Source organism: Oncorhynchus tshawytscha, linkage group LG16 (genome assembly GCF_018296145.1).
Source record: "Oncorhynchus tshawytscha isolate Ot180627B linkage group LG16, Otsh_v2.0, whole genome shotgun sequence".
NCBI lineage: Eukaryota > Metazoa > Chordata > Actinopteri > Salmoniformes > Salmonidae > Oncorhynchus > Oncorhynchus tshawytscha.
In genome coordinates, this window is record NC_056444.1 from 86,279,533 (window position 1) to 86,397,032 (window position 117,500).

Sequence of the window (117,500 nt, forward strand, 5' to 3'; positions counted from 1 at the left end):
GGGAAGGCCAGCATCCTTAAGTTTAGTTATTGAGACTGTTAGGTTAGTACTATTTTGAAGTTTGAGGTTAGGTTAGTTTAGTTAGAGGTTAGGTTAGTTTAGTTAGAGGTTAGGTTAGTTAGAGGTTAGGTTAGTTTAGTTAGAGGTTAGGTTAGTTAAATGTTAGGTTAGGTTAGTTAAAGGTTAGGTTAGGTTAGTTAAAGGTTAGGTTAGTTAACGGTTAGGTTAGTTAAAGGTTAGGTTAGGTTAGGTTAGGTTAGTTAAAGGTTAGGTTAGGTTAGTTAAAGGTTAGGTTAGGTTAGTTAAAGGTTAGGTTAGTTAAAGGTTAGGTTAGATTAGTTAGGTTAGATTAGTTAGAGGTTAGGTTAGTTTAGTTAGAGGTTAGGTTAGGTTAGTTAGAGGTTAGGTTAGGTTAGTTAGAGGTTAGGTTAGGTTAGTTAGAGGTTAGGTTAGTTAGAGGTTTTCTATGTATGACTCACCCTTTCTCACCCTGACTAAACCGGTCTAACACGCGATCTCAGTCTGGCTGTATGTCTGACCCAAGGTGCTGGGGAGACCAGTTATCAGGGAGACCAGTTATCAGGGAGACCAGGTATCAGGGAGACCATGGGGAAGGCCAGCATCCTGGAGTAACCTCTTCACTGTTGACATTGAGACTGGTGTTTTGCGGGTACTATTTAATGAAGCTGCCAGTTGAGGACTTGTGAGACGTCTGTTTTTCAAACTAGACACTCTAATGTACTTGTCCTCTTGCTCAGTTGTGCACCGGGGCCTCTCACTCCTCTTTCTATTCTGGTTAGAGCCAGTTTGCCCTGTTTTGTGAAGGGAGTAGTATGCAGCGTTGTACGAGATCTTCAGTTTCTTGGCAATTTCTCACATGGAATAGCCTTCATTTCTCAGAACAAGAACAGACTGACGAGTTTCAGAAGAAAGCTTTTTGTTTCTGGACATTTTAATTGCAAAAGGGTTTTCTAATGATCAATTAGCCTTTTAAAATGATCAACTTGGATTAACTAACACAATGTGCCATTAGAACACAGGAGTGATGGTAGCTGATAATGGGCCTGTGTACGCCTATGTAGATATTCCATTAAAAAAAATCCAGCTACAATAGTCATTTACAACATTAACAATGTCTACACTGTATTTTTGATCAATTTGATGTGATTTTAATGGACAAATAAATTGCTTTTCTTTCAACAACTGACCCCTGCGCTGTTTATCTTTCAGATGGAAGATGTGATTGATGGCATCATCAGTTTTGAATCCGGTCTCAACGATGAGTTCTTTCAGTTGATCGACCCTGGACTACAGCTAGCCAACACGGTAGGTAGCCTTCTGTAAGTTGATGGACTCTGGTCTACAGTTAGCCAACACGGTAGGTAGCCTTCTGTAAGTTGATGGACTCTGGTCTACAGCTAGCCAACACGGTAGGTAGCCTTCTGTAAGTTGATGGACTCTGGACTACAGCTAGCCAACACGGTAGGTAGCCTTCTGTAAGTTGATGGACTCTGGACTACAGCTAGCCAACACGGTAGGTAGCCTTCTGTAAGTTGATGGACTCTGGACTACAGCTAGCCAACACGGTAGGTATCCTTCTGTAAGTTGATGGACTCTGGTCTACAGCTAGCCAACACGGTAGGTAGCCTTCTGTAAGTTGATGGACTCTGGTCTACAGCTAGCCAACACGGTAGGTAGCCTTCTGTAAGTTGATGGACTCTGGACTCTAGCCACAGCTAGCCAACACGGTAGGTAGCCTTCTGTAAGTTGATGGACTCTGGTCTACAGTTAGCCAACACGGTAGGTAGCCTTCTGTAAGTTGATGGACTCTGGTCTACAGTTAGCCAACACGGTAGGTAGCCTTCTGTAAGTTGATGGACTCTGGACTACAGCTAGCCAACACGGTAGGTAGCCTTCTGTAAGTTGATGGACCCTGGACTACAGCTAGCCAACACGGTAGGTAGCCTTCTGTAAGTTGATGGACCCTGGACTACAGCTAGCCAACACGGTAGGTAGCCTTCTGTAAGTTGATGGACTCTGGTCTACAGCTAGCCAACACGGTAGGTAGCCTTCTGTAAGTTGATGGACCCTGGACTACAGCTAGCCAACACGGTAGGTAGCCTTCTGTAAGTTGATGGACTCTGGTCTACAGCTAGCCAACACGGTAGGTAGCCTTCTGTAAGTTGATGGACTCTGGTCTACAGCTAGCCAACACGGTAGGTAGCCTTCTGTAAGTTGATCGACTCTGGACTACAGCTAGCCAACACGGTAGGTAGCCTTCTGTAAGTTGATGGACTCTGGTCTACAGCTAGCCAACACGGTAGGTAGCCTTCTGTAAGTTGATGGACTCTGGACTACAGCTAGCCAACACGGTAGGTAGCCTTCTGTAAGTTGATGGACTCTGGACTACAGCTAGCCAACACGGTAGGTAGCCTTCTGTAAGTTGATGGACTCTGGACTACAGCTAGCCAACACGGTAGGTAGCCTTCTGTAAGTTGATGGACTCTGGTCTACAGCTAGCCAACACGGTAGGTAGCCAACACGGTAGGTAGCCTGTAAGTTGATGGACTCTGGACTACAGCTAGCCAACACGGTAGGTAGCCTTCTGTAAGTTGATGGACTCTGGTCTACAGTTAGCCAACACGGTAGGTAGCCTTCTGTAAGTTGATGGACTCTGGTCTACAGCTAGCCAACACGGTAGGTAGCCTTCTGTAAGTTGATGGACCCTGGACTACAGCTAGCCAACACGGTAGGTAGCCTTCTGTAAGTTGATGGACTCTGGACTACAGCTAGCCAACACGGTAGGTAGCCTTCTGTAAGTTGATGGACTCTGGACTACAGCTAGCCAACACGGTAGGTAGCCTTCTGTAAGTTGATGGACTCTGGACTACAGCTAGCCAACACGGTAGGTAGCCTTCTGTAAGTTGATGGACTCTGGACTACAGCTAGCCAACACGGTAGGTAGCCTTCTGTAAGTTGATGGACTCTGGTCTACAGCTAGCCAACACGGTAGGTAGCCTTCTGTAAGTTGATGGACTCTGGTCTACAGTTAGCCAACACGGTAGGTATCCTTCTGTAAGTTGATGGACTCTGGACTACAGCTAGCCAACACGGTAGGTAGCCTTCTGTAAGTTGATGGACTCTGGTCTACAGTTAGCCAACACGGTAGGTAGCCTTCTGTAAGTTGATGGACTCTGGACTACAGCTAGCCAACACGGTAGGTAGCCTTCTGTAAGTTGATGGACTCTGGACTACAGCTAGCCAACACGGTAGGTATCCTTCTGTAAGTTGATGGACTCTGGTCTACAGTTAGCCAACACGGTAGGTAGCCTTCTGTAAGTTGATGGACTCTGGACTACAGTTAGCCAACACGGTAGGTAGCCTTCTGTAAGTTGATGGACTCTGGACTACAGTTAGCCAACACGGTAGGTAGCCTTCTGTAAGTTGATAGACTCTGGTCTACAGTTAGCCAACACGGTAGGTAGCCTTCTGTAAGTTGATAGACTCTGGTCTACAGTTAGCCAACACGGTAGGTAGCCTTCTGTAAGTTGATGGACTCTGGTCTACAGTTAGCCAACACGGTAGGTAGCCTTCTGTAAGTTGATGGACTCTGGTCTACAGTTAGCCAACACGGTAGGTAGCCTTCTGTAAGTTGATGGACTCTGGACTACAGCTAGCCAACACGGTAGGTAGCCTTCTGTAAGTTGATGGACTCTGGTCTACAGTTAGCCAACACGGTAGGTAGCCTTCTGTAAGTTGATGGACTCTGGACTACAGCTAGCCAACACGGTAGGTAGCCTTCTGTAAGTTGATGGACTCTGGTCTACAGTTAGCCAACACGGTAGGTAGCCTTCTGTAAGTTGATGGACTCTGGTCTACAGTTAGCCAACACGGTAGGTAGCCTTCTGTAAGTTGATGGACTCTGGTCTACAGTTAGCCAACACGGTAGGTAGCCTTCTGTAAGTTGATGGACTCTGGACTACAGCTAGCCAACACGGTAGGTAGCCTTCTGTAAGTTGATGGACTCTGGTCTACAGTTAGCCAACACGGTAGGTAGCCTTCTGTAAGTTGATGGACTCTGGACTACAGCTAGCCAACACGGTAGGTAGCCTTCTGTAAGTTGATGGACTCTGGACTACAGCTAGCCAACACGGTAGGTAGCCTTCTGTAAGTTGATGGACTCTGGTCTACAGCTAGCCAACACGGTAGGTAGCAAAATATCATACCAACAACATATGACTATGCATTCACTCCTGGAGATGAATGAATCATCTGTTGGCCCACTTCTTCAAGTGAAACACACATAGTAAGCCTTCTTGTAGATGGCTATCGCAGCAAGCAGTTAATAATGGAATCCTCTTCTCTCTTCACTGAAAGTTGACCCTCGCTCTTATTGGCTTATCAACACTTTGATAGCTGCATCTCTGTTTGTCCGTCATTGATTTTTTTTTTTTTTTGGGGGGGGCAGTTGAATGTCTATTCCGAGACAGTGGAATCCAGTCTGGCTGTGAGAGTAAACACACTTGTGACAGATGGCTAACAGTAGCCAGAACAGGGCCAGAGCAGGCCAGGGTTACAGCAGGGTAGGGTGGGGTCAGCATGGTGCAGGAGGATAGGGAGGAGGGCTGCCTGGGTGTAGAATGCTGATAGCTTAACTGTGAAGAATGTGGAGAGAGTTGGCCAACTAAGAAGACTAAAGGTTAGCTAACGGTGAACTGGAGAGAAAGAGAGGAGAGGTGTTTTTTCTCTCCTGAACATGTTTCCCCATTTCTCAACCGCCTGTTCTGAGAGAAAGGGGAAGCGGCTGAGTGTGAGAGCAGTTTGGTTCGGCAGGAGAAAGATGAGGATACTGGTTGTTCTGCAGGAGCAGCAGCATGATGATAACAAAATAAACAAGATGATTGAGGTAAACTAAATTATTGTTGTTCTGTGGAATTTGTTTGTAGTTAGATGAGATAAGAAGTTTAAAAAAAAAGTTTTGTTGGATTTGCTTAGGTTTTACATTCTCACTGAATTGATTTTGACATTGTAGCTGTCTACAGGGTCTATCTTAACTTGAAACTGAGATGTAGACATGCTAACAACGTGGTTATTACTGTATTCTGTTAATGAAACTGAGATATAGACATGCTAGCAACGTGGTTGTTACTGTATTCTGTTAATGAAACTGAGATATAGACATTCTAACAACGTGGTTATTACTGTATTCTGTTAATGAAACTGAGATATAGACATGCTAACAACGTGGTTATTACTGTATTCTGTTAATGAAACTGAGATATAGACATGCTAACAACGTGGTTATTACTGTATTCTGTTAATGAAACTGAGATATAGACATGCTAACAACGTGGTTATTACTGTATTCTGTTAATGAAACTGAGATATAGACATGCTAACAACGTGGTTATTACTGTATTCTGTTAATGAAACTGAGATATAGACATGCTAACAACGTGGTTATTACTGTATTCTGTTAATGAAACTGAGATATAGACATGCTAGCAACGTGGTTATTACTGTATTCTGTTGATCCTGTTGTGAATAGTAAATAATGTTGGTCATATTGACAGGCACTGTGCCTGTTAAACAGTTAGCACACTCTGCACGGTGCCTGTTTAACTGTTAGCACACTGCACGGTGCCTGTTAAACAGTTAGCACACTCTGCACGGTGCCTGTTAAACAGTTAGCACACTCTGCACGGTGCCTGTTAAACAGTTAGCACACTCTGCACGGTGCCTGTTAAACAGTTAGCACACTCTGCACGGTGCCTGTTAAACAGTTAGTACACTCTGCACGGTGCCTGTTTAACTGTTAGCACACTCTGCACGGTGCCTGTTAAACTGTTAGTACACTCTGCACGGTGCCTGTTTAACTGTTAGCACACTCTGCACGGTGCCTGTTTAACTGTTAGCACACTCTGCACGGTGCCTGTTAAACTGTTAGTACACTCTGCACGGTGCCTGTTTAACTGTTAGCACACTCTGCACGGTGCCTGTTTAACTGTTAGCACACTCTGCACGGTGCCTGTTTAACTGTTAGCACACTGCACGGTGCCTGTTAAACAGTTAGCACACTCTGCACGGTGCCTGTTTAACAGTTAGCACACTCTGCACGGTGCCTGTTTAACAGTTAGCACACTCTGCACAGTATATATTAAACACAGTATATATTAAACACAGTATTTATTAAACACAGTATTTATTAAACACAGTATTTATTAAACTATTAAACACAGTATATATTAAACACAGTATATATTAAACACAGTATATATTAAACACAGTATTTATTAAACTATTAAACACAGTATATATTAAACACAGTATATATTAAACACAGTATATATTAAACACAGTATATATTAAACACAGTATTTATTAAAATGCCGGCTTTCTATGTTTTCTACATTGATTTATTTGAATGTTTTTTTCTATGGTATGTTAATAGTCTGTAAGCATGGCCACCGTGGGGACAATGGGCAAAGAGGAAGGAGTTTTAAAGGGACATAGGTATATTTAAAGATTTGTGTCATGTCCATCCATGGAGTTCTGTGTTTTTTCTATGACTCCCAAAGTATTGTTCACATTGAGAGTTGAGTTTTTAGTTTTTCCTTCTGTCTTTTCAGATGTACTGTTATTTTGTTTGTACATTTAGTGATTTATACCGGTCAGTGGTTGCTTTCTGGTTGTGCTGTTTTGGATGGATATAATGTAGAATATCTATTTGATTAGAGGTTGAAGCCTGTCCACTGGGCAGAGAGAGAGAGGTGAGAGGTCATTACCGTGTTTTACCTTGGCTAGGGTTGCAAAAAAAGACCAGTAACTTTCCCCAAAAATTCTGTTTTTTATTTTCTCCCAGAAATCCTGGTTGGATGTTTCCAGATTTCCTCTGTATTCTCTCCTGAGTCCAGGAATCTATTTTCCAACCAGGATTTCTGCAGAACCAGGGGAATTTGAGGAAAGATACCAGAATTTTGCAACCCGAACCTCGTCTGATATGTAGACATTAGACGGAATCTGGAATTCACATGATCAACGTTCCAGGGAAGTTATCACTGGAGTTATGTTTTAATATGTTGAGACTCCGAGACTTCTGACATCAAAGCACATTCTGTTGTTACTGCTGAAGCCTTCTGCTTGGATGAGGGAGGAAGTAGACCAAGTAGTACATTTGGGAAGTTGTTGATGACCTCGAAAAGCTGTTGTATCCTTGTTGTTGTTAACACCTTATGAGTGTTGTTGTTGTTGTTTACACCTTATGAGTTGTTGTTGTTGTTTACACCTTATGAGTGTTGTTGTTAACACCTTATGAGTGTTGTTGTTGTTGTTTACACCTTATGAGTTGTTGTTGTTGTTTACACCTTATGAGTGTTGTTGTTTACACCTTATGAGTGTTGTTGTTAACACCTTATGAGTGTTGTTGTTGTTGTTTACACCTTATGAGTTGTTGTTGTTTACACCTTATGAGTGTTGTTGTTGTTTACACCTTATGAGTGTTGTTGTTGTTTACACCTTATGAGTGTTGTTGTTGTTGTTGTTGTGTATGCAGCTACCAGTGTCAGTGAACATGCTGGATGTGTTCAGCAGTGGAGGGATGGCTGCTCCTACCATCACCGTCTCCAACTCCTGTCCTGCTGACCTGCACACCATCAAGACTGAGTTAACTGGTACCGGTAAATAATTCCTCTCTGTCACCTTTATCCTTCAGTACCCCCTCTCGCTCATATCTCTATCTTTCTCTTGTCTGCCTGGTCTCTAAATCACACTCAATCCCTAGCTGTTTCTGAACTGTCTCTCTATCTCTCTATTTCGCCCTGTCTCTCAACTTTCTGCCTGTCGCTCTCTTACGCTGTCTCTCTCTCTCTTACTCTGTCTCTCTTACTCTCTTTCTGTCTCTGTCGCTCTCTTACTCTGTCTCTCTCTCTTACTCTGTCTCTCTCTCTTACTCTGTCTATCTCTCTTACTCGGTCTCTCGCTCTGTTTCTGTCTTTCTGTATCTCTCTCCCTCCCCCATCTTGCTCTCTCGCTCTCATTCTCTCTCTCTATTTTTCTCTCTTTTTAAAGTTCTTACTCAGCATTGCTCACCCAGACTTCCCCTGTCCAGTCAGTCAGTCACAACTAGAACTATCAGTCCTCGTCCATATGTTTCTCAATATAAACCTCTGCCTCAGCCTTAGAGCCATAGTCATGTTTCTCAACATAAACCTCTGCCTCAGCCTTAGAGCCATAGTCATGTTTCTCAACATAAACCTCTGCCTCAGCCTTAGAGCCATAGTCATGTTTCTCAATATAAACCTCTGCCTCAGCCTTAGAGCCATAGTCATGTTTCTCAACATAAAGCTCTGCCTCAGCCTTAGAGCCATAGTCATGTTTCTCAACATAAACCTCTGCCTCAGCCTTAGAGCCATAGTCATGTTTCTCAACATAAACCTCTGCCTCAGCCTTAGAGCCATAGTCATGTTTCTTAACATAAACCTCTGCCTCAGCCTTAGAGCCATAGTCATGTTTCTCAACATAAACCTCTGCCTCAGCCTCAGCCTTAGAGCCATAGTCATGTTTCTCAACATAAAGCTCTGCCTCAGCCTTAGAGCCATAGTCATGTTTCTCAACATAAAGCTCTGCCTCAGCCTTAGAGCCATAGTCATGTTTCTCAACATAAAGCTCTGCCTCAGCCTTAGAGCCATAGTCATGTTTCTCAACATAAAGCTCTGCCTCAGCCTTAGAGCCATAGTCATGTTTCTCAACATAAAGCTCTGCCTCAGCCTTAGAGCCATAGTCATGTTTCTCAATATAAACCTCTGCCTCAGCCTTAGAGCCATAGTCATGTTTCTCAACATAAAGCTCTGCCTCAGCCTTCCGCTCAGTCATTCCCTCTTCTTAGTTCATCTCTGGTAATATAGACTGAGTGTACGAAACAATAGGAACGAACACCTGCTCTTTCCATAACAGCAAATCAAGCTTTATTTATACAGCACATTTCAGACATGGAATGCTTTCAGACAATGTGCTCTACAAGAAAAAAAATCTAAATAAAAACAATGAAAATAAAAAATGAAATATTTACGACACAATAAACACAAGAGGATAAAAAAGGAAAAGGAAAGTTAAAAAGGTGTGTTTTTAAGATCTCTTTTAAATATGTCCACAGTTTCAGCCCCCTCAGGTTCTCTGGCTGGCTGTTCCAGAGTCTGGGGGCATAGTAACTAAAGGCTGGGGTCATAGTAACTAAAGGCTGGGGTCATAGTAACTAAAGGCTGGGGTCATAGTAACTAAAGGCTGGGGTAATAGTAACTAAAGGCTGGGGTAATAGTAACTAAAGGCTGGGGTAATAGTAACTAAAGGCTGGGGTAATAGTAACTAAAGGCTGGGGTAATAGTAACTAAAGGCTGGGGTAATAGTAACTAAAGGCTGGGGTAATAGTAACTAAAGGCTGGGGTAATAGTAACTAGAGACTGTCTCTCCATGCCTCTTGGTCCCCCACAGGTTCTCTGGCAGGCTATTCCAGAGTCTGGGGGCATAGTAACTAAAGGCTGGGGTAATAGTAACTAAAGACTGGGGTAATAGTAACTAAAGACTGGGGTAATAGTAACTAAAGACTGGGGTAATAGTAACTAAAGGCTGGGGTAATAGTAACTACAGACTGGGGTAATAGTAACTAAAGGCTGTCTCTCCATGCCTCCTGGTCCTAGGCTTTGGGATAGTTAAAAGGCTGCCTCTCCATGCCTCCTGGTCCTAGGCTTTGGGATAGTTAAAAGGCTGTCTCTCCATGCCTCCTGGTCCTAGGCTTTGGGATAGTTAAAAGGCTGTCTCTCCATGCCTCCTGGTCCTAGGCTTTGGGATAGTTAAAAGGCTGTCTCTCCATGCCTCCTGGTCCTAGGCTTTGGGATAGTTAAAAGGCTGTCTCTCCATGCCTCCTGGTCCTAGGCTTTGGGATAGTTAAAAGGCTGCCTCTCCATGCCTCTTGGTCCTAGGCTTTGGGAGAGTTAAAAGGCCAGAGGACCTGAGGGACCTACTGGGTACATAACTTAAAGCATGTCTGACATGTGTTGGGGTGCACAATCGATTTAAAAACCAATAGAAGAATCTTTCAAATGAATGCTAAAACTCACAGGCAGGCAAGGCAGTACAGATAACTTAACACCAGTGTGACGTGTGCTCTCTGTCTGGTCTTGGGTCAGTACCCGTGATGCAGCATTCTGTATGCTATGCAGTTGACCAATGGCTTTCTTGGGTAGACCAGACAGGAGAGCATTACAGTAGTCAAGCCTGCTTGTAATAAAAGCATGGATGAGTCTCTCTGTATCAGCCTGAGAGAGAAACCTTGGCATTGTTCCTCAGGTGGTAAAAAGCTTTTTCACGTAATGAGAAAATGAAAAACGTTTTTTAGAAATGATTGCAAATGTATTAAAAATAAAAACGAATACAGTATTTACAGAAGTATTCAGACCTTTTGCTATGAGACTAGAAATTGAGCTCAGGTGCATCCTTTTTCCATTGATCATCTTTGAGATGTTTCTACAACTTGATTGGAGTCCCCCTGTGGTAAATTCAATTGATTGGACATGATTTGGAAAGGCACACACCTGTCTATATAAGCCAAGCCTATAAAAAGCCAAGCCATAAAAACCAAGCCATGAGGTCGAAGGAATTGTCCGTAGAGTTCCAAGACAGGATTGTGTTGAGGCACAGATCTGGGGAAGGGTGCCAAAATATTTCTGCAGCATTGAAGGTCCCCAAGAATACAGTGGCCTCATCATTCTCTAATGGAAGAAGTTTGGAACCACCAAGACTCTTCCTAGAAACCTGGCACCATCCCTATGGTGAAGCATGGCGGTGGCAGCATCATGCTGTGGGGATGTTTTTCAGCGGCAGGGACTGGGAGACTAGTCAGGATCGAGGAAAAGATGAACGGAGCAAAGTACAGAGAAATCCTTGATGAAAACCTGCTCAGGACCTCAGGCTGGGACGAAGGTTCACCTTCTAACAGGACAACGACCCTAAGCACACAGCCAAGACAATGCAGGAGTGGCTTCGGGACAAGTCTCTAAATGTCCTTGAGTGTCCCAGCCAGAGCCTGGACTTGAATCCGATCGAACATCTCTGGAGGGACCTGAAAATAGCTGTGCAGCGACGCTCCCCATCCAACCTGACAGAGCTGTAGAGAAGAATGGGAGAAACTCCCCAAATACAGGTGTGCCAAGCTTCTAGCAACATACCCAAGAAGACATGAGGCTGTAATCGCTGCCAAAGGTGCTTCAACAAAGTACTGAGTAAAGGGTCTGAATACTTATGTAAATGTGATATTTTTTTACATTCTAAAAACCTGTTTTTGCTTTGTCATTATGGGGTATTGTGTGTAGATAGATGAGGGCGGGAAAAAAACTATTTAATACATTTTTAGAATACGGCTGTAACGTACCAAAATGTGGAATAAGTCAAGGGGTCTGAATACTTTCCATTATCACATTATCAGTTCATTAGCACATTATCAGTTCAATCATCTCAGTTCAGTGATGACTCAGCCCAATCGGTTCCATCTGGAATTCATTTATTAAATACTAAAGCAATATCAACATATTGAGAATTAGATCAAGTATTATCTTAAAAGCAAGATAGATACTGTATCTCAATAATAAATGTATTATATAAATATCTTGAGAATTAAATGAAATTTAAGGAAGATACATATTTAAATCGTCAAAGAAAGATTAAATATCTCAAGAATGAATGAATGGACAACAAAACGTCAAAGGGTCTGAATAATTTTCCGGTTGCAGTGTATAGAAGCTGAATAAATCAAATCTAATTTTATTTGTCACATACACATGGTTAGCAGATGTTAATGCGAGTGTAGCGAAATGCTTGTGCTTCTAGTTCCGACAATGCAGTAATAACCAACGAGTAATCTAACTAACAATTCCAAAACTACTGTCTTATACACAGTGTAAGGGGATAAAGAATATGTACATAAAGATATATGAATGAGTGATGGTACAGAGCAGCATAGGCAAGATACAGTAGATGGTATCGAGTGCAGTATATACATATGAGATGAGTATGTAAACAAAGTGGCATAGTTAAAGTGGCTAGTGATACATGTATTACATAAGGATGCAGTAGATGATATAGAGTACAGTATATACGTATACATATGAGATGAATAATGTAGGGTATGTAAACATTATATTAGGTAGCATTGTTTAAAGTGGCTAGTGATATATTTTACATCATTTCCAATCAATTCCCATTATTAAAGTGGCTGGAGTTGAGTCAGTGTCAGTGTCAGTGTGTTGGCAGCAGCCACTCAATGTTAGTGGTGGCTGTTTAACAGTCTGATGGCCTTGAGATAGAAGCTGTTTTTCAGTCTCTCGGTCCCAGCTTTGATGCTGTCATTTAGGTCAACATTGGATCATTCAGAGATCCTCACTGAACTTCTGGAGAGAGTTTGCTGCACTGAAAGTAAAGGGGCTGAATAATTTTGCACGCCCAATTTTTCAGTTTTTGATTTGTTAAAAAAGTTTGAAATATCCAATAAATGTCGTTCCACTTCATGATTGTGTCCCACTTGTTGTTCATTCTTCACAAAAAAATACAGTTTTATATCTTTATGTTTGAAGCCTGAAATGTGGCAAAAGGTCGCAAAGTTCAAGGGAGCCGAATACTTTCGCAAGGCACTGTATATGACTTGCATGTTTTTGTTATTTTAAACATTCTAAACATGCATAAATGAATTTTGTAATTTTTTAATTTCTCTTTGTATTTTATGCTTCAAGATGTCTTCATCATTAACTTCCAATATTAAATGTGTCTTCTAGTGGTGGAGGCTAAAGCTATGATGAAGGAGCGACAGAAAAAGGACAATCATAACCAGAGTGAGTATAGACTAATACTTTACTGCCAATGGGCACCTGTATGTTAAATGTATCTTATTACGTCTAACATTTTTAACAGCACCTTGGCTGATGATGATGACATGTTACGGTTCTTCTCCTAGTTGAGAGACGGAGGAGGTTCAACATCAACGATCGCATCAAGGAACTGGGAGCTCTCATCCCCAAATCTAGTGACCCGTGAGTTCCTATGGACAGAAATGAACCCGAACCCTTAGTTACCCTAACCCAAATCTAGTGACCCGTGAGTTCCTATGGACAGAAATGAACCCGAACCCTTAGTTTCCCTAACCCAAATCTAGTGACCCGTGAGTTCCTATGGACAGAAATGAACCCTAACCCTTCATGCCGCTGTTCCTTTCCTTTCCCCCCTCACATAGTATCTAATCATGCCGCTGTTCCTTTCCCCCTGCTATCCCCCTGCTACAACATAGTATCTAATCATGCCGCTGTTCCTTTCTCCTCACTGATCCCCCCTGCTACAACATAGTATCTAATCATGCCGCTGTTCCTTTCTCCTCCTGACCCCCTGCACAACATAGTATCTAATCATGCCGCTGTTCCTTTCTCCTCACTGATCCCCCTGCTACAACATAGTATCTAATCATGCCGCTGTTCCTTTCTCCTCACTGACCCCCCTGCTACAACATAGTATCTAATCTTGCCGCTGTTCCTTTCTCCTCACTGACCCCCCTGCTACGGAGACAGGGAGACGCGTTGGAACAAGGGCACCATCCTGAAGGCGTCTGTGGACTACATTAGGAGGCTGCAGAAGGAGCAGCAGAGAGCCAAGGAGGTGGAGACCAGACAGAGGAAACTGGAGCACAGCAACCGCAGCCTACTGCTACGTATACAGGTTAGGACAATAAAGTCAAACAGGCTATCAGTATGCTGCAAGGAAGGCTGGTAGTCAATCAGTATGCTGCAAGGAAGGCTGGTAGTCAATCAGTATGCTGCAAGGAAGGCTGGTAGTCAATCAGTATGCTACAAGGAAGGCTGGTAGTCAATCAGTATGCTGCAAGGAAGGCTGGTAGTCAATCAGTATGCTACAAGGAAGGCTGGTAGTCAATCAGTATGCTGCAAGGAAGGCTGGTAGTCAATCAGTATGCTGCAAGGAAGGCTGGTAGTCAATCAGTATGCTACAAGGAAGGCTGGTAGTCAATCAGTATGCTACAAAGAAGGCTGGTAGTCAATCAGTATGCTACAAGGAAGGCTGGTAGTCAATCAGTTTCCTGAAAGGAAGGCTGGTAGTCAATCAGTATGCTGCAAGGAAGGCTGGTTGTCAATCAGTATGCTGCAAGGAAGGCTGGTAGGCAATCAGTATGCCGAAAGGAAGGCTGGTAGGCAATCAGTATGCCGAAAGGAAGGCTGGTAGTCAATCAGTATGCTGCAAGGAAGGCTGGTAGTCAATCAGTATCCTAGAAGGAAGGCTGGTAGTCATTCAGTATGCTACAAGGAAGGCTGGTAGTCAATCAGTATGCCGAAAGGAAGGCTGGTAGTCAATCAGTATGCTGCAAGGAAGGCTGGTTGTCAATCAGTATGCTGCAAGGAAGGCTGGTAGGCAATCAGTATGCCGAAAGGAAGGCTGGTAGGCAATCAGTATGCCGTCAATCAGTATGGAAGGCTGGTAGTCAATCAGTATCCTAGAAGGAAGGCTGGTAGTCATTCAGTATGCTACAAGGAAGGCTGGTAGTCAATCAGTATGCTGCAAGGAAGGCTGGTAGTCAATCAGTATGCTGCAAGGAAGGCTGGTAGTCAATCAGTATGCTGCAAGGAAGGCTGGTAGTCAATCAGTATGCTGCAAGGAAGGCTGGTAGTCAATCAGTATGCTACAAGGAAGGCTGGTAGTTACTTACGTGTGATGTTGGAATGATCTTCTTTCTTTGGAAGTGCTAGAAGTAAATTGCCTCAGGCGAAATCAATAATCTGTGGCGTCCCCCAGGGCAGTGTGCTAGGGCCTCTACTATTTCTACTGTACATTAATTAAGCATTAAGGCATGAGAATCTATGCATTATCATGAGTAATGCACAGCTACAGTAAGGGCTGTTCTTAGGCATGAAGCAAATTGTTTTAAAAATGGTCTCATGAACTAAACTGAAGTGTCGACCGTTGTTGTATCTCTCTACAGGAGCTAGAGATGCAGGCCTGCCTCCACGGCCTCTCCACCCCCGCCTCCTCCTCCCAGGGCTCCTCCTCCTCACACCTCAGCCTATCACAATCCCTGGACCCCAGCACGGGCGACGCCCTCTCCAAGACCCTCCTCTCCCTGAGTGGTGGCCCAGGCCTTCAGGCCACCTCCCCCTCCTTTCTGTCTCCACCCCCCTCGGCCTCACCGGTTGGCCTGATGAACATGGCTTCTCCTCTGGGCTTCTCTGAGCTGGACGACCCATCTGCCGCAGCCTTCCACTCCTCCCTGCTACCGGACATGGGTCTTGGGGACATCTTGATGGACCATGGGGGGATAGGGATGTCCCCGGTGTGGGCGCGAGAGCCCCTGCTCTCCTCCATCTCCCCAGGAGTTTCCAAGACCTCCAGCCGCAGGAGCAGCTTCAGCATGGAGGAGGACTTGTGACTTGAGTTAAAGGACCCTACCCCTTACACTGCTAGGCAGGAGCAGCTTCAGCATGGAGGAGGACTTGTGACTGGGCTGAGTCCAAAACCAACCACTAGACCAGCATTTCCCAAACTCTGTCCTCGGGATCCCAATGGGGTGCACGTTTTGGTTTGTGCCCTAACACTACACTGATTCAAATGATCAAAGCGTTATGGTTAAATTAGTATTTCATTCTACTGTGTAGTGCCAGGTCAAAAACCAAAACGTGCTTCCTTTAGGATCCTGAGGACCGAGTTTGGGAGACCCTTCCCTAGACCCTGGCTCCTAAACCCTAGCTCCTAGACCCTAGCTCATAGACCCTAGCTCCTAGACCCTGGCTCCTAGACCCTGGCTCAAATCAAATCAAATTTATTTATATAGACCTTCGTACATCAGCTGATATCTCAAAGTGCTGTACAGAAACCCAGCCTAAAACCCCAAACAGCAAGCAATGCAGGTGTAGAAGCACGGTGGCTAGGAAAAACTCCCTAGAAAGGCCAAAACCTAGGAAGAAACCTAGAGAGGAACCAGGCTATGTGGGGTGGCCAGTCCTCTTCTGGCTGTGCCAGGTGCAGATTATAACAGAACATGGCCAAGATGTTCAAATGTTCATAAATGACCAGCATGGTCATATAATAATAAGGCAGAACAGTTGAAACTGGAGCAGCAGCACGGTCAGATGGACTGGGGACAGCAAGGAGTCATCATGTCAGGTAGTCCTGGGGCATGGTCCTAGGGCTCAGGTCCTCCGAGAGAGAGAACGAAAGAGAGAATTAGAGAGAGCATATGTGGGGTGGCCAGTCCTCTTCTGGCTGTGCCGGGTGGAGATTATAACAGAACATGGCCAAGATGTTCAAATGTTCATAAATGATCAGCATGTTCGAATAATAATAAGGCAGAACAGTTGAAACTGGAGCAGCAGCACGGCCAGGTGGACTGTGGACAGCAACAAGTCATCATGTCAGGTAGTCCTGGGGCATGGTCCTAGGGCTCAGGTCCTCCGAGAGAGAGAAAGAAAGAGAGAAGGAGAGAATTAGAGAACGCACACTTAGATTCACACAGGACACCGAATAGGACAGGAGAAGTACTCCAGATATAACAAACTGACCCTAGCCCCCTGACACAAACTACTGCAGCATAAATAAATACTGGAGGCTGAGACAGGAGGGGTCAGGAGACACTGTGGCCCCATCCGAGGACACCCCCAGACAGGGCCAAACAGGAAGGATACAACTGGCTCCTAGACCCTGGCTCCTAGACCCTAGACCCTAGACCCTGGCTCCTAGACCCTGGCTCCTAGACCCTAGCTCCTAGACCCTGGCTCCTAGACCCTGGCTCCTAGACCCTAGACCCTAGCTCCTAGACCCTGGCTCCTAGACCCTGGCTCCTAGACCCTAGCTCCTAGACCCTAGCTCCTAGACCCTAGCTCCTAGACCCTAGCTCCTAGACCCTAGCTCCTAGACCCTAGCTCCTAGACCCTGGCTCCTAGACCGTAGCTCCTAGACCCTGGCTCCTAGACCCTAGCTCCTAGTAATTGTTTAAGACACAAGGTTATTTGTAGATCAGTCAGTCTGCAATGTAGTTCATGTGGAACACGACGTAAGGCCTATCAGAGGACTGGGGTGGAGCCTCCACATACTATGCATGGCCCCGTCCATCAATCACAGAGTCGTGGTCAAAGGTCTTAGTTTAGTCTAGGATTTGCAAAATTCCAGTCCCCAGGTTTTCCAAAAATCCTGGCAGTAAGGTTCCAGAATTCCTGGCAGTAAGATTCCAAAAATCCTGGCAGTAAGGTTCCAGAAATTCTGGCAGTGAGGTTCCAGAAATTCTGGCAGTAAGGTTCCAGAAATCCTGGCAGTAAGGTTCCAAAAATCCTGGCAGTAAGGTTCCAAAAATCCTGGCAGTAAGGTTCCAAAAATTCTGGCAGTAAGATTCCAAAAATTCTGGCAGTAAGGTTCCAAAAATCCTGGCAGTAAGGTTCCAAAAATCCTGGCAGTAAGATTCCAAAAATTCTGGCAGTAAGGTTCCAAAAATTCTGGCAGTAAGATTCCAAAAATTCTGGCAGTAAGATTCCAAAAATTCTGGCAGTAAGATTCCAAAAATCCTTAAAAAAGATGAAACATGTTAAAATAGACATTAACCTATTTTTATTTCTGTTATTTTCAGGAGTTGTCCATCCCTGGTCTTTATCATAGAAAAGGAAACAGGAGTTGGGGAATATTGTTTCAATGAAACAACAGATGATGTGTTCAGAAAGCCACAAATATTCAATTAAAAACCATTATTTGTATGTATGTATGATGAGACCTCAGCATTTGTGAAACTCTGCAAAACAAAAAGGGATGTGGCATTATTCTGTGTTGAAACAGCAAGATTAACTGTCTGTGTATCCCGAATAGCAACCTATTCCCTACATGGTGCCCATCTGGATACCACTGGAGTGCAGTATATAGGAAATACGGTGCCATTTGGGATACATGATAGTGCAGCACTTTTCATTGGTAGACATGTTTTATGGAGATGAGTGTTGTGCAGTAGTATGCTTCTAAAGAGTCCCACAGGAAAACCAGTCTGAGCAGCCAGCCATATAGTAGACTAAACAGTTACTGTGTTTGTAGACCCAATGTTCTGTTGTCTTCAACAACAAGACAGTTAAGAGTAGACTAACCCTGAACTTCATCACTTCCTGTTCCTGGCCTGGCTGGGGTCAATTCAGTTCAGGGGTTGAAAAAAATACCTGAACAGAATGAAATGAGAATGTTTTTTATTTTCTATTAATGAATTCCATTTTCTCTTCTTAGATTTTACAGATTGAAAATGGAATTGACCCCTAACCCTACTGTCAGTCAGTCACTAAACTGCAGTAGTTTAGCTGTTATAAGCACTTATAAAGGTGTTATGAGTGCTTATACGCCCCATGTATCTACATTACCAGTCAACAGTTTTAAAACACCTACTTATTCCAGGGTTTTTCTTTATTTTTTAAAACTATTTTCTACATTGTAGAATAATAGTGAAGACATCAAAACTATGAAATAACACATATGGAATCACGTAGTAACCAAAAAAGTGTTAAACAAATCTAAATATATTTTTATATTTGAGATTCTTCAAAGTAGCCACTGGTTTGCCTTGATGACAGCGTTGCTGTGTCCAAACCTTTTTGACTGGTACTGTATACGGTGTAGACATGGGACTCGACAATAATGGAATAAGAACCAGGTCTGTTATGTTGCGATTGTTTTTAAAGGCTGACATTCTATAGCCTGGTTCCAGGTCTGTTTCTACTGTGTAAAGTAGCAAAACAGCACAAACCAATCTGGGACCAGGCTAGATGTTTTAAATTTGGTATTGGTATTTATTAGCCGTTGCGAAAGCAGCAACTAGTTTTCCTGGGATCCAGAGCTTTTTTATTTCCAGGGATGAGGTGATAGGATCATTTAAACTGCTAAAATGATGCACCTCACAATAACAAAGGGTTTCTTTCAGCTGCGACGATTGACTGCCATTCATATTATAACAGATGCTTAACACTGCTTTCAGGTTGGAATCCAGGCTAATAGCTTGTATAATATATAATAATATGCCACGTTTCTTTGTCACCTGTGTGTGTATATATATTTTACGTATGGATGGTCCCAGACATTGAACCAACTACCCTGGCATTACAAGAGCCATGCTCAACCTGACGACGTCTACATAACATGATGAGTCTGCTTTGATTCTGTAAAGATAACAAGTTGTTTTACAAGTTGTAGATTACAATTTTTATTCACCTGTAATCTGTCTCCTGTTGTAGCTGTACATACCGATATTTGATCTAATCTGTCTCCACTTGTAGCTGTATCTACCGATTAGTGTTGCACCGATATTGCATTTTTTGGCCGATACCAATATCTGATATTTTCCTTGTCCAAATTTTTTTTGCTGCCTTTTTTAAGCAGTCTTAAATGGAGGGGCAGGGTAGCCTAGTGGTTAGAATGTTGGACTAGTAACCGGAAGGTTGCAAGTTCAAACCCCTGAGCTGACAAGGTACAAATCTGTCATTCTGCCCCTGAACAGGCAGTTAACCCACTATTCCTAGGCAGTCATTGGAAATAAGGATTTGTTCTTAACTGACTTGCCTAGTTCAATAAAGATAAAATTATAGTACAGTTAAATAGTTTATTAAATAGTTTATGGATGCAGAGGTCTGCATCTCAGTGAAAAAGGTGTGAATTTTTAAATGTTTTTTTTTTATTTTTTTATTCACCTTTATTTAACCAGGTAGGCCAGTTGAGAACAAGTTCTCATTTACAACGGCGACCTGGCCAAGAATAAAGCAGTGCGACAAAAACAACAACACAGAGTTACACATAAACAAACGCACAGTCAGTAACACAAAAGAAAAATCTATGTACAGTTTGTGCAAATGTAGGAAGGTAAGGCAATAAATAGGCCACAGTGGCGAAAATAATTATAATTTAGCATTAACACTGAAGTGACAGATGTGCAGATGATGATGTGCAAGTAGAGATACTGAGGTGCAGAAGAGCAAGAGGGTAAGTAATAATATGGGGATGAGGTAGTTGGGTGTGCTATTTACAGATGGGCTGTGTACAGGTACAGTGATCGGTAAGCTGCTCTGACAGCTGATGCTTAAAGTTAGTGAGGGAGATGTAAGACTCTAGCCTCAGAGATTTTTGCAGTTCGTTCCAGTCATTGGCAGCAGAGAACTGGAAGGAAAGGAGGCCAAAGGAAGTGTTGGCTTTGGGGGTGACCAGTGAGATATACCTGCTGGAGTGCGTGCTATGGGTGGGTGTTGCTATGGTAACCAGTTAGCTGAGATAAGGCGGGGCTTTACCTAGCAAAGAATTATAGATGACCTGGAGCCAGTGGGTTTGGCGACGGATATGTAGTGAGGGCTAGCCAACGAGAGCATACAGGTCTCAGTGGTGGGTGGTATATGGGGCTTTGATGATAAAAACAGATGGCACTGTGATAGACTACATCCAGTGTGCTGAGTAGAGTGTTGGGGTCTATTTTTTACATTGCCGAAGTCAAGGATAGGTAGGATAGTCAGTTTTACGAGGGTATGTTTGGCGGCAAGAGTGAAGGAGGCTTTGTTGCGAATAGGAAGCCCATTCTAGATTTAATTTTGGATTGGAGATGCTTAATGTGAGTCTGGAAGGAGAGTTTACAGTCTAACCAGACATCTAGGTATTTGTAATTGTCCACATATTCTAAGTCAGAGCCGTCCAGAGTAGTGATGTTGGACAGGCGGTCAGGTGAGGGCAGCGATCGGTTGAAGAGCATGCACTTAGTTTTACTTGCATTTAAAAGCAGTTGGAGGCCACGGAAGGAGAGTTGTATGGCATTGAAGCTCGTTTGGAGGTTTGTTAACACAGTGTCCAAAGAAGTATACAGAATAGAGAATCACCAGCAGCAAGAGCAACATCATTGATATATACAGAGAAAAGAGTCATCCTGAGAATTGAACCCTGTGGCACCCCCATAAAGACTGCCAGAGGTCCGGACAACAGGGCCTCCTATTTGACGCACTGAACTCTGTCTGAGAAGTAGTCGGTGAACCAGGCGAGGCAGTCATTTGAGAAACCAAGGCTGTTGATTCTGCCAATAAGAATGCGGTGATTGACAGAGTCGAAAGCCTTGGCCAGGTCAATGAAGATGGCTGCACAGTACTGTCTTTTATCGATGGCGGTTATGATATCGTTTAGGACCTTGAGCATGGCTGAGGTGCACCCATGATCAGCTCGGAAACCAGATTGCACAGCGGAGAAGGTACGGTGGGATTCGAGATGGTCAGTGATCTGTTTATTAACTTGTCTTTCGAAGATTTTAGAAATGATAGGCAAGGCAGGATGGATATAGGTCTGTAACAGTTTGGGTTGTGAGTGTCTCCCCCTTTGAAGAGGGGGATGACCGCGGCAGCTTTCCAATATTTGGGGATCTGAGACAATACGAAAGAGAGGTTGAATAGACTGGTAATAGGGGTTGCAACAATTTCGGCGGATCATTTTAGAAAGAGAGGGTACAGATTGTCTAGCCCAGCTGATTTGTAGGGATCCAGATTTTGCAGCTCTTTCAGAACATCAGCTGTCTGGATTTGGGTGGCGGTTGGGCAAGTTGATGCAGGGGGTGCTGAGATGTTGGCCGGGGTAGGGGTAGCCAGGTGGAAAGCATGGCCAGCTGTAGAAAAATACTTATTGAAATTATCGATTATCGTAGATTTATCGGTGTTGACAGTGTTTCCTATCCTCAGTGCAGTGGGCAGCTGGGAGGAGGTGCTCTTATTCTCCATGGACTTTACAGTGTCCCAGAACGTTTTTGGAATTAGTGCTACAGGATGCAAATGTCTGTTTGAAAAAGCTAGCCTTTGCTTTCCTAACTGACTGTGTATATTGGTTCCTGACTTCCCTGAAATGTTGCATATCACGGGGACTATTCGATGCTAATGCAGAACGCAACAGGATGTTTTTGTGCTGGTCAAGGGCAGACAAGTCTGGGGTGAACCAAGGGCTATATCTGTTCTCAGTTCTACATTTGAATGGGGCATGCTTTTTTAAGATGGAGAGGAAAGCACTTTTGAAGAGCAACCAGGCATCCTCTACAGACGGGATGAGGTGGATATCCTTCCAGGATACTCGGGCCAGGTCAATTAGAAAGGCCTGCTCGCTGAAGTGTTTTAGGGAGCGTTTGACAGTGATGAGGGGTGGTCATTTGACCACGGACCCATTACGGATGCAGGCAATGAGGCAGTGATCGCTGAGATCCTGGTTGAAGACGGAAGAGGTGTATTTAGAGGGCATGTTGGTCAGATGTACAGTCCCTGGTTCGAATCCAGGCTGTATCACATCTGGCCGTGATTGGGAGTCCCATAGGGCGGCGCACAATTGACCCAGTGTCGTCCGGGCCGTCATTGTAAATAAGAATTTGTTCTTAACTAACTAGCCAAGTTAAATAAAGGTCAAACACCACACTGACCAAAAAGTTATTTTGTTGGCATTTACATATGTCCCCATTACCAGTGAAACATAATAAAAAACCTATTTAATTAAAGTACTCGCTGTGCTGTTTCGTTGTTCATTTGTTCAGTCGTTTCATTCTCAACCAAGATTTCTATGGAACACCATTTTGGTCTTTTGCGTGTCGAAAAAGATACACATCAAATAACACTGAGTGTCAAATAAGCTTGTTGACCAATCAGGACCTGAATATGACGGCACGTCACATAATACATTTAACGCGTTCATAAATTTTTTAACGTAGTTATTACACATTGATTACAGCATCACACGTATTTCATATATGTCACAGGGATTCATCGATACGTCTGCTATACTGATAACAAGTTCAAACAGGTGCCATTAATACAGGTAACGAGTGGAGGACAGAGGAGCCTCTTGAAGAAGAAGTTACAGGTCATTTTTTTACGTAGTTATTACACATTGATTACAGCATCACTTGTATTTCATATATGTCACAACGATTCATCGATACGTCTGCTATGATGCTGGTGAAGTTGTCTCGCTCACCTACAGGGCTGGTCATAAAATAAAAAGCTAGCTAGCTCATGGAGACAAACAATGTGCTTCCCCAAAAACATAGCAATACAACATCTGTTTCAGTAGCTATAGTTAGCTAGCTATAAAGCTAGGTGTCATCATCTAAAATAACCCTAATTTACAAGACAGTTCTTATTTGATTTATGGTGGTTGGACCCATCTATGTGAAGCTAGCCACAATAAGGATTAGCCACAATAGTGGACTTTGCAGTTAACCTTCAAAATAAAAGTGTGGCATAATTATACTATTTGTATTCATTTGCATCACTGTCAATGACATACTTTTATTTTGAAGGCCACCTGCAAATTCCACTATTGTGCCTAATTCTTATTGTGGCTAGATTCACAACACATAACCTGGTCCAGTCGAGCCTCACTAGCCAGATGAAGCCAGCTGGCTGCTTATAACGTTAGCTTTGGGCAACAGGGTTAAGTAGCTGGCTAGCTATTTATTTTAATGAACTGAAGTTCAATTTCAATAGGTGAACAACAAGTGGCAACCTAGCTAATACTTACTCACAAGGATTCCTAAATCATTGTTAAGGATAATGAAATGACTGCAGTTTCTACTGGTCATTGTTTTCAGGCTGGTTGTATTGGTGCTATCTAGCTACCAAGCTAAAGCCAGCAACCAAGCTAAAGCTAGCAACCAAGCTAAAGCCAGCAACCAAGCTAAAGCTAGCTACCAAGCTAAAGCTAGCTACCAAGCTAAAGCTAGCTACCAAGCTAAAGCCAGCTACCAAGCTAAAGCCAGCTACCAAGCTAAAGCCAGCTACCAAGCTAAAGCCAGCTACCAAGCTAAAGCCAGCAACCAAGCTAAAGCTAGCTACCAAGCTAAAGCCAGCAACCAAGCTAAAGCTAGCTACCAAGCTAAAGCTAGCTACCACAGAAGTTGCGGTTGAACAAATGATGCTTTATTACCAACGCGGTATTGTAAACACATTGTTCGTGGACGGTGTTGCAGACTTCTTTGTACAGCTTTGACAGAGCTACTGTATCTTTTTTGAGACACAGACTCAAACGGCGTTCCATAGTATGTATTTCGTGAAGCTAATAGCAGTGACGCTATTGCTGTGTAACTCTGGTGGGGAAACATCTGAAAAATAGCTCACTTGGTAGTGTGTAACGGTGCTCGACCAGTTGGCGAAAGCCAACATCACCCACGACAGAGAACGGTTGATTGTCAAGGGCAATGAATTCCATCATCTTGGCTTTAATGTATTTCGCCTATGAGTCTCCTCACTGAAATGTTCTTACTCTTTCAAATGACAGCTGGACTTGTTGACTGCTCGATCCACACAGCCGACATTGCTGGCTAGGTTAGGAATGCTGTGTTGCACGTTTAGCGCAAAATTTGACATGGTGTAATTACGTCATGTACCTCACCTACGTTATGAAGCACGGTAGCTTTGACATTGGTTTTTAACATCGGCGTTAAACTAGTCATAGGGACGTTACCGATGTCAGGCATTTTTAACTCATATCAGCCGATTCCAATATGTTCACCGATATATCGTGCATCCCCCCACTACCGATATTTTGATCTATTCCTTTCATATTTCAGTACTCTTGTTCTCATTCATGTTGTTCAACTATGTACAAGAGACTACATTCATGTTGGAAACAGTAGTGCTTGCAGTGAAAGACCGATACAACAACCACATATAGTTTCTGTGTTATTAACTGTGATACGTACTATTGGAGAATATCGACTGTCCTGCTTGTGCTGCGCTGTGTTTTTGGTCCTAACAATCGACTTTGGTGCTTTGATTTACTTTGTGTCTTTTTATTTTCATTAGAAAAGCAATTATACACACGGAGTATACCAAACATTAAGAACACCTTCCTACTGTTTACTGTAAAAAAAAAAACAGCAGCGTTGCAGTTCTTGACACAAACCTGGCACCTACTTCCACACCCTGTTCAAAGGCACCCAAATGATTTGTCCTGCCCATTCACCCTCTGAATGGCACAAATACACAATCGATGCCTCAAGTCTTAAAAACCCTTCTTTAACCCGTCTCCTCCCCTTCATCTACACTGATTGAAGTGGATTTAACAAGTGACATCAATAAGGGATTCATAGCTTTCACCTGGATTCACCTGGTCAGTCTATGTCAGTGGAAATAGCAGGTGTTCTTAATGTTTTGTAGACTCTGTGTGTATGTTATATACAGATGGTAATATGTTTAATAACCATAGTTTAGGTTCTGTTTTATGCAAATTACATCTAGTTTGTTTTGTATTTTTATTTATGTATGTAAATAGAAATTGTACATAACTCGATATAGCGTAATATTCTGAAACAACATTTATTAACACATATTTTAGAGCTATTTATCTTATAATATGTAAAAGCATTGCATATATTTTGGCCTTAATTCGTTTTTGATTTTTAAAAAAATGAAATATATATAGTGTCTAATTTTACTCTTTTAAATGTACTTGACTCGGGGGCATAACGTGTGTGTGTGTGTGTGTGTGTGTGTGTGTGTGTTTGGAGAAATACAGTCTGTTTGTCCTTATCATGCCAAAACAATGTTTGGGTATGACACAAAAATACAAGAAGTGGAATGTTAAGCACAAAACAGGTTCTGGATTTCAGGTTTATGGGACTGGGGAACAGGGTGCTGTTTGGGACTGGGGAACAGGGTGCTGTTTGGGACTGGGGGACAGGGTGCTGTTTGGGACTGGGGGACAGGGTGCTGTTTGGGACTGGGGGACAGGGTGGTGTTTGGGACTGGGGGACAGGGTGCTGTTTGGGACTGGGGGACAGGGTGCTGTTTGGGACTGGGGGACAGGGTGCTGTTTGGGACTGGGGGACAGGGTGGTGTTTGGGACTGGGGGACAGGGTGCTGTTTGGGACTGGGGGACAGGGTGCTGTTTGGGACTGGGGGACAGGGTGCTGTTTGGGACTGGGGAACAGGGTGCTGTTTGGGACCGGGAACAGGGTGCTGTCTGGGACTGGGGAACAGGGTGCTGTTTGGGACTGGGGAACAGGGTGCTGTTTGGGACTGGGGAACAGGGTGCTGTTTGGGACTGGGGAACAGGGTGCTGTTTGGGACTGGGGTACAGGGTGCTGTTTGGGACTGGGGTACAGGGTGCAGTTTGGGACTGAGGAACAGGGTGCTGTTTGGGAATGGGGTACAGGGTGCAGTTTGGGACTGAGGAACAGGGTGCTGTTTGGGAATGGGGTACAGGGTGCAGTTTGGGACTGAGGAACAGGGTGCTGTTTGGGAATGGGGAACAGGGTGCTGTTTGGGACTGGGGAACAGGGTGCTGTTTGGGACTGGGGTACAGGGTGCAGTTTGGGACTGAGGAACAGGGTGCTGTTTGGGACTGGGGAACAGGGTGCTGTTTGGGACTGGGGTACAGGGTGCAGTTTGGGACTGAGGAACAGGGTGCTGTTTGGGAATGGGGAACAGGGTGCTGTTTGGGAATGGGGAACAGGGTGCTGTTTGGGAATGGGGAACAGGGTGCTGTTTGGGACTGAGGAACAGGGTGCTGTTTGGGAATGGGGAACAGGGTGCTGTTTGGGAATGGGGAACAGGGTGCTGTTTGGGACTGAGGAACAGGGTGCTGTTTGGGAATGGGGAACAGGGTGCTGTTTGGGAATGGGGAACAGGGTGCTGTTTGGGACTGAGGAACAGGGTGCTGTTTGGGAATGGGGTACAGGGTGCTGTTTAGAAGATAGATTTGGCTGAGCGAAAAGTAAACCAAATTATGATTGGTAATTTTATTTTGACACGATTCAGTATATTTGTCTATGATATGTTTTGTTGTAGATATACAGCAATAACGGGTTACCTGCCTGTCTGGTTACCTGCCTGTCTGGTTACCTGCCTGTCTGGTTACCTACCTGTCTGGTTACCTACCTGTCTGGTTACCTGCCTGTCTGGTTACCTGCCTGTCTGGTTACCTGCCTGTCTGGTTACCTGCCTGTCTGGTTACCTGCCTGTCTGGTGACCTGCCTGTCTGGTTACCTGCCTGTCTGGTTACCTGCCTGTCTGGTGACCTGCCTGTCTGGTGACCTGCCTGTCTGGTGACCTGCCTGTCTGGATACCTGCCTGTCTGGTTACCTGCCTGTCTGGTTACCTACCTGTCTGGTTACCTGCCTGTCTGGTTACCTGCCTGTCTGGTTACCTGCCTGTCTGGTGACCTGCCTGTCTGGTGACCTGCCTATCTGGTGACCTGCCTGTCTGGTGACCTACCTGTCTGGTTACCTGCCTGTCTGGTTACCTGCCTGTCTGGTTACCTGCCTGTCTGGTTACCTGCCTGTCTGGTGACCTACCTGTCTGGTTACCTGGATGTCTGGTTACCTGCCTGTCTGGTTACCTGCCTGTCTGGTTACCTGCCTGTCTGGTTACCTGCCTGTCTGGTGACCTACCTGTCTGGTGACCTGCCTGTCTGGTGACCTGCCTGTCTGGTTACCTGCCTGTCTGGTTACCTGCCTGTCTGGTTACCTGCCTGTCTGGTTACCTGCCTGTCTGGTTACCTGGCTGTCTGGTTACCTGCCTGTCTGGTTACCTGCCTGTCTGGTGACCTACCTGTCTGGTTACCTGGATGTCTGGTTACCTGCCTGTCTGGTTACCTGGCTGTCTGGTTACCTGGCTGTCTGGTTACCTGCCTGTCTGGTTACCTACCTGTTTGGTTACCTGCCTGTCTGGTTACCTACCTGTCTGACCTGCCTGTCTGGTTACCTGCCTGTCTGGTTACCCGCCTATCTGGTTACCTGGATGTAAAGTGTCACTTTATGTGTATCAAAACCATAAACCCTCCACCCACTTTGCTGATGATTGGTCTTCATCAGGATACCCACACACACACACCCCCCACACACACACACACACCATCAGATCAAGATACTCAACTCACTGTAGATATTGGATCATGAAGGAGATTTTTGTACCAGTTGTTTCGTATTGTCGTATTACATGTAGCCTCAAATGTATATTGTTTACTTTTAACTCCACTTAGAAAGATAACAAACATGCTTCTTGACTTTTTCATTGTTTCATTTTTATAGAATCTTTGATAAACAATGATTAAACGACAAACAGAACAACGGCATTTGTGTTTTATTTTTCTGAATCCTGAAGTTGTTACCCTCAGTGTTAATCCCTCAGTAACCAGGTTGTGTTAATCCCTCAGTAAACAGGTTGTTAATCCCTCAGTAAACAGGTTGTGTTAATCCCCTCAGTAAACAGGTCGTGTTAATCCCCTCAGTAAACAGGTCGTGTTAATCCCCTCAGTAAACAGGTTGTGTTAATCCCTCAGTAAACAGGTTGTGTTAATCCCTCAGTAAACAGGTTGTGTTAATCCCTCAGTAAACAGGTTGTTAATCCCTCAGTAAACAGGTTGTTAATCCCTCAGTAAACAGGTTGTTAATCCCTCAGTAAACAGGTTGTTAATCCCTCAGTAAACAGGTTGTGTTAATCCCTCAGTAAACAGGTTGTTAATCCCTCAGTAAACAGGTTGTGTTAATCCCTCAGTAAACAGGTTGTGTTAATCCCTCAGTAAACAGGTTGTGTTAATCCCTCAGTAAACAAGTTGTTAATCCCTCAGTAAACAGGTTGTTAATCCCTCAGTAAACAGGTTGTTAATCCCTCAGTAAACAGGTTGTTAATCCCACAGTAAACAGGTTGTTAATCCCTCAGTAAACAGGTTGTTAATCCCTCAGTAAACAGGTTGTTAATCCCTCAGTAAACAGGTTGTTAATCCCTCAGTAAACAGGTTGTTAATCCCTCAGTAAACAGGTTGTTAATCCCTCAGTAACCAGGTTGTGTTAATCCCTCAGTTAACAGGTTGTGTTAATCCCCTCAGTAAACAGGTTGTTAATCCCTCAGTAAACAGGTTGTTAATCCCTCAGTAAACAGGTTGTGTTAATCCCTCAGTAAACAGGTTGTGTTAATCCCTCAGTACACAGGTTGTTAATCCCTCAGTAAACAGGTTGTTAATCCCTCAGTAAACAGGTTGTTAATCCCTCAGTAACCAGGTTGTGTTAATCCCCTCAGTAAACAGGTTGTTAATCCCTCAGTAAACAGGTTGTTAATCCCTCAGTAACCAGGTTGTGTTAATCCCTCAGTAACCAGGTTGTGTTAATCCTTTAGTAAACAGGTTGTGTTAATCCCTCAGTAACCAGGTTGTGTTAATCCCTCAGTAAACAGGTTGTTAATCCCTCAGTAAACAGGTTGTGTTAATCCCTCAGTAAACAGGTTGTTAATCCCTCAGTAACCAGGTTGTGTTAATCCCTCAGTAAACAGGTTGTGTTAATCCCTCAGTAACCAGGTTGTGTTAATCCCTCAGTAAACAGGTTGTTAATCCCTCAGTAAACAGGTTGTTAATCCCTCAGTAAACAGGTTGTTAATCCCTCAGTAAACAGGTTGTGTTAATCCCTCAGTAAACAGGTTGTGTTAATCCCTCAGTAAACAGGTTGTTAATCCCTCAGTAAACAGGTTGTTAATCCCTCAGTAACCAGGTTGTGTTAATCCCTCAGTAAACAGGTTGTGTTAATCCCTCAGTAACCAGGTTGTGTTAATCCCTCAGTAAACAGGTTGTTAATCCCTCAGTAAACAGGTTGTTAATCCCTCAGTAAACAGGTTGTTAATCCCTCAGTAAACAGGTTGTTAATCCCTCAGTAAACAGGTTGTGTTAATCCCTCAGTAAACAGGTTGTGTTAATCCCTCAGTAAACAGGTTGTTAATCCCTCAGTAAACAGGTTGTTAATCCCTCAGTAACCAGGTTGTGTTAATCCCTCAGTAAACAGGTTGTGTTAATCCCTCAGTAACCAGGTTGTGTTAATCCCTCAGTAAACAGGTTGTTAATCCCTCAGTAAACAGGTTGTTAATCCCTCAGTAAACAGGTTGTTAATCCCTCAGTAAACAGGTTGTTAATCCCTCAGTAAAGAGGTTGTGTTAATCCCTCAGTAAACAGGTTGTTAATCCCTCAGTAAACAGGTTGTGTTAATCCCTCAGTAACCAGGTTGTGTTAATCCTTTAGTAAACAGGTTGTGTTAATCCCTCAGTAAACAGGTTGTTAATCCCTCAGTAAACAGGTTGTTAATCCCTCAGTAAACAGGTTGTGTTAATCCCTCAGTAAACAGGTTGTTAATCCCTCAGTAAACAGGTTGTTAATCCCTCAGTAACCAGGTTGTGTTAATCCCTCAGTAAACAGGTTGTGTTAATCCCTTAGAAAGCAGGTTGTTAATCCCTCAGTAACCAGGTTGTGTTAATCCCTCAGTAACCAGGTTGTGTTAATCCCTTAGAAAGCAGGTTGTTAATCCCTCAGTAACCAGGTTGTGTTAATCCCTCATTAACCAGGTTGTGTTAATCCCTCAGAAAGCAGGTTGTGTTAATCCCCTCAGTAAACAGGTTGTGTTAATCCCCTCAGAAAGCAGGTTGTTAATCCCTCAGTAACCAGGTTGTGTTAATCCCTCAGAAAGCAGGTTGTGTTAATCCCTCAGAAAGCAGGTTGTGTTAATCCCTCAGAAAGCAGGTTGTGTTAATCCCTCAGAAAGCAGGTTGTGTTAATCCCTCAGAAAGCAGGTTGTGTTAATCCCTCAGTAACCAGGTTGTGTTAATCCCCTCAGTAAATAGGTTGTGTTAATCCCTCAGAAAGCAGGTTGTGTTAATCCCTCAGAAAGCAGGTTGTGTTAATCCCTCAGAAAGCAGGTTGTGTTAATCCCTCAGTAACCAGGTTGTGTTAATCCCCTCAGTAAACAGGTTGTGTTAATCCCTCAGAAAGCAGGTTGTGTTAATCCCTCAGTAACCAGGTTGTGTTAATCCCCTCAGTAAACAGGTTGTGTTAATCCCTCAGAAAGCAGGTTGTGTTAATCCCTCAGAAAGCAGGTTGTGTTAATCCCTCAGAAAGCAGGTTGTGTTAATCCCTCAGTAAATAGGTTGTTAATCCCTCAGAGGGCAAAGGGCAGGACAATGTAAATAGTCTGGGTGGCCATTTGATTAGTTTAGTCATTCAGCAGTCTTATGGCTTGGTGGTAGAAGCTGTTAAAGAGCCTTGGCGCTCCGGTACCGCTTGCCTTGCGGTAGCAGAGAGAACAGTCTATAACTTGGGTGGCTGGAGTCTTTGACAATTTTTGGACACCGCCTGGTATATAGGTCCTGGATTTCAGGAAGCTTGGCCCCAGTGATGTACTGGGCCGTATGCACTGCCCTCTGTAGCGCCTTCTGGTTCCTTGAACTCAAGCATGAGAATAGAGGGCTATTTCGCCTGCTATTCGCCCGCAAATCGCCCGCTATTCACGTGTATAAAACATCTACTTTGGTGTTGTTTCTATTAGAAAAAGAGTATTCTCTCCACAGTGTAATTTACAGCTTCACAGGAGCTATTGATAAGACCTAGGTAAATTAGTCATGTGTTTGGGATAAGGAAATTGTAAATATGAATGACACTTGTTTTCGATCTATCTATTTTATAATCTGGGGCGGCAGGGTAGCCTAGTGGTTAGAGCGTTGGACTATTAACCGGAAGGTTGCAAATTCAAATCCCCAAGCTGACAAGGTACAAATCTGTCGTTCTGCCCCTGAACAGGCAGTTAACCCACTGTTCCTAGGCCGTCATTGAAAATAAGAATTTGTTCTTAACTGACTTGCCTAGTAAAATAAAGGTAAAATAAAAATAAAATCTCTGGAGGCAAATGTGAAACCAGTCATATGGCATATTTAACACATCAACTTTCCCACAGTGACGTTTATGAAATGTGCCATTACAAAGAATTTAAACTGTACGGCCTTTTAACTTGCAGGGATGGCCACTCTCGAAATTGTCTGAACGACTTCCTCTGTTTTCCTATCTCTATCATGGTAGGCCTGATAACAACACATTTTCAACTGCCAGTTTACTGTTAGTTCTCTGGTATAGCCTACATTATCCTTTTATTTGCCTTCTCTGTCAATGCTGTCACGGCCGGATCATTAGTACTAAGACACGTTGGCAAATTAAATCATTACGGAGCGGAGCACAGACCAAAACAGTTTGAACCCGACTGTCACGTCCTGACCTTAGAGATCCTTTTTATGTCTCTATTTTGGCTTGGTCGGGGTGTGAGTTGGGGTGGGCATTCTATGTTTTCTATTTCTGTGTGTTTGGCTGGGTGTGGTTCTCAGTCAGAGGCAGCTGTCTATCGTTGTCTCGGATTGAGAACCATACTTAGGTAGCCTTTTCCCACCTGTGTTTTGTGGGTAGTTGTTTTCTGTTTGTGTGTGTGTCTGCACTAGACAGAACTGTTTCGGTTTCGTTCGTTATCGTTTTTGTTAGTCAGTGTTCAGTTCTATTAAATAATCATGACCAGTTAACACGCTGCGCTTTGGTCCACTTCTTCACGCAACGATGACCGTTACACCCGACGCATGGCACAAATACTTGGCTGTGCCATCACACAGTTCCATGGTTGGTGCAGGCAATAGATGAGGATATATAGCCTACTATTGTACTATTACATTATCTCTATATTATAATTCTATGTACACTAATGTTCCAACATTACCATGGGTCAAAGAACTTGAATGAGGCAATTTTCAGAATGAATCAAAGCACTATTTTCTTTATTTTTTTTAAATATGATTTATAAATACTTTCCTAACCCTTAATAATCTACAAAATCAAGAGTATTTTTTTTTAAATATACCAGTTGGTGCTGAAACTGAGACGAATATGCATATATTAACATGGCTTTCATTCATTGATCCCTATATTCTGAACCCGTTCTCTCCATGTCTGTCGACAAAAATTCTAACAAATAAAATTACATTTAAAAAAAAGTACACAAATGGAAGGGTTCATCTGTCTAGCAGTTTATGATGGTTTAAGATAAATGTACTGAACATTGAATATAAATACCACGATAAATACGTTGGCCAGCAAGTTGGTGGGATTTCAGACGTTTAATTAAATTTTTACACAGAACGTGCAAGTGAACAACTCCTGCAAGGCCCGTTATACAACTTAATAAATTCAATCTGATGACCAACTACTGAGAATTGCGTAGCGAAGACGTGTGTTTAAAAAAATGTTTTTACTAATATTATCGACTGTAACAAGGAAGTAAAATGTGTTGGTCCGCTAATCTTAGTTGGAAGGTTAGTATCTCCACCTTCTCTTAATCTCTCTGATCTCTCCTTGAATATCACCCACCATCTTTTCTGAGCATAATGTTGCCAGAACTGTGAGTTGTTTACATAAAGGCAACCAACACCTGTCCGTCTGCTACGAAAAAGTCAGCAAATGGGAGCGGTGGCGGTTCAGCAGCCGCTGGTTCCTGGTGACAACGTCTTTGATGTTGCCTGCATACCTTTAGCCGTTCAGTAGCATAAAAAAAAACAAATAAAAAAGCAGAATAGAAAACCACTCTACAATGTTCCAATATGTGCTGCAGCTCCTGGTATTGACGCATCGTGTTTTGGTGGTTGCGGAAAGGAGGAGGGAGATGCATTTCTGAGAGGCACAAGCATATAAATTACCGTTGTTCAAAATGCTATTGCGCATAATTACCGTTTATTACGCAACTACTGCTGTTGTAGTTACAGAGATGAGAGTCACAGCAAGGGGCATAGCTTTATGTCGTGGGGTCAGGGTCAATAGGTCCGGTGTCATCACCCCTGTTGGGGGTTCAATAGGTCCGGTGTCATCACCCCTGTTGGGGGTATTAAATAAAATTGAAATGTTTGTTTCTGGTGAATTATGAAGGAAAATACATACATGTCTTGGTCATTTGGTCAATATACCCCAATCACAACTGAAATACCAATATGTTTATATATTACTTCAAACTGTGTTTCTTACCCGTAATAGTCACCAACACACTAGTTCTTTAACTACATGTAAATGTTAAAACCCCTTCACCACACTTGGCTGGTACATGGTCTTGAATAACACGTTTCTTATACCCAATTAACTTACAAGGAGTTGGTTACACAATTTAAATACGGTATTAATTCAGAAAATAATATAGCGACAGACAAAATATAACTTTTCAATATGGCATCTTGCTCAGCCAATCAGTATAGTCAAGAATCAACTCACTGTCATTCACCAATCACCGATCAAGTAAAAAAACATACACATTCAATAACAGTCCGTAACCGCTTGCAACATTATACAAATATGGGCATACAGTGTTACCGACGGGGGTCAGATCGTCCGTCTCAATTCACTTAAATGCACCAAATACCAGTTTGACGCCTGTCACTGCCAGCAATACAATTCTGACATGTTGTTTTCTAATCTATGTAATCCAGTTTCTCCTGGTGGATATGACATACAGCAACATGGTTCAATCTGCTTTGTGTCCTTGTTGAGCGCAGCCACGTCGCCTACCTCCTGGGGGCGCTAAAGTTCCTTTCTGGTTCAGAGGAGGAAAAAGGCTATGACAAGGAGCAACCTGGCCAGAGCTTCAACATTGGGAAATAAGCTCCACACTTCTACTGCCAGTCCTCTTAGAAGTTCTACAGCCTCTACATTAGAACTGAATGAGTAGTTGAGTACAGTCTCTACACTAGAACTGAATGAGTAGTTGAGTACAGTCTCTACACTAGAACTGAATGAGTAGTTGAGTACAGCCTCTACACTAGAACTGAATGAGTAGTTGAGTACAGCCTCTACACTAGAACTGAATGAGTAGTTGAGTACAGCCTCTACACTAGAACTGAATGAGTAGTTGAGTACAGTCTCTACACTAGAACTGAATGAGTAGTTGAGTACAGCCTCTACACTAGAACTGAATGAGTAGTTGAGTACAGCCTCTACACTAGAACTGAATGAGTAGTTGAGTACAGCCTCTACACTAGAACTGAATGAGTAGTTGAGTACAGTCTCTACACTAGAACTGAATGAGTAGTTGAGTACAGCCTCTACACTAGAACTGAATGAGTAGTTGAGTACAGCCTCTACACTAGAACTGAATGAGTAGTTGAGTACAGTCTCTACACTAGAACTGAATGAGTAGTTGAGTACAGCCTCTACACTAGAACTGAATGAGTAGTTGAGTACAGCCTCTACACTAGAACTGAATGAGTAGTTGAGTACAGCCTCTACACTAGAACTGAATGAGTAGTTGAGTACAGCCTCTACACTAGAACTGAATGAGTAGTTGAGTACAGCCTCTACACTAGAACTGAATGAGTAGTTGAGTACAGCCTCTACACTAGAACTGAATGAGTAGTTGAGTACAGTCTCTACACTAGAACTGAATGAGTAGTTGAGTACAGCCTCTACACTAGAACTGAATGAGTAGTTGAGTGGAGTCTCTACACTAGAACTGAATGAGTAGTTGAGTACAGCCTCTACACTAGAACTGAATGAGTAGTTGAGTACAGTCTCTACACTAGAACTGAATGAGTAGTTGAGTACAGCCTCTACACTAGAACTGAATGAGTAGTTGAGTACAGTCTCTACACTAGAACTGAATGAGTAGTTGAGTACAGTCTCTACACTAGAACTGAATGAGTAGTTGAGTACAGTCTCTACACTAGAACTGAATGAGTAGTTGAGTGCAGTCTATACACTAGAACTGGTGTCCATAACTACTATTTGGTTTTGATGAAGAGTTGAACATGGGTGGTGCTCTTACTCTCTCTATTGCCTGTCTTTGATCACATGATCATATGCCCAAATACCATGATCATATGCCCAAATACCATGATCACATGACCAAATACCATGATCACACGACCAAATACCATGATCACATGTCCAAATACCATGGTCATATAACCAAATACCATGATCATATCACCAAATACCATGATCACATGACCAAATACCATGATCACATGACCAAATACCATGATCATATGTCCAAATACCATGATCATATAACCAAATACCATGATCATATCACCAAATACCATGATCACATGACCAAATACCATGATCACATGCCCAAATACCATGATCATATCACCAAATACCATGATCATATCACCAAATACCATGATCACATGACCAAATACCATGATCACATGCCCAAATACCATGATCACATGACCAAATACCATGACCATATGCCCAAATACCATGATCACATGACCAAATACCATGATCACATGACCAAATACTATGATCATATGACAAAATTGTCTGACCTTAAAAATGATGGGGTCAGCTTATTAACATGAAATATATTCTGGTTTATTTAGCTAAATTATTTATGTACTGGATGGAAATATCTATTTTTAGCTAGCTGACTACATAGTACCAGTCTATTATGAATTGTACCGTGTAGTTAGCTAGAGTGCATGAGTCAGTACATGAGTCAGTACATGAGTCAGTGCATGAGTCAGTACATGAGTCAGTGCATGAGTCAGTGCATGAGTCAGTACATGAGTCAGTACATGAGTCAGTACATGAGTCAGGGCATGAGTCAGTACATGAGTCAGTGCATGAGTCAGTGCATGAGTCAGTACAGGAGTCAGTGCATGAGTCAGTGCATGAGTCAGTACATGAGTCAGTGCATGAGTCAGTGCATGAGTCAGTACATGAGTCCGTGCATGTGTCAGTACATGAGTCAGTGCATGAGTCAGTACATGAGTCCGTGCATGTGTCAGTCCATGAGTCAGTACATGAGTCAGTGCATGAGTCAGTGCATGAGTCAGTGCATGAGTCAGTACATGAGTCAGTGCATGAGTCAGTGCATGAGTCAGTGCATGAGTCAGTACATGAGTCAGTGCATGAGTCAGTACATGAGTCAGTGCATGAGTCAGTACATGAGTCAGTGCATGAGTCAGTACATGAGTCAGTGCATGAGTCAGTACAGTGGGAATCGGTTTGCGGTGAGTGGTCCAGAGAATCATTGCAGGATATCAAGTGGGATCCATTTGTCTTCATTGGAGCCGGAGCGGACGATTTCAGTCTGCAAACTCTAAAGAAATCATACTAACCGCCCTGTGGCTATCCACAGCTCCCCTACAGAGGTTGAAAATGTCAGTGAAGACACTTGCCAGCTGGTCAGCGCATGCTCTGAGTACGAGTCTTGGTAATCCATCTGGCCCTACATTCTTGTTATGTTAACCTGTTTAAAGGTTTTACTCACATTGGCTACGGAGAGCGTGATGACACAGTCATCCAGAACAGCTGGTGCTCTCATGCATAATTCAGTGTTACTTGCCTCGACATGAGCATAGAAGGCATTTAGTTAGTTTGGTAGGCGTGTGTCACTGGGCAGCTCGTGGCTGGGTTTCTCTTTGTTATTCGTGACAGTTTGCAAGTCTTGCCACATCCGACGAGCGTCAGAGCTGTGTAGTAGGATTCAATCTTTGCCTGTTTGATGGTTCGTCAGAGGGCAGAGTGGGATTTCTTATAAACGTCAAGATTAGCGTCCAGCTCTTTGGAAAGCATCAGCTCTAGCCTGTAGGTCAGTGCGAATGTTGCCTGTAATCCCTGGTGTCTGGTTAGGATATGAACGTAAAGTCACTGTGGGGATGATGTTGTCAATGCACTTATTAATGAAGCCAGTGACTGATGTGAATCACAGAACATGTTCCATCCTGTACAGGTAAAACAGTACTGTTGTTAGAATGCTGACTGTGATAAAAACCTAGGCTATAGATTCTTAATTCCCATCCTCATTCAGAATAAATGTATAACTGGTAACAATATAAAGAATTTGAAGCACATTTATTACTATGCTTGTAGTTCTTGCAGAAGAACATGTTATGTGTGGAGTTCCCCTTGTTTAATCCAATAAAAGTACTTCAGAAAACTCCATCACAGAGTTTATCTCCCCACAGTTTTAGTTAACTAGGCTAACTAGCCAGCTAGCCTAACTCTAGCTTGGCTTGTTTACCTCTCTAGTAGAGGTTGACACATGTTCAGGAGCAGCACCACATGTCCCCGTGGTGGAGGCTGACACATGTTCAGGAGCAGCACCACATGTCCCCGTGGTGGAGGCTGACACATGTTCAGGAGCAGCACCACATGTCCCCGTGGTGGAGGCTGACACATGTTCAGGAGCAGCACCACATGTCCCCGTGGTGGAGGTTGACACATGTTCAGGAGCAGCATCACATGTCCCCGTGGTGGAGGCTGACACATGTTCAGGAGCAGCACCACATGTCCCCGTGGTGGAGGCTGACGCACGTTGTTGTTTTAATCCACGCTGGGTTAGCTGACGTTCCAGACGGTTGTTGTTTTAATCCACGCTGGTTTAGCTGACGTTCCAGACGGTTGTTGTTTTAATCCACGCTGGTTTAGCTGACGTTCCAGACGGTTGTTGTTTTAATCCACGCTGAGTTAGCTGACGTTCCAGACGGTTGTTGTTTTAATCCACGCTGGTTTAGCTGACGTTCCAGACGGTTGTTGTTTTAATCCACGCTGGTTTAGCTGACGTTCCAGACGGTTGTTGTTTTAATCCACGCTGGTTTAGCTGACGTTCCAGACGGTTGTTGTTTTAATCCACGCTGGTTTAGCTGACGTTCCAGACGGTTGTTGTTTTAATCCACGCTGGTTTAGCTGACGTTCCAGACGGTTGTTGTTTTAATCCACGCTGGGTTAGCTGACGTTCCAGACGGTTGTTGTTTTAATCCACGCTGGTTTAGCTGACGTTCCAGACGGTTGTTGTTTTAATCCACGCTGGTTTAGCTGACGTTCCAGACGGTTGTTGTTTTAATCCACGCTGGTTTAGCTGACGTTCCAGACGGTTGTTGTTTTAATCCACGCTGGGTTAGCTGACGTTCCAGACGGTTGTTGTTTTAATCCACGCTGGGTTAGCTGACGTTTCAGACGGTTGTTGTTTTAATCCACGCTGGTTTAGCTGACGTTCCAGACGGTTGTTGTTTTAATCCACGCTGGTTTAGCTGACGTTCCAGACGGTTGTTGTTTTAATCCACGCTGGGTTAGCTGACGTTCCAGACGGTTGTTGTTTTAATCCACGCTGGGTTAGCTGACGTTCCAGACGGTTGTTGTTTTAATCCACGCTGGTTTAGCTGACATTCCAGACGGTTGTTGTTTTAATCCACGCTGAGTTAATTGACGTTCCAGACGGTTGTTGTTTTAATCCACGCTGGGTTAGCTGACGTTCCAGACGGTTGTTGTTTTAATCCACGCTGGGTTAGCTGACGTTCCAGACGGTTGTTGTTTTAATCCACGCTGGTTTAGCTGACGTTCCAGACGGTTGTTGTTTTAATCCACGCTGGTTTAGCTGACGTTCCAGACGGTTGTTGTTTTAATCCACGCTGGTTTAGCTGACGTTCCAGACGGTTGTTGTTTTAATCCACGCTGGTTTAGCTGACGTTCCAGACGGTTGTTGTTTTAATCCACGCTGGGTTAGCTGACGTTCCAGACGGTTGTTGTTTTAATCCACGCTGGGTTAGCTGACGTTTCAGACGGTTGTTGTTTTAATCCACGCTGGTTTAGCTGACGTTCCAGACGGTTGTTGTTTTAATCCACGCTGGTTTAGCTGACGTTCCAGACGGTTGTTGTTTTAATCCACGCTGGGTTAGCTGACGTTCCAGACGGTTGTTGTTTTAATCCACGCTGGGTTAGCTGACGTTCCAGACGGTTGTTGTTTTAATCCACGCTGGTTTAGCTGACATTCCAGACGGTTGTTGTTTTAATCCACGCTGAGTTAATTGACGTTCCAGACGGTTGTTGTTTTAATCCACGCTGGGTTAGCTGACGTTCCAGACGGTTGTTGTTTTAATCCACGCTGGGTTAGCTGACGTTCCAGACGGTTGTTGTTTTAATCCACGCTGGTTTAGCTGACGTTCCAGACGGTTGTTGTTTTAATCCACACTGGTTTAGCTGACGTTCCAGACGGTTGTTGTTTTAATCCACGCTGGTTTAGCTGACGTTCCAGACGGTTGTTGTTTTAATCCACGCTGGTTTAGCTGACGTTCCAGACGGTTGTTGTTTTAATCCACGCTGGGTTAACTGACGTTCCAGACGGTTGTTGTTTTAATCCACGCTGGGTTAGCTGACGTTCCAGACGGTTGTTGTTTTAATCCACGCTGGGTTAACTGACGTTCCAGACGGTTGTTGTTTTAATCCACGCTGGGTTAGCTGACGTTCCAGACGGTTGTTGTTTTAATCCACGCTGGTTTAGCTGACGTTCCAGACGGTTGTTGTTTTAATCCACGCTGGGTTAACTGACGTTCCAGACGGTTGTTGTTTTAATAACCTCTGACCTGTTTGGGAGTTGGAGGCAGTGGAGCCTGGGAGGTTTAGAGGTGCGTCCCAAATGGCACCCTATTCCCTGTTGTTATTATATGGGGAGGCGACCACAGAGATCCGTTTAAATGACTAGAGAGGCTATGTCAATAACTCTTGAAGTTCCAGAATGGGGTGAAAATGTCAGCCATATTGGTCAAGTAGAAATCCAAAACAGTCTAATTGGAATGAACGGCAGTAGAGGCAGAATCCTGATTTTACTTAGAAAGAAACATTTATCAAAGTCATGTGATATATCAGAAATTGTTTAACATAATTATTATCAACATAAAATCTTGTCATATAATCATAAATACAGTTTGAACAAATTGTTGTGGGCCCCCATAAACCATGGGTACGCCAGTGTACAGAACAGTTAACGAGGACCTAAGACCACTAAACATAACGAGTGCAGCTCAATCAGTGGAACGCCAGTGTACAGAACAGTTAACGAGGACCTAAGACCACTAAACATAACGAGTGCAGCTCAATCAGTGGAACGCCAGTGTACAGAACAGTTAACGAGGACCTAAGACCACTAAACATAACGAGTGCAGCTCAATCAGTGGAACGCCAGTGTACAGAACAGTTAACGAGGACCTAAGACCACTAAACATAACGAGTGCAGCTCAATCAGTGGAACGCCAGTGTACAGAACAGTTAACGAGGAACTAAGACCCCTAAACATAACGAGTCCCGTTCAATCAGTAGGCCAGTTCATGGTTTGGTCACCCCCTATAAAGTGCACTACTTTTGAACAGAGTCCTATGGGGAATAAGGTGCCATTGGGACGGGCCCTAGAATAGGTATTATCCACAGAGAGAGAGGCCTGTTTCACTTAGCCATGTGGGCCCAGTGATGGCGCGATAAGGGATATTGGTGTTGGCACCAGCACCATCACTGACGCCCTTTATCTGTTTGTATAAAAGCCCCAATCAATATTACTGGATTAGGAAAGGGCTGCTCTGCTCGTTGCTTTGTTATTGCACTATACACTGAGTAAACCAAACATTTGCAACAGCTTCCTAATATTAAATTGCATATATTTTATGTCTTGCCCATTCACCCGCTGAATGGCACACATACACAATCCATGTCTCAATTTTCTCAAGGCTTAAACAAATCCTTCTTTAACCTGTCTCCTCCCTTTCATCTACTACCGTATACTGATTGTGGATTTAACATAGCTTTCACCTGGACTCACCTGGTCAGTCTATTTCATGGAAAGAGCAGGTGTTCTTAATGTTTCATACATAGCCCCCGTTCTAAAAAAAGAAAGAGAGAAACCCCATCTCAATCAGGGTTGTTGTCAATTTAGAAAGTTAACCAAATTCCAATTTCAAATTTTCCTCATTAAAAAGCATTGGAGAATTTACATTTTAGTGTACTTCCTAAATTTAAATGGTATTGACCCCAACCCTGATCTCAGTAGAACTTGGTTGGTCTGGGCACCTGGTTCCAGACACACAGGCTGCTGGTGTAGTGGTCTTCTGGAATGTGCCAGGATTAGGGTTTGTTCTACAGGTGTGATATCTTAATTTGACCAGTTTCTCACAGCAAGAAATAATCCTACAGCAACAGAAAATGGGAATTATTATGTGGATTATAATTAATTCGCTTTTTTTGTAGGGGTTAATCCTTTTTTTGTGTAAGGGCAAATCAAATCTGTCAGTTTAATAGGGTGGCAGGTAGCCTCGAGGTTAGAGAGTTGGGTCAGTAACCGAAAGATTTCTGGTTTGAATACCGGAGCCGACAAGGTGAAATAAACAAATCTGTTGCTGTGCCCTTGAGCAAGGCATTGAACTCTAAGTGCTCCTGGCCATGACCCTGCGGGTCTCTCAGGTGTTGTGATATGAAGAAGAAAAACATTTGCGTGTAACAGGACAAATATAAGAGGAAATGACAAACTTTAGAAGCCTTTTTAAGCCTTGAATACCCTACAACGTTCTCTGCGACAACAGTGATCAAATTAAGATACTACATCTGTACGTCAGCACCCTGTTCTCTTCTGCAGCTCTGTTGAACAACAAAATAAAGATTGTCATCAGAGCTGTTAGTGGCATGGATCAGCCTGTAGCTTGTAGACAGATGAGGTCTGTCTAGCTGACCTGGACCAGGGCTGGCAGAGCCTCTGAGAAGGCTGGGTGCCCTGCGATAGGGGTGGGTGGCTGGGCCTGGCCCTAAGCTTGAGATAGGGTGCTGGGGTGGGTAGCACTGTGAAAGCTGCTTCCTGTCTGGCCGATGGCCCATTTCTTTGATGTGTGGCGGTCCGACTCGGTCTCTGCCTGGGGGTCGTGGGGTCAGCAGAAGCAGGGCTTGGTTCGCAGCCTCCGACGGGCCTCTAGTGTCAGCCAGCCCTGTCATTTCAGTCATTTCCTCTGCTTCCTGTTGTGGATGGCTTGGCACATCGCTACAATCAACAGATATTTCCTGTTCCACTTCGGTCCGACTCTGACCATCGACCAGAGACTAGCTCCGACAGGCGCGGTCAGAATAGAACGGGAAAACCTGGTACAGCGCATTTAGAAAGTATTCAGACCCCTTTACATTTTCCACATTTTGTTACGTTGCAACCTTACTCTAAAATGTATTAAATATATTTTTTTCTCATCTATCTACACACAATACCCCTTAATGACAAAGTGAAAACATTTTATTTTTATTTTGTGCAAATGTAAAAAATTAAAAAACAGATACTTTATTTACATGAGTTTTCAGACCCTTTGTGATGAAACTCAAAAATGAGCTCAGGTGCATCCTGTTTACATTGATCATGCTTGGGATGTTTCTACAACTTGATTGTGGTCCACCTGTGGTAAATTCACTTGATTGGACATGATTTGGAAAGGCACACGCCTGTCTATATAAGGTCCCACAGTTGATAATGCATGTCAGAGCAGAAACCAAGCCTTGAGGTCCAAGGAATTGGCCGTAGAGTTCTGGGAAAGGATTGTGTCGAGGCAAAGATCTGGGGAAGGGTACAAAAACGTTTCTGCAACATTGAAGGTCCCCAAAGAACTCAATGGCCTCCATCATTCTTAAATGGAAGAAGTTTGGAACCAACAAGACTCTTCCTAGAGCTGGCCGGCAGGCTAAAGTGAGCAATTGAGGGGGAAAGGCCTTGGTCAGGGAGTTGACCTCTGTAGAGATGGGAGAACCTTCCAGAAGGAAACCCATCTCTGCAGCACTCCAACAATCAGGCCTAATGGAAGCCACTTCCTCAGTAAAAGCACATGACAGTCCACTTGGAGTTTGCCAAAAGGCACCTAAAGACTCTCAGAACATGAGAAACAAGATTCTCTGGTCTGATGAAACCAAGATTGAAGTCTTTGGCCTATATGCCAAGTGTCACGTCTGGAGGAAACCTGGCACCATCCAGGATGTTTTTCATCAGCAGGGACTGGGAGACTAGTCAGGATAGAGGGAAGAATGAACAGAGAAAAGTACAGAGAGATCCTTGATGAAAACCTGCTCCAGCGTGCTCAGGACCTCAGACTGGGACGAAGGTTAACCTTCCAACAGGACAACGACCCTAAGCACACATCCAAGACAACTTAGGAGTGGCTTCGGGACAAGTCTCTGAATGTCCTTGAGTGGCCCAGCCAGAGCCTGGACTTGAACCCATTTGAACATCTCTGGAGAGACCTGAAAGTAGCTGTGCAGCGACGCTCCCCATCCAACCGACAGTGCTTGAGAGGATCTGCAGAGAAGAATGGGAGAAACTCCCCAAATACAGGTATGCCAAGCTTGTAGCGTCAAACCCAAGAAGACATTTGAAATGTGGCTTGGCACCTAAAACCCTCACAAACTTTTACAGATGCACAATTGAAAGCATACTGTTGGACTGTATCTCCGCCTGGTACATGTATATACTGTATTCTATTCTATTCTACTGTATCTTAGGCTGTGCAACACTGACATTTCTCGTCCATATATTTCTATATTCTTAGCTCCATTCCTTCACTTTGTGTGTATTGTGTGTATTGTTGTGAAATTGTTAGATATTACTGCACTGTTGGAGCTAGAAACACAAGCATTTTGCTACACCCGCAGTAACATCTGCTAAACATGTGTATGTGACCAATACAATTTGATTTTATTTGATTCAAGGCTGTAATCGCTGCCAAAGATGCTTCAACCAAGTACTGAGTAAAGGGTCTGAATACTTATGACAATGTGATATTTTATTTTTTTTCTCCTTGGCAGGTGCCCACTCCGGTCTTGGCAGGTGCCCACTCTGGTCTTGGCAGGTGCCCACTCTGGTCTTGGCAGGTTCCCACTCCGTTCTTGGCAGGTTCCTACTCCGGTCTTGGCAGGTGCCCACTCCAGTCTTGGCAGGTGCCCACTCTGGTCTTGGCAGGTGTGATCTTGCCAACAGCTGGCAGATACAGTGTGGGTTGTCTAGTCTACATGATGTGATTATTATTTGTCAAACGGCAGCCAGGAATCGATCCTCATGTCACCAGAATAAGACCCTCGATATTAATTGAAAAGGCTCATTGAACTCGTCACCGTACACTTTCGCCACCCTGTGAAGTTCATCATAAATGGTTTAATCTGTAGCCTAATAAACTGCATGATTCCCCGAGTCATAGTGGGAGGACGGCACAACATAACATGACTTTTACTTTGTTATGTTGGTTATTAAAGCAATATTTTCACATACAGTTTGGAGTGTGACTGTTTGAGGTTGTGGACAGGTGTCTTTTATACTGATAACAAGTTCAAACAGGTGCCATTAATACATGTAACGAGTGGAGGACAGAGGAGCCTCTTAAAGAAGAAGTTACAGGTCTGTGAGAGCCAGAAATCTTGCTTGTTTGTAGGTGACCAAATACTTATTTTCCACCATAATTTGCAAATAAATTCATGAAAAATCCTACAATGTGATTTTCTGGAATTTTCTTTCTCATTTTGTCTGTCATAGTTGAAGTGTACCTATGATGAAAAGTACAGGCCTCTCTCATCTTTTTAAGTGGGAGAACTTGCACAATTGATGGCTGACTAAATACTTTTTTTGCCCCACTGTACAGGCGTTTCCACAACCATTTCTCACATAACTAATTTTACAGATACAAAAATAGCCCACCATGTCGAATTAACAAATTATAATCTGCATTTATAAAATTGTATAGAAACTTTCTCTTGATTTAAAAAAAAAAAAGACGGTATGACTTTAAAAACTGTGGATGGACACATGGTTATTGACACAGTTCAATAACCATGCATGTTAATATCCAGACTAGATACTATATACTTAACATCCACACTAGATATTGTATAATTAATATCCAGACTAGATACTATATACTTAAAATCCAGACTAGATATTGTCTACTTAACATCCAGACTAGATATTGTCTACTTAACATCCAGACTAGATACTGTACTCTTAAACCAGTATATACTGTGTACTTAAAAAACTCTTAATAAGGATCCAACTTTTTTTCCAATTTACGCCTAAAATGACATGCCAAATCTAACTGCCTGTAGCTCAGGACCTGAATCAAGGATATGCATATTCATGATACCATTTGAAAGGAAACACTTTGAAGTTTGTGGACATGTGTAATTAATGTAGTAGAATATAACACATTAGATCTGGTAAAAGATAATACAAAGAAATAAACATAATTTTTTGTTGTTGTTGTACCATCATCGTTGAAATGCAAGAGTGAGGCCATAATGTATTATTCCAGCCCTGGCGCAATTAAATGTTGACCACTAGATGGCAGCAGTGTTTGTGCAAAGTTGTAGACTGATCCAAAGAACCATTGTACATCTGTTCAAAATGTTGTATCAAGACTGCCCAAAGGTGCCTAATTGGTTTATTGACACATTTTCAAGTTCATAACTGTGCACTCTCCTCAAACAATCACATGGCATTATTTCACTGTAATAGCTACTCTAAATCAGACAGTGCAGTTAGATTAACAAGAATTTAAGCTTTCTGCCCATATCAGATATGTTTATGTCCTGGGAAATGTTCTTGTTACATACAACCTCATGCTAATCACATTAGCCTATGTTAGCTTAACCGTCCCGTGGGGGGGACACCGATCCTGTAGAGGTTTTTAACATCCAAACTAGATACTTTATACTTAACATCCAGACTAGACAATGTACTCTTAAACCAGACTAGATACTGTATACTTAGCATCCAGACTAGATACTGTATACTTAGCATCCAGACTAGATACTGTATACTTAGCATCCAGACTAGATACTGTATACTTAACATCCAGACTAGATACTGTATACTTAACATCCAGACTAGATACTGTATACTTAACATCCAGACTAGATACTGTATACTTAACATCCAGACTAGATACTGTATACTTAACATCCAGACTAGATACTGTATACTTAGCATCCAGACTAGATACTGTATACTTAGCATCCAGACTAGATACTGTATACTTAACATCCAGACTAGATACTGTATACTTAACATCCAGACTAGATACTGTATACTTAGCATCCAGACTAGATACTGTATACTTAGCATCCAGACTAGATACTGTATACTTAACATCCAGACTAGATACTGTATACTTAGCATCCAGACTAGATACTGTATACTTAGCATCCAGACTAGATACTGTATACTTAACATCCAGACTAGATACTGTATACTTAACATCCAGACTAGATACTGTATACTTAGCATCCAGACTAGATACTGTATACTTAGCATCCAGACTAGATACTGTATACTTAACATCCAGACTAGATACTGTATACTTAGCATCCAGACTAGATACTGTATACTTAACATCCAGACTAGATACTGTATACTTAGCATCCAGACTAGATACTGTATACTTAGCATCCAGACTAGATACTGTATACTTAGCATCCAGACTAGATACTGTATACTTAGCATCCAGACTAGATACTGTATACTTAGCATCCAGACTAGATACTGTATACTTAGCATCCAGACTAGATACTGTATACTTAGCATCCAGACTAGATACTGTATACTTAGCATCCAGACTAGATACTGTATACTTAACATCCAGACTAGATACTGTATACTTAACATCCAGACTAGATACTGTATACTTAGCATCCAGACTAGATACTGTATACTTAACATCCAGACTAGATACTGTATACTTAGCATCCAGACTAGATACTGTATACTTAACATCCAGACTAGATACTGTATACTTAACATCCAGACTAGATACGGTATACTTAACATCCAGACTAGATACTGTATACTTAGCATCCAGACTAGATACTGTATACTTAACATCCAGACTAGATACTGTATACTTAGCATCCAGATACGAAACAGATTTCCTGCCAGTTAAAGACAGGAAAACAGTGATATTTCAGGTGTGACTGTTTTAGGACAAGGAGAGGAGAAGGTTTAGTAGAGGCTTAAAACTCCATGTTTCACCTACTTTTCTAATCATCTTGTCTTTCAACATGTTGTCTATGTAGATATGTTTTCAGAATTGCATATTGATTGTTGAAAGATCTCATCAATACAAAATGAAACAGCTTAATTTTCACATAGATGATGTAGAGTGTGTACTCGTCCAGACAGAGGCAAGTGGCACAAGATGTCTTATAAACCAATGTTAAATCTCATATTGTAACAGCATATCTTATAAACCAATGTTAAATCTCATATTGTAACAGCATATCTCATAAACCAATGTTAAATCTCATATTGTAACAGCATATCTTATAAACCAATGTTAAATCTCATATTGTAACAGCATATCTTATAAACCAATGTTAAATCTCATATTGTAACAGCATATCTCATAAACCAATGTTAAATCTCATATTGTAACAGCATATCTTATAAACCAATGTTAAATCTCATATTGTAACAGCATATCTTATAAACCAATGTTAAATCTCATATTGTAACAGCATATCTTATAAACCAATGTTAAATCTCATATTGTAACAGCATATCTTATAAACCAATGTTAAATCTCATATTGTAACAGCATATCTTATAAACCAATGTTAAATCTCATATTGTAACAGCATATCTCATAAACCAATGTTAAATCTCATATTGTAACAGCATATCTTATAAACCAATGTTAAATCTCATATTGTAACAGCATATCTTATAAACCAATGTTAAATCTCATATTGTAACAGCATATCTTATAAACCAATGTTAAATCTCATATTGTAACAGCATATCTTATAAACCAATGTTAAATCTCATATTGTAAAATTTTTAAAAAAAATACAGATGCCGTATTTGAGATCATAAAAAAAAGCTTCTAAAGATTGTAATTTCCACTATGAAATTACAGACTAGATTTTCCCTTATGAATACTGTATCAACCCCTACAAAAAATATGTCCATTAATTATAATCCAGAACAATAATTCCCATTTCCTGTTGCTGCAGGATTCTTTTCCTGCTGTAGCCAACTGGCTCTAACGAAGCTGCTCCATCTGTATCACTGTACTGTTAACTGTCATGATCTACAGTCATTACTTCCTCGACGTCGACTTGTCAATCCTTCTTCAGCTTTTATTGTATTCTTCCCTTAGTCCTAGTTTGCTATCAAAAAACACTCACATTTTTGAGAATTAATTCAATTTTACGATTGATTTTTCCATTTTTGGTCAGACTGCTCAGTACATCTCAACCTGACTGGTAAGACTACTCAGTACAACATCTCATCCTGATTGGTCAGACTGCTCAGTACAACATCTCATCCTCAACCTGACTGGTCAGACTGCTCACTACAACACCTCATCCTCAACCTGACTGGTCAGACTGCTCAGTACAACACCTCATCCTCAACCTGACTGGTCAGACTGCTCACTACAACACCTCATCCTCAACCTGACTGGTCAGACTGCTCACTACAACACCTCATCCTCAACCTGACTGGTCAGACTGCTCACTACAACACCTCATCCTCAACCTGACTGGTCAGACTGCTCACTACAACACCTCATCCTGACTGGTCAGACTGCTCAGTACAACACCTCATCCTCAACCTGACTGGTCAGACTGCTCACTACAACACCTCATCCTCAACCTGACTGGTCAGACTGCTCACTACAACACCTCATCCTGACTGGTCAGACTGCTCACTACAACACCTCATCCTGACTGGTCAGACTGCTCACTACAACACCTCATCCTGACTGGTCAGACTGCTCACTACAACACCTCATCCTGACTGGTCAGACTGCTCACTACAACACCTCATCCTGACTGGTCAGACTGCTCAGTACAACACCTCATCCTCAACCTGACTGGTCAGACTGCTCACTACAACACCTCATCCTCAACCTGACTGGTCAGACTGCTCACTACAACACCTCATCCTGACTGGTCAGACTGCTCACTACAACACCTCATCCTCAACCTGACTGGTCAGACTGCTCAGTACAACACCTCATCCTCAACCTGACTGGTCAGACTGCTCACTACAACACCTCATCCTCAACCTGACTGGTCAGACTGCTCAGTACAATATCTCATCCTCAACCTGTGCTGTGGCTTAATGGCTTTGCAAAATAAACACTGATATTAAATAAACCCAAAAGCCAAAGTTTAATGAATGTTGGTGTAGAACAGAGACATCTGACTGGGGGGTAATGAAAAGTGTTCAACATGGTGGTTGTGGTCATTTGTCCCGTCTATTAAGGCTCAGTCCATTTAGGAGGCCTAACACAGAGTCACTCCACCTGTCTTTCTGTCAAATGTTTCAATCTTCCTCCTCTTCTTCTTCTTCTTCTGCTACACAGGGAAGCAGATAGAACAACACTCCAGACAGATCTCCAGACAGTCTGAAGACTCGCAGCAGTCCTCTAGTATCCCACAATCCAACAGGGCAGAGCAGGCGTCCTCCCCACAGGCCAACCCGCCGGCAGCCCCCTCCCCACAGCAACACAGCACCTCACAGCCCTCTCCGCACACCAGACACTGGGCCAGCACTGAGCACAGGGATAGCACCTCACAGAACAGACAGGCCAGGACACAGTGTACACAGCAGTCTGGGGGGGGATAACATATATTTAATTAGAATATAGAGAATATATTGTGTTCTTGTGTTTTGTGTATATGCTGACTACTTCCTGCTGACCTCATGACAGGTCCCCATCCTAAAAGAGGTTACTAACCTCAACGGTCTTTTCCTGGTTAAATACAAGAAAAGACCACACAGAGGCCAGCACCCAGGGTTAACACCTGATAATGTTATATATTAAATACGGTATATTTAAGGCCAGGACCCAGGGTTAACACCTGATAATGTTATATATTAAATACGGTATATTTAAGGCCAGGACCCAGGGTTAACACCTGATAATGTTATATATTAAATACGGTATATTTAAGGCCAGGACCCAGGGTTAACACCTGATAATGTTATATATTAAATACGGTATATTTAAGGCCAGGACCCAGGGTTAACACCTGATAATGTTATATATTAAATACGGTATATTTAAGGCCAGGACCCACCCAGGGTTAACACCTGATAATGTTATATATTAAATACGGTATATTTAAGGCCAGGACCCAGGGTTAACACCTGATAATGTTATATATTAAATACGGTATATTTAAGGCCAGGACCCACCCAGGGTTAACACCTGATAATGTTATATATTAAATACGGTATATTTAAGGCCAGGACCCAGGGTTAACACCTGATAATGTTATATATTAAATACGGTATATTTAAGGTCAGGACCCACCCAGGGTTAACACCTGATAATGTTATATATTAAATACGGTATATTTAAGGTCAGGACCCACCCAGGGTTAACACCTGATAATGTTATATATTAAATACGGTATATTTAAGGCCAGGACCCAGGGTTAACACCTGATAATGTTATATATTAAATACGGTATATTTAAGGTCAGGACCCACCCAGGGTTAACACCTGATAATGTTATATATTAAATACGGTATATTTAAGGCCAGGACCCAGGGTTAACACCTGATAATGTTATATATTAAATACGGTATATTTAAGGTCAGGAACCACCCAGGGTTAACACCTGATAATGTTATATATTAAATACGGTATATTTAAGGTCAGGACCCACCCAGGGTTAACACCTGATAATGTTATATATTAAATACTGTATATTTAAGGCCAGGACCCAGGGTTAACACCTGATAATGTTATATATTAAATACGGTATATTTAAGGCCAGGACCCACCCAGGGTTAACACCTGATAATGTTATATATTAAATACGGTATATTTAAGGTCAGGACCCACCCAGGGTTAACACCTGATAATGTTATATATTAAATACGGTATATTTAAGGCCAGGACCCAGGGTTAACACCTGATAATGTTATATATTAAATACTGTATATTTAAGGCCAGGACCCAGGGTTAACACCTGATAATGTTCTATATTAAATACGGTATATTTAAGGCCATGAAGGGTGAGGAGTGACAGATGAACATTATATTACATTTAGACAAACACACAAGTCATAGGTGGCATATCAATCAATTAAATGTCATGTATTTAGCCAGTTTAATAATAACAAAACCACAAGGTTTTCTTTTTAGCCGTTTGGTGACTTGTGTAACGCCACCAGGTCAACGTGTCCCAACCGTTTATCGGTGGCTGCCTGATGGTGAGGGGCCAGACAGCAGAACTGATAAAGCTGTCAGAGGGGAATGTGGCTTCAAGGTGGCTTTATGATAAAGACTAGATCGTAGTGACGGGGGGGGGGATGTCTCAATGTGTGCTCTGGTGATCTGTTCACACTGCCCCAGACGGGAACCTATTTCATTGGTTCAAATCAATGATTCTGCCAGCTAAGACCAATGAGGTGTCTCCTTTTCTGGCATAGTTATCGTTACCTGAGCAGTGTAGAAGGGACCCGAACACCTGAACAAAAAATATTCTTCGAACTCAAGACCTTATTCTACTGTTCATTTTTTACACAGTCCTTACCCATCTTTTCTGTCCGCTTTTGTATAATCATACGTGTAACGAAGTTACAACATACCTCACCTGTATCCACTATAACCCCACCTGTGTCCACTACAACCCCACTTGTATCCACTATAACCCCACCTGTGTCCACTATAACCCCACCTGTATCCACTATAACCCCACCTGTATCCACTATAACCCCACCTGTATCCACTGTAACCCCACCTGTATCCACTATAACCCCACCTGTATCCACTATAACCCCACCTGTATCCACTATAACCCCACCTGTATCCACTATAACCCCACCTGTATCCACTATAACCCCACCTGTATCCACTATAACCCCACCTGTATCCACTATAACCCCACCTGTATCCACTATAACCCCACCTGTATCCACTATAACCCCACCTGTATCCAATATAACCCCACCTGTATCCACTATAACCCCACCTGTATCCACTATAACCCCACCTGTGTCCACTATAACCCCACCTGTATCCACTATAACCTCACCTGTATCCACTATAACCCCACCTGTATCCACTATAACCCCACCTGTGTCCACTATAACCCCACCTGTATCCACTATAACCCCACCTGTATCCACTATAACCCCACCTGTATCCACTATAACCCCACCTGTATCTACTATAACCCCACCTGTGTCCACTATAACCCCACCTGTAGCCACTATAACCCCACCTGTATCCACTATAACCCCACCTGTAACCACTATAACCCCACCTGTATCCACTATAACCCCACCTGTATCCACTATAACCCCACCTGTATCTACTATAACCCCACCTGTGTCCACTATAACCCCACCTGTATCCACTATAACCCCACCTGTATCCACTATAACCCCACCTGTATCCACTATAACCCCACCTGTATCCACTATAACCCCACCTGTGTCCACTATAACCCCACCTGTGTCCACTATAACCCCACCTGTATCCACTATAACCCCACCTGTGTCCACAATAACCCCACCTGTGTCCACTATAACCTCACCTGTATCCACTATAGCCCCACCTGTGTCCACAATAATATATTGTATACACTATATATATTGACTGTCTATGAAACGTAGAATAATTTGTTTTTATTCTCACCATCTCCAGCTATTTCCTTTATCTGAGTGGCGTCAGCTTTCAATAAGTTCTGGCTCCTTGTGGTGGACGGCAGGTGTTGTTTTTTAATAGGGTGCCCATGGTGTCTGTCACAGGCTGGGGACTGAGGGGACTGAGGAGGGCTCCATCCTCTCTGGTTAAGAGAGGCAGATGGAGGGGTACAGACGGGGGAGGGGGAGGCTCCGTTGATCAGGGTCTTGGGGGAAGTTTTCGGACTGGACGACACAGGGACCCCGCTGGGAAGCTCTACTGTGTGAGTGAGCAGTCAATCAATCAATCAATCAATCAATCAATCAATGTTTACTTTATACAGCGCTGAACATTTATAATAAAGGTAATAAAAGGAGAAGCTGTTGAAGTAATGTTTTGAAGTGTTTCCACCATTATCAGTAGCATTACCTCTCAGGGGATGGTATGGGTTTGATGGTATACTGTTTGGTAGGAGATGTGACGCGTCGTCAGTTGTGTTGAGATCTGTCATAGAATCATCACTATCTTCACCATCAGCTCTGGCAGACCTTACAGAGGGCCCTGGGAGCTCTGCTGAACCAGGATCAACACAATGACACTTACAGAGGGCCCTGGGAGCTCTGCTGAACCAGTACAGGTATACATATACATAAACATGGTATACATATTTGTCTACTATAACCTAACCTGTATTCAATATAACCTCACCTGTAATCACTATAACCTCACCTGTATGCACTATAACCTCACCTGTAATCACTATAACCTCACCTGTATGCACTATAACCTCACCTGTAGCCACTATAACCTAACCTGTATCCAATTTAACCTCACCTTTCCCCACTATAACCCAACCTGTAATCACTATAACCTCACCTGTAATCACTATAACCTCACCTGTATGCACTATAACCTCACCTGTATGCACTATAACCTCACCTGTAGCCACTATAACCTAACCTGTATCCAATTTAACCTCACCTTTCCCCACTATAACCCAACCTGTAATCACTATAACCTCACCTGTATCCACTATAATCTCACCTGTAGCCACTATAACCCAACCTGTATCCACTATAACCTCACCTGTATCCACTATAACCTCACCTGTAGCCACTATAACCTCACCTGTAGCCACTATAACCCCACCTGTATCCACTATAACCTCACCTGTAATCACTATAACCTCACCTGTATGCACTATAACCTCACCTGTAGCCACTATAACCTAACCTGTATCCAATTTAACCTCACCTTTCCCCACTATAACCCAACCTGTAATCACTATAACCTCACCTGTAATCACTATAACCTCACCTGTAATCACTATAACCTCACCTGTATGCACTATAACCTCACCTGTAGCCACTATAACCTAACCTGTATCCAATTTAACCTCACCTTTCCCCACTATAACCCAACCTGTATCCACTATAACCTCACCTGTAATCACTATAACCTCACCTGTATGCACTATAACCTCACCTGTAGCCACTATAACCCAACCTGTATCCACTATAACCCCACCTGTATCCACTATAACCTCACCTTTGTGTTCCCCGGCTGTCCCATTAGACAGTGGCTGTTGGGTAAAAACATTGGGTAGTGGCTGTGGCTGTGGCTGTGTGGTCTGGTACTCTGGCAGGTCCAGGGGGCACTTGGCCACCTCCTGTCCCTTGACCCTGTCCTGACTGATGACTGTCTCTCCTGTCCTCCCCTGCTGCAGCAGCTCCATGTTGTCCAGACAGCCAGGCTCCTCTCCAGACACCTGTTACCAACCCTGAACATAACACAGGAGGTTAAAGGCTGGGATTCAATCTCATCAGTGGTAGATCCAAGTTATATATTGCTCTTGACATTTAAAGGTAATTTTCCGTTTGACCTGATCTATACCACGTTTAAACGTAAAAGTGGTTTCTGCAAATGCAAAAACATTGCTTTTAAAAGGTGCTTAGCCAACAAAACGCGATCAGATTAAATCCCGGCCTAAACTAAACATTATGAAATGAATTAAAATAGACAGAAAAACAATTTCAGATGTGAAATTGATCTCAGAGATGTTCATTACACAGAAGTTTAAAGGACTTGTTCCATGAGCAAAACACCCTTGTATGGATGGTTAACTGAGTGGACTCAGAGTACAGTAGGGAACATTTAAAACTAGGTGAATGGACATATTTAGGGTACAATGATTTAACATTTTCCATTTTTCATATGCAATGTCTTCCCTTATTTTATTTTTTTAAATATTCACTCAGCCTATTTTTAACTTGTGTTGTCTTCTCCACGTCTTGACGTTTCATGCGTAATCTTTATGATTACCGGACAACATTGGTTCGTTGACAACAAATCAACATTCAGACTAACTTTAGTTTATTAGTCATATTAGTCATTGCCTTACAAGTCTTTCTTGAATTGGCTACTAAAATGTTACTTTACTTATTTTAAACTGAACTTTTACTAACCAGTTATTAACAGATGTCATAGTTCATGGAAATGCGCAAATGAAGTATTCTAGGGCTATAATTTTTTATATCATTAATTCATATCGTTATGAATTAAGGCCACCTGGTAAACTGCTATGAAAAACAAATGAATCTTCCAAATAAATCAACGCCCACACAGTAAGAAACTATCCCAAACAAAACCCGCTCATTTTAACCTATTAGTATGCTTACCTGAACTTGATGCCAGTCTTAGACCACGGGTGAAACAATGCAGAAAACATGAGTTTGTAAACTATCGGAAAAACTTGACATCCCGCCACATTCTGTCGGTAATAGACTCGTCTCATGTGTTGGTCTTAAAAGCGAGCAGTGACTGCGCTGACAGATGCGCGTTAGCGGATGAACCGGGCAGCAGTTTGAGTGCGAGACCGGGATGGGGTCTAGCGTCATCAAGATAGACCACCTCCGCTTCCTTTCCCACAGTAAGAAACTCGGGTCAATGTGTTCAAATCATTAGAGCTAACTAGGGATGCGTCTATCTAGTCAGCTGTTGAATATTTGACACACTTGGCATTTGATTATGCCTAACCTATGTTTCCCAAAAAACTTTGACCAGAACTTTTTTTTGACCAGCTTCTTCTTATCATGACTATATATATGTGTGTCACAATGCGGGCAGTTTTGACTGCTATTACCCCTTTTCTAGTTTAGATAGGCTACTAAATATCTAATTAAATAAGATAAATCTCATTCAGCTACATGTATGTTTTATACTCGTTTTTTAACACGTATTCCCCAAAACGCATCAGTGCTGCTCAGGTGTTACGTTTTTTATGCAATCCTGCCAGCTAGTGGAGACTATCTGTCATGACAGGCTACCTGCCACTAGTACCAGCTGTTCCGTTTTAGAATAGGAGAAATGGATGTGGTGGTAGTAATGACGTCTCCTTCACTCCAGACAGAGCAAGGGGCAGGAGACGGACTGACCAGCCATAGTCAGACAGGCAGGCAGACATTTTAAATGGTATGTGTTTTAACCCTTAACACCTAAAAGTATAACCCATAGCGGGGGGGTTGTTAGAATTGTTTTAAGATGGTCATATCATGGTCATTTAGCTATTTGATTTGAGCTTGGTGGGGTGGTACCAGCGATTCATTCCCAACTTCTCAGACCGAGCTGCTGGTCTCACTGGGCTGACCAGGAAGTCAAGCCCACAGAAGGTGAAATTGGTCCCAGAGTGCGAAGCAGCCTTTGAGCATCTGAAACAGTGCATGTACCAGAAGCCAGTGTTGCAGAGTCCTGACATCTCACTGCCTGTGCAGTATATCAGCCGGACGTTGTTGACAAGACAGACAAGGTATTCAACAGCAGACAAGGTATTTGGCCAGCAGCATACCACCCTGCATCCCACTGCTGGCTTGCTTCTGAAGATAAGCAGGGTTGGTCCTGGATGGGAGACCAGATGCTGCCAGGAAGTTGTTTCCAAGACAGACAAGGTATTCAACGACAGACAAGGTATTTGGCCAGCTATCACTAACCTGGATTTGGACGAGGACTTGAGTCGGAGGCGAAAGACATATTGATTATCCTGGACCAGGCCCAAATCCTCCACATCCGTAGAAAGAAAAAGGGCACTATAAAGGCCGGCGCGGGGATCCTGATGAGACTACGGCGGCGAATGAATAACTCGCCTCTACCCTCTGTTCTATTGGTGAATGTACAATCACTGGAGAATAAACTGGATGAGCTCCATTCGAGAATATCCTATACTCTTATAAAAAAAAAGGTTCTTTGGGTGTCCCCATAGGAGAACCCTTTGAAGAACCCCTTTTAGGTTCCAGGTAGAACCCTTTTTGGTTCCAGGTAGAACGCCCTGTGGAAAGGGTTCTACATGGAACCCAAAAGGGTTCTACCTGGAACAAAAAAAGGGGTTCTTGAAAGGGTTCTCCTATGGGGACACCCAAAGAACCCTTTAAGGTTCTAGATAGCACTTTTTTTTCTACGAGTGTATCACTGGAGCATTGAGAACTGTAATACACTTCTCAGAGTCATGGTTGAACAAGGTTAATACATCTAGCTGGTTTTTCTATCGGCGGGACAGAATAGGAGAGTCCGGTTAGATCAGGGGTGGCGGTTTGTTAACAACAGCTGGTGCACCATCTCTAATATTAAGGAAGTGTCGAGGTTCTGCCCGCCTGAGGTAGAATACCTCATGATAAGCTGTAGACCACACGATTTACCAAGAGAGTTTTCATCCATATATTTCCGAGCTGTCTATTTACCACCACAAACCGATGCTGTCACTAAGACGACACTCAACTGAGTCGAATAAGGACATAAGCAAACAAGAAAATGCTTATCCAGAAGCGAAGCTTATAGTGGTCTTGATTTTAAATCTGTTATATCTCATTTCTACCAGCATGTCACCTGTGCAACTAGATGTGAAAAAAAGGTCACCTTTACTTCACACACAGAAATGTGTACAAAGCTCTCCCTCTCCCTCCATTTGGTCAATCTGACCATAATTCTATCTTCCTGATTTCTGCTTACAAGCAAAAAGTAAAACAGGAAGAACCAGTGACTCTCTCAATACAGAAGTGGTCCTAAGAAGCCGATGCTAAACTACAGGACTGTTCTGCTAGCACAGACTGTAATATGATCCGGGATTCCTCCGATGGCATTGAGGAGTACACCACCTCAGTCATTGGCTTCATCAATAAGTGCATTGACGACGTACGTCGTATCCCAACCAGAAGGTACGTACCTATCCCAAACAGAAGCCATGGATTACAGGCAACATCCTGTAATCCATGAGATTACTCTCTCCCTTACTATGTAAGCGTATTGAGCATCCTGCAAATTGCTATATCAATCAATCAATCAACATCAAAGTGATTTAAAAACAAGAACAATTTTTATACCATTCTAAAGTGTTGTTTATAATATTGTTTCATCTCTGAGGCAGAAAGGAAGTTGAAGTGTGGTGCACCTTTTGTGAGTGCGAGACAGAGCAGCAAACTTTGGTCCGTTTTGGACTATGGCCAGCTTCACCACAACGACCGCAGACAGCCGACTCACTCTGCCTGACGAGACTCTTGTCAGCCCTCCAACTAGAGTGCGGGGTCTGGCCACGGCCGTTCAAGAGGCCTTTTTCCCGTCTCAGGTATGTCAGAAATATGGAACATATAACGTAGTGATATTTGTAGTTTTGCTTTGAACAACAAAATAGAAGATGTTTTACATCTCAAAAGCATTAGCAGCGTGGTGTTCATAGTCAAACATACTATCATTCTCATGTCATTTCTGGAGATGTTTTTAGCTCAGTGATCTTTATGGCATTTTGATAGAAGGATGCTTTGAAGAACTCAAACACTGTCAGTTCCAGCAAGGCTTGCTACCATTTGGCACCTGGACTATCAGATGGAACTAAACGCCCCAGTTGGCCCAAAGGTTTCATTTATTACCATATGTATTATTTAGAATGATAGATATCATAGTTAAACAATCTATTTCAGATCGACTTCATTTTGCAGATGTCCTTTTTTGGACTTCCCCAAAAGAAGTCATCCAACATGGGGAGAGTTTCCAGGCTCCCCAACATGGGGAGAGTTTCCAGGCTCCCAAACATGGGGAGAGTTTCCAGGCTCCCCAACATGGGGAGAGTTTCCAGGCTCCCCAACATGGGGAGAGTTTCCAGGCTCCCCAACATGGGGAGAGTTTCCAGGCTCCCCAACATGGGGAGAGTTTCCAGGCTCCCAAACATGGGGAGAGTTTCCAGGCTCCCCAACATGGGGAGAGTTTCCAGGCTCCCAAACATGGGGAGAGTTTCCAGGCTCCCCAACATGGGGAGAGTTTCCAGGCTCCCAAACATGGGGAGAGTTTCCAGGCTCCCCAACATGGGGAGAGTTTCCAGGCTCCCCAACATGGGGAGAGTTTCCAGGCTCCCCAACATGGGGAGAGTTTCCAGGCTCCCCAACATGGGGAGAGTTTCCAGGCTCCCCAACATGGGGAGAGTTTCCAGGCTCCCCAACATGGGGAGAGTTTCCAGGCTCCCCAACATGGGGAGAGTTTCCAGGCTCCCAAACATGGGGAGAGTTTCCAGGCTCCCCAACATGGGGAGAGTTTCCAGGCTCCCAAACATGGGGAGAGTTTCCAGGCTCCCCAACATGGGGAGAGTTTCCAGGCTCCCCAACATGGGGAGAGTTTCCAGGCTCCCCAACATGGGGAAAGTTTCCAGGCTCCCCAACATGGGGAAAGTTTCCAGGCTCCCCAACATGGGGAGAGTTTCCAGGCTCCCCAACATGGGGAGAGTTTCCAGGCTCCCCAACATGGGGAGAGTTTCCAGGCTCCCAAACATGGGGAGAGTTTCCAGGCTCCCCAACATGGGGAGAGTTTCCAGGCTCCCCAACATGGGGAGAGACAATTTCATTAAAATATGAAAGAAGATTCCTGAAGAGGAGTTACCAAAATATAAGTATTCTAACTTTAAATAAATGTATGTTTTTTGCTCAACATTTTCAACCATTGCAGAAAAATCCTCATGTCTTTTTCTGTACCGGTCTTAACAAAAGCTGTTGTTGCTCCCTAGGGATGTTCTGGATTTCAAACTGGAAGTGCTCTTCGTTTGGATTGACAGGCAGGCATGAGACTCCAGAAAGGAAAAGGCTTAATGAATCAGTTTTTTGGGGGATTGACAGGAATCCAGAGAGCAGTAGCGGTGCATAGGTAAAATCAACTACACATTCGTTTGATTCATCACAAAACCAGAGAGCAACATCCGTCCGGTGAAGTCCACAAAGCAATTACTGCATTTAAACAAAGAGTTATATCACCTGCAACACAGTCAAGCAAGTTCATGTTTTCAACAGTTTACTAAACAACTAGTGATTTAGAACCACTGAGATACAGCCAAGTCAACACAAAGACAGAAGCACTGCCTCCGCTATTCCTGAACCCTTTCAGTTTAACCTCCTAGAGTCGATTTCCTTGCCCCCTGCGGAAAAATCCCCCAGAAAAAGATGTCAGTTTAAGCTACAGATGTCTGTTTGTTTGCATTGGACGAGTCTCAATCCAGCACATCTGCCTCTGTCGCACCTCCTCATCTAGGGTGCAAGGTGACAGAGCTAGAGCGGTGTTTGGATGAGTCTCAATCCAGCACCTCTGCCTCTGTAGCACTTCCTCATCTGCTGTGCAAGGTGACAGAGCTGGAGCGGTGTTTGGATGAGTCTCAATCCACCACATCTGCCTCTGTAGCACTTCCTCATCTGAGGTGAAAGGTGACAGAGCTAGAGCGGTGTTTGGATGAGTCTCAATCCACCACATCTGCCTCTGTCGCACCTCCTCATCGAGGGTGCAAGGTGACAGTGCTGGAGCGGTGTTTGTCAGACCAGGAGACATCTCGAAAATCAGACTTCTCACTAAATTGTCTGTAGCGTCCCGAACGGCTTGGCCTCCACACTAATATGTACATGTCAGTTGTTTTGTTCTCAGAAGACTGGTCCGAAGGACCCCCGGGTACCAGTTGAGAAAATGAATGGCAAACTTAATGATGATGTTGGAGTCGTGCTCCAGAGGATACAGCATTGGCATCAGTCTCCCTGTATAGCCGAGGAGCAGTCAGCCCGCCTGAGACTCACGGACATGAATGAAACACTTCCACGATCTGGAGGGGGTCACCGCCAAGTCCAAACAACAGGTGGTGCAACAGGACAAAGAGGTGAGAGAGGGAGAGAAAGAAAGTGACACACACACACAGCCTCAAAAGCCCAATCATTCAGTGCCAAACCTGTGTATTACTTATTACTTGAATGAATTGTTTTAGTTGTTTTGTTTCTCTCTTCTATGTGAATGAGGCAGAGGGTGTATATATTCTGTCTGTCCTGCAGTTTCTATTGGGCAAATTCAGGTATGTTTATCCCCGTAAACAGTTCACTTTCATAGCAGCCACAAACAACACACCACCATCAACCCCAAGGTGGCTCTAAGACACATAGAGAGATCCTATGCCAGGTCAGTAAGAGAACTGTGCTCATGGCCTTATTTCTATTACAGCATATTGGGTGACTGATGACAACACTGTATGTGACCAGGAGAAGAAAAAAATCCAAGCCAAACCGCTACACACAGCCTACATCGTTGTCACCATATTAGTAACGTCCTAGTCAACATAGCTACTGGAACTAACGTGTTAGTAAAACCGCTACAATCATGCAGTTTGGGCTCCCGAGTGGTGCAAAGGTCTAAGGCACTGCATCTCAGTGCTACAGGCGTCACTACAGACACCCTGATTCAATTCCAGGCTGTATCACAACTGGCCGTGATTGGGAGTCCCATAAGGTGGTGCACAATTGGCCCAGCGTTGTCCGGGTTAGGGGAGGGCGTGGCTGGGGTAGGAAGTCATTGTAAATACAATTTTTTTTCTTAACTGACTTTCCTAGTTAAATAAAGGTTAACAGAAAGCAGTTTCATCAGCGGGCCCCGGTAACAATACGTTAGTAATATTAAAAGCTTACCATGACTTGGAAGAGTTCCAGTGTTGTGTTGGATAGTCATAGCCAGCTAGCTAAGATAGCATCCCTCTGTTATAGCCAGCTAGCTAACATAGCATCCCTCTGTTATAGCCAGCTAGCTAACATAGCATCCCTCTGTTATAGCCAACTAGCTAACATAGCATCCCTCTGTTATAGCCAGCTAGCTAACATAGCATCCCTCTGTTATAGCCAACTAGCTAACATAGCATCCCTCTGTTATAGCCAGTTAGCTAACATAGCATCCCTCTGTTATAGCCAACTAGCTAACATAGCATCCCTCTGTTATAGCCAGGTAGCTAACATAGCATCCCTCTGTTATAGCCAACTAGCTAACATAGCATCCCTCTGTTATAGCCAACTAGCTAACATAGCATCCCTCTGTTATAGCCAGCTAGCTAACATAGCATCCCTCTGTTATAGCCAGCTAGCTAACATAGCATCCCTCTGTTATAGCCAACTAGCTAACATAGCATCCCTCTGTTATAGCCAGCTAGCTAACATAGCATCCCTCTGTTATAGCCAACTAGCTAACATAGCATCCCTCTGTTATAGCCAGTTAGCTAACATAGCATCCCTCTGTTATAGCCAACTAGCTAACATAGCATCCCTCTGTTATAGCCAACTAGCTATCATAGCATCCCTCTGTCATAGCCAGCTAGCCAACATAGCATCCCTCTGTTTGAGCAGGGTGTTTCAGTAGGGTAAACTAGCTACCTGCATTGGCTAGCTAAGTAAGTGAAACTAAAAGTGGGAAAAAATGACAATCTCTCTACATTTTTCTCTTGCGTCTCTTTCATTTTGGAAGAAATGTATTTGTTCAAACCGGTTCAAGTATTGTCTTTTGCTCTCTTTGAGTCATCTACTCACCACATTTTATACACTGTAGTGCTAGCTAGCTGTAGTCTATGTTTTCAGTACTAGATTCATTCTCTGATCTTTTAATTGGGGGGACAACATGTCAGTTCATGCTGTGTTGAGGCACAGATCTGGGGAAGGACCCCAAGAATACAGTGATCCACAACAACACAGTGGCCTCCATCAGTCTTAAATGGAGGAAGTTTGGAACCACCAAGACTCTTCCTAGAGCTGGGTGCCCGGCAAAACTGAGCAATCGGGGGAGAAGGGCCTTGGTCAGGCAGATGATCAAAAACCTGATGGTCACTCTGACAGAGCTCCAGAGTTCCTCTGTGGAGAAGGGAGAACCTTCTAAAAGGACAACCATCTCTGCAGCACTCCACCAATCAGGCTTTCATGGTAGAGTGGCCAGACGGAAGCCACTCCTCAGTAAAAGGTACATGACAGCCTGCTTGGAGTTTGCCAAAAGGCACCTAAAGGACTCAGACGATGAGAAAAATATTATCTGGTCTGATGAAACTCTTTGGCCTGAATGCCAAGCGTCACGTCTGGAGGAAACCAGCAGCAGAGATTGGGAGACTAGTCAGGATCGAGGAAAAGATGAACGGCGCAAAGTACAGAGAGATCCTTGATCAATACCTGCTCCAGAAAGCTCAGGACCTCAGACTGGGGGCGAAGGTTCACCTTCCAACAGGACAAGCACACAGCCAAGGGGCTGTGCTTTGGCAAAGTAGGTGGGGTTATATCCTTCCTGTTTGGCCCTGTCCGGGGGGTATCGTCGGACGGGGCCACAGTGTCTCCTGACCCCTCCTGTCTCAGCCTCCAGTATTTATGCTGCAGTAGTTTATGTGTCGGGGGGCTAGGGTCAGTTTGTTACATTTGGAGTACTTCTCCTGTCTTGTCCTGTGTGAATTTAAGTATGCTCTCTCTAATTCTCTCTTTCTCTCTTTCTTTCTTTCTCTCGGAGGACCTGAGCCCTAGGACCATGCCTCAGGACTACCTGGCATGATGACTCCTTGCTGTCCCCAGTCCACCTGGCCGTGCTGCTGCTCCAGTTTCAACTGTTCTGCCTGCGGCTATGGAATCCTGTCCTGTTCACCGGACGTGCTACCTGTCCCAGACCTATCATTTGACTATGCTGGTCATTTATGAACATTTGAACATCTTGGCCATGTTCTGTTATAATCTCCACCAGGCACAGCCAGAAGAGGACTGGCCACCCCTCATAGCCTGGTTCCTCTCTAGGTTTCTTCCTAGGTTTTGGCCTTTCTAGGGAGTTTTTCCTAGCCAACGTGCTTCAACACCTGCATTGCTTGCTGTTTGGGGTTTTAGGCTGGGTTTCTGTACAGCACTTTGAGATATCAGCTGATGTACGAAGGGCTATATAAATACGTTTGATTTGATTTTGATTTGAAGACAACGCAGGAGTAGCTTCAGCACAAGTCTCTGAATGTCCTTGAGTGTCCCAGCCAGAGCCCGGACTTAAACCCTATCGAACATCTCTGGAGATCTGAAAATACCTGTGCAGCGATGCTCCTTATCCAACCTGACAGAGTTTGAGAGGTTCTGCAGAGAAGAATGGAAGAAACTCCCCAAATACAGGTCTGCCAAGCTTTTAGAGTCATACCCATTGTGCTGACACAGCACAGAGGAGATGCAGATTTTGCTCCAACTTGTCACTCAATCATTTGAACTTTTTGCTATTTTTATAAAAGGACATAAAACTAAAACTGAAGTTTCAACTGAAGGGGCTAATCCCATTTTTTTCCCTTCTGGTGGAGCTGGGCCCACCTGGACCTCTCCACCTACAAAGACAGACAGACAGACAGACATCCATCCATCCATCCCAGGTCTACATTAGAGTATTTTAGTTGTATTTGTAAATGTTTATAAGGATTTGGACAGTTAAATAACTTGCCTAGTTAAAAAAAAAATGCATCAATGACTGTTGTAGGAGTGGCGCCACCTGTATGAGGGTAGTGGTACTGCATTACAGTGTTGCGTTGTGCTCTGTTTTATCTGAATAACATCTCCCCCCCCCACCCCCATTTATAAGGAAACAAATGCAAACAAACAGGGGGAAAAAACGGTGTAAAATGGGGAAGGACCTACCTGAATTTGTCCATTAGAAACTCGTTTTCATTGCAAAACATTTTGCTACTGGTGTTCTCAGGTTCTATACTTATTGATGTTCTGGTCTCTGATTATGTGGACTCTCTGATTATGTGGTCTCTTGTTATGTGGACTCTCTCTCTGAGACCTTGTTATGTGGCCTCTCTCTCTGAGACCTAGTTATCTGTTCTCTCTCTCAGAGAACTAGTTATCTGTTCTCTCTCTCTGAGACCTAGTTATCTGTTCTCTCTCTCTGAGACCTAGTTATCTGTTCTCTCTCTCTGAGACCTAGTTATCTGTTCTCTCTCTCTGAGACCTAGTTATCTGTTCTCTCTCTCTGAGACCTAGTTATCTGTTCTCTCTCTCTGAGACCTAGTTATCTGTTCTCTCTCTCTGAGAACTAGTTATCTCTTCTCTCTCTCTGAGAACTAGTTATCTGTTCTCTCTCTCTCTCTGAGAACTAGTTATCTGTTCTCTCTCTCTGAGAACTAGTTATCTGTTCTCTCTCTCTGAGACCTAGTTATCTGTTCTCTCTCTCTGAGAACTAGTTATCTGTTCTCTCTCTGAGAACTAGTTATCTGTTCTCTCTCTCTCTCTGAGAACTAGTTATCTGTTCTCTCTCTCTCTGAGAACTAGTTATCTGTTCTCTCTCTCTCTGAGAACTAGTTATCTGTTCTCTCTCTCTGAGAACTAGTTATCTCTTCTCTCTCTCTGAGAACTAGTTATCTGTTCTCTCTCTCTCTGAGAACTAGTTATCTGTTCTCTCTCTCTGAGAACTAGTTATCTGTTCTCTCTCTCTCTCTGAGAACTAGTTATCTGTTCTCTCTCTCTGAGAACTAGTTATGTGGGAACACCAGCTGTAGGTAGACCTATACATTTCACATGGGCTACATCCCAAATGGCATCCTACATAGAGCACGACAGGTCCTGGTCAAAAGTAGTGCACTATAAAGGGAACAGGTTGCCATTTGGGACACATTCGGTTGAAATCGGAAGTTTACATACACTTAGGTTGGAGTCATTAAAACTTGTTTTTCAACCACTCCACAAATGTCTTGTTAACAAACTATAGTTTTGGCAAGTCAGTTAGGACATCTACTTTGTGCATGACACGTTGTGCATGACAAGTCATTTTTCCAACAATTGTTTAGAGACAGATTATTTCACTTATAATTCACTGTATCACAATTCCAGTGGGTCAGAAGTTTACATACACTAAGTTGACTGTGCCTTTAAACAGCTTGGAAAATTCCATAAAATTATGTCATGGCTTGAGAAGCTTTTGATAGGCTAGTTGACATCATTTGAGTCAATTGGAGGTGTAACAGTGGATGTATTTCAAGGCCTATCCTTCAAACTCAGTGCCTCTTTGCTTGACATCAAGGGAAAATCAAAAGAAATCAGCCAAGACCTCAGAAAATAGATTGTAGACCTCCACAAGTCTGGTTCATCCTTGGGAACAATTTCCAAAGGCCTGAAGGTACCACGTTCATCTGTACAAACAATAGTACATAAGTATAAACACTATGGGACCACGCAGCCGTCATACCGATCAGGATGGAGACGCTTTCTGTCTCCTAGAGATTAATGTACTTTGGTGCGAAAAGTGCAAATCAATCCCAAATCAAATCAAATCAAATCAAATTTTATTTGTCACATACACATGGTTAGCAGATGTTAATGCGAGTGTAGCGAAATGCTTGTGCTTCTAGTTCCAACAATGCAGTAATAACGAGCAAGTAATCTAACTAACAATTCCAAAAAAAACTACTGTCATACACAGTGTAAGGGGATAAAGAATATGTACATAAGGATATATGAATGAGTGAGTGATGGTGAGTGATGGTACAGAGCAGCATAGGCAAGATACAGTAGATGATATCGAGTACAGTATATACATATGAGATAAGTAAAGAACGTTACAGTCTCTGATGTCCCTCTGGAATGCTACCCTTGCTCGGATTTCATCAACCTTGTTGTCAAGAGACTGGACATTGGCAAGAAGAATGCTAGGGAGTGGTGCACGATGTGCCCGTCTCCGGAGTCTGACCAGAAGACCGCTTCGTTTCCCTCTTTTTCTGAGTCGTTTTTTTTTTTGGTCGCTGCATGTGATCCACTCGGTTACACTGGTTGTAAGGCAGAACACAGGATCCGCATCGCGAAAAACATATTCTTGGTCGTACTGATGGTGAGTTGATGCTGATCTTATATTCAGTAGTTCTTCTCGGCTGTATGTAAAGAAACCTAAGATGACCTGGGGTACTAGTGTAAGAAATAACACGTAAAAAAACAAAAAACTGCATAGTATCCTAGGAACGCGAAGCGAGGCGGCCATCTCTGTCGGCGCCGAATCCCAGAACAACAGCAAAGGACCTTGTGAAGATGCTGGAGGAAACAGGTACATAAGTATCTATATCCACAGTAAAACGAGTCCTATATGGACATAACCTGAAAGGCCGCTCAGCAAGGAAGAAGCCACTGCTCCAAAACTGCCATACAAAAGCCAGACTACGGTTTGCAACTGCACATGGGGACAAAGATCGTACTTTTGGGAGAAGTGTCCTCTGGTCTGATGAAACAAAAATAGAACTGTTTGGCCATAATGACCATCATTATGTTTGGAAGAAAAAGGGGGAGGCTTGCAAGCCGAAGAACCCCATCCCAACTGTGAAGCACAGGGGTGCTTTGCTGCAGGAGAGACTGGTGCGCTTCACAAAATAGATGGCATCATAAGGGAGGGAAATTATGTGGATATATTGAAGCAACATCTCAAGACATCAGTCAGGAAGTTAAACTTGTTCGCAAATGGGTCTTCCAAATGGATAATGACCCCAAGCATACTTCCAAAGTTGTGGAAAAATGGCTTAAGGACAACAAAGTCAAGGTATTGGAGTGGCCATCACAAAGCCCTGACCTCAATCCTATGGAACATTTGTGGGTAGAACTGAAAAAACATGTGCGAGCAAGGAGGCCTACAAACCTGACTCAGTTACACCAGCTCTGTCAGGAGGAATGGGCCAAAATTCACCCAACTTATTGTGGGAAGCTTGTGGAAGGCTAACTGAAATGTTTGACCCAAGTTAAACAATTTAAAGGCAATGCTACCAAATACTAATTGAGTGTAACTTCTGACCCACTGGGAATGTGATGAAAGAAATACAAGCTGAAATAAATAATTCTCTCAACTATTTTTCTGACATTTCACATTCTTAAAATAAAGTGGTGATCCTAACTGACCTAAGACAGAATTGTGAAAAAGTGAGTACATGTATTTGGCGAAGGGTGTATGTAAACTTCCGACTTCAACTGTACACAGGGATTCATGGTGTGGACAAAGCAACATGAGGAGCCACATGTGTTTCCTATTTTCCCACAAACTGTCGAAGAGCGTTTTCAAGTGTTGTCTGACATCATGTTACTGACGGTGTTAATGTGTCCACATTACATCTTTTTCTTCTTAACCGAGTATTGGAATGGAGTTTAGGAATTGTGTGACAAATTAAAACCTGCCAGTGAGACATTTGAATGGATATCCTATTCATTTTACAGCACAAATGGTTGGGTGTGATGGCCTACTTCCAGATATTGGTTCATCCATATTTGTTTTAGAATAGGCCTCTTTTTCAAGATCTAAAATCAGTTTGATCCTCGTCAGTTTTGCTGGCTTTTCTGATAGCTGCATTGAGGAAAAATGTACGGACTATGACTGCGATATGGGGTTGTCTCGCCAAGCTATCTTACGATGAATGCACAAACTGTAACTTGCTCTGGATAACAGCGTCTGCTAAATGACTAAAATGTCAAATGAACAAATCGATTATCATAAGAGATAATAATAATCAAATAAATGGTATAGGTCCGATTCCATTCATGAGCGTGACCCCTCCCCCAATATTTATACTATTCAACAGAGACCGCATTTTCTGACGTTCTCACCGACCCTCAAAGGGATTGCGTAGAAGGGAGAGGGTCGCAATGTTTGATCATGGGGTAGGCTAATTAGTCTTATCAGGGCATTAGTCTTATTGAGTCTAAACATGTTCGTGATCCTCTACCATCATTCTTCACTAAGGTAACAACATTTATAATATTCAGAGACATTAAGTCCCATGATGCACTGGTCATAGTGCACTTAACTCGGTCACCATTCAAAGTTGGACTCGATACAAATTGGCCGATACTTTAATTATTTTTGTTAAATGATCTTGCCGATCGCCGTCCCTTCCCGCTCGTTCTGCACATGCCCAGTTCAACACATTAGTCCCCTGAAGAAAAAAACGGAAACGAGAACAGGAAGACGATCGAACGTGATTTCGGCCGCGATGGAAGAAGCTTTACTGTGTGAGTATTTTCAACGAATTTCTGTCCATTTTAGAGGGTTTGTTTACATTTGTTGCAACGTTGCAAATTATTAACAAAGATTGGCGCTACATCGCTGACCAAAAAAAAAATCACGAATGGAGTTTTTTTCAAAACAGAATCATTATAACATGAGAATTAGAAGAAATAAATCTGAGTAGCGCATAACATTCTCCTGCAATGAGCAGTTTTTCAGTAGTAGCGCCGAGGGGAAAACACACGGAGCCGTGGACGGAGAACGGAGAGAGGGGGAGTGAGCAGCAGAGGAGGGTCCTACACAACGAGGAAGGGTATATTCATTACGTTGATTCTGCTGAAAAACGTTTTGTCTGTGGAACAGAAACGTTACTTCAAACGCTTTTGAGTTCAGTTTTGTTCTCAAAAAATAAGTTGTAGTTCAGTAGTGTCTCTTAAAAAAAATATATTAAAAAAAATAAACGTATGGAAGAGGTTGAAGAAACCCAGCACCGGGGTCATCACTTCAGAGACGGCACTTTGCAGACTATTCAGATTGGAATGGCAACGAGTGGAAACCATTTCAAAGTGAACTACAACTTCCGTTTAAGTACCCAGTTTTTACGTGACGTCGAAGAACGTTTGCCGGGAGAGAAAAAAAAAAAACGTGTTTCACAAACGTAAACGTTATGCAACAGAATCTGTGTAATGAATACATCCCCTGTTGTTGTGAGTCACATGGATCCGACTACCAGGCTGAATCATGGCGGATGGAACATGAAAGTGTTTTTTTTTGTTGCTACAGTACTTCGATGCACGCCTACCCATGTTAATGACTAGCAACAACCAAGCCATGTTTCCAGTTGTTGTTTTTAAGAGTTTGGTAGATAACAGCTTTTTGGGTCACTAGCTCTGTATCAAACGTGTTGGTAATGTTCATCAAAACAACACTACAATCAAATGAAGTTGTAGTGATTTCATTGCTGCAGTTCGAAACAGCTGGCCGTGCTACTGTGTTTTGAGTTGGTCAAGGCTGTAACTAACAATAACTTGGCAGATGGCCCATTCATCAACTACAGGTTGATAAGGAGATCTGACACCAGTCAGTCTTAAATAGCCTACCAGATAATATTATTACAATAACCCAAACACATTTTCATGATGATATTGAGGTTTTTCTCAGTTCTATTTATATTTTTTGACATCTTAGCAGACACTTTTCCAGAGGGACTTAAGTGCATTCCTATGCACTCCTGTATACAAGGGGCTGTGCTTCATTGTGATTTGAGCACAGTGCTGCAGTCATTGATTCAGTGTTTCCCCTACCATTCTATTAGGTAGGGCGGGGGCGGGCCCCCCCAATTTTTTTTATTTTAAAGTTAGATTTGAATTTGACTGTTATAATGCCAGAAGGTTTGCCTCTTGCTTTGGAGACCTAGAGAAAATTTGATTTAGGCAAAGACTGAATTGATTAGCAGTGTTGTGAACAGACACCATACAACCTATTCTGCAAAGCACGTTGACAAATGGCTTTTGACAAAAATATACCAGCCAGTTCCCACCTTACTAGCACTGTGTTTAAAGCTTGATGATGTGGGGTTCCTTGTGAGTTTTGTAGTTTAATTAGTCAATATGACTAATTGATTAATTTAAGCCGCCAGGTGATTGGTTGGATTTAAAACACGGGCAGGGTTTAAACTTCGAAGAGCAACCCCAAAGGCCTGTAATATTCTAACTCTGCAGGTGTACGCTTAATCATTTAGGTATTACATTTCCCACACTCTCTCCCTGGTAATTATTTTCTCATAAGCTTGTTTATAAATGATCCATTAGGCCTTTTTTTTTCACTCGTGTTCTGTTATCTTGGAAAGTGGTGTCAGCATTACGTTATTATGTTGCTGCATTTCTGCAGACAAGTGTTTTTGTTTTGTTCTGCCGGCCCGCCCTCGATCAGTGCGCTGTGATCACCATGGCAACCACATCATTTTTTTTTTCTTCTTCTTCTTCTTCTCCCGGTGCTAAACATATCGCCAAGGCACCAGCGTGTAGCCTTGGAAACCCACATGGGTGAACGCCAAGCTCCAGATTGATGGTTTCAATCGAGCCAATGTCCATGGTTTCTTGTTGTTTCTATTTAACGTATGCCTTGCATGTTAGTTCACAGTAAATTACATGTTTGGTCCTAGCAATCGTTGTCAATGGTTGAGACTTTTGAATTAACATTTTGAATGTAGGTTATATATTGTTAATTTCAGAACTGTCCATTTTGTTTCCTCGTTCTTTCTATATTATAATAAATAATGATACCGACTGACATTTTTTCCTTTTATTTCAGAGTTTCCCAAACATCAGCTGACCCCACCCAAACCCCTTACCACCACAAATGCCAAGATGAAGAGACTAGAGACTTTGTGTATAGACCTTCATATGTCGTAAGGCTACAGACGAGAACAGAGGAGGACCTGTGTTTGCTGTGAGTCAGTAACGTTACTGAACATGGATGATAAACAGTGAGTAGGCCTAACTAGATTACATTCGACCCGACATGGACAGGAAGCGCCCTAAACCGCTCATCCTAAGGAGAGACACAGTAGAGGGTAGGATGGTGGCACGACACATTGCTCTGGAGGAGGACACACCCCTGAGCCACGCGGCCAATCAGGCTCCAGACCTCGGAGAGGGAGCCAATCAGGGAGACCAGGCCGGGGCCGAAGAAGAGGTGAGTGAGGGGTGTTTTCAGTGATCTGAAAGACGGTTTTGAACATTGCAGAAAGAAAACAGACAGAGCTCACTCCAGTCCTTATTTTATCCAACAGACAATTGTAACTTTAAAGAAAAGTATTATATATTAACATATGCCATTAGGCAGACACTTTTTTATCCTAAGCAATTTACAGTCCTTTACATAGGAATTACGTTGTATACATTTTACACTCTTGGCACCATAATTTCAGTTTATTCAGCTATAGCAGGTCTTTTTTTTTTAAATGTGTTTTTAAAAAAATGGCATCAAATTATTCCCACGTATCTGCAACAAGCCAATTTTTATTTTTATATATATTTTTTAAGCTAGCATTTTTTCCTATTTTGAGACAATCATATTTGTTCTACACCCCATTTCTATCTGAATGTTCTGTGGCATTACATCCTCCTGAACAGTGACTAGAGTTGACACCATTTCCCTTTTTCTATCTGAATGTTCTGTAACGCGACAGACCCGTGGTGAAGAGGCGCTGATCCAGCTGGAGAACGACATGCTCCCTCTAGGAGCAGAGGTCCAGATGCACACGGTCTCCAGTGAACGACTGGTTTTGACCCAAGGGACAAGGGAAGGAGAGAGGTGTCTGGATGGGCCGCCTGGAGCCTGGTCTGAGCCCCTGGGGGAGGACGATATTGACGATGGGGAAGAGATGGAGGAGCGTGATAATGAACAGAGGTATGGAATTTAATTTCTTCACTCACACTTGATCTTCCTGGTAACTGATTTAGCTGATAGTGGCTACTTGTAATGACTGAATTCTGGTTGTTTTCCCCACTAAATTCTCTGGATTTTAGAGCGTCTACTATATGACTGAAATGTAAAATGGTCATCGTTTTTATTATTTATTATTTATTACATTTGTTAGTGTCTGCGTTCTGCCACTTTCTTTTGGTTTTTAAGAACCGTTGTCTCATTAACCGAGCGTACCATGTGCAACCTGACAGCTTGTTACCTTTTCTGTTCAAATAAAAAGGGATGGATGTCTCTTAGCAGAGCTTTACCTTTCTTTAACTAGGCAAGTCAGTTCAGAACAAATTCTTATTTTCAATGACAACCCACTGTTCCTAGGCTAACTGCCTGGTTCAGGGGCAGAATGACATATTTGTACCATGTCAGCTCGGGGGTTTGAACTTGCAACCTTCCAGTTACTAGTCCAACGCTCTAACCACTAGGCTACCCTGCCGCCCCAGGTGGACTGGTACATCAAGCTGTCTCACTACAGAAACAGGAGATAGACTAGTGTTATGTGGGTTGTTCTGGCTCAGACATACGTTATCCTTTGTCCAGACCGGCTCCTAAGCGCAGGTGGAGGTGGAAGGTTCCGGTACAGGCTGACGACGACTGGGAAGATTGCTCCTCTTTAGGACCGGGCTGGAAACGCAAAGTGGTGTTCCGACGCTCAACCACCCTGCCCGCTAAGAGGAAGTGGGACACGTACTACTGCAGTCCTTGTGGGGACCGCATGAGGAGCAAGGTGAACACTTCTAAATACTTCTACAGCGAGAAAGGGTAGCGGTCAGGTATGAATTAATGTTTGAAGTGGAATTAACAGGTGACCTCAATAAAGGGATCATAGCTTTCACCTGGATTCACCTGGTCAGTCTATGTCGTAGAAAGAGAAGGTGTTCATCATGTGGTAAAGAGTCCTGAACGCTGATTGGCTGAAAGCCGTGGTATATCAGATCGTATACCACGGGTATGACAAAAACCATGTCTTTTTTTTTTTTTTTTTTTCTGTTCTACTTACGTTGGTAACCAGTTTATAACAGCAATAAGGCACCTCAGGGGGTCTGTGATATATGGCCAATATACCACGGCTAAGTGCTGTTCTTATCGCACGACTCAACGCAGAGTGCATGGATGCTGCCATTAGCCGTGGTATATTGGCCATATACCACAAACCCCCAAGGTGCCTAATTGCTATTACAAACTGTCTACCAATTTTAATAAATGTTTTTTTTTTTCCCATACCCGTGTTACACAAGGCTGATATACCACGGCTGTCAGCCAATCAGCATTCAGGACTCGAACCACCTAGTGTATATTTATATTCCTAACTCATTACGATATCTTCTTTCTTTTTTTTTAACAACTTTTTGGATTCTGTGTGTATAGTTATTAAATTAGTAGATATTGCTACACTGTTGGAGCTAGAAACATAAGCATTTCTCTACACCTGCGGTGTATACGACCAATAAACAGATTTTTAAACTCTGGTCCTTTAAAAACCTGCATTGTGTAAAATATTGTGTGTTATAGCGTGTAAAAATAAATGCATGTGGTTTTGAAGTATGGAGATACTGGTACGGAGATACTGGTACGGAGATACTGGTACGGAGATACTGGTATGGAGATACTGGTATGGAGATACTGGTATGGTGATACTGGTATGGAGATACTGGTATGGCCCATGATACTAAGGAGTGGGGTGATACTGGTATGGAGATACTGGTACGGAGATACTGGTACGGAGATACTGGTATGGAGATACTGGTATGGAGATACTGGTATGGTGATACTGGTATGGAGATACTGGTATGGCCCATGATACTAAGGAGTGGGGTGATACTGGTATGGAGATACTGGTATGGAGATACTGGTATGGCCCATGATACTAAGGAGTGGGGTGATACTGGTATGGAGATACTGGTATGGTGATACTGGTATGGAGATACTGGTATGGCTCATGATACTAAGGAGTGGGGTGATACTGGTATGGAGATACTGGTATGGCCCATGATACTAAGGAGTGGGGTGATACTGGTATGGAGATACTGGTATGGCCCATGATACTAAGGAGTGGGGTGATACTGGTATGGAGATACTGGTATGGTGATACTGGTATGGTGATACTGGTATGGCCCATGATACTAAGGAGTGGGGTGATACTGGTATGGAGATACTGGTATGGCCCATGATACTAAGGAGTGGGGTGATACTGGTATGGAGATACTGGTATGGCCCATGATACTAAGGAGTGGGGTGATACTGGTATGGAGATACTGGTATGGCCCATGATACTAAGGAGTGGGGTGATACTGGTATGGAGATACTGGTATGGAGATACTGGTATGGCCCATGATACTAAGGAGTGGGGTGATACTGGTATGGAGATACTGGTATGGAGATACTGGTATGGTGATACTGGTATGGCCCATGATACTAAGGAGTGGGGTGATACTGGTATGGAGATACTGGTATGGCCCATGATACTAAGGAGTGGGGTGATACTGGTATGGAGATACTGGTATGGCCCATGATACTAAGGAGTGGGGTGATACTGGTATGGCCCATGATACTAAGGAGTGGGGTGATACTGGTATGGAGATACTGGTATGGTGATACTGGTATGGCCCATGATACTAAGGAGTGGGGTGATACTGGTATGGAGATACTGGTATGGTGATACTGGTATGGCCCATGATACTAAGGAGTGGGGTGATACTGGTATGGAGATACTGGTATGGCCCATGATACTAAGGAGTGGGGTGATACTGGTATGGAGATACTGGTATGGCCCATGATACTAAGGAGTGGGGTGATACTGGTATGGAGATACTGGTATGGCCCATGATACTAAGGAGTGGGGTGATACTGGTATGGAGATACTGGTATGGCCCATGATACTAAGGAGTGGGGTGATACTGGTATGGAGATACTGGTATGGCCCATGATACTAAGGAGTGGGGTGATACTGGTATGGAGATACTGGTATGGTGATACTGGTATGGCCCATGATACTAAGGAGTGGGGTGATACTGGTATGGAGATACTGGTATGGCCCATGATACTAAGGAGTGGGGTGATACTGGTATTGTAGGCTGCATGTGTATGATCTGTATGTGATGTTTTACATTGATGCTAAATAACGTTGTCTTGCCTTGGATGGTCAATAAAGTTATATTCTATATTCTAAGGTTGAACTGACCAAATACCTCCGTGGTGGCATGGACCTCTCTCGTTTTGACTTCCAGTCAGGACTCTTCTTGGATGAGAAGAGCAGGTTGAAGGTAAAAACACTTCCTTACTTCCTGGTGCCATTATTATTCCTGGTGCCATTATTATTCCTGGTGCCATTATTATTCCCGGGGGCCTTACTTCCTGGTGCCATTATTATTCCCGGGGGCCTTACTTCCTGGTGCCATTATTATTCCCGGGGGCCTTACTTCCTGGTGCCATTATTATTCCCGGGGGCCTTACTTCCGGGTGCCATTATTATTCCGGGTGCCATTATTATTCCTGGTGCCATTATTATTCCTGGTGCCATTATTATTCCTGGTGCCATGGGTCTTATTCATTAGTGAATAAGGTAGAACCGTCCCCGTTTTCAGCCCGCTTGCTTCTGATTGGTTCCTAGTGATCAACCCTGGTTTCCACCTCCGATATTGCTGTGTATGTACACAGTAGTTATGTAAAAAAAAAAATATTTAGGTTTATTTCCTCACCACAGCATTTGAACCACTTGGAGGAAGTTCACTCCTCTAGTACGAGCACCTCCAGGGCTGGTACCCCTATGACCGACACCCCCAGGACAGGCACTCCAGACCTGGACCGGAACCACACCCCCGATGGCTTCCCTGGAACTCCCCAGCGCACACCACAGAGTCAGGCCAGCTTCCCACACATCACACAGTCCCCCACTGCTGTTATCCACAACAGCCTCCCCACCACCCCTAAGCCATCCCTGGCCAGGGGCTCCCCCTCTCTCCGTCTGGAGCAGATCTCCCCACAGAGAATCAGTGCCGTGGCCTCTTCAAGCCGAGACGCGGTAATCCCTCATCTGTCTCAGTCTCTCCTGCCTCTCAGCCCGACCAACAACCAGCTCCTTCAGTCAGGACTACAACCACCTAGCCCAACCAAGAATCCGCTCTCTCAATTAGGACTACAAACCCCAGAGAGGCACAGGAAGGTAGTAGTGATCCATAGGCCGGATGTGGATCTGGACCCAATCACCTCCCCTCCCCCTCAGCACCGTTCCCTGGTAACCCAGTGGACCCAACAGTGGAGTGGATCTAATATTGTGCTGAATGGACACAGAGAAATGGACACCGAGAAACCAACTTGTACAGGTAGACGTGGACAGGCAGAGTCAGTGGAAGTAACGTCCCTTAGGCCAGGCTCCTACGGTGAGAGGATTCAGCAGATGAAAACAGCCAATGACAAAGATGGTGAGTCCTTTTTTTTCTTCTTCATTTTCTTTTTTTCTCTCCATTCTTTTGTTTTCAACAAGCCAGGGATAGTCCGCTCAGTAACACTGGCTTATCTTTCTCAGAGGGCTAGACTACAAAACAGGATCAAGGAGTTAGCCAGCCAGCTTCCCTAAAGATTCTGAACAGAGTGGCTGCAGATCAGACTTTTCCCAGATCCCCCACCCCCCTCAAAAAAAAACCTAAAGATTCTGAACAGAGTGGCTGCAGATCAGACTTTTCCCAGATCCCCCACCCCCTCAAAAAACCCCTAAAGATTCTGAACAGTGGCTGCAGATCAGACTTTTCCCAGATCCCCCACCCCCTCAAAAAAACCCCTAAAGATTCTGAACAGAGTGGCTGCAGATCAGACTTTTCCCAGATCCCCCACCCCCTCAAAAAAACCCCTAAAGATTCTGAACAGAGTGGCTGCAGATCAGACTTTTCCCAGATCCCCCACCCCCTCAAAAAAAACCCCTAAAGATTCTGAACAGAGTGGCTGCAGATCAGACTTTTCCCAGATCCCCCACCCAAAAAAAAAAAAAAACCTAAAGATTCTGAACAGAGTGGCTGCAGATCAGACTTTTCCCAGATCCCCCACCCCCCCTCAAAAAAAACTAAAGATTCTGAACAGAGTGGCTGCAGATCAGACTTTTCCCAGATCCCCCACCCCCCTCAAAAAAAAAACTAAAGATTCCGAAGCTTCTGCACACGTGTTGCTTCTGTACTTTAGGCAGTAGAGGGCTACTCTGGTGAATGGGGCTCGTTTTAATAAAGTTATATAGAAGCTGAGATCACATAATGATAGGCTTCTACGTAACAGAGTGAATATAATAGCACAGTAGAACTGTCAGACACAAAACAAAAAACACACAACAGAGCGTCCCACTAGGCATAATACACAGGTAGGCTATGCTACGGTCTGTTAGCAACGTAGCTCTAAAATTCATTCAGGTAGGCTATGCTACGGTCTGTTAGCAACGTAGCTCTAAAATTCATTCAGGTAGGCTATGCTACGGTCTGTTAGCAACGTAGCTCTAAAATTCATTCAGGTAGGCTATGCTACGGTCTGTTAGCAACGTAGCTCTAAAATTCATTCAGGTAGGCTATGCTACGGTCTGTTAGCAACGTAGCTCTAAAATTCATTCAGGTAGGCAATGCTACGGTCTGTTAGCAACGTAGCTCTAAAATTCATTCAGGTAGGCTATGCTACGGTCTGTTAGCAACGTAGCTCTAAAATTCATTCAGGTAGGCTATGCTACGGTCTGTTAGCAACGTAGTTCTAATGAGTTCCCGAGAACCAATCCGTTACCCAACAAAATAACATGAATATATTTTATTTAGCCTAATTGTTTTTATGACTACAGACAGTAGGCTATTATTCCTATTTTACCTACATTTCATTTAAATTGTCTGCATGTCTATTCAACATTTTGGCTAAAAAAATAAACCAGCGCATGCATGCAATGAGGCACATTTTGCCAACTCAAATCGCATTTTAAAGAGCCTTCTAATATTAGACAACAAATAAGTCTCTGCAACCACACATCCGTCCATAGGTTTATCCTTTAGAACCAGGTTAGAGGAAATGAACAAGATTCATAAGTGTTCTTTCACAGTAGCTGGCCTCGTGTTCTTTCACAGTAGCTGGCCTCGTGTTATCTGCAGTTTTGAGCTGCGCTGTCCCACTCTGGTGGATAACATCCACTCTTCTTTACGTAATGAGCTGTAAGGCACAAGTATCCTATTTTTTGAAAATCATCAGTCCACATGTCAAGTGTAATTGCGCCATTTTGTATTTACCAAAGTTCTCTCTCAACTCTGGGACTACCCGCCAGCTGATGTTTTTTGCCTGATGCAGGACTCTAGTGCGATAGGAGAGAGACTGACTGAAACATTCACACCTCCAGTAATTTTACAAAAGGATAGTCTGATAGCTCGGCTAGGTGTGGAAAATCCCCCAATTTTGTGCCACAGTTCAGGCTACTGATAGATGCTGCGGTCAGTCAGAGTTGAGTCCTATTGTAAAGTGTAGCATAAAGGTTAAAAAAAGGACAAACTTCAAATCAAACTTTATTTGTCACATGTGCTGAATACAACAGGTGTAGACCTTACCGTGAAATGCTAACTTACAAGTGAATCACTCAGCCCTATGCTGTTCCTGCTTCTGTTGACTATTTGAGTGTTTTGTTTAATATCCTACTGATTCTGTGATCACCAAGCCTCACGCAACCGGAAACAGTCGGATAAAACAATTTCTCAAATCCGTCTGTTTTTCAACTTTTCTGTGCTCTATTATAAAGGCTTTACAAATGTTTTTCATTAGAACAGACTCACTGGTATGACTTATTTAGTGTTTACACTGTTCCAAACAGTCAGATACATTATATTGTAGTCTAACAGCACCTGTTTGTCGTGCAACAGTGTCTCTTGCACTTTTGACAATGACATGAGGCCTAATTCACATAATATTTCATTATGAATGAAACTCCAACTCGATAACTACAATCGAAAGAAACATCTGGTGGCTTTGGTAGATTTGAAGCAGTAGCAATGTTTCGCCCTGCTTTGAGATTATCATGGTGACTGGTCTTGAGAAATCAATCCGTTTTTTGTAAAAATAAAAAAAAGTGAGTGAAAGAGTGAAAAGTATATCTGGATATTGGTTAGCCTACAATTCCGCTTTGGAAATGTTAAGATTATTTTGCTTTTCACTCGCAGTCGCTTAGTAGCCTAGACCTACTCCCGACCGGTCACGTTGTACAGCGCCATATTTTCCTAACGGAAACCCTGAGGAAACACAGACATATGTAAAAATGCATTTTCATTTTTCTTGGAATAGAAACACCATAATATTAATCAATTTAATTAAACATTTCTAACAGTATAAACAGCAAATACAATCATTTTAAAACACATAATAATAATATAATAATAATATATAATATATATTATAATAATATAATCAACCCCATATAGTTCTAACAAAAAAAGGTTTAAAAGTCTAGTACAGCCAATATTAAAATCAACAGTGGCTTATATTATAAAAATGTGCGCAGTCTCTTCAACCAGTAATGATGTCATTCATGAGGCAAGAGGGGGACAGCCGTCTGAGCCTTTAGCTATTTACACGCACACACACACATACTCAGTTTGCTGAGGCAATAGATAATCTTTCGGCGAGATGACAGAATAAGTTCAAATATGGTGGTGAGAGGAAGCCCGGTGGCCGACAGTGGGAGAAGATGGAGCGAGATGGATTTTGGCCAACGTTCTGCTAATTTTCTCATCGATGAGATCAAAACTGTTTTCTGTTTTCAAAACTAGAATCTGTTACGAACAGCTTGTACTAAGTTTTGTAGACTTTGCTAACGTTTAAAAAAAAAAAATGGTGTTCATAAGGAGTGAAGGGACTTATTGAGTTACTGCCACTTCAGAGTAGGCGTTCCCTAATGGAAATATGGAAATGCATGATAGAACGAACCAATCGCCTGTCGCTAGCTCGTGTTTGGATCTGCCCACTATGATTAATTTTCTCCCATTGGAAACAACAGGCTGTGGTCTATCTTGGGTTAATTATGCAAATTATATAAAAAAAATAACCCACCTCTAGCTTGTTAGGACTAGTGGTTCCGCTAGCGGGCATCCGCTGAAAAGGCAGAGCACGAAATTCAAATATTCTTTTGAAATATTTAACTTTCTTACATTCACAAGTGCAATACACCAAATTAAAGCTTAACTTCTTGTTAATCTACCCATCATGTCTGATTTCAAAAAGGTTTTACTGCGAAAGCACACCATATGATTATGTTAGGTCAGAGCCTAGTCTCAAAAAACAAACAGCCATTTTCCAGCCAAAGAGAGGGGTCACAAAAAGCAGAAATAGAGAGAAAATTAATCACTAACCTTTAATGATCTTCATCAGATGACACTCATAGGACTTCATGTTACACAATACATGTATGTTCGATAAAGTTCATATTTATATTCAAAAACCTCAGTTTACATTGGCGCTTTATGGTCGGTAATGTTGTGCCTCGAAAACATCCAACAATTTTGTCTGGCTTGCCATTCCAAATACAATGTAATATTTATTTGTTCATATAATTTAAAAAGCAGGTTGCTAGGTGTAGGCAAAACCATAAGCAAATAGGTAAACTGTGATATGACTAAAGAGTTAATCAGGGTGATTTTTCCACATATATACAGGTATTTTCCTTTCCCTGATAGCAAGATCTATTTTTGCTAACTTTATATAAAAATGTATTGGAGTGAAAATGTCTTTTTGATTTTTTTGTTTGTTTGTGATCCAATACATAATATAGTACACTTGGTTTTAATCCAAAGAGGTTAGCAAAAGTATCTAGATCCTCTAAGAGGCTGTGGAGGGATTCTAATTGTTGATTTAAATGAAGACATGAATCATCAGCGTACAATGAAACACTTGTGTTTAAAAGCCACGGATTTCTAATCTCTTAATATTATTGTTGGATCTCATTTTAACAGCTAACATTTCGATGGCAACAATAAATAGATATACCGATAGTGGACAACCTTGTTTATTCCTCTTAACAGTTTAAAACAGGGGTGTCAAACTCAAATACCCAATGGGCCAAAATGTAAAACCTGAACAAAGTCACGGGCCAACATTGAACAAATTAACCTTTTAATATGGACCCAAACAAGTTTTGCTTTAACATTGAATATGGAACAAGCATTGCTTATTACCATACAATATATAATTTAATAGTGGAGACATGCAAAATTGAATTTCAAATGAAAAAACACATCAATGGCATTCATTTATTAAATAAATAAAATTTAAATAAAAATTGTATGCCTCTTTTCTATTTGCAGCCTTCTGATTTAAATACCAAAATAAACTTTTTCCACTGGCTAATAATTTTACAAATAAAATGATAATAAATCAATCAACCATTCAAGCCCATGCCTTGTAGCAAGAAAAAGTGCATAAAGAAAACGTTAGTTATTGCACACTGGTCTAATCTGATGTACCCAAGCCAGATACCTGGCATCTCTTCTTGGATGCTAGTTCATCAATGTCTGGGCTCAAGCTCTGAGCGGAAGAAATCCTCAGTATCGAGCGAAGATGTTCATCAGTCAGACGTCTCCTGTGAGTTGTTTTGGTCATCTTCATCGAGGAGAAAAGTTGCTCGCATAGATAAGTGCTGCCGAACATGGAGAGCATCTGAGCAGCTTGGGTGTAGAGCTGAGGCATTGTGTCAGGGATGAACCGTGGAAACTGTGCGGCGCCCACAGCATCATACTTTGACTTCAGCGTGTCGTTGCACTGGAGTTCAATCAGCTCCATTTGGATGTTGGTTGGTGCATTTTCCACATCAACTGCGAAGGGATTACTAAGCAGTTCAAACTTGCATTTCTGGGCATCTAAGTCGGCAAATCGCCGGCTAAACTCAGCGGCGAGAACACTGAGTTTTTCAGCAAACTGTGCGCATGGGAACACGGCGGTAGAGATCTGCGCTTTTATGGATTGGCAGCAGGGAAAATGGCAAGGGTTTCCTTGCAGCATCTGATTCTCCCACAGGCACAGTTTAGTTTTGAAGGCCCTCACTGCAGAGTACATGTCTGTGATGATGCGCCCCCGCCCCTGAAGCTGCAGGTTCAGCGCATCGAGATGGCTCGAGATGTCACAGAGAAAGGCCAGCTCACACAGGAACTTTTGCTCCCGGAGCTCTGCTGTATCCTTCCCTTTGGTTTCCAGGAATTGACATATTTCCTCACGCAGCTCGAAACATCTGTTCAGTACTTTTCCTCTGCTTAGCCATCTCACCTCTGTGTGATACGGCACGTCTGCGTATTCCGAACCACACTCCTCCAGAAAAGATTTAAACTGCCGGTGATTTAGACCTTTGGCTCTTATAAAGTTAACTACCTGTGTTACTGTGGTCATAACATGTTCCATCTTTAGGGCTTTGGCACACAGTGCTTCCTGATGTATGATGCAGTGGTAAACAGTTAGCTCACCTGCACAGTTCTCTTCCCGCATCTTCTCCCGAACCATGCCCACCAGTCCACTCTTTTTACCGCACATCGCTGGCGCACCATCTGTCGTTAATCCAACGAGTTTATCCCACGGCAGCTTTATTTCAGTTACACATTTGGAAACCTCCTCAAAGATTTCCTTTCCTGTGGTTGTGCCATGCATTGATTTGAATCCTAATAGCTCCTCCGTAACACACAGATTTGAGTCCACTCCACGGATGAAGACTGACAGCTGAGCAGTATCAGATGCGTCGCAGCTCTCATCCACAGCGAGGGAGAACGCAACAAAATCTTTTCCCTTTTCCATCAGCTGGTCATACAGATTGGTGGCAAGATCACATGTGCGATCAGCTACGGTGTTCCTGCTCAGGCTCACGTTTGAAAATGCTTGTTTTTTTTTCTCTGGGCATACGAGGTCACAAACCTTCATCATGCACTTTTTCATGAACTCTCCCTCATTAAAGGGCCGGGCTGATTTTGCGATCTCTGCTGCCACTATATAACTAGCCTTTACAGCAGCCTCGCTTTGTGATGTGGCTTTTTTAAACATATTCTGTTGTGAAACCAAACTTCTTTTCATCTCCTCTACTTTCTGGCTCCTTTGAGTCATGTCCAGGTCCTTGTATTTGTCATGGTGTTTCGTTTCATAGTGTCGTCTAATGTTGTACTCCTTACTTACAGCCACGTTGACTCCACAAACAAGACAAACAGGTTTGTCTTTTACATATGTAAACAGATATTCTGCCTCCCACTTGTCCAGAAAGCTCCTGTTTTCTGCCTTTCTTTTCGCCATTTTTGGGAAGGGTTAGCTCGCTGACAGTTGTAGCGTCTATGTTGCTATGACTACTGTCACAGAGGAGAGAGCGTTTCTGGGTCCTGTCCTGATTGGCGCGCGAAAACAGCAGAGCATTATGGGATTCGTAGTATTAGTGGTGAATGCGCTGTATAATACCGGCGGGCCAGCTCTAGTAGTAATTTGGTATTGTCTTGCGGGCCAAATATAATTACCCCGCGGGCCAAATTTGGCCCACGGGCCATAGTTTGACACCCATGGTTTAAAACTTTCTGAGATGTAGCCATTATTTACTATTTTACACCTAAGGTATTTTACACCTAAGGTGATACATCATTTTAACCCATTTTATAAGAGATACCCCAACATTGAAATATTCTAGGCATTTATATATAATATCCAGTCATATTTTATAAAAAGCCTTTTCAAAATCAGCTCTGAAAACCAGGCTTGGTGTCCCCAATATTTCATAGTATTCTATTGGTTCCAGTACTTGTCTTATATTATCTCCAATGTATCATCCATGTAAAATAAAAAGCTGTCTGATTAGGATGAATAATATTTGACAATACTTTTTTAAGATTCTATGCGCCAAGCATTTAGCGTATTTTGAATTTTTGCATCACAACACTGAACACTGAAGAGGCCTCCGATTTTTTTTAATGGACTGGATCTTTATATATACCACGTGGGTCCTGTTTCAGTAATAATGATATCAGACGACCTTGTTACGTGTCCGATAATTTACCATTTTATATAAGAGCGGTTAAAACAGGCTAATAATGGTCCTCTCAATATATATTTTTTAAAAGTTTGATATACTTCCACTGGTATGCCATCCAGCCCTGGAGTTTTCCCAGACTTAAAGGCTTTAATTGCATCAAGAAGTTTCTTCTCTGTAATTTGGCCTTCATATGAGTCTTTCTGTACATATGTTAATTTTACATTATTATTATTATTATTATTATTTGGAAAAAAATCCATACAGTTAGCTTCGGTTAGTAGAGATGGAGGAGACAAACAAAAACATATTCTTAAAGTACTTCCTCTTTCAAAATATCATTCAGTGAATCATGCGTGACTCCATCATTTGTAACAAGTTTCAATACATTTTTTTTGGTAGCATTTCTATATTGAAGATTGGAATATAATTTGCATTTTTCCCCCATATTCCATCTCTTTCGCTTTATTTTTAATAATATATTACACTGGATCTTTCTTGAATAAGTTCCTCCATTTCTTTGTGGTTTTCCTCTTTACTTATTCTGTGCCTCTGTGGTACAGTTTTTATTGCTATCTATCTGTTCTGTTAGTCCTTCAATTTTTTTTGTTAATATGGACTCTTTTGACCTAAATATTTTTTGTTTTATGGATGAGTACTGACTTGCATGACCTCTAAAGGCACATTTAAAAGTGTCCCATACAATAAGGGGATCGATCTACTGTACCTAATGTTATGTCTGGAAAAAGTCAGTTATACATTTTTCTGTCCTAGTTTTAACAATTTACCATCTAGTAGGCTTGGATTACATTTCCAATATCCTCGCCCACGTGGAAATTCTGTAAGAGTTATTTATTTAATTATACAGTGGGGCAAAAAAGTATTTAGTCAGCCACCAATTGTGCAAGTTCTCCCACTTAAAAAGATGAGAGGCCTGTAATTTTCATCATAGGTACACTTCAACTATGACAGACAAAATGAGAGAAAAAAATCCAGAAAATCACATTGTAGGATTTTTAAAAATTAATTTACAAGTGACACAATTTCCCTAGTTAAAATATATTCATGTTAGCAGGCAATATTAACTAAATATGCAGGTTTAATTTGTTTTACTTGTGTATTGATTTTAAGAAAGGCGTTGATGTTTATGGTTAGGTACGTATTGGTGCAACGACAGTCATTTTTTCACAAATGCACATGTTAAATCACCCGTTTGGCAAAGTAGGCTATGATTCAATGATAAATTAACAGGCATCGAATTGATTATATGCAACGCAGGACAAGCTAGATAAACTAGTAATATCATCAACCATGTGTAGTTAACTGGTGATTATGTTAAGATTGATTGTTTTTTTTACAAGATAAGTTTAATGCTAGCTAGCAACTTACCTTGGCTCCTTGCTGCACTCGCGTAACAGGTGGTCAGCCTGCCACGCAGTCTCCTCGTGGAGTGCAATGTAATCGGCCATAATCGACGTCCAAAAATGACAATTACCGATTTATAAAAGCTTGAAATCGGCCCTAATTAATCGGCCATGCCGATGAATCGGTCGTCCTGTAGTCTAAAGGTAGATACAGAACTCAGTTATACCGTGTATAACACGGAACCCAACCCGGCTGCGTGCGTGCGCCATCGTGCATAGATGTATCTTGTCCCCCCACACCAAACGCGATCACGACACACAGGTTAAAATATCAAAACAAACTCAAACTCATTAATTTGGGGACAGGTTGAAAAGCATTCAACATTTATGGCAATTTAGCTAGCTAGCTTGCACTTGCTAGCTAATTTGTCCTCTTTAAGCTAAATCAAATCAAATGTATTTGTCACATACACATGGTTTGCAGATGTCAATGCGAGTGTAGCGAAATGCTTGTGCTTCTAGTTCCGACAATGTGTTGTTATTTTACCTGAAATGCACAAGGTCCTCTACTCCGCCAATTAATCGACACATAACACGGCCAACCGAATCGGTTCTAGTCGTCTCTCCTCCTTCCAGGCTTTTTCTTCTCTTGACTTTATATTGTGATTGGCAACTTTCATAAATTAGGTGCATTACTGCCACCGACATCGTTCGTTTTTCAGTCACCCACGTGGGTATAACCAATGAGGAGATGGCACGTGGGTACCTGCTTCTATAAACTGACGAGGCAGGACTTGCAGCAAGATCTGCATCACAAATAGAACTGACTTTTATTTTAGCCCTTGGCAACGCAGACGCTCGTTGGCGCAATAATTTAATAATATAGATTTCTACATTTATTTTGCGATGCTCGCGCACGCGAGCATTGTTTATATCCTGTAAAGGGTTTCAGTAGATATCGAACTCAGTTATACTGTGTCTAAAGGGTTTCAGGTAGATATCACTTCATCGCCCTAGTGGTCATTCATAAGTAATAGGACCATTTCTACTTTGTTTATTGACGTGTCATTTTAGGATTTTCTCGTTATTTTAAAGGAAAACCGATAAAATAATGGCAGTTTCACATTATTCAAGCATATTAACTTCTGTGCAGCATGAGAGGGGAGCTAACATGATGCAGTCCAGACTCCCAGGCTAGCAGTGAGTTAGTGGAGCTAGCATGATACAGTCCAGACTCCCAGGCTAGCAGTGACTTAGTGGAGCTAACATGATGCAGCCCAGACTCCCAGTACAGGCTAGCAGTGAGTTAGTGGAGCTAACATGATGCAGTCCAGACTCCCAGGCTAGCAGTGAGTTAGTGGAGCTAACATGATGCAGTCCAGACTCCCAGGCTAGCAGTGAGTTAGTGGAGCTAACATGATGCAGTCCAGACTCCCAGTACAGGCTAGCAGTGAGTTAGTGGAGCTAACATGATGCAGCCCAGACTCCCAGGCTAGCAGTGAGTTAGTGGAGCTAACATGATGCAGCCCAGACTCCCAGTACAGGCTAGCAGTGAGTTAGTGGAGCTAACATGATGCAGTCCAGACTCCCAGGCTAGCAGTGAGTTAGTGGAGCTACCATGATGCAGTCCAGACTCCCAGGCTAGCAGTGAGTTAGTGGAGCTAACATGATGCAGTCCAGACTCCCAGTACAGGCTAGCAGTGAGTTAGTGGAGCTACCATGATGCAGCCCAGACTCCCAGGCTAGTGGATCAGACCGGCGGATCTATAGTAAGGGGTCTGCTGCACTGATACGCAGCCTTGATCCGTGAGACACATTTTGACAGAAGTACCGAAAGTAACAAATTCTAGTACCCGTTTTTCATGTTCTAGTATCAACAAAGTACTGACGTTTCAGGTTACCGTGCAACACTAGCGTGTGCACATGCTGCTCCAGAGACAGTGCTGTTCTTCCTTCAGACAAGCATGCGTTAAAACTTTGTTCATTTGCACAATGTCTCTCGTTCACATTGGCTTGTAAATATCCAACCTCACAAAAAAATTATATTCTACCTATAGATGTATAAATTTATGAGCTTGATTGCCTGTCTTTGCTATTCGTTTATTTGCCTTTGCATATTTAGCTAGCAGCTGCTATTGGTAATTCGCTAGCAGTTGTACAATTTATTTTTTATTCTGGTAAAGATAAAAAACACAAATGCAGAAGCTTCGGGACCTTTAGTCCGGGAAACATAGGTCTTAAAGTCGGATCCACTATTCTGAAATAACCTTAATGAATCAAAAAATCATCAAAGTTGGCTGGTACACTCTGTAGTGTACCCCCAGGGATGCTGGGATTCCTGACCATGGTGTGTGTGGAGCACTTGGAGGTGTGGCAGTTATATCTAGAAGACAACAGTCAACTGTAAATCTTTGTTGCTTGTTGGTTCAGATGAGTCTCGAGGAAAAGAGTCACTTTGAGTGGCTGTAGTTTGTATTATATTATATACAGTCCTCGGGGCATCTTTCTGTCTGTTTGGTTGAAGTATTTGTGTTTTTTTTTGGGTTCTCCAGCTGAGAAGAAACAGTCCCCAAGTATTGTGTTCAGAAAGGTAAGACCGACCTAACATGATCCATCTCTGCCCGCCGAACTGTCTTTCACTCTGCATGTGTTGGCTACTCCTGTTCTGCTAGTCTGATTGGATAAAGCATCCTTTTAATTCTGTAGCTGTTTACTATCGTCTGTAGTATTCTCCCTGTTCTATGTTAATGTAAGGTGAAGTTGCACCTAAGACACTGATTCTGAGTCAGTTTAGCATTTTCTCCACTAATGGTTTGGTGGAGAGGAAGCTGATCCTGGATCACCCTACAATGTCCTGTGTTGGTCCTGATGCACATTTCTTTTAGTTGCAGCAGAGTCAGGGTCTGTCAGTTGGTCCAGTCGTTATACGGCCACCGGTCTGGCAGGGCCTGTCAGTTGGTCCAGTCGTTATACGGCCACCGGTCTGGCAGGGTCTGTCAGTTGGTCCAGTCGTTATACGGTCACCGGTCTGGCAGGGCCTGTCAGTTGGTCCAGTCGTTATACTGCCACCGGTCTGGCAGGGTCTGTCAGTTGGTCCAGTCGTTATACGGCCACCGGTCTGGCAGGGTCTGTCAGTTGGTCCAGTCGTTATACGGCCACCGGTCTGACAGGGCCTGTCAGTTGGCCCAGTCGGTCCAGTCGTTATACTGCCACCTGTCTGGCAGGGTCTGTCAGTTGGTCCAGTCGTTATACTGCCACCGGTCTGGCAGGGTCTGTCAGTTGCTCCAGCCGTTATACGGCCACCGGTCTGGCAGGGTCTGTCAGTTGGTCCAGTCGTTATACGGCCACCGGTCTGGCAGGGTCCTTCAGTTGGTCCAGTCGTTATACAGCCACCGGTCTGACAGGGCCTGTCAGTTGGCCCAGTCGGTCCAGTCGTTATACGGCCACCTGTCTGGCAGTGTCTGCCAGTTGGTCCAGTTGGTCCAGTCGTTATACAGCCACCGGTCTGACAGGGCCTGTCAGTTGGCCCAGTCGGTCCAGTCGTTATACGGCCACCGGTCTGGCAGGGTCTGCCAGTTGGTCCAGTCGGTCCAGTCGTTATACGGCCACCTGTCTGGCAGGGTCTGCCAGTTGGTCCAGTCGGTCCAGTCGTTATACGGCCACCTGTCTGGCAGGGTCTGCCAGTTGGTCCAGTTGCTCCAGTCGTTATACGGCCACCGGTCTGGCAGGGTCTGTCAGTTGGTCCAGTCGTTATACGGCCACCGGTCTGGCAGGGTCTGTCAGTTGCTCCAGTCGTTGTACTGCCACAGGTCTGGCAGGGTCTGTCAGTTGGTCCAGTCGTTATACTGCCACCGCTCTGGCAGGGTCTGTCAGTTGGTCCAGTCGTTATACTGCCACCGGTCTGACAGGGTATGTCAGTTGGTCCAGTCGTTATAAATCAATTAAAAGTAACACAATAAGAATAACATAACGATGCTATATACAGGGGGCCCCGTTACCGAGTCAGTTTAGGTAATTTGTACATGTAGGTGGGGGCGAAGTGACTATGCACAGGTAACAAACAAACAGCGAGTAGCAGTAGCGGCCACTGTCCGTGCTAAGAGATGAGGAAAAAGGCCATAGTTCCATTGGCAGACTCTGCTGAGGTACAGTAATAGTTAATCCCAAGAAACAACTTCCAACAGAGTTGAAGGTATGACATAAGTTATGAGGTGGGTAGTTGTAAGTAGTAGATCTTGGTGAATATTGCTGGTTTTGTAGTTAGGTATCCCACTGTGGTATTGTGTTGTCGTATTAGTGTGAGCTATAATGTTTAAATTATCGGAACGTTCACTAAAGGGGCAGGGGATTAAGGTTTTCTATTGAGGGAGGACTGTGGGGGGCGTGTTTCAGCTGAAAAACTCTACCCCCTCACTTCCACAACCTGTCTCTACCCTATTCATCCGCTGACACAATATATATACATATATATATAAATATATTTTTTTGTTCTGGAAGACAAAGAGGAATCAAGTGAAAGACAAAAGTACAATGGTGAAATAAACACTGCTATATAAGGAGTAGGAACTCTGGTTGCCTAGGACACGGGTAGCAACCATGGTCCTAGACTTTCTGGTCCCCTCATGTTTTAGATTGATTTAATCTTAGAAGACCAGATGTGTTGAATTTAGTCAATCACTGGAGTGATCAAATAGTTTTGTAGCTCAGTGTAGGGCCTAGGTGGGACAACATCCTGCTCTACTTGCAGCGCTCTAGGAAGCATGCACCTGAGCCATTTCTGTGATTACGACACATGAGGGTCTATCACCATTTCGGAGGTGACTAGAGCTGTTGTCACACAGGGTGTTGAAGACGGACTGAATTCACCACAATAATGCATTTGAAGGTTTCTATGTTTTTAGAAGGTGTCGATTTTGTTTCTAAGGCAAGTGCAGCACAAGCATTGGGCTATTTGCGCTGCAGAAATCGTTGTCAGCTCACTAATTAGAGGGTCTAGAGCTGAGCCTTGCGGGACGCCACAATAGTTGTAGAATAGAATAGTTCTTAGCATAGCGCTTGTTTCCTTATTTACTGTTTTTTCACTGACCTCCAGATTCCAGACTAATCAATGCACGGGTTAAAGCTGTGGGTTAAAGCTGTGGGTTAAAGCTGTTCATTTCTTTCTACTAACTAGCCTCTTATTAACCTTTACAAACATGAGTGCAAACCTCATGGTTTTTACATTTTTAAAATGTATAAATCAAAGTGATTAATTTAGGCCGATGGTAACGGGGTCGTTATCTGGTAACGGGATAGGGTTGCAACAAATGCTGCTAACTGTCCCAGGTTTTCTGGAAATCCAGGTTAATGGGGGATTACTTTATTTCCTCCTGATTTTACTGGAACGTTGGGAAATGTAATCACATTCTGCAACCCTACTAGAAGTACATTAGTAGATGGCACCCTATTCCCTATATAGTGCACTACACTGTGAGCCTGGTCAAAAGTAGTGCACACTATACGGATTCGAGTGCCATTTGGAACTCAAACATAGTGTGACTGTGTTGTGCTGGTTGCTCTGTCCCTCCCTTCCCGTAGTGACTGTGTTGTGCTGGTTGCTCTGTCCTTACTTGCTGTAGTGACTGTGTTGTGCTGGTTGCTCCGTCCCTTCCCTTCCCGTAGTGTGCTGTAGTGACTGTGTTGTGCTGGTTGCTCTGTCCCTCCCTTCCCGTAGTGTGCTGTAGTGACTGTGTTGTGCTGGTTGCTATGTCCCTCCCTTCCCGTAGTGAGTGTGTTGTGCTGGTTGCTATGTCCCTCCCTTCCCGTAGTGTGCTGTAGTGACTGTGTTGTGCTGGTTGCTATGTCCCTCCCTTCCCGTAGTGTGCTGTAGTGACTGTGTTGTGCTGGTTGCTATGTCCCTCCCATCTTCCCTTCCCGTAGTGTGCTGTAGTGACTGTGTTGTGCTGGTTGCTATGTCCCTCCCATCTTCCCTTCCCGTAGTGTGCTGTAGTGACTGTGTTGTGCTGGTTGCTATGTCCCTCCCTTCCCGTAGTGTGCTGTAGTGACTGTGTTGTGCTGGTTGCTATGTCCCTCCCTTCCCGTAGTGTGCTGTAGTGACTGTGTTGTGCTGGTCGGTCTGTCCTCAGGTGGGAGGGGATAAATGGGTTCTAGGGGGGAAACAACTGGAGTTCAAAGAAGATGAATTCGGCAACAGCGGCACGACTCCACTTTACACTAAGGTACGCTTTTTAACCTGACTCCACTTTACACTAAGGTACGCTTTTTAACCTGACTCCACTTTACGCTGAGGTACGCTTTTTAACCTGACTCCACTTTATGCTAAGGTACGCTTTTTAACCTGACTCCACTTTACACTAAGGTACGCTTTTTAACCTGACTCCACTTTATGCTAAGGTACGCTTTTTAACCTGACTCCACTTTACACTAAGGTACGCTTTTTAACCTGACTCCACTTTACGCTAAGGTACGCTTTTTAACCTGACTCCACTTTATGCTAAGGTACGCTTTTTTAACCTGACTCCACTTTACGCTAAGGTACGCTTTTTAACCTGACTCCACTTTACGCTAAGGTACGCTTTTTAACCTGACTTCACTTTACGCTAAGGTACGCTTTTTAACCTGACTCCACTTTATGCTAAGGTACGCTTTTTAACCTGACTCCACTATACGCTAAGGTGCGCTTTTTAACCTGACTCCACTTCATGCTAAGGTATGCTTTTTAACCTGACTCCACTTTATGCTAAGGTACACTTTTTAACCTGACTCCACTTTACGCTAAAGGTACGCTTTTTAACCTGACTCCACTTTACGCTAAGGTACGCTTTTTAACCTGACTCCACTTTACGCTAAGGTACGCTTTTTAACCTGACTCCACTTTACGCTAAGGTGGTTTTTAATGTATACCATATTTTAAGTGACCGCATCCCAAATGGCACCCTATTGCCTATTTATTGCACTACTTCTGATCAGGGCCCATAGGGTTCTGGTAGAAATTAGTGCACTATATAGGGAAAGTGTTGCCATTGGGGAGGCATACTAAATGAATGAAATTGACAGCACTCCAAAAATATACTTTTTAAACATTTTTATAAGTATTAATTCTACATGGAATTAGCATGTTTTTTATGATGTGTTTTTGATAAGGTACTTCTCATCTGCTCTTGGTTTGCGCTTTGTTTTTCAGATGGAGCGTAAGCGGTTTGGACACAAATCAACCAAGGTCACCAGGAGACCTAGTATATCGGTAAGATGTAGGGTTGGACCATTTCATTTAAATTCTAGTCAATTTAGGAAGTAAACTTAAATTACAATTTTTAACTAACAAAGCTTTTCAACGAGGAACAATTGTAATTTGGTTTTCTTTCTTGAAGGGTAGGGTAGCATAAACAACCACCTGGACATTAGAGATTTGCATAGACATCAAAAGTCCTAATGCAAAGTTACACCTCCCTTTTACATATTTAAATATATTAATAATAATAATTAATAATTAATCAGATAAAAAATATTAAATTCGATCAGACTTCTTTTTTGTGGTTTGATGTCACAAAGAGGACCCGGACAGCCAGTCTAAAAAGTTTTTTACAATTTTGTTTCTAATTTAAAATAAATGAAATAACACATTTACATAAGTAATTTAGACCCTTTACTCAGTACTTTGTTGAAGCACCTTTGGCAGCGATTACAGCCTCGAGTCTTCTTGGGTATGACACGACAAGCTTGGCACACCTGTATTTGGGGAGATTCTCTCAAGCTGTCAGGTTTGATGGGGAGCGTTGCTGAACAGCTATTTTCAGATCTCTCCAGAGATGTTCGATCGGGTTCAAGTCCGGGTTCTGGCTGGGTCAATCACGCGTTATCTTGGCTGTTTGCTTAGAGTCGTTGTCCTGTTGGAAGGTTGGAAGGTGAACCTTCACCCCAGTCTGAGGTCCTGAGTGCTCTGGAGCAGGTTTCCATCAAGGATCTCTCTGTACTTTGTTCTGTTCGTATTTGCCTCGATCCTGACTCGTCTCCCAGTCCCTGCCACTGAAAAACATCCCCACGGCAGGATGCTGCCACCACCATGCTTCACCGTAGGGATGGTGCCAGGTTTCCTCCAGACATTATGCTGCCACCACCATGCTTCACCGTAGGGACGGTGCCAGGTTTCCTCCTGACGTGACGCTTGGCATTCAGGCCAAAGAGTTCAATCTTGGTTTCATCAGACCACAGAATCTTGTTTCTCATGACAGCCCACTTGGCAAACTCCAAGCGGGCTGTCATGTGCCTTTTTACTGATGAGCGGCTTCCGTCTGGCCACTCTACCATAAAGTCCTGATTGGTGGAGTGCTGCAGAGATGGTTGTCCTTCTGGAAGGTTCAGGATGCACCTGGGCTCATTTTTGAGTCTCATAGCGAAGGGTCTGAATACTTATGTAAATAAGGTTTTTCTGTTTTTTTATTGTTCATAAATGTGCTAGCATTTCTATTAAAAAAACCCGCTTTCACTTTGTCGTTGTGTGTAGGTTGATGAAAACACATTTATTTAATACATTTTAGAATGTGTATATATATATATGTAATATAACATAACAAAATATCAAGGGGTCTGAATCCGTTCTGAATGCGCTGGAGATCATTTTAAAAATATATATATATATATATATATGTATATGTATATGTAACACTCTGTTGGATTCAGGATGGAATTAGCAGGAAATCCATGAATCCTCCAATCGGGATTTGGGGAAAGTTAACACAATTTTGCGACCTTATATAGGCCACAGATAAGGTCAAGATTGTTCTGTTGTCCCCACAGAGAAAAGCCAAGATGAAAGAATCTGTGAAAGAACTGGAAGAAGAGGAGGAAGAGGAGGAGGAAGAAGAGAAGGAGGAGGAAGAAGTAAAAGAAAAGCCACAGAAGAAGATGAGGACTCCTCAACAGGTATTTGTTGATTGACTGAATTGATGGTAATTGATTGGTTTTGGTTGTCACTGTCCTTGCGTACAAAAAGCATTTGGATAATATATGTCGATTGAATTTCTCATGATGTGAAACCTTCCAGAAGGTTAAAGAGGAAGAAAAACAAGAGTTGAAACCACAGAGAAAGGTTTGTATTTCTGAATTTATTTTAAATTTTGTGTTTGTCAATTTATTTTTTTATTTAAACGCCACTTTAAACGTGTATTTGACAACAAAATGTCCCCATGGAGACAATAAAGTCAGTTGGTGTACGGGTGTGTCTAATCCTTAGATTTATGAATTTAGCGTAAGAGGGGTGTAAACACTATATACTCGGCAAATAAAAAAAATTGCATAGGCTAGCAAACCCATGTCTTTTTACAGAAGGTACGGGTGAAAGAGAAGGAGGAGGAAGTAGAGTGGAAGCCAGAGAAAATTGTGAGTTTTTTTAATATTAAACGTATTTATTTAACCAGGAAGTCCCATTGAGTTCAGAAGACTTCTTTCTAATGGGAGGCTAAGACGTTGTCTGTCGTCACCTATATAATGGATATGCCAATGTCAATTATATGAATAATGACACGCAGAGGACTGAGAGTAGAGCCTTGAGGGACACCACCCACATGGATACAGTGCATTATTATTAGGTGTGTGACAAGGCCTGTGCCCCAACTGGCACCATATTCCCTATATAGTGCACTATATACAGTGCCTTCAGAAAGTATTCATACCCCTTGACTTATTCCACATGTTTTGGTGTTAGTCTGAATCCAAAAATGGATTCAATATTTTTTTTCACCCATCTACACACAATATCCCATAATGACAAAAGTAATAATTTTGGGGGGAATGTTTGCAAATGTATTTTTAAAATGAAATGCAGAAATATGTCATTTACAGAAGTATTCACACCCTTGAGTCAATACATGTTAGAATCAGCTTTGTCAGCGATTACAGCTTTGGGTCTTTCTTGGTAAATCTCTAAGAGCTTTGCACACCTGGATTATACAATATTTGGCCATTTTATTATTTTAAAAATTCTTCAAGCAAATTGTTTGCTGGTCATTGCTAGGCAACCATCTTTATGTCTTGCCATAGATTTTCAAGCAGATTTAAGACAAAACTGTAACTCGGCCACTCGGGAACATTCACTGTCTCCTTGGTAAGCATCTCCAGTGTAGATTTGGCATTGGGTTTTAGGTTATTGTCCTGCTGAAAGGTGAATTCATCTCCTAGCGTCTGGTGGAAAACAGACTGGACCAGGTTTTCCCTCTAGGATTTTGCCTGTGCTTAGCTCCATTCCGTTTGGATTTTTTTATCCTTAAAAGCTCTACAGTCCTTACATTTAAAAAAATATATTATTATTTATTTATTTTTATTTTGTATATATTTTTTTTACATTTAGCCACTCGGGAGCTCTTAACGATTACAAGAATACTCATGACATGATGCAGCCACCACTACGCTTGAAAATATGGAGAGTGGGATTCAGTAATGTATTGGATTTGCCCCAAACATAACACTTTGTGTTCAGGAAAAAAGGTCAATTGCTTTGCCACATTTTTTGCAGTTTTACTGTAGTGCCTTGTTGCAAACAGGATGCAGTTTTACTGTAGTGCCTTGTTGCAAACAGGATGCAGTTTTACTGTAGTGCCTTGTTGCAAACAGGATGCAGTTTTACTGTAGTGCCTTGTTGCAAACAGGATGCATGTTTTGGAATATTTTTTATTCTGTGCAGGCTTCCTTTTTTTTTTTTTTTTTCACTCTGTCATGTCGGTTAGTGTGTGTGTGTGTAGGCCAGTGACCACAAAATCTAAATGTAATCCCTGGTCTTTGCGGTTGAATCTGTGTTTAAAATTCACTGCTCGACTGAGGGACAGAGATGGTAGTCATTCCTCATGTTACCTGAATGCATAGTGCCAACTGTAAAGTTTGGTGGAGGAGGAATAATGGTCTGGGGTTGTTTTTCATGGTTCAGGCCCCTTAGTTCCAGTGAAGGGAAATCTTAACACTGCAGCATACAATAACATTCTAGATGATTCTGTGCTTCCAACTTTGTGGCAACAGTTTGGGGAAGGCCCCTGTTTCAGCATGACAATGCACAAAGCAAGGTCTATACAGAAATGTTTTGTTGAGATCGGTGTGGAAGGATATATTATTATTATTATTATTATTATTATATATATTTTTATTTTACCCCTTCTCCCCAATTTCGTGGTATCCATTTAGTAGCTAGTCTTGTCTCATCGCTGCAACTCCCGTACGGACTCGGGAGAGGCGAAGATCAAGAGCCATGCGTCCCCCGAAACACGACCCAACCACACTGCTTCTTGACACCGCTTAACCTGGAAGCAATTGTGCACCGCCCCATAGGTCTCCCGGTCGCGGCCGGCTGCGACAGAGCCTGGACTCGGAACCAGGATCTCTAGTGGCACAGCTAGCAATTGCGATGCAGTACCTTAGACCACTGCACCACTCGGGAAGCCCCTGTGGAAGAACTTGACTGACCTGCACAGAGCCCTGACCTCAACCCCCATCGAACACCTTTGGGATGAATTGGAACGCTGACAACGAGCCAGGTCTAATTTCCCAACATCATATAATATAGCCCGACCTCACTAATGCTCTTGTGGCTTCCAATGGAAGCGAGTTCCAGCAGCAATGTTCCAACATCTAGTGGAAAGCCTTCCCAGAAGAGTGGAGGCTGTTATAGTAGCAATGTTCCAACATCTAGTGGAAAGCCTTCCCAGAAGAGTGGAGGCTGTTATAGCAGCAATGTTCCAACATCTAGTGGAATGCCTTCCCAGAAGAGTGGAGGCTGTTATAGCAGCAATGTTCCAACATCTAGTGGAATGCCTTCCCAGAAGAGTGGAGGCTGTTATAGCAGCAATGTTCCAACATCTAGTGGAAAGCCTTCCCAGAAGAGTGGAGGCTGTTGTAGCAGTGAAGGGGGGACCAACTCCATATTAATGCCCATGATTTTGGAATGAGATGTTTGACGAGCAGGTGTCCACATTGTGTCATGTGGTGTGTGTATACAGAAAGTATTCAGACCCCTTCCCTTCCACATTTTGTTACGTTAATCTTATTCTAAAATGGATTAAACTATACAACAAAAATTCTCATCCATCTACACACAATACCCCATAATGACAAAAAGCGAAGAAAGCTTGTTTAGAAATGTATTTTCCATCATTCTTAAATGGAAGAAGTTTGGAATCACCAAGACTCTTCCTAGGTCTGACCCCCCCTGAGCAAACTGGCCCCCTGAGCAAACTGGCCCCCTGAGCAAACTTCTCATCCCCCTGAGCAAACTACCCCCCCTGAGCAAACTGGTATTTTCCCCCTTAAAGCAAACTGGAATCCCCGAGCAAACTGGTCCCCCCGACCAAACTGGCCCATCCGGCAAACTGGCCCCCCGACCAAACTGGCCCATCCGAGCCAAACTGGCCCCCCTGAGCAAACTGGCCCCCGACCAAACTGGCCCCCGGTCAAACTGGCCCCCTGAGCAAACTGGCCCCCTGAGCAAACTGGCCCCCGGCCAAACTGACCCCCCCGGCCAAACTGACCAATCTGTGACGGACTTTGCTACTGGTCGTAGAAAAAATAACTTCACTGGATTTTGGAATACTAAAATAGATTCTAGAACAGTCAAACCCTTCTTTGTGAGGCATTGGAAAACCTCCCTGGTCTTTGTTGTTGAATCTGTGTTTGAAATTCACTGCTTGATGGAGGGATCCTACAGTGCACAGTGGGGCAAAAAAGTATTTAGTCAGCCACCAATTGTGCAAGTTCTCCCACTTAAAAAGATGAGAGAGGCCTGTAATGTTCATCATAGGTACACTTCAACTATGGCAGACAAAATCACAAAACACAATTCCACTTTGACGTGTGTGTGTGTGTGTGTGTGTGTGTGTGTGTGTGTGTGTGTGTGTGTGTGTGTGTGTGTGTGTGTGTGTGTGTGTGTGTGTGTGTGTGTGTGTGTGTGTGTGTGTGTGTGTGTGTGTGTGTGTGTGTGTGTGTGTGTGTGTGTAGGCCAGTGACCACAAAATCTAAATGTAATCCGTTTTTAATTCGGACTGCAATAACAAAATGTGTAAAAGGTCACTGTAGGGAATCCGGTGCTACTTGGGATGCATCCAAGGTAACTCCCTAGATGTTTTTTGAGTGACATTTCTCTTCCTGTTGTCATCCTACAGGTGTATAACCACAGCGAGGGAAGTGACTCTGAAGAGCCGCCGCATGAACCGACTAACATCTCACGTATAACGGTGGGTCAGTGGAAGACTGAGTCCCAGATGGCATTCTTACCCCTCTCTTTTTTCCCCCTGCTCACTCGCCTCTTTATGTGTTTCTCCCTTTCTCTCTCAGGGTAAATTGAAGAAGCGTACTCAGGGCTGTGGTCAGTGTGCTCCCTGTCAGCGTACAGATTGTGGTAAATGTGTCTACTGCCTGGACAAGCCCAAGAACGGCGGGGCCAACAAAAAGAAACAGAAGTGCAAGTACCGCCGCTGTCTTAATATGGTACATATGGTTCTGGTGTATGGTACATATGGTTCTGGTGTATGGTTATGTATGGTACATATGGTTCTGGTGTATGGTTATGTATGGTACATATGGTTCTGGTGTATGGTACATATGGTTCTGGTGTATGGTTCTGTATGGTACATATTCTGGTGTATGGTTCTGTATGGTACATATGGTTCTGGTGTATGGTACATATGGCTCTGGTGTATGGTTCTTTATGGTACATATGGTTCTGGTGTATGGTTCTTTATGGTACATATGGTTCTGGTGTATGGTTCTTTAGGGTACATATGATTCTGGTGTATGCTTCTGTATGGTACATATGGTTCTGGTGTATGGTTCTGTATGGTACATATGGTTCTGGTGTATGGTTATTTGGGGTACATATGGTACATATGGTTATGGTGTGGTTCTGTATGGTACATATGGTTATGGGGTATAGCTATATATGGTTATATATGGAACATATATGCATTCATGGTACATATGGTTATGTATGGTACATATGGCTCTGGTGTATGGTTATTTAGGGTCCATATGGTTCAGGTGTATGGTTATATATGGTACATATGGCTCTGGTGTATGACTATATGGCACATATGGCTCTGGTGTATGGCTATATATGGTACATATGGCTCTATATGGTACATATGGTCCTGTGTATGGTTCTCAATGGCACATATGGTTCAGTGTATGGTTCTCAATGGTACATATGGTTCTGGTGTATGGTTCTCTATGGTACATATGGTTATGGTGTATGGTTCTCTATGGTACATATGGCTCTGGTGTATGGTTATATATGGTACATATGGTTCTGGTGTATGGTTATATATGGTACATATGGTTCTGGTGTGTGGTTCTGTATGGTACATATGGGTCTGATGTATGGTTATGTATGGTACATATGACTCTATATGGTAGATATGGCTCTGGTGTATGGTTATATATGGTACATATGGTTCTGGTGTATGGTTATATATGGTACATATGGTTCTGGTGTATTGTTCTATATGATTCTGGTGTATTGTTCTACATGGCACATATGGTTCTGGTGTATTGTTCTATATGCTACATATGGTTCTGGTGTATGGATATTTATGGTACATATGGTTCTGGTGTATGGTTCGTTATGGTACATATGGCTCTCCATGGTACATATGGTTCCGGTGTATGGCTATTCATGGCACATACTGTTCTGGTGTACGGCACCCTATGGTACATATGGTTCTTTGTGGTACATGTGGCTATGGTGTATGGTTATTTGTGGTACATAGGGTTATTTGCGGTACCTATGGCTATTTATGGCACATATGGTTCTTTATGGTACATGTAGTTATTTATGGTACATATGGTTCTCTATGGTATATATGGTTCTTTATGGTATATATGGTTCTTTAAGGTACATATGGTTATATATGGTACATATGGTTCTTTACGGTACATATGGTTCTTTATGGTACATGTGGTTATGGTTATGGTACGTGTGGTTCTGGTGTATTTGATATCGTTTATGGTACATGGTTCTATATGGTACAGTTGTAGTTGGAAGTTTACATACACTTTAGCCAAATATATTTAAACTCAGTTTGTCACAATTCCTGACATTTAATCCCAGTAAAAATTCCCTGTATTAGGTCAGTTAGGATCACCACTTTATTTATTATTTAAAAAAAAATGTTTTACCCCCTTTTCTCCCCAATTTCATGGTATCCAATTGTTAGTAGTTACTATCTTGTCTCATCGCGACAACTCCCGTACGGGCTCTTTGTTGGCCTCAAGCCATTTTTCCACAACTTTGGAAGTATGCTTGGGGTCATTGTCCATTTGGAAGACCCATTTGCAACCAAGCTTTAACTTCCTGACTGATGTCTTGAGATGTTGCTTCAATATATCCACATCATTTTCTTGCCTCATGATGCCATCTGATGCCATCTATTTTGTGAAGTGCACCAATCCCTCCTGCAGCAAAGCACCCCCACAACATGATGCTGCCACCCCTGTGCTTCACGGTTGGGATGGTGTTCTACATCTTGCAAGCATCTCCATTTTTCCTCCAAAAATAACGATGGTCATTATGGCCAAACAGTTCTATTTTTGTTTCATCAGACCAGAGGACATTTCTCCAAAAAGTACGATCTTTGTCCCCATGTGCAGTTGCAAACCGTAGTCTGGCTTTTTTATGGCGGTTTTGGAGCAGTGGCTTCTTCCTTGCTCAGCGGCCTTTCAGGTTATGTCAATATAGGACTCGTTTTACTGTGGATATAGATACTTTTGTACCTGTTTCCTCCAGCATCTTCAGAAGGTCCTTTGCTGTTGTTCTGGGATTGATTTGCACTTTTCGCACCAAAGTACGTTCATCTCTATGAGACAGAATGCGTCTCCTTCCTGAGCGGTATGACGGCTGCGTGGTCCCATGGTGTTTATACTTGCGTACTATTGTTTGTACAGATGAACGTGGTACCTTCAGGTGTTTGGAATTTGCTTGTGGAGGTCTACAATTTTTTTTCTGGGGTATTGGCTGATTTCTTTAGATTTACCCATGATGTCAAGCAAAGAGGCACTGAGTTTGAAGGTAGGCCTTGAAATACATCCACAGGTACACCTCCAATTGACTCAAATGATGTCAATTAGCCTATCAGAAGCTTCTAAACCCATGACATAATTTTCTGGAATTTTCCAAGCTGTTTAAAGGCACAGTCAACTTAGTCTATGTAAACTTCTGACCCACTGGAATTGTGATATAATCTGTAAACAATTGTTGGAAAAATGACTTGTGGAATGCACAAAGTAGATGTCCTACTTTGACAAGACATTTGTGGAGTGGTTGAAAAACTGGTTTTAATGACTCCAACCTAAGTGTATGTAAACTTCCGACTTCAACTGTATATGGTTCTTTATGGTACATGGTTATTTTTTGGTTATGGTATGTGGTGGTTAAGAGAATGTGTTTTCAATTTGTTCAATGTTGTTAGTTTATTTCGCTAAATCTTGTGACATTGTTTTTCATAGATTATTTAAATTGTATTACACACACACACACAGACACAAACTCTTAATGCCTCTTATAGACGTTATGCTGTCAGTAGTATGTATGTATTTGTAATTAAAAGCCTTCTCCCTCCAGCCCACCAAAAGGGACTTAATGGGGAGCTACTTTAAGAAGCACCTGACAGAAGACCCAGGTGGCCAGAGTGTTCCCATTGGACTAGGAAGTGTACTTCCAGGAAGTGTTCCTATTTCACCAGGAACTGTAGTAGGACGTGGAGCAGGATATGTACTATTAGGAAGGACACTTTCAAAATGGCGTATGGTAAAACCAGGAAGTGGATCAACAGCTGGGACAGGGAGGGGACGTGGTCGGCCCCCTAAACACTTCACCAAACGGAGGAGACGAGTATGGAGCCAGGTCTCCTCGAGTGATACGACAGAGACGGACGAGACTGAGGAGGAAGAGGAACCAGTCTACACCGTTACCACCCAGTCGTTGGAGCACAGCCCTGGGGGAGGGGGAGAGGATGGAGAAGGATGGGCGGAACTACAGGAGTACGACGACGACGTGCCTGAACAAATACCTCAGGTAAGCTCTGACGGTCTCTGTGGTTGAGTCCCAATAACCTTTCTCCTGAAGTGTGCACTTTCCTTCGTGGATTTGAAAGGAAATGGTCGGTAATATGGACACCCCATAGGCCCATGCCCTACACCTATCTAATCATTTCACATTTTGGGTAGTAGTGAACGAGTGCACACTTCAGGAGGAAGGAGAGCTTATTGGGACACACCCACATATCTTTGTTCTGTCCTTTAACGGGGCACGTTAAATCGGCTTACAAGCCCCATCTGGCCCATGGGCCGCCAGTTAGAGACCTCTGTTGTAGATCAGGGGTTTTCAAACCTCTCGTCGGGGATCCCCAGCCGTTCCATGTGGCCCCAGAGGAGCTCTCTCGGTTGGGCCCCGGAGGGGGGGCTCTTTCGGTTGGGCCCCGGAGGGGGGGCTCTTTCGGTTGGGCCCCGGAGGGGGGGGCTCTCTCGGTTAGGCCCCGGAGGGGGGGCTCTCTCGGTTGGGCCCCGGAGGAGCTCTCTCGGTTGGGCCCCGTAGGGGGCTCTCTCGGTTGGGCCGAGTAGGGGGCTCTCTCGGTTGGGCCGAGTAGGGGGGCTCTCTCGGTTGGGCCCGGGAGGAGCTCTCTCGGTTGGGCCCCGGAGGGGGGCTCTCTCGGTTGGACCCTGGAGGAACTTTTCTTAATCTTGATTTTAAAAAATGTAACTTGTAAATGTGACAGGTGGAATGCACATATAATTAAGACTTGGGAGCATCAGGTCAGGTAATACATTAAATGACATGTGAATCGCTGTGTCCAGTCCAGTGAGCTCAGGCTGCTGTTACATTAGGATCGTTTGAGGAACAAAGGGGAGAACCATTAGCAGTCCAGTGAGCTCAGGCTGCTGTTACATCAGGATCGTTTGAGGAACAAAGGGGAGAACCATTAGCACAGGCAGGTCTGATATTAGGCTTAGCTGTACCATAGCCTCTGCCATAGAAACAAATGGAGCGATGCTTTGTGTCTACGGTTGCACGTTTTTTACAGAAAACCATCTTGTCTCCAACGTTTCATAACTAAACATCTATTTTACTGAAGCTTTGTTTTTTTAAATTTGCGGAACACTCTTAAAGGTGTACACATGTAATTATCATGAGTAAGGAACTATCCAACTATTAAAATAGTTCAAATAACTCCCATTTAATATATATATATATAGATATTTATTTATGTATATATGTATTTATTTATGTATATATTTATTTATTTATATATTTATTTATATATTTATGTATATATTTATATATATATTTATGTATATATTTATTTATGTATATATTTATTTATATATATATTTATGTATATATTTATTTATATATATATTTATGTATATATTTATTATATATATATATATATATATTTATGTATATATTATATATATATATATTTATGTATATATATATTTATGTATATATATATTTATTTATGTATATATTTATTTATTATATATTTATTTATATTTATATATTTATTTATATATTTATTTATATATATATTTATGTATATATTTATTTATGTATATATTTATTTATATATTTATATATATATTTATGTATGTATTTATATATATATTTATGTATATATATATATATTTATATATATATTTTTGAAATTATATTTATTTATATATATATATATATTCATTTCTTTTTTAAATGTCACAAAATGGATGGTTTGCAGTATGGATCAGATGAGATGGAGGTCATTACCTCTAAATGAATTAATAAGGACATTTTAGTTGTGCTGCAGAATTTGTTATCCAGCACAATATGATGTTTGTTTATCTTCCTCTGGTTTTAGATGTCTCCATCCTATATGCCTGTAAACCCCAGTAGTGGTGTATCTGGGTCAGAGGAACCCTACCCCAGCAGCTGTGTTCAGGTAAGGACCAACAACGCATACAAATGTAATGTTGAAGTCGGAAGTTTTACATGCACTTAGGTTGGAGTCATTAAAACTTTTTAACTCCACTAATTTCTTGTTAATTAACACACTATAGTTTTGGCAAGTCGGTTAGGACATCTACTTTATGCATGACACAAGTCATTTGTCTAACAATTGTTTAGAGACAGATTATTTCACTTATAATTCACTGTATCACAATTCCAGTGGGTCAGAAGTGTACATACACTAAGTTGACTGTGCCTTTAAACAGCTTGGAAAATGAAGTCGTGGCTTTTGATAGGCTAATTGAGCTCATTTGAGTCAATTGGAGGTGTATCTGTGGATATATTTCAAGGCCTACATTCAAACTCAGTGCCTCTTTGCTTGACATCATGGGAAAATCAAAAGAAATCAGCCAAGACCTCAGAAAAAAAATGGTAGACCTCCACAAGTCTGGTTCATCCTTGGGAGCAATTTCCAAATGCCTGAAGGTACCACGTTCATCTGTACAATCAATAGTACGCAAGTATAAACACCATTGGACCACGCAGCAGTCATACCGATCAGGAAGGTGACGCGTTCTGTCTCCTAGAGATGAATGTACTTGTGCAAATCAATCCCAGAACAACAGGCTACCCGAAACGTTTGACCCAAGTTAAACAATTTAAAGGCAATGCTACCAAATACTAATTGAGTGTATGTAAACTTCTGACCCACTGGGAATGTGATTAAAGAAATAAAAGCTGAAATAAATCATTTTCTCTACTATTATTCTGACATTTCACATTCTTAAAATAAAGTGGTGATCCTAACTGACCTAAGACAGGGAATTTTTACTCTGATTTAATGTCAGGAATTGTGAAAAACTGAGTTTAAATGTATTTGGCTAAGGTGTATGTAAACTTCCGACTTCAACTGTACGTATGCATCCATACTGTGTGTGTACATACACTGTGCATTTGGAAAGGATTTTGACCCCTTGACCTTTCAAACGTTTTGCTAGGTAACAGCTTTATTCTAAAATGTATTCAATCGTTTTCCCCCCCTCATCAATCTACAGGCAGTACCCCATAATGACATCACAATACCCCATAATGAAATCACATTACCCCATAATGACATCACAATACCCCATAATGACATCACAATACCCCATAATGACATCACAATACCCCATAATGACATCACAATACCCCATAATGACATCACAATACCCCATAATGACAAGGCAAAAATGGGTTAAAAAAACCCTGAAATATCACATTTACATAAGTATCAAATCAAATGTATGAAGGGCTTTATACATATACATCAGCTGATATCTCAAAGTGCTGTACAGAAACCCAGCCTAAAACCCCAAACAGCAAGCAATGCAGGTGTAGAAGCACGGTGGCTAGGAAAAACTCCCTAGAAAGGCCAAAACCTAGGAAGAAACCTAGAGAGGAACCAGGCTATGAGGGGTGGCCAGTCCTCTTCTGGCTGTGCTGGGTGGAGATTATAACAGAACATGGCCAAGATGTTCAAATGTTCATAAATGACCAGCAGGGTTAAATAATAATAATCACAGTGGTTGTAGAGGGTGCAGCAAGTCAGCACCTCAGGAGTAAATGTCAGTTGGCTTTTCATAGCCAATCATTAAGAGTATCTCTACTACTACTGCAGTCTCTAGAGAGTTGAAAACAGCAGGTCTGGGACAGGTAGCACGTCCGGTGAACAGGTCAGGATTCCATAGCTGCAGGCAGAACAGTTGAAACTGGAGCAGCAGCACGGCCAGGTGGACTGGGGACAGCAAGGAGTCATCGTGCCAGGTAGTCCTGAGGCATGGTCCTAGGGTTCAGGCCCTCTGAGAAAGAGAGAATTAGAGAGAGCATACTTAAATTCACACAGGACACCGGATAGGACAGGAGAAGTACTCCAGATATAACAAACTGACCCTAGCCCCCTGACACACAAACTACTACAGCATAAATACTGGAGGCTGAGACAGGAGGGGTCAGGAGACACTGTGGACCCATCCGAGGACACCCCCGGACAGGGCCAAACAGGAAGGATATAACCCCACCCACTTTGCCAAAGCACAGCCCCCACACCACTAGAGGGATATCTTCAACCACCAACTTACCATCCTGAGACAAGGCTGAGTATAGCCCACAAAGATTGCTGCCACGGCACAACCCAAGGGGGGGCGCCAATTATTCAGACCCTTTACTCAGTACTTTGTTGAAGCACCTTTGGCAGCGATTACAGCCTTGAGTCTTCTTGGGTATGACGCTACAAGGTTGGCACACCTACAGTACCAGTCAAATCAAAATCAAATCAAATCAAATGTATTTATATAGCCCTTCGTACATCAGCTGATATCTCAAAGTGCTGTACAGAAACCCAGCCTAAAACAAAAGTTTGGACACACCTATCCATTCCAGGCTTTTTCTTCATTTTTTAAAACTATTTTCTACGTTGTAGAATAATACTGAAGACATTACAACTATGAAATAACACATATGGAATCATGTAATAACCCCAAAAAATTGTTAAACAAATCATAATATATTTTGTATCGGAGATTCTTCAAGGTAGCAACCCTTTTGCCTTGACAGCTTTGCACGTATCCCTAATTGCTCATGTAATTCGCTCTTGATAAGAGCATCTGCTTAAATGTAAATGTAACAACTGCTTGTAGAACAGTTTTTTTTTCCCCCACCTGTGATCGAGAAACTCTCCATCACTCTGTCTTTTAGTTTTGGATGTCATCGTAGGCTATCGCTGGTACTCCATGTAATTCCAGGCAGGGCAGGTCTGATGGAAACGCCAGCAATGGGGATTTAGACAGCCACAAAGCCGAACATTCTGCAGGCCCGCAAGGGCTAAACTTGTTGCGGGCTGTGTTCAAGCTGTCAAGGAAACCCTCGCTAGCTTGATATCGAGTTACCTAGCTGAGCTACCAAGCAGCTCTTCAAACTATTAGTTGACAGGATCCCTGGACAGATGTAGCGGTCCCAGCAACTGAGGTTAACCGTGTCGCTAGTAACCAAACTTCTTTCAATAGAACACTTTTTTTGCAGAGACTTTCAACACAACAAACTCCCTCGTTCCGCGTTCAGCATGCATTACACCAATTTCAATGAACCATAATGCTGAATGTATGCATCTATAGTCTAATTGTATTAAAATCCCTGCCCTATCCCCAGCCCTACCCGCAGAGCTGTTACCAGGGCGACCATGGCAACCTCCAGTTCATCCGGATGAACGGCAACCAAATTACCATCACCCCTGGCCCCAGCCTCGCTTCTCAGGTAGTGAGTCACACACACATCATCATCACCGTATTCACAAATTCTCTAGCTGGTGCTGAATGGGACTTTTCACTGGAAATCTATTACATTGTCCCAGCTTGGTGCGTAAAACCAAGCTAGTCCATCAATTTCTAGTAAAACCAAGCTAGTCCGTTGATTTAGTAAAACCAAGCTAGTCCATACATTTTTAGTAAAACCAAGCTAGTCCATCAATTTTAGTAAAACCAAGCTAGTCCATCAATTTTAGTAAAACCAAGCTAGTCCATCAATTTCTAGTAAAACCAAGCTAGTCCGTTGATTTAGTAAAACCAAGCTAGTCCGTTGATTTAGTAAAACCAAGCTAGTCCATCAATTTCTAGTAAAACCAAGCTAGTCCGTTGATTTAGTAAAACCAAGCTAGTCCATACATTTTAGTAAAACCAGCTGATCAATGTTTTTTATTTTATTTGTAATGCTCTCCTACTCGATTTCTCCCAAGGCCTCCGCAGTCCTGGAGCCTGCAGTTGAACCCCCGTCAGTTAACTACATGACATCTGAACCAACAGCTGTGCAGCAACTAGGTCCACCTCTGCACCAGCCCCTTACTGAGCCCTCGTCACCGTACAGTATGAGCAGGACAGAGACGGCCCCACTGGACTATACCGAGGAGGAACAGCTAGTAGAGCTGTACGCCGAGATACCTCGAACCGTCATCCACCTCGGACCACCTGACCTGCCAGAGGTCACGGGGTCAAAGGTCATGCCTGGGTTGACCACCGAGGTCATCCATGATGTCACTCTTGATGATGTCACTCCAGAGGTGAGCTGTCCGTCAGTCCCTCTCTTTTAATCTCTCTCCCTTAGAGTAAAAAACAATCTAGCATGGACATGATTGGATTGGTTATCTGTACAGGGCAAACTAAATTAACCTCGGATCAAGTGTTTGGGAGTATTTTGACATGTGTATTTAACCCAGTTTTTGATCTCTCCTCACATTCATCTCTGTCATTACTTTCACTCCTCCCTCTACCCCCACCGTCCCTCTAGATCACAGAGACCTTCAGTCTGGCCGACGGCAGCGAGTCCTGTCATGACGAGAGGGAGGCAGCTCTGTTTGGGTTCCTGAGGGCCCTGCGCCGCACGGTGCTACCAGCCCACTGGGTAGGGGTCATGGCCAGGGGACCTCTAATACAACTCCTCCAGTGTTCTAAACTCTCTACCATGGCTGACACAGTTCTCCAGATCCAACCTGGCTTCTGCTTCCAGGTAGGGAAAAGAGACTTCCAGGTAGAGGGAAAAGAGACTTCTAGGTAGGGGGAAAGAGACTTCTAGGTAGGGGGGAAAGAGACTTCTAGGTAGGGGGAAAGAGACTTCTAGGTAGGGGGAAATGAGACTTCCAGGTAGGGGGAAAAGAGACTTCCAGGTAGGGGGAAAAGAGACTTCTAGGTAGGGGGAAAAGAGACTTCTAGGTAGGGGGAAAAGAGACTTCTAGGTAGGGGGAAAAGAGACTTCCAGGTAGGGGGAAAAGAGACTTCCAGGTAGGGGGATAAAAGAGACTTCCAGGTAGGGGGATAAAAGAGACTTCCAGGTAGGGGGATAAAAGAGACTTCCAGGTAGGGGGATAAAAGAGACTTCCAGGTAGGGGGAAAAGAGACTTCCAGGTAGGGGGGAAAAGAGACTTCCAGGTAGGGGGATAAAAGAGACTTCCAGGTAGGGGGAAAAGAGACTTCCAGGTAGGGGGAAAAGAGACTTCCAGGTAGGGGGAAAAGAGACTTCCAGGTAGGGGGGAAAAGAGACTTCCAGGTAGGGGAGGAAAAGAGACTTCCAGGTAGGGGGAAAAGAGACTTCCAGGTAGGGGGGAAAGAGACTTCCAGGTAGGGGGAAAGAGACTTCCAGGTAGGGGGAAAGAGACTTCCAGGTAGGGGGAAAGAGACTTCCAGGTAGGGGGATAAAAGAGACTTCCAGGTGGGGGGATAAAAGAGACTTCCAGGTAGGGGGATAAAAGAGACTTCCAGGTAGGGGGATAAAAGAGACTTCCAGGTAGGGGGAAGAGACTTCCAGGTAGGGGAGGAAAAGAGACTTCCAGGTAAGGGGGAAAGAGACTTCCAGGTAGGGGGAAAGAGACTTCCAGGTAGGGGGGGGGGAAAGAGACTTCCAGGTAGGGGGAAAGAGACTTCCAGGTAAGGGGGAAAGAGACTTCCAGGTAGGGGGAAAGAGACTTCCAGGTAGGGGGGGAAAGAGACTTCCAGGTAGGGGGGAAAGAGACTTCCAGGTAGGGGGGGAAAGAGACTTCCAGGTAGGGGGAAAGAGACTTCCAGGTAAGGGGGAAAGAGACTTCCAGGTAGGGGGGAAAGAGACTTCCAGGTAGGGGGAAAGAGACTTCCAGGTAGGGGGGAAAGAGACTTCCAGGTAGGGGGAAAGAGACTTCCAGGTAAGGGGGAAAGAGACTTCCAGGTAGGGGGAAAGAGACTTCCAGGTAAGGGGGAAAGAGACTTCCAGGTAGGGGGAAAGAGACTTCCAGGTAGGGGGAAAGAGACTTCCAGGTAGGGGGAAAGAGACTTCCAGGTAGGGGGAAAGAGACTTCCAGGTAGGGGGAAAGAGACTTCCAGGTAGGGGGAAAGAGACTTCCAGGTAGGGGGGAAAGAGACTTCCAGGTAGGGGGAAAGAGACTTCCAGGTAGGGGGAAAAGAGACTTCCAGGTAGGGGGATAAAAGAGACTTCCAGGTAGGGGGATAAAAGAGACTTCCAGGTAGGGGGGATAAAAGAGACTTCCAGGTAGGGGGGGAAAGAGACTTCCAGGTAGGGGGGGGAAAGAGACTTCCAGGTAGGGGGAAAGAGACTTCCAGGTAGGGGGAAAGAGACTTCCAGGTAGGGGGAAAGAGACTTCCAGGTAGGGGGATAAAAGAGACTTCCAGGTAGGGGGGATAAAAGAGACTTCCAGGTAGGGGGATAAAGAGACTTCCAGGTAGGGGGATAAAAGAGACTTCCAGGTAGGGGGAAAGAGACTTCCAGGTAGGGGGAAAGAGACTTCCAGGTAGGGGGAAAGAGACTTCCAGGTAGGGGGAAGAGACTTCCAGGTAGGGGGAAAGAGACTTCCAGGTAGGGAAAGTTCGATTCAACTTAGCCCGTGTTCCAGATGGCACCCTAATTCCTTATAATTAATGCACTACTTTTGACAACTCCTTTTGGTCTCGTTACTGATGAAGGCTTTAGGGCAGAAACGCCATCCATAACTGTGACACCTCCTTTCTTTTGTATCAGTCTGTTTTTCCTTTTGGGCTGACGGCACCCAACGCCTCTCCTCCTAAGTATTTTACAACTTAATGGTAGAATGGGTCCTCGCAAGTTTTCAAGTGTCTGTTTACAGAAAACTGAAGCATGGATTACAGTTTGTCCAGGCCCCATTCAGTACTTTTCAGGGTGAGGAACCATCTAACATTGTTGTAAAATACTGAACTTCCCCCCTTTTTTAAGCTTGTGAACTACTGAAGGAGGAGTTGAGCTTGTTGTTGTGCATCGTCTTCAACCAGGTGACGGTACAGGGCCAGCCCCTGCTGCTGACCCACCCCCTGTATGAGGTCCACCCTCCCCGCCTCGGAACCATCACCCAGCTGGTGACTCTGCTGCTGGATCTGGAGACCCTGATGGTCTGCCCCGGCTTCCCCGTCAGGTTGCCCGCCCTGGGGGACAGGGGCATGGAGGTGAGAGCCAGAAAGACTCCTGCCCTATGGGTCGATCTCCTGTTTCTGTAGTGAGACAGCTTGATGTACCAGGACACCCCCTGGACAGGACACTAGTCTATCTCCTGTTTCTGTAGTGAGACCGCTTGATGTACCAGGACACCCCCTGGACAGGACACTAGTCTATCTCCTGTTTCTGTTGTGAGGCAGCTTGATGTACCAGGACAGGACACTAGTCTATCTCCTGTTTCTGCAGTGAGACAGCTTGATGTACCAGGACACCCCCTGGACAGGACACTAGTCTATCTCCTGTTTCTGTAGTGAGACCGCTTGATGTACCAGGACACCCCCTGGACAGGACACTAGTCTATCTCCTGTTTCTGTAGTGAGACAGCTTGATGTACCAGGACACCCCCTGGACAGGACACTAGTCTATCTCCTGTTTCTGTAGTGAGACCGCTTGATGTACCAGGACACCCCCTGGACAGGACACTAGTCCTACTAGTCCATCATCATCACTAGTACTCATTCATATATCCTTATGTACATATTCTTTATCCCCTTACACTGTGTATAAGACAGTAGTTTTTTTGGAATTGTTAGTTAGATTACTTGCTCGTTATTACTGCATTGTCGGAACTAGAAGCACAAGCATTTCGCTACACTCGCATTAACATCTGCTAACCATGTGTATGTGACAAATAAAATTTGATTTGATTTAGTGAGTATATCTCCTGTTTCTGTAGTGAGACAGCTTGATGTACCAGGACAGGACACTAGTCTTTCTCCTGTTTCTGCAGTGAGACAGCTTGATGTACCAGGACACCCCCTGGACAGGACACTAGTCTATCTCTCTGGCCCTTACCCCTAATCCAGCTCCTTAATGCTGAGTGGCACAGGTCCCAGTTTGATAACCTTTTTCCAATACATTCAATATTTAAGAACTGCAAATGCACTCCAAACTATATCTTCAGGTGTTTGTAAAAGCAGACTAAAGTCTCTAGAATGCATCTTTTAACATGTCATTGTGCAATACCTTTTATTTTATTTTTTACAATGTCCCGTTTTACCGGTAGGTGATGGAGCCGGTTCTTTGTGTGAGGGCGGCCATCTGTGAACTGCTGGTCCCTCTGGAGGAGGAGAGGTGTGAGAGGTGTCGAGACAACATCGTGGAGGAGGACCTGGAACTTATAGAGGAGGAGGACCTGGAACTTATAGAGGAGGAGGACCTGGAACTTATAGAGGAGGAGGACCTGGAATTTGAGCTGGAGTTGGGGGAGGATGGGTGGGTGTAACAGGGTTGGAGGGTGTGACTGGAGTAGGTTTGAACCCCCGGGACAAGACTGTGTTAGCCTGCTGAGCTAAATCCTAAACTTGTGTTAGCCCACCAAGCCATAACTCTAGGCAGGTTTACTTGTTATGCAAGTGTGGTTCACGGAACCAACTAAATACAGGGACCCAAGACCAGGTTGCTCATCATACCAGCTCGGTTCACTGTACAGGACTTTGTTTTTGGAGAACCAGGACGTGGATTGGTGCGCCTCCAACCAACGCAGAAGTGCCTGCGTGTGATTGACATTTCAATTTGGTGCTTTTAGAAATAGAATGGCTAGAAAATCATTCTATTCGTTGTATTTCTATGACTAGAATTTTGACTTTACTTATGGACATGACTGAAAAATGTCTTCCAACACATCACTGGTAGTTTACCATTAGATCAGGCTGTTTTTTACTTCTGCATTTGACACTTAATGCTGTTCGGCATTAAAACGAATGAAAGTTCTCAACACGGGGCAACTGGGATATCAACATGACTACTTGTCTTTGGTTTCTGGACCAGCTGTGTGTTTTAAAAAAAAAAAACATTTGTTTATCAGTCATCACTGTATTTCATAGACTACGTAACACGCACGCAGACTAGTAGCAATGTGTGTATGGAAGATTGGCTGCTTAACGTTAATTTATGATCTAGTAACGTTATACATACCTTTTTTTGTGAAGTGTTCTACATTGTAGAATAATAGTGAAGACATCAAATCAATGAAATTACACATATGGAGTCATGTAGTAACCAAAAAACTGTTTAACAAATCAAAATGTGTTTAATGTTTGAGATTCGTCAAAGTCGCCGCCCTCTGCCTTGATGACAGCTTTGTACGCAGATCACCCCTACCTTTTCACAACACAACTGATTGGCTAAAACGCATTAAGAAGGAAATAAATTCCACAAATTAACTTTTAACAAAGCACACCTGTTAATTGAAATGCATTCCAGGTGACTACCTCATCAAGCTGGTTGAGAGAATGCCAAGAGTGTGCAAAGCTGTCATCAAGGCCAATGGTGGCTACTTTGAAGAATATAAAATATATTTTAATTTGTTTAACATGTTTTTGGTTACTACATGATTCCATATGTGTTCATTTCATAGTTTTGATGTCTTAACTATTATTCTACGATGTAGAATTTTTACAAAATAAAGAAAAACCCTTTGAATGAGTAGGTGTGTCCAAGCTTTTGACTGGTACTGTATCAATGTGTGTATGGAAGAATGTCTGCTTAACGTTGGGACTACATACTCTGTTCATATAAAAAAAGAGTTCATAATGGAACTTCTGATATCTTCCTGTTGCAGGAACATTTTTTTTGCGCATTTTAAGAATGGAGCTAGCTAGTTTGTTCGTCTTTTCAAGAACTGTGAACTGCCACAGTGACGTTACAAAGTAGAAGTAGTAGGCTGCTTTTATCCCTTTTCAGGGTAACTTTCACATTAACGACAGCATTATACTTGCTTTTCTGGTTCAAAGTTCAGTTATTTTAATATTTCTGGTTCAATTTTCAGAGTTCTATTATTTCTGGTTCTATTTTCAGAGTTCTATTATTTCTGGTTCTATTTTCAGAGTTCTATTATTTCTGGTTCTATGTGAATTCAAATGCATTTTTTTTTATACATTTAAAAAAAACAACATTTTACAGAACTAGACCATCACTATCTACTCTCCCCAGCTGACTGAACAAAGTGCTCACAGGCTGGCTTACCATTGCTCCCAATCTTTCCCGAGACAGTTGTAGTGTTGGAATGAAGGTCTGTGTCGGTAATAAATGTTTTGATTATGTCAATACACTGGACTGGATAATCAGTGAGAAGTGAGACATTGATCAGAATCTGTTGCAAATGTAACGGGGTTCACCTTTTTTATGTTCACGTGTAACTGTTCTCTTGGCTTTGTTTAAAAAAAATTTTTTTTAAATGTTTTCAAAGATTTTATGTGTTGTTCACGGGAACAACATGGTCCATACAAGGACCACTTGTCTTTTTTATAAATTTGAATTTTATTTGACCTTTTATTTGACTAGGCAATTCAGTTAGGAACAAATTCTTATTTTTAATGACGGCCTGGGAACAGTGGGTTTAACTGCCTGTTCAGGGGCAGAACGGCAGATTTGTACCTTGTCGGCTCGGGGATTTGAACTTGCAACCTTTCGGTTACTAGTCCAACGCTCTAACCACTAGGTAGAATTGAAGGTAATGGTCTGTGGAGATGCTCCAGGAACCTACTGTATCCTACTGGGAATGTCAGTTTGTTATGGTAAAGAAGTACTGGTTTATTTTTTATGGTGTCAGTATTTGTATCAAAACTTGTCAAAGTATTAAACTTGAACTTTTTATGGTTGTTGATCTCTCTGCTTTCCCCGTCATGATCTCTCTCCTTTCCCCGTCATGATCTCTCTCCTTTCCCCGTCATGATCTCTCTCCTTTCCCCGTCATGATCTCTCTGCTTTCCCCGTCATGATCTCTCTGCTTTCCCCGTCATGATCTCTCTGCTTTCCCCGTCATGATCTCTCTGCTTTCCCCCCATGATCTCTCTGCTTTCCCCGTCATGATCTCTCTGCTTTCCCTGTCATGATCTCTCTGCTTTCCCTGTCATGATCTCTCTCCTTTCCCCGACATGATCTCTCTGCTTTCCCCCGACATGATCTCTCTGCTTTCCCCTTCATGATCTCTGCTTTCCCCAAAGACTAGTAGTCATTTAGGCTGTGTTTACACAAACAGACCAATTCTAATCTTCTGTCCAATTATTGGTCTTTTGACCAATCAGATCTTTTGCCAATAATTGTGCAAAAAGATCAGCATTGGGCTTGCCGGTGTAAAAATATCTTTAGATTCTGTGTGAAAGAGTGCTTGGTAGACTTTGTACACACAGTAGACTGGCTGCAACCAACTGCATGTTGAGGCTGTTCCTCAGCCTCCCCTGTAGTGCTCGTCTCGGCCACCAGATGGCGCCGTCGTCTCTTCTTAGCCAATGGAGCAGTGAACCGTTTGACTGAGCACATTGAAAAGCAGTCTGACAGGTTGGTGATGTTCAGTGCCTCAAGGTTCTTCACGCCATCAGTTACTTCTTATGTTCTCTGTTAACAAAAAATGTAAATCAATTTCATCTCAATGTGGTGATTTTGACAAATTTGTTTAAAAAAATACGTTATTTCCCGATCTGTTAAAAATGTTAGTCCTGTTGACGCCTGGACTGACCCCCACAGATTAGGATTATATGTAATTTAGTCCTGTTGACGCCTGGCAAAAAGACAGATTAGGATTATATGTAAAAATTTAGTCCTGTTGAAAGAGCCTGTAGACTTTGACCCCACAGATTAGGATTATATGTAATTTAGTCCTGTTGAGCCGCCTGGACTGTCCCCCACAGATTAGGATTATATGTAATTTAGTCCTGTTGAGCCTGGACTGAGCACAGATTAGGATTATATGTGATTTAGTCCTGTTGACGCCTGGACTGACCCCCACAGATTAGGATTATATGTAATTTAGTCCTGTTGATTTTGCAAATTGGTTTGACCCCCACAGATTAGGATTATATGTAATTTAGTCCTGTTGACCCCTGGACTGACCCCCACAGATTAGGATTATATGTAATTTAGTCCTGTTGACGCCTGGACTGACCCCCACAGATTAGGATTATATGTCATTTAGTCCTGTTGACCCCTGGACTGACCCCCACAGATTAGGATTATATGTAATTTAGTCCTGTTGATGCCTGGACTGACCCCCACAGATTAGGATTATATGTAATTTAGTCCTGTTGGCGCCTGGACTGACCCCCACAGATTAGGATTATATGTAATTTAGTCCTGTTGACGCCTGGACTGACCCCCACAGATTAGGATTATATGTAATTTAGTCCTGTTGACGCCTGGACTGACCCCCACAGATTAGGATTATATGTAATTTAGTCCTG

General features: G+C 43.0%; 3 protein-coding genes across 17 annotated transcripts in view; 2 read left to right on the plus strand and 1 right to left on the minus strand.

Annotated features, from left to right (window-relative positions):
* LOC112215274 (transcription factor E3-like) overlaps positions 1–15,951 on the plus strand; it is a 20,175-nt gene extending 4,224 nt beyond the window's left edge. Inside the window, exons 3-8 of one of the 4 annotated variants that reach the window (XM_042299832.1) lie at positions 1,231–1,326; positions 7,553–7,676; positions 12,819–12,875; positions 12,998–13,073; positions 13,581–13,749; positions 15,023–15,951. In XM_042299832.1, coding sequence (XP_042155766.1) covers positions 1,231–1,326; positions 7,553–7,676; positions 12,819–12,875; positions 12,998–13,073; positions 13,581–13,749; positions 15,023–15,466 — 966 coding nt within the window. In that variant the 3' untranslated portion in view covers positions 15,467–15,951. The remainder of the gene's footprint in view (positions 1–1,230; positions 1,327–7,552; positions 7,677–12,818; positions 12,876–12,997; positions 13,074–13,580; positions 13,750–15,022) is intronic. The other 3 variants (XM_042299834.1, XM_042299833.1, XM_042299835.1) reach the window with 3 other exon arrangements.
* A 31,334-nt stretch (positions 15,952–47,285) lies between these two features.
* Positions 47,286–56,174, minus strand: zgc:113363 (uncharacterized protein LOC791449 homolog). 7 transcript variants are annotated; one of them, XR_006079174.1, is made up of 6 exons: positions 55,922–56,168; positions 54,792–55,023; positions 53,673–53,816; positions 53,256–53,522; positions 49,653–50,213; positions 47,286–49,535 (listed from the first exon to the last, which is right to left on the minus strand). XR_006079174.1 is itself a non-coding variant. In XM_042299838.1 (5 exons), the coding sequence occupies exons 2-5, from the start codon at positions 54,976–54,978 to the stop codon at positions 49,957–49,959; spliced, it is 852 nt and encodes a 283-aa protein (XP_042155772.1). In that variant the 5' UTR covers positions 54,979–55,023; positions 55,922–56,174; the 3' UTR covers positions 47,286–49,956. The 7 variants fall into 7 exon arrangements, 3 of the variants coding, with proteins under 3 accessions (XP_042155772.1, XP_042155771.1, XP_042155770.1); XR_006079173.1 differs by having other exon boundaries at positions 49,571–50,213; XR_006079175.1 differs by having other exon boundaries at positions 47,286–49,038; positions 49,197–50,213.
* Positions 56,175–69,193: 13,019 nt separating this feature from the next.
* Positions 69,194–114,141, plus strand: mbd1a (methyl-CpG binding domain protein 1a). Of its 6 annotated transcripts, none has more exons than XM_042299841.1 (21): positions 69,195–69,529; positions 71,838–72,221; positions 72,718–72,938; positions 73,551–73,737; positions 76,181–76,273; positions 76,714–77,431; positions 88,904–88,941; positions 92,477–92,569; positions 93,535–93,594; positions 95,148–95,273; positions 95,395–95,439; positions 95,676–95,678; positions 99,491–99,562; positions 99,663–99,815; positions 102,943–103,395; positions 105,215–105,295; positions 108,487–108,591; positions 109,070–109,390; positions 109,618–109,836; positions 112,101–112,271; positions 113,327–114,141. In XM_042299841.1, exons 2-21 carry the CDS (start codon positions 72,048–72,050, stop codon positions 113,543–113,545), a joined length of 3,552 nt encoding a protein of 1,183 aa, XP_042155775.1. In that variant the 5' UTR covers positions 69,195–69,529; positions 71,838–72,047; the 3' UTR covers positions 113,546–114,141. The 6 variants fall into 6 exon arrangements, with proteins under 6 accessions (XP_042155777.1, XP_042155775.1, XP_042155778.1 ...); XM_042299839.1 differs by having other exon boundaries at positions 69,196–69,529; positions 95,676–95,729; XM_042299840.1 differs by lacking the exon at positions 69,195–69,529 and adding an exon at positions 69,598–69,837 and having other exon boundaries at positions 95,676–95,729.
* Positions 114,142–117,500: the final 3,359 nt, after the last annotated feature.

Bases quoted from the DNA above. Each gene is read 5' to 3' on its own strand.
- zgc:113363 (XM_042299836.1), bottom strand. From the start codon at position 54,978: ATGGAGCTGCTGCAGCAGGGGAGGACAGGAGAGACAGTCATCAGTCAG. The intron at 53,817-54,791 runs GTGAGGTTATAG...ATCCTGGTTCAG, and splicing joins GACAGCCGGGGAACACAAAG to CAGAGCTCCCAGGGCCCTCT. The intron at 50,214-53,255 runs GTGAGAATAAAA...ATCCCCCCCCAG, and splicing joins AAAGGAAATAGCTGGAGATG to ACTGCTGTGTACACTGTGTC.
- mbd1a (XM_042299839.1), top strand. From the start codon at position 72,048: ATGGACAGGAAGCGCCCTAAACCGCTCATCCTAAGGAGAGACACAGTA. The intron at 95,274-95,394 runs GTATTTGTTGAT...GAAACCTTCCAG, and splicing joins AGATGAGGACTCCTCAACAG to AAGGTTAAAGAGGAAGAAAA. The intron at 95,440-95,675 runs GTTTGTATTTCT...GTCTTTTTACAG, and splicing joins AGTTGAAACCACAGAGAAAG to AAGGTACGGGTGAAAGAGAA.